Raw genomic sequence first — 144,179 nt, forward strand, 5'->3', positions numbered from 1 at the left:
AGCACCTCTAACATCCATTCCTGCATTTGAGGATCTTAATTGATTATGTAGGACGCCTATCTAAAACAAGAAGTGGGAATTGTTATTTGTTAACAATAATAGATTTGTCCATGAGATTTCCAGAGGCCATTCCATTATGCAATATCACAGCTAAAAGGATTGTAGAAGAGTTGCTCAGATTTTTTCACAAAATATGGACTATTCACAGAGATACAATCATATCAGGGGTCAAATTTTACATCAATGTTATTCAAGGAAGTTATGGACAGTTTTGAAAGAAAACAATTAAAATCCATTGCATAACATCTGAGTCTGAGGGAGCACGAGAAAGGTGTCATCAGATGTTAAAGACCATGTTAACGATTTATAGGAAAGACTATTCAGATGATTGAGGTAAAGGAATTCCGTTTGTACTTTTTGCCATCAGAGATGCACCAAATGAATCAACCAAATTCAGTCTATTTGAATTAGTTTCTGGGCATGAAGTGAGGGGCCCACTGAAATTAATTAAGGGGAATTTGGTGAGTCAGAATTCAGAGACCACATATTTGGACTATGTTTCAAATTTTAGGGAACAGTCAAATAGCTTGGGAAGTTGGCTAGACAGTATTATGATGATGAAACAGGAAACAGACAAGAAATCAAAAACTTGCAACTTTGCTAACAGAGATAGTGTTAGTGTTACTTCTAGTGATAGGTGAACCTTTAAAAGCAAGATTTAGTGAATCTTATCAAATCAAAAGGAGATTGAGTGAGGTGAACTATTTGATAAGGTCATCAGAGAGAAAGAAATCTCACAGATTGTGTCCTGTGAATATGCACAAAAGGTATTTTGATAAGGAAGGAAAGCAAAAGGAGAAGTGTACTGGTTACAATACAGCGTGAAGAACCAAGTTCAGAGGATTCTGAATTGGACATTTCTCAAATTAAATTGAACAATGAGTGAGTTGTCAAAAATTGATATAGATTACTGAGTTACTTTCCAGAGGAAAATCGAAATAGTCTGAAAGAGTTATTGCCATTGCATGGGGAGATATGTGGAAATAAGTTGGGAAGTACTAACCTAATTATGAATTATGTAGATATAGGAAATGCTATTCCAATTAAGCAACATGCTTATATACTTAAGCCACTAAAGTTGACACAAGGTCAAAAAGAAATCGAATGCATGCTCCAAGACAACATAATCCAAATAAGTTGCAGCGACTGGAGGTCACCTATAGTAATGGTGCCAAAACCAGATGGTATCCAACAGTTATATGTAGGTTATCCCAAAGTCAATGCAGTTACAAATTCTGATTCATATCCGATTCAATGTTTGGAACGCTGTAAAGAGAAGGTGGGACATGCAACTTATATTTCTAAGTTGGACTTACTCAGAAAATATTGGCAGGTACCTTTATCGCAAAGAACAAAGGCAATTTTGGCTTTTGTAACACCAAATGGACTGTATCAATTGAAATGGGGCTTTTGCCTGAAACGTCGATTTCGAAGCTCCTTGGATGCTGCCTGAACTGCTGTGCTTTTCCAGCACCACTAATCCAGAATCTGGTTTCCAGCATCTGCGGTCATTGTTTTTACCTTGTATCAATTGAAAGTCATGCCATTTGGTATGAAAAATATGCCAGCCACATTTCAAAGACTAACCAATACAGTCATTTCTGAATTACCAAATCATGTGGTTTACATTAATGACCCGGTGATTTTTAGTCACACATGAAAGGAACATTTGCAGCATTTATCAGAATTATTCAATCAACTTCAGGAGGTGGATAAACCGGGCTAAGAATGAATTTGCCATAGCCGAAGTTACCTTCCTGGGCCACGTTATTGGACATGAACAGATGGTCCCACAGAATGTGAAAATGAAGGTTATTGATGAGTTTTCCATACCATCAACAAAGAGACCAGTACTCCAATTGAATGAGTTTTATTGCCAGTCATCTTAACTAAGTCAAAAACCTCGAGACAGATTCCCCTTGTTCTTGAATTGTTGTCTAAAACCGATAGCATCACAAAATTAAAGGAGGCTTGGGATCATAATATTCCTTAACTAAATCTGTCAACTATTGAAGGTGTTTTGTATCTGGTGCCTTGGGAAACATTAGGCTCCTAATAGCTAAGAAAGCTCCGCATCTACAAGCTGTCAGGAGAATTACTCGTTGCTTTTCATCTGCCCCAATGTCATTTGCCCAGTAAAAATAACTCACAATCTTTCCACACACTGGACGCAGTCTTTGACAGCAGATCAAATAAGTCAAGGTTCCCAAATAAAAGTATGATGCCATAAATAATTACCCCAACTCAAAGACGATTGTTGCAAGTGACTTTCTTCAGGAGACTGCTTTTCTCTTATCATCACTGAAATAACTCCACAGAGGCTGGTATCCACTCACCAACTCACCTTTTATTTACACATGGATAGTCCTTGACACTGTTCCAGCTCCCTTAGAGCCAACTCTCAGAGTGAACAGGATATCTGACACTCCTCTGTTCTACTCTCTACCACAACCACTCACTCACAAATCTAAGCTGCAGGACTGACACTGTCACCCAGACCTTATTGTATATGGTAATTAGGTCGATATTATGTTCTTGTTCTTGTTATTTTACCATCCAACCCGTTGTCACCAAAACCAAGGTTAAAATTGAGGCCTTTCTTTCAAATTGATGATTTTTCATCATAACAGATAAATATTAGAGTTGAACAACTGTAAAGCACATGTTAATTCAGGGCAGTGTTAAGAGTAGCAGGGATAGCATCTTATCTTCTGGCCTTAAGTCTGAGTTCACTCCCACTCTCATCTCCCCGTCCTTAGGCTCCCACACCGTTTAAACGAAACTTAAAAAACTACTTTTCAACTTCCCAGAACTTGCAGTTTTCATTTCAAATTTCCATAATCTTTATTGTATTTGCCCCTCAAAATCTGCTAGCATAGTGAGTTTTGTGCCTTGAAGCCAGGCAGTATGTTGGCAATCTACACAGGGACTATTTGGAGACAATTGAGAGATTTTTGTCATTCAAAGTGTGGTGTGATCAGCCTTTCCTGTGATTAAAATAGTCTATTTACCCAATAGCCAATGCAAACACTGATTAAAAAACTCGCTTGCCTTCCTTGTACAGACCATTGAGTATAAGAGTTTGGACATTATGTAAAGGTTGTATAGGACAGGGGTGAGGCCTCTTCCGGAGTACTGTGGGCAATTCTGGTCTCCTTTTCAGAGAAAGGATATTATTAAGCTGGAGAGGGTTCAGAAGAGATTTACCAGGATGTTGCTGGGAATGGAGAGTTTCAGTTATAAGAAAAGGCTGGATAGGCAGGGATCTTTTTCACTGGAGCGTATGAAGTTGAGAGGTGACCTTATAGACATTTATCATATCATGAGGAATATAGATAAGGTGAATGGCAGATGACTTTTCCCTAGGGTGGGGCCCTGACCCTAGGGAAAAGTCACCTGCCATTCACCTTATCTATATTCCTCATGATATGATAAACATCTATAAGGTCAACTCAGATTAGATTCCCTACAGTGTGGAAATAGGCCCTTTGGCCCAACAAGTCTACACCAACCCTCTGAAGAGTAATCCACCCAGACCCATTCCCCCTAACTCTATGGGCAATTTAGCATGACTAATTCACCTAACCTGCACATCTTTGGACTGTGGGAGGAAACCCACACAGACACAGGGAGAATGTACAAACTCCACACAGAGAGTCGCCCAAGGCCGGAATCGAACCTGCATCCCTTGCGCTGTGAGGCAGCAGTGCTAGCCACTGAGCCACCACGCCACCCAGTGGACCTCATACGCTCCAGTGAAAATGATCCCAAGACTAAGGGCAAATTTTTAAGCTAAGAGGTGAAGGATTAAAAAAAGACATGAGGGGAATTTTTTTCACATGGAATATGGTTTGTGTGTGGAATGAGCTTTCAGAGGAAGTGGTGGAAGTGAGTACAGTCACAACATTCAAGAGACATTTAGGTAAGTACAGTAAATGAATAAAACATGTTTGAAAGGATATGGGCAAACGCAGGCAGGTGGGACTAGTTTAGTTTGGGATTATTATCAGCATGGACTGGTTTGGACCCAAGGGTCTGTTTCTGTGCTATATGACTCTATAACACTGATTTTTGCTGTACTACAAAATCAGAGCTATAATGAAAAAAAAGGAATTACAATGAAAAAGTTCTGAGCTGGAGATTAGCGATGGTATTAAGTAAGGAATTATTGGTGATCGAAAAACAACAGAGTACATACAACTCTGAAACTAAGGAAGGAAAATGTTATTAGATGAGAATGACAACTTGAGATTGCTGATTCTGAAAATCTGTTTAAAGAGACGTGGACTGTTCAGAAGTCTGTCATCAGAAACAAAAAGACTTGTAAATAATGTTTGTAAAAAAAGCAGAATGTGTAACTAAATAGAGAAATTCTTTCAACTCAAATGGATGCATCTTGAAGAAATGAGTGGTGGCGAAACATGTTTCAAGATGTTTGCTATGCAAGAGATATAGACGTTGTTTCACACTTTGGCCGAGCTGATTTAGCTGTTAACTCTCTCAGAACATTCTTTGTGACAATATGACAGCTGGCCTGTTTTAGCTACAAGATTGAATAGAACATAATAAATATGATTTGGTGCTGTGTATCTAGGTTGGCAGACGTTTTTGATCATTTATAAATCTGAAGGGTTTTGTGATATAATTTGGAAGTTTCATTTCCCTGAACCATCCCATTCATTTAATCAAGTATTTTGATTATGCCAGTTACAGATCAATTCTTTCTTTTTCCCCTCGGCTGACAATTAACAACTGCAAAACGTGCCAGGATTCTCAGATGCACATCTATCATTTGATCAGGATTTCCAGCAGTGATTTCATGGTCTTACATGAAAAGAAAGAAATTCATGAATTTTAAATTTATGGTCATTAGTGTGGAAGACCCTAATGATTCAGTAAATCAAGTTGAGACCCATTCTTCCTATTTCAGTGCTTTAGTTGAATGTCAAAGATCATATTATTCAATAGTTGGCAGTTCTTCCCATTTCATGATCAGCATTTATCCTTCAAGCAGTTACGACAGAATTAGCTTTGTAGAATAGGAAAAAAAAACTTCAAATGAAACAGATGCTACTTCCTCTTCTAGTGTGCTGCTACCTCCAAACCTGCCCTTTCTTCTTTGTGTGTGGAAAGAAACCCATTCTCCATTTCCAGAAACACATTTGGAGAGATTTCCCACTGGTTAAAGAGATTTTTGACATCGTGTTAACGTCTTGGGTCAGAAGTTCTGGCCTTGAATCCCACACCAAGACTAGTTGGCCACAGAAAACACACGCTGCAATGTCCAACGTGGTGATTATCAGCCTCAAGAACTTTCCAATATGTTTGAGGGAAGGCAATAAAAATGGGAAAGTTTCCTGGTCAGCCATCCAACAAAGACAACAAATGCAGTACTTTGTCCACAAGGATGGGTCAATGTAGTTGAAGTTCATAGCCCAACCTTTGGAAACTGGGACAAAGGAAAAGACAGATAAGCTGACATTTGGTGTGAAGCTGGGAATACTCAGTTGCTGAATACAAAATTAAATTTAAAATAAAGAGTAAATCTGAGCAGGGGCAAGAGGCGAAAAAGTTGAGGAGAAGGTTAAACAGCTTTTTTACCATAGAATTTGAACAGTATCTTGGTGGCTGGTGGCTTCTAGCTATTAGAAGGTCCTTATGGTATGGGATGATCAGCCCTACTGCTGAAGTTCTCTCAAGGGTGACTAACTCTCCTCATCTGCTTCCAAGTGCTAGGCCCAAGGAGAGTAGATTGGCTCAGAGAGCAACAATCAAAATTACAGATGAATTAAGCATTCAATGAATGGTGTTAAGGCGTGAGTGGCCAGTGATTAGCTTGTTCAAATTAATTCAATGGATCAAGTTATCAAAATGGCTGCTCCATTTGGCTCCAATCACTATTCTTCAAAATAATTGATTGCACTTTGAAACAATTAGCAAGATGCTCTCCGAAAGGCACAACCATTTCTTTTACTTTCATAATCCATTCTTTAGAGTGCTTTGTACGGGTAATAATGAAAGCAAACAGGAATGAAAACACCAATCCTTTCCTACTTGCCTTCCTTCCCAACACTGGGGTTATTGGAAAGATCTGAAGACTACTTTTGAATACGACAGAGCAAACTCATTATTTGCTACAATGCAGAATTTCAAAAAACCTTTGATGTCATTGCACTAAACTTAAAAAGAAGCCTATGACAAACTATGTTTTTCACTTACCTGCTAATAATCTTTAAAAGTCTCAAATACAGCCAACTTGCATAATTGACTAAATAACAAGATGATCAGAGGATTTGATAGGGTCGACAGTGAAAGTTCTTTTCCTAGGATGATGATGTCAGCGTGTACGAGGGGTCATAACTACAATTTGAGGGGTGTTAGATTTAAGACAGATGTCAGAGGCAGGTTCTTTACTCAGAGAGTGGTAAGGGAGTGGAATGCCCTACCTGCCAATCTAGTTAACTCAGCCACATTAGGGAGATTTAAACAATCCTTCGATGAGCACATGAATGATGATGGGATAGTGTAGGGGGACGAGCTGGGAATAGTTCATGGGTCGGCATGACATCAAGGGCTGAAGGGCCTGTTCTGCGCTGTATTGTTCTATGTTCTAAGTAACAGGGATATCAGGTGGAATTTTCTCAAGTCTTGAGTGTGACCTGTGTAGATTGGAGTAGATTCCCTACAGTGAGGAAACAGGCACTTCAGCCCAACCAGTCCACACCGACCATCTGAAGAGTAACCCACACAGACCCATTTCCCTCTGACTAAGGCACCTAACAGTTTGGGCAATTTAGCATGGACAATTCACCTGACCTGCACATCTTTGGACTGTGGGAGGAAACCAGAGCACCCGGAGGAAACCCACACAGACACAAGGAGAATGTGCAAACTCCACACAAACAGTTGGCTGAGGCTGGAGTCGAACCTGGGACCCTGGTGTTGTGAGGCAGCAGTGCTAATCACTGAGCCACCGTGCTGCCCATGGTAAGAAATGTGGGAAAATATGGTGAGAATAAAAAACTTGATTTTCAAATTAAAGAAAACATTTCCAATTTTCCCCTTAAGGTTTTGGTAGCAGGATAAGTCTTGGTGATAAATGGTGACTACCTTGTTTCCATCCATTTGCATCTCATTATTAGCCAATCTTACCTCATTTCCATGCTAATTACAATTTTCTCCTCCACTGCCAAGAAACTAGATGGTGCCAATTCCTGACTTGAAAATCAGAGCAGTTACCTGGCAGATGCAGCTCAGCAGTTGCTTCTGTATGCCACCACTTTAAGGTCTATTCATCAATATCTTAACACATAATCCACAGACAGCATCCACCTCCATCTTGATCTATGAAAATTGGCATCAACAAAACACCAGCCACACAACATCATTATGGTCAATCCTGGACCAACACATCAGCATTTCACCATTGCAATTTGGAGCTCATAGATGCCTTACAATACACTGCTCCTTTCATATAACAACAGGTCAAAACTTAAAAATACTTTTAACTTTTAATTCCAAAGTTTTTTTTTCATTAAAGGTGACTGATACAATCAGAAATGGCTGCAGCTATGAAATAAGTGGCTGTCTAAAGACTGATGGAGTGTGACAGCTTAGTACCAAAGAAATTTCAAACAACTGGACTGTGATCTCGACAGGCTACAAATATATAATGGGATAAAAACAGTGACTGCAGATGCTGGAAACCAGATTCCAGATTAGAGTGGTGCTGGAAAAGTACAGCAGTTCAGGCAGCATCCGAGGAGCAAGAAAATTGACGTTTCAGGCAAAAGCCCTTCATCAGGAATACAGGCAGAGTGCCTGCAGGGTGGAGAGATAAATGAGAGGAGGGTGCGGGTGGAGAGAAAGTAGCATAGATTACAATAGGTGAGTGGGGTGGGGATGAAGGTAATAGGTCAGGGAGGAGGGTGGGGAAAGGTAGCAAAGAGTACAATGGGTGAATGGAGGTGGGGATGACAGTGATAGGTCAGAGAAGAGGGTGGAGTGGATAGGTGGAAAGAAAGATAGGCAGGTTGGACAAATCATGGGGACAGTGCTGAGCTGGAAGCTTGGAACTGGGGTGAGGTGGGGGAAGGGGAAATGAGGAAACTGGCGAAGTCCACATTCATGCCCTGGGGTTGAAGTGTTCCGAGGCGGATGATGAGGCGTTCTTCCTCCAGGCGTCGGGTGGTGAGGGAGCAGCGGTGAAGGAGGCCCAGGGCCTCCATATCCTCGGCTGAGTGGGAGGGGGAATTGAAATGTTGGGCCACAGGGCAGTGTGGTTGATTGGTGCAGATGTCCCAGAGATGATGAACGCCTGCTCAACAGCAAGCCAACTACATGTAATCATACAATATAGAAGAGGCCCTTTGGCCCATCATGTTTGTACTACCAAAAATGTAATACTACTTACACTAGTCCCACTTTCTTTCACTAGGCTCGTAGCTTTGAATGCAATGACACTTCAAAAGTTATGGGTTTCCTGCCTCAGCTACCTTTCCTTATAGTGCATTCCTGACTGCCATGACCCTCCTGGTAAAAAAAATCTTTCCTTAAATCCCCTCTAAATCTCATTTAAAATTATGCCCCCTTACAACTGACCCTTCAACTGAGGGGAACAACTGTTTTTATTCACCTTGTCCACACCCCTCAAACTTATACACCAGTATCAGGACCCTTTCAACCTGTCTGCTCAAAGAAAACAACTCAAGCTTATCCAGCCTCTCTTCACAGCTAAACTGCTCCATCCCAGGTGGCATCCTGGTGAATCATCTTTGTAACTGCACAGTGCAATCATATCCTTCCTATAGTGTGCTGACCAGAACTGTACACAGTTGTCCAGCTGTGGCCTAATCAAATCTCTAACACAATCTCCATGCTTTTATACTCTATGCCACAACTGATAAAGGCAGGCATCCCATATGCCTTCTTAATTACTTTATTAATCTGTCCTGCCATCTGTACAGATCTGTGGACAAGCACTCCAAATGCCTCTGTTTCTCTGAGCTTTCTAGTTGTCTTGCCACTCATTGAGTAATCCCTTGTCTTGTTCCTTCGTCCAAAGTGCATCACCTCACACTTATCAGGGTTAAACTCCATCTGCCACTGATCTGACCAATCCATTTATATACTCCACCAGGTTTGTTAGGAATGACCTCCCTCTGACAAAGCTATATTAACTTTTCCTGATCAAACTTTGCATCTCTAAATGGAGTTTAAATTTCTCTTTCACTGTTTACTCCAATAGTTTGCCGACCATTGATTTTAGACTCACTGGTCTATAGTTTTTGTCAAGTAGAATTACATTAGCTATCCTCCAGTCCTCTGACTCCTCCGCTGTGGTCAGAAAAAATTAAAAAATTTGAGTCAGGGCCCTGTAATTTCCTCCCTTGGCTCGCACAACAACCTGGGATACTGCTCATCCAGACTTGGGGATTTGGTCACTCTTACATCTACTAAAAAACTCCAATGCCTCCTCACTTTTAAATTCAATCTGCTCTAGACCTCCACCAGCCATTCTCTTGAATTTAGACCTTCCTTCTCCTGACTAAAGAAGATGTGAAGTACACAGTTAAAAAAATTCTACCTAAGTCCTCCAGCTTCACTCACAAAATGCCCCCATGGTCCCTAATTGTCCCTATCTTTCTGTTTGTTCTCATGCCCTTGATTAACCATGTCCTGCAGATTATGTCTCAAACTGCAGGGACGTTTTGAGATTTTCCCTTTGAAGATTACGTAAGGACAAGAGTTGAAAAAAAAGATTAAAATCTACTGGACCTGATGATTGGGAGGAACACTCACATGTGTATCAGACTGAGGTCAATTGTTAGCATGCAGCGATAGTTGTAGTTGGAAAGATATCCCCTGGTTATCCCCGTGATGCAGGTAACTAACCTACTTCACTCAGAGTGCTTCACACCAGTTTGAAAAAAAGAACCAGGACAAAAGATCTTCAAGCAGCCTAGAAATCTAATAATCTTAAAAAACAACTGTTCAACCACCAATATCAATAATCTGTAATGCAACAACTGCAAAGTTCAACTATCGGCTCTTCACGAATAATTCAGAGACTGATCTCACAGTCATAGAGTTGTACAGCACGGAAACAGATACTTCAGCCCAACTCATGCTGACCAGATATCCTAAATTCATCTAGTTCCACTTGCCAACATTTGGCCCATATCCCTCTAAATCCTTCCTCTTCATATACCCATCCAGCTGCCTTTTACATATTGTAATTGCACCAGCCTCCACCACATCCTCTGGCAGCTCATTCCATACATCAACTTCTGCATGAAAGTGTTGCTCTTCAAGTTCCTTTTAAATCTTTCTCCTCTCACCTTAAATTTATATCCTCTAGTTTTGGACTCCCCACGCAAGGGAAAAGACTTTGTCTATTTACCCTATCCATGCCCCTTATGATTTTATAAATTTCTACAAGGTCAGCCCTCATACTCCAATGCTCCAGGAAAAAAACCACAGCCTTTTCAGTCTCTCCCTATAGCTCAAACCCTCCAACCCTGGCAACACCCTTGTAAATCTTTTCTGATCCCTTTCAAGTTTCACAATATCTTTCCAATAGCAGGGAGACCAGAATTGCATGCAGTATTGGAGAAGTGGCCTAACCAATGTCGTGTACACCTGCAACATGACGTCCCAACTCCTATACTCAATGCACTGACCAATAAAAGCAAGTATACCAAATGCTTTCTTCACTTTCCTGTCTACCTAAGAATCAATTTTCAACAAACTGCAAACCTGTACTCCAAGATCTCTTTGTTCAGTAACACTCCCCAGGACCTTACCATTAAGTGTATAAATCCTGCCCTGATTTACCTTTCCAAAACGCAACACCTCACATTTATCTAAATTAAACTCCATCTGCCACTCCTCAGCCCATTGACCCATGTGATCAAGTTCCCATTATACTCTGAGGTAACCTTCTTTGCTGTTCACTACATCTCCAATGTTGGTGACATCTGCAAACTTACTCACCATACCTAATATCTGTATATTATTTTTTTAAAACTTTCATCCTTTTGGACTCACCTCATATTTCTAGCCTATGTATATGTGTTTGTGTCACTAATTCTTTACAGATGGATTCAGCACAGAAGGAGTCCATTCTGCTTATTACACTGGTTCTTCAAACAACCATCATGACCTCATTCCATTCTTCTGCTTTTTCCCATGCCCTTACACATTATTTCAATCCAAGTAATATTCCAATAATCTTTTGAATGACTCGACTAAATCTATCTCCACCATACTCTCAAGCAGTGCAGTCCTTACCCTAACTACTCGCTAAATAAAAATATTTCTTTTCATGTTAAATTTGCTCCTGAAATCCATGCCTTCTTATAAACATTCACTTTCTGAGCAGGAATACTTTCTCCCGATCTTGTCTGTCTAATCCTCTCATGACTTTGACAACCTCTCCACTTAGCATTCTTCCCTTCAAAGAGAACAGACCCAACTCATTCAATCTATCCTCATAACTAAGTTTCTCAATCTTGGAACCATTCTTGTAAATCGCTCCTCCACACTCTCCAATGTGTTCACATCCTTAATATAATGTGGTACACAATATTCCTTTTCTTATCTTTTACGTCACAATTAATAAACTCACATTTCATTGGCTCAATAAAGCCAGGTTAAATTGATTTCTTTTTAAACAAAAGTTCATTTGAAACCTGACAAAAGATATCCACAAAGGAAGGGATCTTTTTGACATTCACTGTGTTGCAATCAACTGATTCAGTGAGCGAATAAAGAAGGGGCTCCTGTTCATCCCTCCTCATGCAGGAGCTTAGCAGATTGGCGGGGGTGGGGGGGGTGGGGGGGGTACTTTGTTTAGACCTATAATGAGTGTGGAATTTCTTCTGGAGTCTGGTCAGAGCACCTAATAGGTGGCTGAGCACTCTGCAAAACACATGCATCTCAAGCATTGGTGTGGGATGCATTTTATTGCTTTTAGCTTGCTTTCCTGGTGCTTACTCAGTTTGTGATTGCTTGAAGGCTTACACCATCTCCGTCTTAGCTTGCCTTTTAGCACATTGCACTTGAATGAGCACCACATTTGGTTTGCATTGGCATTAGAGCAGACAGAAGGGCAGGCAGCTTGTCATGGTTTCCAGAACGAAACAATGAAGAAAGTGCTATATATGGCATCATGCTATGTCAATGTCACACATCCAGCAGTGCAAGCTGCTTATGTGACAAGCACATTGCATGCTTGTCAACCACTTAGCCATTTCGGAAAGGAAACCAATTCCTAGCAGAGTGAAGGGGGAGCCACAGTCAGTCAGGAAGTGCCCCAACATTCAGTCATGGGTCTCATCCAGTCTCAGTCCAGAGGTTCGGGTGCAGTCAGTCAGGCACTTGGTTTGATTAAAATGTGGAGATACATGTCATTACAGTCACAGAATGGACAATAGTCAATCCTGCTAGTCAAGCCCAGTCAGTCCAATGTTATAGTTGGGGAACTGTGGAATCACAAATTGCACTGCTGGACTGAGCTCATTCAGACCTGTCTGACAAGTCTGTCTGGGGAGGGTGACCCACAATTACTGTTGGTTTGATTGCAAATATCAAGAGGATATATCAGGGGCAGTTTATGCAGTGTTGTGGAAATGGGAAACACAAGTCTGGGGATGGACTGCATTATATTGTGACATGGAGGGGATAATGACAGTGGCAGGAGGGAGAGGAAATGTTAAACATAAGCAAAGCAAATACTAACAGCCTAACATGGAATACTCCAGAAGGAAGCTATTCACAAGTCACCCCAACCCTGGTTTCAACAGAAGACCAGAGTTGTGTGCATAGCAATGTGGCATGTCAAGTGCTTAGTGGGAAAATTGGTGATGTTTACCAACAAATAAGAGGGGTGGATGGGAACATGGGGAGCCTAAAAACAGATGTGTTTGACAGGGACAGCAACACCAAATGGAAGGTGAAGAGTGGGTGTGGGTGTGATGGAACCTTGATGTGCAGGAGGAGCCTGCAGCTCACTCACAGGAACACAAACTAGATCATATGTCATTTTAAACAAAACTCAACTGGTGGAGCTTAAATTCAATTAAGGAAAGTTTGGAAGTTAGTTATCATTGATGTGATCGTGTAATAATTATTGACTGTTATAAAAATCTCTCTGGTTCACTTATGCCCTTTCGGAAGAGAAATCTGTCAGCAATACCAGATTTGGCCTGCATGCAATTTTAGATCCAAAGCTAAACTGTTTGACTCTTAACTCCTATCTAAAGTAGCCTAACAAGTCACTTGGTTCATGTACAATTAGGAATGGTAAACAAATGCTGACAACAGCAAGTTTTACAAGCAATGTTGACATCCCATGTGTTATGAAGATGTGCGTGCACTGTATCTTTAAGAGAGTAAAAAGCTAGCAGAACTACCTGATAGCACCAAGTGTTCTGAAAAAGGTAACAACGTAATACTTGATCGAAAGTTAGATTAGCTACTTGCCTGGAAACAACAAAACAGAATCGAGTTAACCCAATCAGTTTAAATTATACCCCGAAAAATACCAAATTCCAATCAAGTTTGAATTTAATATATTGACAATCTTAAAAGCCATGACACATTCTGATGCTTTGGGGGTATAAAACCGGGGAAAATTGAACAGCTGGGAGAAGAACTGCCAAGCCAACAACATCTACAGACTTCCCAGAGAATAGCTCTCTTAAGGATACCTATGACAATCTGTGACCTGTGAAGCATAATCCCTAAGAAGAAGCAAAGAAGACACATGAAGATCCAAATAGAAGATTTGACAGCTGGCTGATTTTGAAAACTTGAATTTTTGGCAAATATTAATCATGGGGTTTTCTTGGACTAGTATTATAGAAGGGAATGTAAAAGATAGGTTTGAGGAAGGAGTTGTAAATAGTTGTTAGTTAATTATTCCCTATTACACCTTAAGAAATAAAGTGGTTAATTTTTACTTTAAATAGTTCTTGGCCTCTCAAATTTTCACAGATTACTGCACAAGATAAATCTTTTCTGTGTTGCTTGTTTAAATTAAGTAGGAAGATTTACCCCATGTCATAACAGATTTGGGGCTCGTCACTGGGATTTGAATTGATTAGACATATTTGAATAGATTTGGGGGGTATGAAAAATGCCAGCAGATTTAAACATTTGCAGGTTAATGTCCGAGATCTTTAAATAAAACAAAGGTGAGACAATTCGTTTAATTTCAGTGACTCGTGGTTGGTTAAATTAAAATTGAGTGAAATGGCTCTTAAAATTGCTGAAGAGGTTCTGGGATTTGAAGATGATTCTCAAATTTGCCAAGAAAGTTCAGAAAGTTCAGAAGGAAAGACAAAGGCCATACTTTTAGAATTAGCAAAGAAGTTAGATTTGGGTTTAACCAAGGACAAAAGTAAAGCTGAAATTGTCAGGGAATCACTCAAACACTTAGGTGTGTCAGAGAAACAGACAAGTGCAGTAGAGGTAAAAAAAAAACCTAAATTCCAATTGAGGAAAATGGAGTCAGAAGATAAACAAAGAAAATGAGAGGAAAAAGAAAGAGAGAAGGTTCTTAGCTGAACAGAGAGAGAGAAGAAATCGAGAGAGAAAGAGAGAATGAGAGAGAGAATTTGAACTTGAGAAGTTGCGACTTAGTCAGCGAAGTCAAGTTAACAGGATAGAGATTGAAAGAGCAGATAGTGATTTTTTTAATATATACATATAGGTCAAAACTCTGAAATATTTTGATTAGAAAGATGTTGAAGCCTTCTTTATTTCCTTTGAAAAATTGGTTAGGCAGATGGAGTGGTCTGAGGATTTATGGATAATGCTAGTTCAGACTAAACTGGTAGGCAGAGTTAGTGAGGCATTTGCAACACTTGTCAGGTGAGGTGTGAAGAGATTATGAAGAGGTTAAACAGGCTATATTAAGTGCTTATGAATTTGTACCGGTAGCATATAGACAGCGGTTCAGAAACACAAAGAAGGAACCAGGTCAGACTTACGTTGAGTTTGAAACAATTAAACATAGCCATTTTGATCAATGGGTGTGTGCTTTGAAAATAGATAGGACATTTGAGGCTCTAAGTGAGATTATTCTACTGGAGGAGTTTAAAAACTCACTTCTTGAGATGGCAAGAATTCACGTGGAGGAACAGAAAGTTCAGGAAGTGAGAAGGTCAGCAGAGTTAGCAGATAAGGACATGTTGGTGCATGCAACAAGTTTCCAGCCAGAATTCTATCCTTTGAGGGAAAGAAGTTGGGAGAAGGGGAGATCCTACACTACGAAACAAAAGGGCAGAGAACATTGGTAAGAATTTACCACAGGATAAAAAAGAAGGCCAAGAGAGTGGAAAGGAGGCGAAAGACCTCAGGTGTCTCCACTGTGGTAAAGTGGGACACATAAAGTCACAGTGTTGGTCATTAAAGAAAGGCACTGTGGGAAAAGATGTGGCAAAAGAAGCGAAGCCATTGGCATTAGTCGAGGAGACCCCAAGAAGAGCCAAGGAGCTGCAGGAGAGTGCACAGCCTAGACAGGGACTGGGTATGGAGTTAGTACCTGATCTCTGCAAAGAATTTGCCTCTGTGGGTAAAGTTTACTCAGAAAGAACAAGGGGAGAAGGACAAGAAGTTATAATTTTGAGAGATACAGGATCTAACCAGTCACTGATAGTAAGGGATGAGCGAATAGGCACTCTTTCTGATCTGTTACCCGAGAGTGTGGTAATTTGTGGGATAGATTGACAGAAATTCTCCTATGTAAGATCAGGTTGGAGTGCCAACTCAAGACTGGGGAATTTACAGTGGGAGTGATTGACTGAGTGTCAGTTCCAGGAATTCAGTTTGTTCTTGGGAATGATTTGGCAGGATCCAAGGTGCAAGTGACACCCCTTGTTGTGGAGAGGCCCAAGGAAGACCAAGATACTGAGGAGTTAAAACAGAAATATCCTGGTATTTTCCCAGACAGTGTGGCAATCAGATACCGCTATCATAAGTTACAGCACAAAGCGAAAAGTAAAAAGAAGATGAAGGAGTTGAGGTTCAGTTAGCAGACACCCTGTTTGATGTAATGGTGCAGGTGAAACCTGAACAGGCAGAGGGTCAGACAGAATGGTTAGTCCTGAAAAGCGAAGAGACTTGCAATAGCAAGATAAGACAATAAAAGATATGTATATGAATGTGTACTCCGAAAAGGAGGCAGAGAATATTCCTGAGGGTTATTATCTGAAAGATAGAATCCTAAGACAGAAATGGAGACCACGGCAGGTTAGTGCAGAGGAGAAATGTGCCCAAGTGCATCAGATTGTTTTGCCGGTAGCATACAGAGAGGAGGTGCTACGGATAGCACATGAACTATCTGTAAGAGGTCCCCTCGGGTTACAAAAAACTCAGGCTATGGTACAGAAACATTTTTATTGGCCTGGAATGCACAAGGATGCAAAACATTTGCCGTAAGTGTCATAAATGCCAAATGGTAGGCAAACCACAGGCAGTAACAAAACCAGCACTTTTGTTGCTTATTTTTGCATTTTGAAGAACTGTTCATATGGGTTATAATTGATTGTGTAGGTCCCCTCTCAAGAACTAAAAGTGGGAACCAGTATTTGTTAATCATTATGGATGTGTCTACCAGATTACTGGAGGCAATTCCATTACGGAGAATCAAAGCAAAAAAGGTGGTAGAGGAGTTAGTAGCTTTCTTCACACAATATGGGCTACCCAGAGAGATTCAGTCAGACCAAGGGTCAAATTTTACTGCTGGGCTGTTTAGGGAGGTTATGGATAGCTCAGGTATATTGCACTTTAAATCCAGTGCATATCATCTTGAATCCAGGGGAGCCTTAGAAAGGGGACGTCAGACCTTGAAGACCATGTTAAGAGCATACAGTCAGGATTACATGAATGTTTGGGATAAAGGTATCCCATTCATATTGTTTGCCATTAGAAATGCCCCAAATGAATCTATTCAGTTTACTTCCTTTGAGTTAATATTCAATGATGAAGTGGGAGGCCTTTGAAATTAAATAAAGAAAAATGAACAGGATCAAAGTCAGAGATCTCACACTGAGATTATGTATCGGAGGGGAGGGAGAGACTAAATTGAGTAGGTGAGTTAGCTAAACAGCACCTAAAGAGGGCACAGTGCAGAATGAAGCAGGTGGCAGATAAAAGCTCTGAGACTTGGACATTTTCCCGAGGGGATGACATGTTAGTGCTGTTACCAGTAATAGGAGATCCCTTCGAAGCTAGGTTTAGTGGTCCCTATCAAATTGAGAAAAAGTTGAGTCATGTGAACTATTTAGTAAAGATGCCAGATAGGGAAAAAGGTATCGGGTATGTCATGTGAACGTGTTGAAACTGTATTACATTAGAGAGAAAGAGCTGGAGAAACAGGTGTTAGTTACTGCCCCGCAGAGTGAGGAATCAAATCCAGATGATATGGATTTTGAAGTGCCTCAAAATAGATTACAAAGTGAAGAAGTCCTTGAGGACTGGGATAGTTTAGTAAGCTATCTGTCTGAGGAGCATAGGATGCAGTTGAAAAATTTGTTACAGCAGTAAAAGGGCATGTGTAAGAATCAGATGGGGAGGACTAATGCTATTGTGCATGAAGTAGAAGTAGCAAATACAGCTCCAATAAAACATTTCCATGACCAACCTCAAAGAAAGAGGTGCTTCGATTCTTAGGACTCAGCGGATTTTATCGGAAGTTTGTTCCAAACATCAGCAGTGTAGTGGCACCATTAACCAATTTGCTGAAGAAGATCACAAAGTTTTGGTAGACAGAACTACGCCAGGAGGCATTCGACCATTTGAAAGCCATATTGACCACCAAACCAGTTTTAGCTACACCAAACTTTTCAAAACCTTTTAAAGTCACCATCGATGCTAGTGACATAGGAGTTGGAGCTGTACTCCAACAGGAAGATGAGGATGGGATTAACTGCCAGTTGGTTACTTTTCGAAGAAGATCAATATCCACCAAAGAAAATACTCCACGTTTGAAAAAGGACAATTGAGTTTGGTACTGGCCTTATAATATTGTGTTGGAACAATGTGTTGGAGACGGTGTGTACACAGATCACAATCCGCTTATATTCTTAGAACATTTTAAAGATAAGAATATGAGACTATTTTATTGTAGTCTTATGTTACAGACTTTTAGTTTTAAAATCGTACATGTTGCAGATCATAAGAATGTAAGCAAAGATGCATTATCGTGGATTTAACTGATAAAGTTTAGATGAAATTTGTCTTGATGTAATGTCATGTATATACATACAGTTATATGGGAAGAAGCTAAAGTTACCTGTAATTTAGGGTAATGTGTTTAAAGAATAGAAAAAAAAAGAAGCCATTTTTACATTATGATGATTCAATTTTTCTTAAGGGGGGGGAGGTGTTATGAAGATGTGGGTGTATTGTACCTTTAAGAGAGTTAAAAGCTAGCATAACTATTGATAGCACCAAGTGTTCTGAATAAGTTAACAATGTAATACCTGGTCGAAAGCTAGATTAGCTGGTTGTGTGGAAACAACAAAACAGATTCAAATTAAGCCAATCAGTTTAAATTATACCCTGAAAAACACCAAATTCCAATCAAGTTTGAATTTAGTATATTTTTTACCATCTTAAAAGCCAATGGCACAAACCAATGCTTTAGGGGTATAAGACTAGGGAAATTTGAACAGTTGGGAGAAGAACTGCCAAGCCAATGACATCTACAGACTGACCGGAGAATAGCTCTCTTCAAGGTACCTGCATTGATCTGTGACCTGTGAAGCATAAACCTCAAAAAGAGGAAAAGACGATACAGGAATATCTAAATAGAAGATTTGACAGCTGGCTAGTTTTTGATTTTTGGCAAATCTTAATCAATGGGGGGTGGAGGAGGGTTATCAGACAAGTATTATAGAAGGGAAGGTAAAAGATAGGTTAGAGGAAGAAGTTGTAAATAGTCATTAGTTAATTGTTCTCTGTTATACCTTAAGAAATAAAGTGTTTAATTTTTACTTTAAATAGTTCTTGGCCTCTCGACTTTTCGCAGATTACTGCACGGGATAAATCTTTTCTGTGTTGCTTGTTAAAATTAAGCAGGAGAGTTTACCCCGTATCGTAACACATGAAAGATTAAATGTTAAAAATCAACTTGATTCTTGAGTGCACAAAGGTGGCATGGGGTTTTTCAAAATTAAATTGCATCTGTAAATACTTCAGATTACATTTGTTTTACCTTTCTTTATGTGTGTGTGTCTTTATTTGTTCAGAATAGCTTCTCAGAGTGCTCAATGTACAGGTATGCTCATTGTTGGTGCAAATTGATGGTGACAGACCTCGGAATATTTATTTTATTATAAAATAAACAATGTTATATTTGTATGTATTTTTGAATGTTTATTTTGAGGTAAAGTGTTATATACATCACTTTGGGACATAGCTAAACTTGCAGGCTTTGTTGGATCTCCCTTCTATGCATTGCCAAGGGCATTGTCTGAGAACAAGTTTGGAGGTGGATTGAGGGGTAGTTGAATTGTTGTAGGTGAACTCAAAGCCCTGGAAGGGATCTGCCAGGCCATGCCTGAAGATGGACTAACATTTGGATGACGTTAATTCCCTGCCTTTAGCCACTTCATTTTCTTACCTTCTCTAACTGTCTCCACCCCCACCCCTCCAAAACCATCCCTCCCAGCATTACGACTTGCAGGACAATGGGTGCTTGCCATTTCACTGCTCCCTCGTCTAACCCCACTGTATCTTCCCCATATCCCTTTTCTACTTCTCCATGCCCCAACCCCACTCTACAATCCCCTCATTCATGACCTTAGACTTGTTAGTCCTCCATGCGACAGTCCATTCTCTTGCTCGCCCTCCCCCTGTGTGGTTAAACAACAGAGTGCTGACCTTACATGAAGCCAAATGTTATCTTTAAATGATTGTGAACTGGGTGACACAAGATTCTCATTTGCCACTGATTTTGAAGGTTTGATTTTATTGAAACATATTTCATGACAGCAAATTTTCATGCTGGAAAAGCAAAGCAGGTCAGGCAGCATCCAAGGAGCAGGAGAATCGATGTTTCGGGCAGTTGGAGTCCTGAAGAAGGGCTTACACCCAAAATGTCGATTCTCCTGCTCCTCGGATGCTGCCTGACCTGCTGTGCTTTTCCAGCAACACATTTTTCAGCTCTAATCTCCAGCATCTGCAGTCCTCACTTTCTCCTAGCAAGTGTTCATAACATACAAATCTTAAAACTAGAAATCTGTCACTGGCTGGCCTCATTTTCAAGACATCACAAATACTCTGCCTGCATGCCCTCCCATGGAAAATTGCCAGTAGGTAGCATGTAAAATAGGTTGGGTCCTCAGCTCAAAGTTAACCATCATGAAGGAGAGGGGAGAGGTGCAGGCACTGAAATCTCCCAGTCATTTTTGAATGAATAATTAAGAGTCAATAGTTTATCAGAAGCCCAATTTTCCTGACTATTTCCCTGCACAATGCCATAGTCCAGTTGGCCTGGGCAAATGGACAGAGATGAGCAGGCTTTGTTTTGAGTTTCTGAAAAGACTGGAGGGAAAATGGGAGCAGTATCTTCATGAACATCCGTTAGGGATCAGGCCAATGCCACAGAAGATTAAAACCTTGTCTTCATGTTGACTTTAAAATCCTATCTCCACTTCCATCATTTACCCTTCCCAAAACTTTGAATGCTCCCCATCCAATGGCCCTGACCTACTTGGGTTTATGATCCATTCTGTATTCTTAGACTGACATTCTGAGACTGCTTGCAGTTTTAGCAATACTCACTATGTAGCTCCAGGTATTATTGGGACCACTGCAGTTGATGGCCACTCTGATAAGCAGTTCCAGTGTGTGCGGGGTTCTCCTACTGATGGGCAGAAGTCCCACCCTGCACCAAGCTGCCTAATGTACACAAAGGCTGTGGGACAATCAATTTTTCAATGTATAATTTCAGTTACATCACACTGCAAATTTTTGCTATAAATTCTGTGTTACAATTGAGCCCTCCACAATCACCTGATGAAGGAGCGTCACTCCGAAAGCTAGTGTGCTTCCAATTAAACCTGTTGGACTATAACCTGGTGTTGTGTGATTTTTAGCTGTGGGAGTAGGCATCTTATCAGTCTATTGGCATGAGATTGACTTTTCCCTCCCTCAACACTGCAAAACTCTGCGATTTGTCCTTGAATTTCAACCCGCCATCAGGAAATAAAAATTTCTCACCCCACCAAATTAAGTCACCCCACATGCTACTTTTGCCACTCTTGCTGGTTTCCTTAAAATTCCCAGCAATGATATTGCTGTACCCATAGCTTCCTAAGGGAGTTCTTTTATATCAGCTTTAGCTCAGAATTCTTGAACCAAAGCAATTACACTTGAAGCTTCACATTTGAAATGAACTTACATCTATGTTGATCCTGAATAAATTGCAGTGTCAACAGGGATGATATTAAAAGTGTATTCAACTTAAAATTGTTTATTGCACTGAAAAGTGGAGAAGGGTTAGGATTTGAATTAACACAAATAACAAGAGCATGCTGTGCTCAATATACTTTACATTATCAAATTAAGACACTTTGAATTAGAAGTTGACTGCATCATGCTTTCTCCTAATCATAATTTCCTACTGAGGGATCATTATTACTCTTCAAGCAAACATGAGGACCTCTGTGATTTCTATTTAAATGATATTGACACAAACCATAAACTGCATAGACAGTTTGACATTGCTCAGATAATAGAAAGGAAATAAACACAAAAAGCACAACTTACTTCTATTGCTACCAGATGATAACACACAAAATTATGACACTTGGTTTGAAAAAGGAACTGATTCAGAATCATTTTCCTGAGCTTCATTAAACCTGGAATAAATAGCAGACCAACTCAGCTAAAATGAAACAAGAATTGTACTTTTCTGGTGCTTAAATGCTCCAGGGCAGAACATGAAGGATGGCAGTGTGTAATATATGAACAAGATTGCAATATTGGTCCATGGGCAAGAGGAAATGTATTGGTACTAAAATCTTCTCTCCAGCTCTGACTCACAAGTCAGTTAAATTGTTGTTCTACCCACACATAGTGAATAGAGCCACAAAGAGACTTGCTGCTAGTTAAATGTATGGGCTCATGATAAACTCTCTCCTTGAAATGTAGTACAGCAGTCACATTTGAGTGGGGTTGGGTGGGGGGAGGGGTGGGAAGGGATACACTCATAGAAGTCTACAAGACTGAAATAAATGTGTCTGGCTTTCCAATGTCCAGTAAATTCAATTTTACATCGTTCTTAATAATAACATGATGATCGAACAAGGAAGGTTTGAATGGTTCCCCTGTTTTCCTTTCTGATTAATTGACCACAACAGGTTTTTTCAAAAAAAGATATACTTGCGAATTCTGTGAATGATTAACTTATTATGCTGACTGACAACTTTAGACACGTTTTCTTGATTTCTTAAAAAGGACAGAGAGTACGTTTTGACTTGATGAAAAAGGAAACATTTTGTTGAAGTTTTTCATCTTGCACTCATTAGGAGTTTTTCAAGAATTCAAATTAAAGGGGAAAACCAATGTTTATACTTCCTGAGGGAAGAGTGCTGATTGGTAGGCAAATAGACTGCAATTAGTGGAGGGATTGCCAGGAAGATTGCACCCATTAATGTTGATTGACAGTTAACACCAGGCTTCATTAAATTTAATCAGGAAGGTTGGCTCTGATTGATTAGGACATTGCCCTGAAATATGTTCCAACAAATTGCTGTCCCTTCTTTCGTTGAGTTGAAACAGACACAAAAAGTGTACATGTTCTTTCCATCAGTAAAGAACAGGGCCCTATGTGTTAAGAGATGTTTTATAAACAACCTGTTCAGAGGTGTTAGACCTCTGAAGAAGGTGGGATTTGTAGGGACATTACCACTGCACCATAAAGCCCTTTTGTACACTAATATATGAAGCTTCCAATTCACACAAGTGCATCATGCTGTAAGATTGACTGACAATCCTAAATTGGCTGTCAGTGTAATATTGAGGATTATCCAACAAATGTTATTCAAGTGCAGAATCACATTCAATGTTAAATGCAGTTTTCAGATTTTACATGCTTCTCCTTGTTTGCACGTTTGGAGAAAGTCATTACTTAGCTAACTGCGAACAGCCAAAGGAACATGTTGTTTGATATCATCTGCTAGTCTACATATAACTTGCATGTCTGGCATCATGCAGGTACTAAAATTCATATACCACATTACTGACTTTTTTGGAGGGCAGAACATCTTTTTTGGCTTAATGGCAGCATCCAGTTAGCAGCATATTACTACTGCAAATGGTTTAGGATTGTCAGTTGGATTCATAGTGTAATATATTTGCAGGTAGATATATCATTTAACAAATATCTATCTACTGCTGTCCTTAAAATATTCAAAGACTCAGTGCCTTTTTGAGGAAGAGCCAACCACCTGAAGAAGGAGCAGTGCTCCGAAAGCTAGTGCTTCCAAATAAACCTGTTGAACTATAACCTGGTGTTGTGTGATTTTTAAACTTTGTCCATCCCAGTCCAACACCAGCACCTCCACATCCTTATTTACAAACAGTGAATGCCTAGTTCAAGAGAAAGAGTAAACATTCTTTCTGCATGCACTTATCAGGGTGCCTCAAGATCTTATATCTATCAATCAACTCATCTTTGGTCCTCTAAACTCCAGCAAATATAAAGTTTAGCCTGACCAATGTTTCCTTCTAAGTTTCCAGGGTCTTATAGAATTCTGTCTATTTAATTTTAAACATTAAGTGTCAATTTACAATACTTAAATCCTATTTTGTGTATATATTGTACGAGTGATGCAATGATTATCCCAGCATGTTGATGCCAAATATATGGTAAAACAGACAGTGTGATAACACAAGATAGAACTGTGTAAGATGTGACAGTGGTGCAAACCTATCAAACTGTCTGCTGTTGGGTTATTGTTTGATGCGCCTGGACACCCTGCTCAGAGATCAACAGTTCAAGAAATCTGGTAGGAATTGGTGGTCAGATTCAATTCTTCAGAAGGTGTGTAGAGAATAATGGCTCATCGTTAATCTTCCAAGTTTAAAAAGAACATAGAGTAGACCAAGAATGCAGCTATCTAACTTATTGGCTATAATTCCAGTCTGCACAAATGGTGGAGGGAGTGAATGTTTACCAGCTGCTCTGATCTGGATGGTGTCAAGCTTCTTGAATATGGTTGGAGATGCACTCATTCAGGCAAGTGAGAAGCATTTCATCACAATTCCTACTTGTGCCTTGTAGGTAGATAGGTTTTGGGGAGTCGGCACTGAGTTACTCACAGCAGAATTCCCAGCCTCTGACTCACTGTCTCCCATTGTTGTATTGTTCCATAAATCCTAGAAGGTCAGTGCTACAGTATAAAGGTCTTCACCTCACCTTTAGTACAGCGCAATAAAATGTAGTCATTGCAGTCAGTTGTGTATTTTGTTACAATCATACAATGTTACTGCAAAATCAGTAAGCACAGAACCTAGACTACATGTAAGGCTGAGATCTAATAACAATGCAAATAGTTTGTATTAACAATCAACTTCACGACATATCTTGCAACAAGAATCCAGTTTTTGTGACTATGTTAAAAGGCAAGTATAGGAAAGTACATAGACCATATCATATTGACCGTGGTATTTGACCCAAGAAACCACATCATCTATGTTGCAACACTCTTTACTCTTTCCCTAAATCCAAGTTGGTTCCTGCATGAGTATCAATACTTATTTCAGCTGCAATCCACTTCCCCCGAACAGATGAAATCTTGGTTTAAGTAGCACTAGGAAATTATAATTATGCCCCACCCCCGGTAATATATTCAACTGATGAGCAGTGTGAGTAACATTTGCTACTTGCAGCAATCAATCAATCAATTCGGCAGGCAGCATGAATTTGGCATGCTTCTGGTATTGCATAAAAAAGGTCCAAATTAGTAACACATTCGGATCCCCATTCCAGTGCTGGGGCAATCCAATTAAGTGTCTTTGTATTTGATCTCATGTAATTACCTAAAGATGATACGTCCAATTTATTTGTTTTAATTTAGTCCATACACATCAGTATTTTAACATTTAATCATGCACATAATTCCATAAATATTTCTCGATTTAATATAACAGCCGCGACAGCCAAGAATTTATTTTGGCATTATTACCAAATGAATGCTTAACACATTTACACCACATTCTCCGATTGTTATTTTAACGGAGGCACCTAATCTGTTTAGTTGAAATGAGTTAGTGTCTACCTTGAACCAACAAATATTGCATAATATTGTCATTTGTAATTTCTAGGTTAACAGAATTATTCTGAACCGATATAAATGATGGCATTTTGCAATATAACAAGAATATTTTAATTAAATTTATTTGAGTAGGTTTATTCTAAGACTTCTTTAGTCACGTTTTTGCCTTGTAAAATGAATTCGTAATTTTCTGATTAATCAACTGTGAAATCCATGAATCCAAGTGCATTTTTATCGGAATGTTTCTCCATGCCTTCTATTCAAGGGAACAAATAACATTTACTGTAAGGTGCACTGAGAAGGGTCTGTAGAAATGCAAACACACCCAAATCTGGCCAAAATTCTATATTTCTGGGTCATCCAAGATGGAAGACAGGAAAAAATTGTGGCTGGAAGAGCTGCTCCTTTTTTTTTGAGGTATTTTCAGTGTTGGAGATAATTTCCTTTAATTGTGAGCCATTGCATTGTTTTGGAACCTTTGGAAAAACGTAGGAATAAATCAAAGCAATGGCACTTTAAATAGGAGGAAGACAGACAAAGGGGAGTGACCACATGGGAAGTGATTCAAATGGAGAGAGAAACTTCCACTGCTGCGTGACCTTGCAGTAAAAGGCACAGCTGCTGCTTCTGATGTCTGTTTTCAAGTATCTCTGGACATCAGAGTTTGTTCCAAGAAAAATAAATAAACAATGAAATTCACAGCTGACCTTGGAGAAACCTGTGTGGGGGAGCTCACCGCTAGGGAGCAGTTAAGTGGCTTTTTAAAGTGTTACCTTAAATGTTTTTCTTCTGTAAATCAACAACAGTGAGTACAGTGGGATTTTTAAATTATATGTTATTGAGATCTGTCTCTTAATTTAAACTTTAAAAATATAAGACACAGGTACTAAGTTAGCCTTGAGCAGTGTTTTTTAGAGCAATAAGACTGTGCTATTTCTGGATCTGCAGATTGTTATGATGCAAAGATGGCCTTTAGTAGAGTGATGTACTCTTCCTGTATGATATGCAAGATTAGGGAGAGTTTCCATGTTACTGAATATTATGTCTGCAGGAATTGTTTGGTTGTGAATCCTATTGGATTGGTTGGAGCAGCAATTTGGGCAATGAGGAATTTACAGGAGCTAGGGGGTGTAATGGATGGCAGTTACAGGGAGGAAGTTAAACCAAAGATATAGTCAGGCAGTTGCGTGACCTCCAGGAGAGGGAGACGGATAGTGCAGGGGTCTCCTGTGGCTATCCCCATCTCAAACAAGTAAGTTGTTTTGGAAAATGGACTTTCAGGGGAATGTAGCACTGACAGGCAAGTTTCTGGTACTGATATTGGTTGTAATGTTTTGAGAGGTATGCCAGGTTCCAAGTGATAGATTGTGATAGAGAACTCTCTAGTTAGAGGCACAGACAGATGTTTCTGCAGCAGACAGTGAGATATTGCTTCTCCTGGATCTAGGATCAAAGATATCTCTAAGAGGGTGCAGAGTATTCTCAAAGGGGAGCAAGACCAGCAGCAGGTCATATTGGAACTAACAACATAGGAAAAGAACATAGAGGACTGAAGGCTTGTACTGTTCTATGTTGTACTGACCTTTTATCCCACTCTAAGATCAAACTAACCTACATACTCTCCATTTTACTCTCATCCATGTGCTTATCCAAATGTCACGTAAATGTCCCTAATCTATCTGACTCTACTACCACTGCTGGCAGTGCATTCCACGCACCCACCACTCCCTGTGTAAAAATCCTCCTCTGACATCCCCTTTAAACCTTCCTCAAATCACCTTAAAATTATGCCTCTTTGTGATAGACATTTCCGCCATGTGGATAAAGTCTCTGACTATCCACTCTATATCCGCCTCTCATCATCTTGTACACCTCTCTCAAGTCACCTCTCATCCTTCTTCACTCCAGTGAAAAAAGCCCAAGCTCCCTCAACCTTTCTTCATAAGACAAGATCTCCAGTCCAGGCAGCATTCTGGTAAACCTCCTCTGCACCCTCTCTAGAGTTTCCACATCCATCCTATAATGAGGTGACCAGAAGTGAGCACAATATTCCAAGCGTGGTGTAACCAGGACTTGATACAGCTACAGCATAACCTCAGAGCTTTTTAAACTCAATACCCCTGCTAATGAAAGCCAATACACCAAAAGCCTTCTTAACGAGTCGATCAACATGGGTGACAATTTTGAGGGATCTATGCATGTGGATCCCAGAATCCCTCTGTTCCTCCACACTTCCAAGAATCCTGCCTTTAACCTTGTAATCTTCATTCAAATTTGACCTTTCAAAATGACTCACTTCACATTTTTCCAGGTTGAACTCCATCTGGCACTTCTCAGCCCAGTTCTGCATCCTGTCAATGTCCCATTGCAACCTACAACAGCCCTCCACAGTACCTACAACTCCACCAATCTTTTTGTCATTGGCAAATTTACTAATCCATCCTTCTACTTCTTCATTCAAGTCATTTATAAATATCACAAAGAGCAGAGATCCCAAAACCGATCTCTACGAAACACCACTAGTCACCGAGCTCCAGGTTGAATACTTTCCATCTAGTACCACCCTCTCTTGTCTGAGTCATCCAATTCTGTCTCCAGGCAGCCAAATTTCCCTGCATCCCATGCCTCCTTACTTTCTGAGTGAGCCTACCATGGGGAACCTTATCAAAAGCCTTGCTAAAATCTATGTACACCACATCCGCTGCTCTACCTTCATCAATGTGTTTTATCACATCCTCAAAGCCATGGAGACAGTGAGGTATGCAGATGCTGGAGATTAGAGTTGACAGTGTGTTCTGGAAAAGCACAGCAGGTCAGGCAGCATCCGAGGAGCAGCAGATTCCTGATGAAGGTCTCCGGCCCTCACAGCTTTTTATTCCTGATGAAGGGCTTTTGCCCGAAACGTCGATTTCGCTGCTCGTTGGATGCTGCCTGAACTGCTGTGCTCTTCCAGCACCACTAATCCAGTATTTGATTTTCAGCATCTGCAGTCATTGTTTTTACCTTGTTTTTACCTCACAAAGCCATGCCTACTATCTTTAATGAAGCTATGTTCTTCCAAATCATCATAATCCTGTCTCTCAGAATTCTCTCTAATACTTTGCCCACCACAGACATAAGGCTGACTGATCTGTAATTCCCAGGGTTATCCCTATTGCCTTTCTTGAACAAGGAAATAATATTTGCCACTCTCCAATTACCTGGTCCTACTCCAGTATAGACAGTGAGAATACAAAGATAATTGCCAAAGGCACAGCAGACCCTCATTTCCCATAGCAACCTTGGGTATACCCCATCCAGCCCAGGGGACTAAGTTATCCTCGTGTTTTTCAAAGGTTCCAGCACCACCTCCTTCTTAACATTAACATGGTTGACTGTATCAGCCTGTTTTACACTGTCCTCACAAATGACAAGGTCCCTCTCATGAGTGAATACTGAAGCAAAGTATTCACTAAGGACCTTCCCCACCTCCTCCGACTCCAGGCACAAGTTCCCTCCACTATCCCTGATCGGCCCTACCCTCACTCTGGCCATACTCTTGTCCCTCACATAAGTGTAGAATGCCTTAGGCTTTTCCTTAATCCTACCTGCTAAAGCTTTTTCATTCCCCCTTCTGGCTCTTCTCAGTCCATTCTTCAGTTCCTCCCTGGCTACCTTATAACCCTCTAAAGCCCTGTCTGATCCTTGCCTCCTCAACCTTTAGTGAACTAAGAAAAGGATGAGACTCTGAGGTGAGAATATAGGAAGTTAGACAGCAATTTAAAAAGGAGGTCCACAAGGGCCATAATATCTGGATTACTCACAGTGTCATGATCTTGTGAGGGTAACACTAGGATGATAGAGCAGATGAATGTGTAACTGAGGAGCTGATGCAGGGGGGAAGGATTCATATTTTTTGGATCACTGGATTGTCTTCTAGAGTAGAGGTGACATAAATAAGAAGGACGGATTGCACCTGAATTGGAAGGGCACTAATATACTGGCGGTGAGATTTGCTAAGCTGCTCAGGAGGATTTATCTTAGTAAGGGATGGGGGAACCCAGTGAGAGAGCGAAGAAAGTAATCAGTCTGAGACTGGAACAGTTAAGGAAAAAAAAAGTAAGTCAACAGAGAGCACAGGCAGGAACACAGTAGAGAATGAGATAGGCTCTTGCATTGAAATAAATGCAGTTTAATATATCAGTCCTAACAGGTAAGGCAAATGAACTGAGGACATGGTTGGGAACATAAGACTGGGATATCACAGCATTTAGAGATGTGGTTCAGGGATGGACAGGACATCCCTTAATATTCCAGTGTATAGATGTTATAGGCAAGATCAAAAGGGGGGCAAGAGAGAAGATGGGGACTGGTGTTTTTGATTTGATAACATTATGGCTCTATTTAGGGAGGATATTCTTGGGAATATGTCCAGGGAAGTTATTGGGTGGGACTGAGAAATAAGAAAGAGATGATCACCTTATTGGGATTGCACTATTGGCCCACCAATAGTCAGTGGGAAATTGAGAAACAAATTTGTAAGGAGATCTCTGTTATCTGTCATAATATGGTTATGGTTGGGGGGGGGGTGGTAACTTTCCAAGCATAGACTGGGATTGCCATAGTGTTAAGATCTTCAATAGAGAAGAAGTATTGTGTACAAGAACATTTTCTGACTCAATATGTACATGTGCCTTCTCGAGAAGGTGCCAAAATTGACCTACTCTTGGGGCAAATATGTATGGTAGGTCACGAAGGTGACATGGGGAGCACTTTGGGGCCAGTGACCATAATATAGGTTTTAAACTAGTGATGGAAAAGAATGGACCTGATCTAAACATTGAAGGTTCTAATTTGGAGGAAGGTCAATTTTTGACGGTATAAGGAAAGAACTTTCAAAAGTTGATTGGGAGCAGATTTTCACAGGTAGAAGGATGGCTGGAAAATGGGAAGTCTTCAAAAATAAGATAATGAGAGTCCAGAGACATTATGTTCCTGTTAGGGTGAAGGGCATGGCTGTTAGGTACAGGAAATGTTGGATGACTAGAGACATTGAGATTTTGGTCAAGAATGAGACAGAAATTGAGTGATTTGCTCTAAGAGTATAAAAGCAATAGGAGTATACTTAACAGGGAAATCAGGAGGGCAATAAAAGGGACATGAGAATTTTGGTAAATAGTAGTAAGTAGAATTCCAAAGGGATTCTACAAATACATTAAGGACAAAAGAGTAACAAGGGAGAGAATGGGGCTCTTCAAAGAGCAGGAAGACCGCCTATGTGTGGAACTGCAGGAGATGGTGGAGATACTAAAGGAATGTTTTGCATCATTGTTTACTGTGGGGAAGGATATGGAAGATAGAAGATGTGGGACACCTTGAAAATGTCCATATTACGGGGGAGGAGGTGCTGGTTGTCTTAAAACACATTATAGCTGGATTAATCCCCGGGACCTGATCAGGTGTATCCTGGAACTTTGTGGGAACCTAGTGAAGTGATAGCTGGGCCCCTTGTTGAGATTCTGGATTAGTGGTGCTGGAAGAGCACAGCAGTTCAGGCAGCATCCAAGTAGCTTCGAAATCGACATTTCGGGCAAAAGCCCTTTGCCCTAAACGTCGATTTCGAAGCTCCTTGGATGCTGCCTGAACTGCTGTGCTCTTCCAGCACCACTAATCCAGAATCTGGTTTCCAGCATCTGCAGTCATTGTTTTTACCACCCTTGAGATATTTATATTATCGATAGCCACAGGCATGGTGCCAGAAGACTGGAGGTTATTAACATAGTGCCACTATTTAAAAGAAGTGGTAAAGAAAAGCCAAGGAACTATAGACTGGTGATCCCAACATTGATTGTGGACAAGTTGGAGGAAATTGCGAGGGACAGGATTTGCATGTATTTGGAAAGGCATGGGCTGACTGGGGATAGATTAGAGTGCTGCTGGAAAAGCACAGCAGGTCAGGCAGCATCCAAGGAGCAGGAAAATCGACATTTTAGGCAAAAGCGCTTCATCAGGAATGAGGCAGGGAGCCTCCAGGGTGGAGCGATAAATGGGAGGAGGATGGGGCTGGAGAGAAGGTAGCTAAGAGTGCAATAGGTGGGAATGAAGGTGATAAGTCGCAGAGGAGGGTGGAGTGGATAGGTGGGAAGGAAGATTGGCAGGTAGGACAGGCCATGAGGGTGGTGCTAAGCTGGCAGGTTGGAAGTGAGATAAGGTGGGGGGAGGGGAAATGAGGAAACTGGTGAATTCCACATTAATGCCTTAGGGTTGAAGTGTTTCGCCTGATTGGGGATAGTCAACATGGCTTTGTGCATGGAAAATCATGTCTCAAACTTGATTGAGTTTTATTATTGAAGAAGCAACAAAGCAGATTGAGAGCAGAGTGGTGGACATGACCTATGTGAATTTCAGTAAGGAGTTCAACAAGGTTCCTTATGGTAGTCTGGTTAGTAAGGTTAGATCACATGGAATAGAGGGAGAACTAGTTATTTGGATACAGAACTGGCTCAAAGGTAGAATACAGGGGGTGGTGGTGGAGGGTTGTTTTTCAAACTGGAGGCCTGTGACCAGTGGAGTGCCACAAGGATCTGTGCTGGGTTCACTGCTTTTGTTGGATGTGAATGTAGGAAGTGTGATTACTAAGTTTGCGGATGACACCAAAATTGGAGGTATAGTGGACAGCAAAGAAGGTTACCTCTGAGTATAAATGGGATCTTGATCAAATGTGCCAATGGGCCGAGGAGTGGCATATGGAGTTTAGATACATGTGAGGTGTTGCGTTTTGGAAAGGCAAATCAGGAAAGGACTTATACATTTAATGGTAAGGTTTCTCTGGAACATCAGAGGCTGAGGAGTGACATTTATAGAAGTTTATAAAATCATATGAGGTATGGATAGAGTGAGTAGCCAAAGTCTGTTTCCCGGGGTGGGGGAATCCAAAATTAAAGGGCATAAATTTACGGTGAGAGGGGAAAGATTTAAAAGGGATCCAAGGGACAACATTTTCATGCAGAGGGTGGTGCATATATGGAATGAGCTGTCAGAGGAAGTCGTGGAGGCTGATACAATTACAACACTTAAAAGGCATCTGGATGTGTATATGAATAGGAAGGGTTTAGAGGGATATGTGCCAAATGCTGGCAAATGGGATGAGATTTATTTAGGATATGTGGTTGGCATGGATAAGTTGGATCGAAGGATCTGTTTCCATGCTGTATATCTCTGATTGCTAGAGAAGACCACAACACCTTGCCATCTGGTCTGAAGTTAACACCCAGGTGAGTGCAGGGTCCACAGTCCAGATATACCTCTCTTAGCAGAAAGAAAGTCAATGACTTACTACACTCTGCAAGGATAATTGCCACCATCTTTACTCTGCTACCTCTCACTCACTCCAAACCTGTCACTGCTCACACCTCCCACCAAGACTCCTGGTTTACTTTTCTCACTATTGAATGCAACATCGTCCCTCACTCAGTCTCACCCACTCCAACCTACCAGATTACTGAAGCTTCATACTTTCATTCTGCAGTCGCTCATTCTGACATTGAGCATATGGCTATGGACATTTTACAATGCAAACGGCAAATCATAGAATCCGTACATTGTGAAAGCAGGTCATTTGGCCAATCAACGTCCACAAATCCTCCAAAAACCCACTCCCCTAATCTATCCCTGCGACACTGCACTTCTCATGTCTAACTGACCTAACCTGGACACTCTGGGCAATTTAGCATGGCCAATACACCTAACCTGTACATTCTTGGATGTGGGAGGAAACCAGATGAGTTGATCAACTCCTGCACCTTGGACAGACCAGGGAACCTTGGAAGATGGTTGCTAGTTTAATAATTAAGATGAATCTTTATAGCTCACCTGACATTACTTATGCTTCACAGCCATTACTAGGATTAATTTGTAATATTGATTGTTGTTGGGGTTCACATCACAGAAAAATAGAAGAACTCCCTAGGAAGAAGAAACACTCCACTCACTCTGGGTGTGGTGGCAGTCATTTTCCATTTTGTTTGCACACTCAGGATTTGGATAAGGATGGAAGACAATCATAGTGATTCACAGCCTCAGCTGAGGTTGACTTAATTTAGGTGACCCTTCAACTTACATGTTTCTTTCTGTCTTGCCCACACTGTCACCCCTAATAAGTTTAATCTTTGCCACATTTCTACCCAATCTGTTTATTTAACTGTCCGTCTCCCAATTTACCCTGAGCCTCAACCATACCACTTGGTCATGCCAAATGTAAAATCACACATTAACCTAGTATTGTGTGATATTTAACTTTGTCCAGCCCAGTCTGACACCGGCTCCTTCACATCATGCCAAATGTAGTTATGCACTGTTTTCCCATCAAAGCCAAGGTAGTGGGGACTATTGACACCCCTATCTATAGAACCCCTTGCTATTCCATTGGTCTACTGATTCACATCCTTATCTTTTAAGATGTACCCCCATGCCTTCCCTTTTCCCCTTTGTATCTGAGCATGCTGTCACCAATCCCTACAATGACGTCCCCAGTTCAATAGTTGCTCTAGATAATTTCCCTTGTCTTTTAGTGAACAGAAACTCAGGACTGACTGTGGCCTAACCCCTTGACTGACTTGGTAACAGTCCTCAATGATGAGTAATTAGGTCATTAATTGATTTCTGTGAAGTTCCCCAATTGACTTTCCCCACTAATCCTTGTGTGGGTCACACTGGAACTGCAAGACTGACTGTGGCCAACAACCTAACTTTCACGAATGGAACCCGAAGTGGCCAACTGACCATGTACAAACCTGTGGACTGAAATCAGACAATACCCTTCAATGCTTCTTAACTGAAGGTCATTTGAGGGTGTCAATGTGATGCATCTACAGAAAATTACATCAAGAAAAGCCTTGGAAATCAACAATGTCGACATAACTGTGGCAGGAACAGGCTGATTTTAAATGCCTTTTTAAGAGTTTGATAAAGATGTCTTTTCTTATGTTGGAATGCTGTTTCTGTAATTTCCATATTTATTTTGATATTAATGAGCTAAGCAAAGTGAAATAAATATTGCATTTTGCTTTTTTTTTGCACAATGTCAGCCCCTCCTCTCAATTTCCAGGTCATTGTCATAATTCAAACAATCTTTTATTCAGCCAGACCGCCATTAGGCATTTGTTCTTACTATGTTTGTTTGCAGCTGCATTTTATTATATCACTCATTACATTCAGGAAAAACCTGAGGGAATTATATCTAAGATGCAAATAATAAAGTCAACATTGAATGGTCCAGCATTCTGTGACCCAGAACAACAATTACTTAATGGCACAATCTGTAACAAGATAAGTGTTCACAAAAAAGTACTTTGAGTTTACAGAGCTAAACTACTAATTAGAGATGTTCTTCACAGCATAAAAGCTATTTGTGACTGTCTGGCATCCTATAATTCCTCATGGACAGAGGAAGAAAACAGCTGAGAAAAAAATTGCACATAAGATGAATAAAATCATTGAGAATCAAGGGATGAAAGTACTGTCAGAACTATTTAATGAAATCTGCAGGTCCATTACTGAAAAAAGTGCTGTCAGCAGGTGCTTCAATTCACAATGACACTTACACCCAAAGCCAACAAATAGAATATGAATATAAAAGATTCTTCCTAACGAGAGAACTTTCCAATGGTTTTGTGCCGTAAGTGGGGAGAGAGATGAATTGGAAAGGCAGACTATATTTCCTTGTGAATAAAAGCCTGCCATTACTTTTCAGGATTGGTTTTAAACTAATATAATCTATTGAAAGGCATCACCTTTTTAAACATTTATTCATGGGACATTGGTGTTGCCAGGTAGCCAGCCAGTATTTATTAGGTAAAAACAATGACTGCAGATGCTGGAAAGCAAATACTAGATTAATAGTGCTGGAAGAGCACAGCAGTTCAGGCAGCATCCAATGAGCAGCGAAATCGACGTTTCAGGCAAAAGCCCTTCATCAGGAATAAAGGCAGTGAGCCTGAAACATGGAGAGATAAGCTAGAGGAGGGTGGGGGTGGGGAGAGGCTAGCTTAGAGTACAATGGGTGAGTGGGGGAGGAGATGAAGGTGATAGGTCAAGGAGGAGAGGGTGGAGTGGATAGGTGGAAAAGGAGATAGGCAGGTCGGACAAGTCCGGACAAGTCAAGGGGACAGTTACTGAGCTGGAAGTTTGAAACTAGGATGAGGTGCACCAATCAACCAAACCGCCCCGTGGCCCAACATTTCAACTCCCCCTCCCACTCTGCCGAGGACATGGAGGTCGTGGGCCTCCTTCACCGTCGCTCCCTCACCACCAGACGCCTGGAGGAAGAACGCCTCATCTTCCGCCTTGGAACACTTCAACCCCAGGGCATCAATGTGGACTTCAACAGCTTCTTCATTTCCCCTTCCCCCACCTCACCCTAGTTCAAACTATCATGATTTCTCATGGAAATTCAATTCCATGAATTATTACATTCAGTTTAAAATGCTTGTCTCGTTAATAATATTCACAAAACCACCAACTTCTCATGAAAGCACATCTGATTTACTAATTTTCTTCAGAGAAGGCAATCTACTGTTTTACCTAATTTAGTATATGAACATGAATTCTGAGCAGAAATCATTCAATCATTCCATCATAAGATCATTGATCTGCTTGTGTTTTAAACTCCACATGCTCATTTAAACCTTTTGCTTCCCTTGACTAACAAGAATCTATCTTCCTCTTCCTTAAAAATACTCAATGGCCACACTGCCACCTTCTGAGGCAGAATGTTCCAAATTTATACAACATTGAGGGAAAATGTTTATATCTAATGTCTGTCCAAAGACACCTTTACGTGTCCTCTCGCTCTGGATTCACCACCAAGAAGAAATATGCTATTCACATCCATCTTGACAGAGCTATTCAGCATCTTTTAAACTTGTAGCAAATAACCTCCCACATTTCCAGACTCCAGTATAAACAAGTCCAATCTGACCAATCTTTCCTCATGAGAAAACCTATTCATTCCAGGTATCAATCTAATAAATCTCCTCTGAACAATTTCCATTGCATTTGTAGTCTTCCTTAAATTAGAAGACCACAATTGCACACAGTTTTTGAGATGTTGTCTCACAAAATTCCTTCAATATTAATAACTGAAGCATGGCATCCTTGCTTTTATATTCAATTTCACTCAAAGGTTAGCATTCCAGTCATCTTTTTGATCACTTGCTGTTCCTGTATTCTAAATTGTTTTGACTTATGCACTAGAACACCTTGGAATTCAGTCGTCATTCTTTGTTGAAATAGTTTTATTTTCTTTCTACCAAAGTGAACAACCTCACATTTTCCCAAAGTATATTGCATCTGGAAGATTTTTGCAGAGTCACTTATCAGTCGACATCCTGGTTATATCTTCTTCACAACAGATTTTCCTACCCATTTCTGTTTCACTGTCATGACTCACTGTGGTAGTGCTGGAAATCAAGCTCCACTATTCCTTCAGTTATCCCAAATGTGAAAGTTTGACTAAACCGCTGGACTGCCCAATTTTTACAAACTGTCTGACTTAGATCACAAAGGTATACATACCAGGTTTTACTTATTGACAAGAAAATCACTATTTATTGCTATCAGTTTTAACCAATTGCAAAAAAGAAACATGAACTGATAATTTGTAACTCCATAATATAAACTCTACCTCTTTTAGAAAAGTTCCCATACCCAGATAAACACACAGACTAGCAGAAGCAAATAATATGGGCAGGGAAGGAACAGTAAAGTCAGTGAAGCTCTGTTCTGGAATCAGCCTGGATTACAGGCATCGATAAGTTGTTTTCCTTCAGGTTGTGGATGCACTGACTCTCAATCTTTTGTTCACTGTTTCATGGTTTACCATGTCAGTGCCTCTGAGGGTGTTTTCTTTTTCTCTTTATTTTCTGTCTTTTCTTGACAAGTAGGGAATTTTCAGGGAGAAAAGAGTTAATAGCTGTTTGGAATTTACTTTACCTCACTTACAAAAGGTGTGGTGGTGGGGGAGGAAGTTGGGGGGGGGGGGGGTGGAGATAGGGATTTAGATGTTTTCTCTTTCACAGCCTGGATGCTTCTGCTGTATTGTCCAATCACAAAGCTGTGGCCACTTGCCCAGGAATCAATCAAGAAGTTAGTTTGTATGGAACTTTTTCAAATATCTTCTGGAAATGCAACTACAGTATATCCGTGAGCTCCACTTTATCTACAATGCATTTTATTCTTTCAAAGAATCCTAATAAATTGGTTAAATATTATTCTTTTTCATAAAGTCATGCTGACTCTTTCTAATACCTTGTTAAGTTATAACTTCCTTAACTTTGGATTCTAACACCTTCTCCGTGACAAAGGTCAAGCTAACTGACCTGCAGTTTTCTGTTATCTGCCTCCCCCACTTCTTGAATGTGGGTTTATATTTGCCATTTTCAATTTTGACAGGACCTTTCTAGAATCTCTCACATCTTGGAAAACTAACACCAATTCACAATTATCACAATAGAAACATTTTCTTAGATGCTCAGATGAAGTTCATTAGGACCCAGAAGCTTATCAACATGCAGCTTCTTAAGTTTTTTTTCAGATTCCTCTCTTCCTTCAACCACTTGATTTACAGCTCATATTAGGATGCATTTTGTATCCTCTGGTGAAGGCAGAAGCAAAGTACATCCAGCAGTTCTTTAATATCCACTATTGATTCCCTGTTCAGATCATCTAGAGGATCAACATTCAGTTTACTTGCATCTTTCGTTTTTAGATGCCTATAGAAACTTGTAATGTTTCTATTTTCTATTCCACTAACACTTACTTATTTGTCCTCATTTAACCTTAACCATTCTCTGCTATTCATTCTTCTGACTGGTCATCTGACCCACCACTCATCTTTCACAATTACATTGTTTTCTGTAACTTTGATGCTTTCCTTGCCAGGTGTGTCTGGTTAGAAATCTTTACTGGATATTCAAAACTGAGAAAGTCTAAGCTCAAATATGTGACACAAAGAAAACAACTTCACAGTTCACAGTAGCAGAACTGAAAAAAAGCAGTTAACGTACAGATTTTATAGCAAAGAAGAATTTCTCTTCGTTTTGGTTATCTGTGAATAGAATGTGTTGGGGAGTATATGAATTTTATTTTGCCAGGCATCTGAAATCTTTTAAACTGTTATATGCAGATAGTTTGGTATTTTTCTTTCATGTTAAGTTTTTGATTTATTGTTAAAAGTTAATCCTAAACCTGGTATGTCTATATTTCAGTGAAAGATCACCATGTGACTTTTTTTTAAAAACTGGTTAGATTTCATTCTGAAATCTGACTTATCGGATGGTAATAGCATAAGTCATTTTCTAAACTGGATGTAAAATCCAATTATGTTCACTGTTACTTAAGTAATTTTATCCTGAGATTATTAATTTATCCTATCACATTACACAACACTTTGCTTGTTTTCTAGGCATTTCCAGAATGTGCTGTCTAAAATAAAAACTCTTGTCAAAAACATTTTATGAGCTCAGTGTTGAGGTTACTATTTCATTTTTTCAAGTTTTATATGTAGATTTTACCCATGGTTATTGTCAACTCTTTATCACAAAGTGCCCATATTCCTTCTTTCATACTTCTTCCTAATTTGTGGTTACTGATAGTGGGTCTGTAGATCATTTCCACCTTGGAGTTCTTTCCCTACTTTTCCTCATCACCAAACCATTTTACATTCTGGTCTCTTTATCCAAGGACGTCTCTTAAGTTTAAAAATCACAACACTAGGTTATAGTCCAAAAGATTTATTTGGAAGCACTAGCTTTTAGAGCACCACTCCTTCAGGTGGTTGAAGACTACCTGAAGAAGGAACAGTGCTCTGAGAACTAGTGCTTCCAAATAAACTTGTTGGACTATAAACAGGTGTTGTGACTTTTAATTTTGGCCACCCCAGACCAACATCAGCACCTCAAAGTCATTGTTTCCATCAATACATGATATAGTCTTCGTTGTAATTATGGCTACATGCAGATATATAATAAATGATGTGGCCAAAATGTATATTATGACTATACCATAATACTTTGGGAGAACTGTAAAAGGTGCTAAGATCAAAGCTGGTGAAAATGGATAATAAGTTGTTTGCTTGTTTTGTTTTTTGTGATCAGAAAGACATCAAAAATGAAAAATAACTATTGAAAACGTCAGACACATCTAGCTTTATTTCTTTATCGGAAAAATCCCAAGAAACACAACCAAAAATACTTTAGTTTCTGCTAGATAGTGACAAAAATACACCACAAGGAGTTATAAATTATTCCTTTTTTTTACATTAGCTGAAAATCAACACAATTGACAATGTAATAATACATATGAAAACATGAGAAAGATGACTCTGCACTTGTGTTAATTACTAATCATTACAATTCTCTACTAAGCTTCAGCTACAAATCTGATAATTCATGTGAAATCTAATGTACAAATCCCCATACTGCATCCCTTAATATCAAGAATTCATATGTACAGCAGTCAATCACTCTATCCTTTTCCAAGTATAAGCATTATTGTAGTATGCAGGAACTACAGAGCACCCAAGTATCTGCAGTTGTAGGAGAACTATAGGTTATCAACTGCTCTTCAGCCAATGGCTAAAGTACATAAGCTTGTCTTATTTGTTTTATTTCTAAAAAAGTGCAGCCACTGAGGGTGACAACATCATATGATTATAACTGTACACGTCAGCCAAACGTGCAAAATTTCATGCACATAAACTGCTCATGCAGGAAATGCTTTACTTAAAAAATGAACAAATGTGCACCAACTTGTCTTCGGGAGAGAGCTCACTGAACACCATGAAGGCTATTTTTGAAATTCAATTAAACAAAGTCATTAAAGACATGTAGCCTATTTAAAAATGTGTTTATAATGTGAAGTGCAGCAACACCAAACATGCCTTTGTACAAAAAAACTTCAGAATCAATTACAAATCAACAAGGACAAGGGACAAAAGAAACAACTATCATATAATCCAAATACTGCTTTGTTTTGGAACTGAAACAACAGTCCATTATCAGCAACCTTAACACCTTTCAATTAGTTTTATGTTTTGAAAAAAACGTCACACCCAGAGAAGTTGTTCAGTGACTGTCACTGCTTGAGGATTTTGAATCATGTTCTGCTGGTTTCTCAGCTGATGCAGCAGGCAGCCATGGTGAAACTGACCGGGAAGTAGTTTGTTTAGCCAGACTGTAATGACTGATGACTGTGTAGAATCGCCCTCGAGAAGTAGAGTCTTGTGCTGAGTAGTAGGCTTCAAGAGATGCTGGTATACAGCGTTTATGCTATCAGGAAATAAAAAGGGAAAACGAATTAGGCTGAAAATAAAATAAATCTATATGGTTGAGTGGAATGCTTTTCCCCTATCTATACAATAAAAACAATGGTGATTCAGAATTTGGACACAATATATTGTCCAAATGTTTCCATTTCATATTGTTGATGGACAACTGTTGGTGCAAAGTTTTGCTTTTTTCATCTCTGTAACTATGCTTGTTCTCATCTTGTCTGTTTGCATGTTATGTAATGCTTTACTCAAAATGTAATTCAATATTTTATTTAAATTTACCTTGGACAGCTGTTTCTAAAATAGCAAATGATATTTAACACTAACTATAATAAGAAAGTGCCCTTTCTCCTTTGGCTCAGAATGCTTATTTAGTGAATTGATGAACCACCTAGAATAGGCAAGCCCTAGATTCATTCCATCAGTTAGCTCCTATCACCTAGGACAAAAGTATGGATGCTACAATTGGCTCCAGTACTCCTAGATTTGGGAAAGGGAAGTGAGTCAAAATTAGTTGCAACATATCAGCATCACTTTGAAAATTGTAACCAATTTGATTGTGATAACTCCTACATATGAGTTACTCAATAATGCACACAGTCAATATTCTGAACAAGGAGCAATTCAGTGAGATATGCTAGGATAAAAAGCAAAAGAAATGCAGAGGCTGTAAATTAGAAATAAACACAAAAATTGCTGGGAAAGCTGAGCAGGTCTGGCAGCATCTGTGAAGAGAAAACAGAGTTAATGTTTCACGTCTGGGATCCCTCCTCAGAACTGATGGTAGCTAGGAAAATGTTGGTTTATATGTAGAAGATAGGGTGGGAGGAGGCCAGGATGTCTGATTCAAATGAAACTACAGTTCAACAAGAGGTCACTATTTTCAGGACAAAACATTGGTGAGGAAAGAATGGGAAAAGAAACATCTAAACAGTTGGATGGCTCTGAAGATTGATGCTATGAAAGATTCCTGTACTGAAAAAACCAGGGAATTCTTAATCCTGCATTTTCCGCATGATATGAGTGAATGATGGCAGCAAGAACACAGAACAAATTGCAACGTTCCAATCTAAATGGAGACCTTTCTTATGGTTGAGTAATCCCTAAAACAACCTTGCAGCATTTTATTGGTCAAATTTACATGGTTTCACACAAATAAAATGGCCATAACAAGTGACAGTGGCTTCATTTGGTAGAGTTTATACTAGGTATTTTACTGGTACTCAAACATTCTATTATTTAGAGGAATTTGAGTAGATTTGATCTCATCCAAACTCAGCTGCAAGGGTCATTGCAGTTGTATATTAGTTAGCAGTCCTTTGTTTTCCATACCATTTTGGGGAGATGGACAATATTAGCAAGCAGCATTTACTGTACATCCCAATTGTCCTTAAAGTTTGTGGTGAATCACTGATTCTTTTAATGAGTACTATTGAGATTACTGAGTTAGGTATGAGGAAGTTTCCTTCACTTAAGGATAACAGTGACTCACCAGGGATTTTATAATAATCTGACAACTTTGTTGGAGGTTTCCTCTAGTTATGGTCTTCAAATGAGAACATTTATTTAGTCCAAATTCACAACACATGATGAAATTTTAACTTATGAATTCAACAGCACAACAATTGAGCCACTACATCTCTAAACTCTGCATACATATGGTATAATGCAGTTTTATCTTTAGTAATTTAATGGGCAAATTATTACATTTTGATGCTATTCAGAGCAAGAAAGACTAGAGATGTGAAAATTCACTTAATTATGGTCAAAGAAAAACTGAAATTTCTGCACAAATTGTTCTATTACTCATTTTGCAGTCCAAAAATGGAACTGTGCACACTTGGGAAAACTGTGTTGCATATTTTTGTTTTCTAATATATTCCCACAGCCACTGGGTGTGACAGCATAGCTTCATTCAGTTAAATAACATTGCTGAATTTACAGGCTAGTTTAATCTAGAATGGCATAATTCAATGATGTAAAATGAACAAGAATTAAATGTGATTAAGCATATGAGAAGTGTAGCATATAATTGCTTTGAATCAGCATGAGGTAAACTACTGAATTAAAAAAATGTTTGAGCTGATGATCCGGCAGTTAGGCAGCTGTGTTCTATATTCAATTACATAATTATGAATAGAATGTTAAATATATACATTAATAAAAAACAAATATCGGAAAATGTTTGAGTTATATCTTTTTAAAATATAAACATTTTAAAATTATAGTTTTACTGATAAGGAAGTAACTATCAGCTAATGGCTGAGCAATTACACCACACTTTATCCATCAAAGAAGGGATTCTGGGTAATTCAAGATGGAGGTCACGATAAAATTCTGGCTGTAAGAGCTGCTCCTTTTTCTTAAGTTACTTTTAATGTTGGAGCTGATTTCCTCCAATTCTAAGATCAGTAATTACCATTTTATAAGCTGTTGCATCGCATTGTTTAGGAACTTTGGGGGGAAAAGAATCAAAACAATGGCATTTTAAAAAGGAGGAAGACTGACAAAGGGCAATGACCAGATGGTCAGTGATTCAAATAGAGAAAGAAACCTCCACTGCCGTCAGACCCAGCAGTAGCCTGCACAGCTGCTAACATTGCTGTCCATTTTCAAGTGTCTCTGGACATCGGAGTTCATTCGAAGAAAAATAAACTAATAGCAAAATTCACTGACTTTGGAGAAACCAGTCCAGTAGAGCTCACAGCAGGGGAGCACTTAAGTGGCTAGTTTTAAAGTGTAATCTTACTTGTTTTTGTAAATCTATAATTGTGAGTGAGTTCTTTTTGAATACGTTTTTTATTGAGATCTATCTACAGGTACTAAGCTAGCCTGGAGTAGTATTTTTAGAGCAGTAAGACTATGTGCTATTTTCTGGGTCTGTAGATTGTTAAGGAGTAAAGATGGCCTTTAGTAGAGTGATATACTCTTCCTGTAAGATGTAGGAGATTAGGGAGAGTTACAATAATACTGATGATTATGTCTGCAGGATGTGTTTTTGATTGCAAATCCTATCGGATCACATGGTTCAGTTGGAACAGCAGTTACAGGTAAAGAGGAATTTACACGAGTGGGGGGTGTGATCAATAGTAGCTGCAGGGAGGGAGATTTACTGGAGATGTAGTCAGGTATCCTTTAGGAAAGGTAGGGGAGGGAGGCAGGTAGTATAGGACTCTCCTGTGGTCATTCCTTTCTCAAACAAGTATGCTGTTCTGGAAAATGTGGGGGTGGTGGATTCTCAGGGGAATATAGCATGGACAGGCAGGTTTCTGGTACTGAGGAAGATAGTGTGGAAAAAGATCAGTCTGAGACGAGTACAGTTGGGGGAAAAAAAATTCAAATAGTCAGGGCAGGCAGGAACAAGGTAGGACTGATAAATTAAACTGCATTTATTTCAATGTAAGAGGCTTAACAGGTAAAGCAGATGAACTCAGGGCATGGTTGTGGACTGGGATAGCACAGCAATTAGAGACATGACTCATGGATGAGCAGGATTGGCAGATTAAGATTCCAGGGTTTGGATGCTATAGGAAGTATTGAAAGGCGGTGGGGGGGGATTGGCATTTTTTGATTAGGGATAACATCGCAGCTGCACTTAGGGAAGACATCTTTAAAATGCATAATGGTGGATAAATCCCTGGGATCTAATCAGGTATACGATGGAACTCTGAGGGGCTATGGAAGTGATTTCTGGGTCCGTTGCTGAGATATTTGTATCATTGCTAGCCATGGATGAGGTGCCGGAAGGCTGGAGGTTGGCTAATGTGGTGCCACTATTTAAGAAAAGTGGTAAACGAACACCAGGGAACTACATGCCTGTGAGCCTGACATCAGTGGAGGGAGGGAACATTGTTGGAGGGAATCCTGAGGGATAGGATTTACATGTATTTGGAAAGGTGAGTACTGATTAAGGATAGTCAACATGGCTGTGTGTGGGGGAAAATAGTGTCTCACTAACTTGATTGAGTTTATTTGAAAAAGTAACAAAAACGGTTGAGGGCAGAGCAGTGGACGTGATCTGTTTGGACTTCAGTACGGTTTGACAAGGCTTCCCATGGTAGACTGGTTAGCAAGGTTAAATCACATGGAATAGAGGGAGAACTAGTTATTTGGATACAGAACTGGCTCGAAAGTAAAGACAGGGTCATGGTGGAGGGTTGCTCTTCAGGCCTGTGTCCAGTGGTGTGCCACAAGGATTGGTGCTGTGTCCACTGCAAAAGCTGTAACTCATTTATATAAATGAATTGGATGCGAACATACGAAGTATGATTAGTAAGTTTGCAGATTGCTGTCCACTACACCTGCAATTTGGGTACAAAGAAGGTTACCTCAGAGTACAATGGGATTTTGATCAGTTGGGCCAATGGGTCAAGGAGTGGCAGATGGAGTTTAATTTAGATAAATGTGAGGTGCTGCATTTTGGAAATGCAAATTTGGGCAGGACTTCTATACTTAATGTAAGGTCCTGGAGAGTGTTGCTGAACAGAGACCTTGGAGTGCAGGTTCATAATTCCTTGAAAGTGGAAATCACTGGTGGATAGGAAAGTGAAGATCATGTTTGTTATGCTTGCCTTTATTGGACGGTGCATTGAGTATGGGAGTTGGGAGGTCATGTGGCAGCTGTACAGGACATTGGTTAGGCCACTATTGGAAAACTGTATGCAATTGTTGTCTCCCTACTTTAGGAAGGATGTTGTGAAACTTGAAAAGGTTCAGAAAAGATTTACAAAGATGTTGCCAGGGTTGGAGGATTTGAGCTATCGGGAGAGGCAGAATAGATTGAGGCTGTTTTCCCTGTAGAGTCAGAGGGTGAAGGTAACCTAATAGAGGTTTATTAAATCATGAGGGGCATGGATAGGGTAAATAGACAAGGTCTTTTGTCCAGGGTGGTGGAGTCCAAAACTAGAAGGGAAGGATTTAAAAAGGGACTTACAGGGCAAATGTTGCACGCAGAGGGTGGTGTGTGTATGATAGAATTAATTGCCAGTGGAAGTGGCGGAGGCTGGTAACAATTACAGCAATTAAATGGCATCTGGAAGGTTATATGATTAGGAAGGGTTTAGAGGGGTAAGGGTTTAATGCTGGCAAATGGGACTAAATTTATTTAGGATGTCTGGTCAGCATAGATGAGTTGGACCAAAAAGGTCTGTTTCCATGTTGTATATTTCTGTGACTCTAGTTTTGTATGGGATACAATAACCCAGTTTCATATTTGACTCTGGTTCTGGTGAATGACTAACTGGCAAAGGTGAGTTATGACCACCATAGTGGTCATATGATCCTATGATCTTCAAAATTTGGAAAGAGCATATTGGCAAACTAATACACAAAATCTAAAGTAACTAGTCAAATATGTGTGCACATGAAATACTATTTTAAAAAAAAGGAAGAGAAAGAAAACATTAACCCAGCACATTACACAAATATTTAATCATTCAACCTACATGGAGTCAATATATTTTTCATTGCTACCTCTAGACTTGACTATTCAAATGCACTCCTGGACAGTCTCCCACATTCATAAATTTGAAGAAATCAAAAATTCTACTGCCCTGAACTTACTGAGTAGAAGTCCCTTCACCTATGCTGGCTTCCAGTAAGAATTAACTTTGTTTTAAATTCTCATCTTTAATTTCAAGTCACTCCATTGCCTCATTGGTTTAGTCCTCTTAACAGTACATATTAAGGAGCTTTTTAAATTGGAAAAACTAGGTAAATCGATGGGATGGTTTACAGTTGGAATTCTAGACTTTGGGGGTCAAGGCAGCTTAAAAGGTGCAGGGACCAATGATGATGTAATTAAAATTATGGATATTCAAGAAGCCAAAAATAGAGGAGCGCACATATCTCGGAGGATTCATGGGCTGGAGAAGATTAGAGATAGAGAAGGGCCAGGCCAAGGAGGGACCTGAAAGCAAGGATGAGAATTTTAAAATTGGAGCAATGCTTTACAGGGAGCCAGTGTAGGTTATGTTCTGCCAGCTCAGTCTCCAAGTTTTATTTCAACGGCACAAGCAAGAGTGAAAGTGACTGCTAGATGGCAAGAAATACAATCGGATCCCTTGATTTCAGATGTCTCTATGTAGGACTACCAATTCCTCAGAGGAGCCTCATAGGAAAATGGGCATGATATTACTTTAAATATTCAAGCAGTCTGTTTTTCTATGCAGCAAGACTGGGACAATATATAGGCTTGTGTTAAGTGGGGAGTAATATGTGTGCCACATACTCAAGAAGGGTAAGACAATCCAAAACTAAGCAGCCCAGTATACAATTGCAGCAGTGTGTGCAACATACACAAGATGCATTGTAGCGCATAGCCTAATAAAGCCTCCTTCAGCAGGACCTTGTAATTCTACAAACTCTACCACCAAGAAAATCACCTGGAAGTTCCCCTCTAAGCTCCATTCCATTCTCAGCTGGAGCGATATAATGATGTTCTTTCATCTCACGAGGACAAAATCCTGGTACTCCTTTCATGAGGGTGCAGGGACACATATGGTATTAGGGATGAAGTTGCAGGACTTTGAGACAGCAATAATGAATGAAAGGTGATATAATTCCAAGTCACCATGATTTGGAGGGGATCTTGCAGAAGATCTTGTTCCTATGTACCTGCTGTAATTCCCTTTCTAGGTGGTAAAGGTCGTGGGTTTGGAAGGTGCTGTTTAAGCCTTGGTGATTTGATGTATTGCATCTGATAGATAGGATACACTGTTGCTTGCACATCAATGCTAGAGAGAGTGAATGCACGGGGTGCCAATCAAGTGAGTACTGTTTCCTGATGTTGTCAAAAATATAGAATATTTCGTTGCACTAGTCCAGGACATTCAATGCATTGGTATGATCGGTGTAAAGGGAAATAAAGGTACTATGTTGGCATAGGGGTTTGAGAAGGTCAGTGGATGGACAGAGGACATGGGGATAGGCAGAAGTTGGCATGCATTTGGGATGAAGTGTGTTGAGGTTGAGGGGTGTAAGGGATGAGGACTGGAGGAAGCTTTTTGGTTTTTTTTGGAGAGGTAAGATGCCCTTTTGGATCTCATCTTGGGAACCTTTGGTGGAGATACTGTATATTTTCAGATTATGTAAAGGCATGCTTGTGGACTCAAAAAGCTGGCTCCCAAGAGTCACGTGAGGTCTTTCTGATTAATTTCATTCAGAAAGACAGAGCAGCAGAGGTGTTACCTCAACAGCAATCACAAAACAAAATGTTTAGACTTTGAGTACCTTTTGGACAACACAATGAGTTCTTAATTCAAAAACTTCTGACATAGTAGAAGACTGAAAGAACCCAGAATTCTAGCAAATTTGGCATTGCTTGGTAAGACAATGAACGATTAAAATTTAACCAAGTAGCCAAACTGCATTTCATCAGTATTACACGGAGATACATCATTCTGCAGGAAGGTCTGATAGACAACATCTCCAGAGAAAAGTATGCTCATCTTAAGGAGAAAGGCCATCAAAAGTCAATACAGCTTTGTTGAAATAGTCCAGGCATTCTGAAAGTAACATAGTCACAGAACTAATCAGTAATAAGAAATCTTCTCTATTCCTCCCTCTCAAAGTCTGCTCTACTACTGAGTCCATCTGTTCTATGCAACTACAGAAGCCATTACGTCTACTGAATTCTATCATCAAATTTTTAACTCGCTCCTCAGGAAGAGAATCTACTCACCAGTAACAGGCCATGATGATAATGGACTGAACTACCTTTCAATTTTATAAGTGTCCTTTACTCCTATCTATTCTAATCTTTACATCTGTGTGATAACCAATAACTGTACAAGTTTTTTTTACTTTCCTCCAGCAACAGTTGTAAAATAAACAAAACTTTGATCTTGTTTCAAACTAAAGCTTTGTTGCTGATTCTTTTTTAAAATTGCAACACTTGAAAACTAAAATAAGTTAAATGAGCTATATAATATTCACTGACTACACTGTGGACATATCTGATTGCCATTATGCTATTTTCAAGACATTAAAACCTCTTTATAAACAAAGTCAAATTTGTCTATGATTGCATTTACTTCACTGAAAATGCATTTTGTCAAGAAAAATATACAAATGAAATTAACACTCATACGTGGAATCTCACCCTATATTTCCTTTCTAATTTTCACTGGTGGGCAAAATCTAATGATACAAGCTGCTCTAATCAAATTCACATTAATATGCCTATGTAATGTCACATTTGAGTCAGTAAATAATGTAATCACAATTATGACAAATGACTAGCTAGTGAATTTATTGTTATTAGCAAAGCCGTTATTAGATCAAAATTAGACTAGTTAGGTATTACATAAATTCAGTACTTTCATAGAAGATTTTTTTTTTCTTCATTCCTTACCTTATACACAAATCCATCTGGGCAACTGTGATCATAGGTGAAGGCTTTGTATACCACGAGGAACACAATACAAGCAAGAAATGCAAGTGCAAGAAAAATGAGAATAGTGACCTGTAACACAAAATATAAAACCCAAAAGATCAATTTTGAGTTTCTGACGCATATACATCCATTTTGTAAATTGTCCAATGCAAAGATCTCCCAAGCGCCAAATAGCCATTCCACAGTAATTACTAACATTTATCACCACAATTCAAACATATCCAATAACAGACTGCCTTTTCATATTTTACAATATTTGAGATTTTAACTGGCAAACCAGACTCGGTTTACTCCCATCTATATCAGTAAGCAGTATTATGCTGTGGAACAACTTTTTATAGAATGATTTTTTCTAGAAAATAATCTTTGCTGTAGGGTATGTAAAAGATGTGTGTATTTAAAAATATTACGTAAGTGTTAACAAGTCAACAGCTGTCTTTTCTTTTTATAATTCATTCACTCGATGTGGACATCACTGTCTAGGCCTTCATTTAGTGCCGATCCCTAATTGCCCAGAGGGCCGTTGAGAGTCAACACAGGTGGCAGTTTCCTTCCCTAAAGGACAGTAGCGAACCAAGTGGCTTTTTCCTGACAAGTGATAATAGCTCTCTTGACTCAGATCTCCAGCATCTGCGGTCTTCACTTTCTCCTATGTGATAATGGCTGCATGGTTATCATTAGACTCTTAATTCTAGATTTTGATTGAATTCAAATTCCACCATATACCATGGTGGGATTCAAACTCAGGTTCCCAGAACCTGGGTCTCTGGATTAATTGTCTTGTGATATTGCCCTATACCATTGCCTCCCCTAAATGTTATCTGTTTTATTGTTTAGCTTAAGAAATTTTGTTTATGTTTAGTCACAAAGTATCATCTAATTTTAGAATTTAATGTAAGAATAAAGTTGACAACATCAATACTTGAGCAGATTCCACCAGTTAATCAAACAGCTCAATGCCATAACTAGGTGTGGTGTAGACAAGCAGGAGACTGAAAGAGCACAGCAAGACAGGAGGTGAGAAGTCAACCCTTCTACAGGACTGGACGTAGGGGTCGGGAAGAGGATTTTGAGCAGGTAGAGGGGCGGAATGATGAGGTAATGATAGCTGAACACAGGTGGTACATACAACCTAGTTGGTCGATGGGAGGGATGAATCAGGTTGGTAGCTGGAAAGAAGGTTCAGTAGGTGGAATGGAAGGAAGGAGGTGGGTCTGAAAAGGGAGTTGGGGAATGGGTGGGAAGGTTATTTGAAATTGGAGAACTTAATCTTGAGTCCTCCAGACTGTAGGCTGCCCAGGCAACGATAATGTGCTATTCCTTCAAAATGCAGTCTGATTCACTATGGTGATGGAGGAGGCTGAGTATAGACATGTCGGAGTGGGAGTAGGAAGGAAATTTGAGCTGGGCTGTTACCGGGAGGTCAGGCTGGCCCTTATGGCTGAGAAGCTCAGCGAAACGTTCCCTAAGTTTACATTTCGTCTCACCAATGTAAAGAAGACCACATCAGGAGAGCGGGATGCAGTAAATTAGGTTGGAGGAGAAACAGGTCAACCTCTGTTTCACCTGGAAGGACTGTTTGGGCCCTGGATGTAGATGAGGGAGATGGTGTATTGGTAGGTTTTGCAATTTTTACGGTTGCAGAAGGTACAGGTGGGGTGGGGATTTGGAAGGGACAGTGGTGTGAACCAAGGATTGATGAAGGGAATGGTCTTCAAGGAAGACAGAGAGGCATGGGGTAGTGCAGAGATCTGGAGCACAAGTTTCCAGTGCCTTGCCAAGATGTTATCAGAGCCCACAGTCTTTGCAGCATCTGGTACCTTGAGCTGTTCCTGACATCACGTGGACCAGCATCTGTGATGCTGGGGACCTTAGCAGGAAGCCGATATAGATCATTTACTCACCACTTCTGATTGAAGGTGGATGGAAATGCTTAGGCCTGGTTTTTGCACTGATGTGTGAAAATCGACAATGGGAATGTTTATCGATCCTCCTCCTTCAGTTAATTGTTTAATTGGCAGCCGCTATTTACAACTGGATATGATAAGATCAAAGCTATGTTGTCTTATCAGTTGGTTGCTTTAATCACATGTTGCTAGCCTTGTTTGGCATGCATACCTAGTGTTGCTCTTGTCTTGCTTGCCTTTGACTCATCTTGAATCAGGGGACTTGGCAATTAGCTTAATGGTAAAGATAGGAGAACATGTTCAGAATTCAGAGGAAAGAGTCATCTTTATGATGGGGAAAGAAGAAAATGAAACAGAAGGTAACAGAAAACAAGCTACGGCACTTACAGCACAATGTGTAACATTATCACTTATTTTCATCGAATCCCTACGGTGTGGAATCAGGCCATTCAGCCCAACATGTCCACACCAACCCTCCAAAGTGTAACTCACCCAGACCCATTCCCCTTCCCTATTACTCTACATTTACCCCTAATTAATGCACCTAACTTACACATCCCTGAACACTATGGGCAATTAACATGGCCAATTCACCTAACCTGCACATCTTTGGATTGTGAGAAGAAACCGGAGCACCTGGAGGACACCCAGAGGGAGAATGTGTAAACTCTACACAGACAGTCACCAAAGGCTGGGATTGAACCTGGATCCCTGGCACTGTGAGGCAGCAGTGCTTGCCACTGAGCCACTGTGCCACCCTTATAGATCATGAAGGATCCTACTGTTGTGGTCCACATCAGCACAAACAACATAGGTAAGACTAGGAAAGAGGACTTATTTAGGGATTATCAGGAACTAGGAACTAAATTAAAGAACAGGTCCTCAAGGGTTATAATCTCTGGATTATTGCCCGAGCCACATGCAAATTAGCATAGGGACACGAGAATAAGGGAAGTAAACACATGGCTTCAAGAGTGATGCGGGAAAGAGGGGTTCCTTTTCAGGGGGCACTGATGTCAGTATTAAAACAGGGGGACCTGTAGCATTGGCACAGTCTTCACCCGAACTCGGCTGGGACCAATGTTTGAGTGAAAAGGATAAATAGGGTGGTCAACAGAACTTTTAACTAGCATGTGCGGGGAAGGGATGGGTAAAACTCCAAGTAGTATAATGGTCAATGGGAAACAAAGCAAGAGGTTAACATCAGTGGGGGTGGATTCAACTGCATGGAAAAATATTTTAAAAAAGAAAGGAAAGGAGAACTCAGGAGAGATTATTAAAGTTGCCAGAACATCAAATAGTACAGAGTGTTTGGAAAGAGTTAGAAATCAAACTTCAAGCACACTGGATAAATGAGAAGAGGGACAGTTAATATAAGCCTGAAGATATTGCATCTAAATGCATGCAGAATCAGAAATAAGGTAAGTGAGCTTGTGGCGCAGATCGAAATTGGCAGGTATGACGTGGTGGGCACCAAGGTAATGTAGCTGCAAGGGGATCAGGATTGAAATTGAAATATCCAAGGATATACATCCTATCGAAAAGACAGGTGAGCAGAGGGGATGTAGTTGCCTAAGTAGTAAGAAATGAAATTAAATCAATAGTAAGAAATGAAGTAGGGTTGGATGATGTAGAATCTGTGTGCGTAGAGTTGAGAAACCACAAAAGTAAAACAAAACGTAGTGGGAGTTATGTACAGGCCTCCAAATAGTAGTCAAGAGTTGGGCTCAGGGGTAGATGTAGGGGTATGGGTGGGTTGTGCTTCGGCGGGGCGGTGTGGACTTGTTGGGCCGAAGGGCCTGTTTCCACACTGTAAGTAATCTAATCTAATCTAAAATACATCAGGAGATAAAAAAGGTGTTTAAGAAAGGCAAGGTTACAGTGATCATGGGATATTTAAATATGTAGGTGGACTGAGAAAATCAGGTTGGTAGTGGATCACAAGAGAAAGAATTTGTGAAATGTCTATGAGACAAGATTTTTGGAGTAGCTTGTAGTGGAGCTCGCAAGGAAATAGGCAATTCTGTATTTAGGGATGTGCAATGAGGCAGACTTGTAAGGGAGCTTAAGATAAAGGTACTTTAGGAGGCAGTGAGCATTATATGATAGAATTTACTCTGTAATTTGAGGAGAAGAAGCTGGAATCAGACGTAATAGTTTTACAGTTGAATAAAGCTGATTACAGAAGCATGAGGGAGGAGCTGACCAGAATTGACTGGGAGAGGGCTCCTACCAGGAAAAACAGTGGAACAGCAATGACAGGGATTTCTGGAAGTAATTCAGGAGATACAGCAAAAATTCATCCCTAAGAAAAAGCAACATACTAAAGGGAGGATGAGGCAACCATGGCTGACAAGGGAAGTCAGGGACAGCATAAAAGCAGAAGAGAAAGCATATAATGTGGCGAAGGATAGTGGGAAGCCAGAGGATTGGGATGCCTGCAAAGACCAACAGAGGACAACAACAAAAGTAAGGAGAGAGAAGATTAAAGATGAGGGTAAGCTAGCCAGTAATACAAAAGAAGATTGCAAGAGTTCCGTTATATATGTATAAAGGGCAAAAGAGAGGCAAAAGTGGATATTGGACGACTGGAAAATGATGCTGGAGAAGTAATAGCGGGGAACAAAGAAATGCAGAGGAACTGAATAAGTACTTTGTGTCAGTCTTCACAGTGGAAGACATGAGGAATATCCCAAAAATTCAAAAAAATTGGGGAGAAAAGGGGAGTGGGGGTGACCATCATCAAGGAGAAAATGCTAAAGAAACTGAAAGGTGTGAAAGTGGATAAATAACGTGAACCAGATGGACTACACTCAGAGTTGTGAAGGAGATCGCTGAAGAGGTAGTGGAGGCGTTAGTGGTGATCTTTCAAGTATCACTGGAGTCAGGAAGGGTCCCAGAAGACTGAGAAATCACTATTGTAATGCCCCTGTTTCATAAGAGAGTAAGGCAAAAGACAGGAAATTACAGGCCAATTAGTCTGATCTGGGTTATTGGTAAGAATTTGGAGTCCATTCTGAAGGATGAGATTTTTGAATACTTGGAAGTGCATGGTAAAATAGGGCGAAGTCAGTATAGTTTCATCAGGAGAGGTCATGCCTGACAAATCTGTAAGAAGTCTTTGAGGAGGTAACAAGCAGGTTAGACCAATGGATGTTACCTAGCTGTACTTGCAGAAGGCCTTTGACAAGGTGCCACACAGGAGGCTGCTGTGTAAGATAAGGGATCATGGCATTAGAGGCAAGGTACTCGCATGGATAGAAGATTGGCTATCTGGCAGAAAGCAAAGAGTGGGGATAAAAGGGTCCATCTCAGGATATCAATCAATCTGTGACAAGTGGTGTTCCACGAGGTTCAGTGTTGGGACCACAACTTTTCACTTTATAGATTAAATATCTAGATGAAGGAACTGAGGGCATTCTAGCTGTGTTTGCAGATGATATAAAGATAGGTACAGGGACAGGTAGTATTGAAGAGACTGGGAGACTGCAGAAGGATTTAGAAAAGTTAGGAGAGTGGGCAAAGAAGTGGCAGATGGAATACAACATAGGAAAGTGTGAGATCATGCACTTTGGCAGGAAGAATAGAGACATGGACTGTTTTCTAAATGGAGAGAAAATTCAGAAATCTGAAGCACAAAGGGACTTGAGAGTTCAAGTCCAAGATTTTCTCAAGGTAAACTTGTAGGTTGATACGGTACTTAGAACGCAAATACAATGTTGTCTTTCACTTAGAGGACTAGAATATAAAAGCAGGGATGTATTTCTGAGGCTTTATAAGACTCTGGTCAGACTACATCTTAGGCCCCATACCTCAGGAAGGATGTACTGGTCCAGAGCAGGTCCAGAGAAGATTCATGAGGATGGTCCCAGAATGAAAGGCTTTACATATGAGGTCATTTGAGGACTTTCATTCGATGGAGTTTAGAAGGATAATGGGGGATTGAACTGAAACTTACAGAATACTGAACAGCCTAATCAGAGTGGACATTGGGAAGATGTTTCCATTGGTAAGAGAGACAAGGATCCAAGGATATATCATTAGAGTAAAGGGAAGACTCTTTAGAACAAAAATAAGGAGAAACTTCTTCAGCCAGAGAGTGGTGAACATACAGAATTAATTGCCACAGAGCGCCGAGTCCAGTTCACTTGAGTATATTTAAGACAAAGATAGATAGGTTCTTGATTGTCAAGGGGATCAAGGGTTACAGGGAGAATAGGTTTGAGAAACTTATCAGCCATGATTAAACGGTGGAGCAGACGTGATGGGCCAAATGGCCTATTTCTGCTCCTGTGTCTATGGTCTTAGGCAGCTCATTTCCAATGTTCTGCCGTCAATCAATGCATTCCAATGACAATATTGCATTAAATGTTTCCATTGGTGTTCTTATAATTAAGTGAGTTAGATGATAAAGTCATGTTGAGTTGAAATTTAATGCTGTTAAATCAATATCACAAATTAGCAAGGAAGTTTTAAAATGTTCTACACAATGCTAGCAAAATTTAAAATGACAAGCTATTTTGTAAATTCCCTGTAATATGAGATGGGAAACCAGGTGCTACAGACTTGGGGGTTTATCCAGTTTCTCAAACACCATTGCAGAATTCAAAATTAATAAAGAGTAATCAAGTACGTTTTAAAAGATATGAATAGCGATCAAAAATCTCCATTTGTTAAATACTGGTGTTGAGGTAATCATTGTGGGTTAATCATAAGTCACAATGCTCTGCAGGAGACCAAACAAAGTAATTAACTTGAGTGGAACAAGTAATTGAAATGGAGTTAAATCTGATTCAGCAATACCATAGGAGGCTTTATTACCAACAAATAAAAATTCTAGTGAAATCTCAAGCTAGATTGATGCCAAATCCTTGTAGGGCCATTTTTAGCTTTATAATGTTTTAAAATATTCTTCTTTGAATTTTCTGTACTGTTGTAGTAAAATAAAGAGATGTTTGATAACACTGTTTAAAAAGAATGAAATGTTGGGGTGCATTTTCAGCAGCTGCAATCCTAGCAAACATTCTACACAGCTGAAGCATGTACTAATTCAGGTACATAACCCCCAACATGTTCTGCCCATTCATGAAGAAAAATTAGTGATGGGAGTTACTGAATTCCTGATAATCCTCCTCAATTTCTAAAGCTCTTGGAATACAAGTACACTCTGTGAAATGCCACATTAACGGTTATTATAGGTATTTTTATGCATTAGGGATTCATTTCCAACCTGTAGCTATTACAAATACATCATCATAAAGAAGCTAAGATATCAATTTCATATATAGATTTTACAAGAATAGTTAATAGATGTGTGAATAATACTACAAAACATTCATTTTTGTAAAATAATATGTCAGTTGTTGTAATGTTACCAACTTTACTCAAATTAGAATGCTTCACTCACTCTTGCTTATCCAAATTTATCATCAAAGAAAATACATTTCCCAAATGACCTCAACAGTATTATATTGTCAAAATGGAGATTCAGAAAATGAAAGAACTAGTCAGAAAGAAGGTGCACAAAATGTTTTTGCTAAAGAGCATATTGATATGAAATGGAAATATATTCTGAATATCTCCTTGCGAGAAGACTACAGTTAACAACTCTGCATGATCATGCAAAATAAGCTGTGTAACTTTCGCTGCATTAATACCATAAGACCATAAGACCTAGGAGTGGAAGTAAGGCCATTCGGCCCATCGAGTCCACTCCGCCATTCAATCATGGCTGATGCGCATTTCAGCTCCACTTGCCAGCACTCTCCCCGTAGCCCTTAATTCCTCGAGACAACAAGAACCTATCAATCTCGGCCTTGAAGACATTTAGCGTCAAGGCTTCCACTGCACTCCGTGGCAATGAATTCCACAGGCCCACCACTCTCTGGCTGAAGAAATGTCTCCGCATTTCCGTTCTGAAATGACCCCCTCTAATTCTAAGGCTGTGTCCACAGGTCCTAGTCTCCTCGCCTAACAGAAACAATTTTCTAGCATCCACCTTTTCAAAGCCATGTATTATTTTGTACGTCTCTATTAAGTCTCCCCTTAATCTTCTAAACTCCAACAAATACAATCCCAGTATCCTCAGCCGTTCCTCATATGCTAGACCTGTCATTCCAGGGATCATCCGTGTGATCATCCGTACCACACTTGTTTAATTCACACACCAAATGATTGGTGTCTTTAGATTAGATCATAAGAGTGCTACATCTGACAATCTCTGATCCATGAACACATAAAGACACTAGCGGTGCAGGTCTATAGCATCAATCTTCCTGCTCCTCGGATGCTGCCTGACCTGCTGTGCTTGTCCATCACCACACTCTCGACTCTAATCTGCAGCATCTGTAGTCCTCACTTTCACCTGGCACTAGCACTAAGTGCTACGCATTTGTTCATATCTTCCCCTTCTCAAAAACAATGGAAACAAAATTAATTTTCCACAAATTGCATATATGTGCTGGAAATAGAAAAAGCAAGAGTATTCTGTTACCTGACACTAGTTTGACTTTAATGTGAGATAGACAGACAAATTGTTTATTAATAGAGCTACATATAAAAGAGACAACATTCTGTAAGAACGTTGCTCAGATGTGTGTAGAATATTTCATGCCTACCAGACGTGCCAGAGCACTTTAAGGCTAATCAAGTACTTTGAAGAAGTATAATCATTTTTACAAAGCACCAAACACAAACTCCAACAAACATTAATAATATAATGATGATATAATTTTTTGGAATATTGTGAGGAATAAGTATTTATCAGGACATTATGGATAAGTTGCAGATGCTCTTCAAGATTGTTCTGTGTGATTGTTTAGGTGAGAACTGTACAACTATTTCATATGAAGGACCACATTTCAATTTTTCTCACCATTACTAAATTTCAGATAGGTAAACAGTAAACATGAATTTCAGGAAAAAAGCAATATCAATAGATTTCCATATATTAAAGATAAAGAGATATTGCAATAGTATGGGAAAATAGCACTGAGGCAAAAGGTTAGCCATGATTTAGTTGAATGTTGAAGCAAACCAAATGCTCCTATTTCCTTAACCAATTATTATTCTCTCAGGAGGGTAGGCATGGCAACATGTTCATTCTGTCAAAAGAAGGCTAATTAAAGGGATCAAAGAAACACTGACTGGCAATCTTTCTTGAAAAAAAGAGGTTGCAGCCACCATAAGAACAGAGAAGGAACCTGGTAAAGCTTTCCCCCTGATCGCTTCCTCAGACCTGAAGATCCTGCTATGGAATCAGAGAATTTGAAGCGTTCTCCCAAGGTTAGGATAAAGTTGACAACCTTCCAACCATGGAGGTTTGGATGGAGTTTACAAGAGGACGGTGCTTCTTCCTACCTGGAAACAATGCTAAAAGAGGACTTAGGGAGGACGGGAAACGTGAGTGACATGACACTTGCGGATGACAAGTCCCATAAGCGGTCTTGCCTATCACTCTCCTGCTCAGCATGTCTCAGGTCAGCACAGCTTTAAGCTCTTATTTCCATACAAGAGCTTCTCATCCTCAATGCAGACAATATTCACATTCCACCTGAGCCTATTGCCCACTTGCACCCATGTCTCAGTCACTAATCACAAGTGGCATCCTTATCCCTTCTCTTGACAAATCTTCCCAAGCAATCGCACTTCTCTGTTTTCTTTTTTGTCAGAGAGAGAGTTCACAATTTGGCAAGTGGGAGAGATTTCAGTGGGCAGAGATGGCATTGGGGGTGTTCTCCAGCGATGTGTTGACAACTGTTATCTGAAATGGCTAACAAACATCAGCAAACAAAAATATTGTTCCTGGGAGGGGATAACCAGAGTTTCTAGAGTTGTTAGGGTAGTGTGTGAAAATGTTTTAATTGGTGTAATGTGAAGTTACTCTTAAGTAGAGCCTGATATCTCACAAGAGACAATTATGCATCTCAGATGCAATGTAAGTAGTTTGTTAATTATTATAGAATAAACCTATTAATTGTTCAAGTTTGGGCTACAATTCTGCATAGAATATTATCTGGGCATTCTTCACACACAGACCAATATCAGAAAGAAGGATTGATAACAGCAAATTGATCCAAGATATCCCAGATCATATCAAACATGATAAAGCGACAGCAATGAGAACTTTGTCAAATACAAGATTTCTGACAGTGGTGAACACCGCTGTGTCCCACTGTAATTTGAAGGAGTGGTGCAAAGTTCAACCAGACAATGCTGGCAAGAAGAAGTATTCTACAATACACACAATTATTTGAGGAGAAGCAACAAGGAAAACATTCGATCAGAAAATTGAGTGTATCTAAATATTCAGCAGTGTGAATGCATACTTAAGATTCTGTGAAAACAGAAGTCAGCATTAAAAATGCTGCTGGAGTCATAACAGCTGTAAACATGTTTGTAAAAACTTAAACCAACTAGCAAGAGTGAAAACTCTAGGGAAGGCCAAGCAGAACCTCATTGGGGGAAAAAATCTGACTGATTCTTGATTTCAGTTCTGTCCTTTAGTGGAAAAGTGAAAAAGTCTCTATTTAAAAGGAAAATTCTAGGCTAGAAGCTTAAACAATGCTTAAAGAGATATCGAAGTAAAGGAGCATTGTAACAACTGTTTTTGAAAAAAATCAGGAAAAGCTGCTAAAAATGGTCACGAATTAGTAAATTGAGGAAAGAGTAATATAAATCAATTAATATGCATGGTAAAAATTGAAAGCTTGAAGAGTTTATAAAAACAAAAAATTCTGAGAAGCAAAAATCATTTGTTGTTCAACTGAAATTATTGCTACATCACACAAGGTCAGCATGATGCCATCTTTTTCAGTGTAAAACAGCATAATCCTCAGAAAAGAAGCAGAGAAGGCATGAATCCACCACAGTGTTAATGAGGGCATGAAAATGACAAAAGAAGGGAAAATGCTATGAAAAGACAGGCCTTATTCCATCTTGTACAAGTTAAACTAGAGTAATCCCTCAATTTAAAGCCTTTTAAGGATCTTCAAATGTTCAAAAACAACTTATAAGGCAAAACAGATCTATAATTCTGAAGCATTTAGGAACTTTTGTCGTTAATTAACAGAAATTAAGGCACATTTCTGAAATGGTAAATCAGAAGATAAAACTTTAATTTCATAAACACAATAAAGCACAGTTTGGGAGAAGATTTGTAGCTCGGGTGCTCGTTGTTGTGGTTCTGTTCGCCGAGCTGGGAATTTGTCTTGCAAACGTTTCGTCCCCTGTCTAGGTGACATCCTCAGTGCTTGGGAGCCTCCTGTGAAGCACTTCTGTGCTGTTTCCTCCGGCATTTATAGTGGCCTGTCTCTGCCGCTTCCGGTTGTCAGTTCGAGCTGCCCGCTGTAGTGGCCGGTATATTGGGTCCAGGTCGATGTGTTTGTCAACCTGGACCCAATATACCGGCCACTACAGCGGACAGCTCGAACTGACAACCGGAAGGGGCAGAGACAGGCCACTATAAATGCCGGAGGAAACAGCACAGAAGCGCTTCACAGGAGGCTCCCAAGTACTGAGGATGTCACCTAGACAGGGGACGAAACGTTTGCAAGACAAATTCCCAGCTCGGCGAACAGAACCACAACAACAATAAAGCACATAAAAATAAAGCTTTATTATCAATGAAACATAATTATCCAGTAATTAAAAAGGACTTGCTTAAGAAGATTCCATGCTGAATATAACTAAAGTGATTAAACAATTTAAAACCATGAACAGTAAAATCAGTTACATGGGCAAACAAAACCTGCAACAGTTTACAAGTAAATTATTTAAATAAGAGGAACAAACAACAGTAGGTAAATATCGTGAAATTACTGAAAGATATTAGATCTAGCAGATTCAAAATCACAATTTTTTCAAATAGTAAATTGCTCCATATGTGGGAAAAATAATTTGTTAAATATTCTTAAATATATTTCTTTACTCTGTAAGTCTGGTTGAAGTTCAAGTTTTAAAATAGCAAAATGTAAAAAAAAGAGGCAGACATCTTTAATTAAAATAGCATTTGACAAGAACTTTACATCAGAAAAATTCAGCTTCCTGGGAAGCAGGTGATAATTTTATTTTAGGGCGGCACGGTGGCTCAGCGGTTAGCACTACTGCCTCACAGCACCAGGGACCCAGTTTGATTCCTGCCTCGGGCGACTGTCTGTGTGGCGTTTGCATATTTTCCCTGTGTCTGCGTGGGTTTCCTCCCACTAATCCAAAGATGTACAGGTCAGGTGAATTGGTCATGTGTTAGATGCATTAGTCAGGGGTAAATATAGGGTCGGGGAATGGGTCTGGATGGGTTACTTTTCAGAGGGTTGGTGTGGACTTGTTGGGCCAAAAGGCCTGCTTCCATACTGTATGGAATATAACCTTTAGTCATTGGCAAAATTTTGTGATTATGCATATTTACCACAACTACTTGAAAATAAAATTCACATTAATCCCTTTCAGATATGCTACAAACTCATCTGTACCAACCTTCTAATGCGATATGCCACAGGATGGATCAGCTGAACATCCCATTCAATCCTTTGATATTAGAAATCATGTTCCAACTGTGGAGTTTTAAAAAATCACATAAACAGAAGCAATATTCTGCTTTATCATGCCACTGCATGAATGGGACTTTTCCAGAGAATATTGAAGAGTCAAGCACAACTGTTCAACCACAGAACTAATAATGCTAATGTATACCAAAAGGTAATCATTTTACAGCATGCGCCTTTGGAAGAAAAGCCCAATACCAAGAATTGTCTTCATTAGAACACATCATTTTGTAATGATATGCCATCTTTCGATGATCCAAATCACTGTTTCTTCAGTGTAATAAGTGACCTGTCTGAAGTAGCTATGACAAGAATGATTGTTATATATAACCTAACTAAGTTTAAACTTGACAATGAGGGCGGAATTGTGGATAGGGGGATGTTCAAAATAAATCTCGCCAACCTTTGATCATTCATGACCACTTTTCACACTGGGAGCGCAGTCCTGCCAAAGAGTGTCCAGATGTGAGCAGCAACCTGCAATGTCTCCTAAGACATTAGGGTATGAGAGCTGAACCTGTCTGGGATCTCTGTTTTTGGTTTAAGGTCTTCTTCCAACTGCATTTCAGTATCAAATCGATCTTCCCTAGGGAGGGACGTGTTGCTTAAGAGAGAAAAATTGGTGGTGCTCCTGCGACTGCTGCAGCTGTTGGCAGTGCTAATGATGTATATTCATATGCGTGTGTAGAGTTGCAAGTTAGAAGTGCATAAACTGCTCCCATGCCATGTTGAAGGTTGGCAGCAGGGAATTGCAACTGAAGGTGAATACAGTGCTAGGCAGGCTGTGCTTTGAACAGCAGCTTCTGACCTGGTCATGACTGGAGTTCTTCAGTATAACTTCACAACTTGTTAGTTTCACAGGAGAAGCTCTTCCTAATGTACAATCACGTTAAGGACCCTAAAAATCTGCTAACAGGTTGAGGAACATGTTTTCTGGCCTGGAAATCTAGGATTATGGGTTAACAAACCCCATAATTGGCTGCTTAACAATTTCAACCACTTTTTAACCTGACAAATCCAAGGGGATTCCTTTCAAGCATTCAGAGTCATCCTAGGAAAAGCCAGAGGAGAGCAGGATCATGCCAGATCCTGATACATAATCAATTTCTAGGATTTTCCCACCCCATTGGGTAAATATCTCAAGCTCCCATATTCAGAAAAAGCCATTTGAGGTCTGCTTACATTTTTTTCCAAAAGGTCCAGACAATTAAAATGCAACTAAATTGCTCGCCAGGGAGAGTTAAATACTGTGAAAATATCTTTCCTTTCTTATTTTTTAATCTCTAAATTTTAAGTAATTTATTTAAATTATTTTTCATACTTATTATGATTATTTCTTAATAGTTTCAAGCTTCTCATTGATCAAAATTGGCAGATTGCCACTTGATACTATAATCTACACCATATTTGGTTTCTTCCCAGAAGCACAGGGGAATGTTGAAACTTGATTTCCCACAGGGCCTTGGTTATTCCTGAATTGGACTGCATGATGGAATTGAACTGTCAAAACAAATCAATATAATTGTCCATATAATTGTCCATTCAACAGCTCATTTTGCTTTATGCAAATTATTATATTCTGTGTTGTGGTTACAAAATAAAATTTAAAACACACTAAAATCTAACCAGGTCATAAAAACTCCCTCTACCCAGTCAAAAAGAAGTAAATTCCCAAATCTCAGTGATGTGATCAAAAAACAGAAAGGCAGAGCCACCAATACCTGGAAGGGAACATCAGTGGGTCTTCTTTTAACAGTGTCTCTGAAAGTTACAGCAATGTCAGACAGCTCTCAAGCAGAACATTTGGATTGATTCTATCATGAAGTTCCTTGAGCAGTCTGTCATTTGCAGACTCACCAGAGCTTTCCAACAAGCACCAGACGTAGCTTGGCTGGTGGTGAGAAAGGTACTGCCCGTCAGATCCTTCATGCATGCCCAGTCTTTGTGCGACACCACACACTGCCCTTGCAGTGGCTGTGCTGGTGAAGAGACTGTCACACATCTCTTTCTGGAATGTCCCTTTGCAAAGGAGTTCTGGAGAGAGATGCAGAGGATTTTGTCAGTCAAAGTTCATCCTGAGCAGTTCCATGATGCAGGATTCTTGCTCAAAGGACTGCTCCCTGGGGACTGCCTTGAAGACCATCAATCTAGTGAAAAATGCTCTTTGGTCTCCCTGAAACTGGCTGGTCTTCCAGTGTGGTAGAAGTGGGTACTGCAGATGTTGGCGATCAGAGTCAAGATTAGAATGGTGCTGGAAAAGTACAGCAGGTCAGACAGCATCAGAGGAGCAGGAAAAATGACATTTTGGGCAAAAGCCCTTCATCAGGATTTTTATCTTCTCCTCGGATGCTGCCTGACCTGCTGTGCTTTTCCAGCACCACACTAATCTGGTCTTCCAGTGCAAAAGAGTTGACCTTGACCTAGTGTTGCAGACTAGCACATTCCAATGATCAGGATTACATGCTGGGGGATGCACTAAAATTTGGGGCAGCTTCCAAAAAGGCACAATGGGGAATCATCACCATCTAAGATCTTTCTGCAAAAGTTTAATAAGGGTCCATTCAGTCATCAGACCCTCTTAGTGCCTCAAAACGAACATAAATAGTTTCCTGCATAAGTAGAAGATGCCTTTGTTTTTGAAATGTAGAGTTCTAAGAACTGTGAAAATTCTAAAGTTTTGTTCGATTCGTTTTCCCCTCTGCAAAAACAGCACAGAACTGATTTAGAACTTTTATACGTGCTTATAGGTGAACACCTGGGGTAACCAAGAAACACCCACCTGATATGTTTCTTTCAGATATGTCATAGTTGTGGGGGCGGTGCTCAGGCAGAAAATTTGCTCTAGCCCTACTCCACTCAATTCCCAATATCTGTGGCCCTTGGAGTTTCTCGGCAAAACCAGATTTACCCTAAATTACGTTCTCGTTTTGACTAGAAAGCTTTGTCTCCATTCAGTGTTTCAGAACAAAAGTAATTCAATCCGGATGTCAGTGGTATTTAGATTAAATGTTTTATTACTGTACAATTTTGTTATTCATGCTGTGCTTGATTGACATGGTGTATGGCATATTTCCAGAATTGATCAAATAGTTCTTCCAGAACATCAGCATTGTTGACACTGATGGGTTTTCCAGGAGCATTGTAATAAATTTTCTACAGCAGGTTAACTTTTCAAGAGATTTTTTTTTTAAAAATCTGCTATTAGGTCCTGAATAAAGCAAAATAATATTACAGCTGTCATACTGGACAGATACAAAATCAATGAAACTGTAAATGGTTTTGACTGCAAATTATATAATTCCATGAAATTTAATTCACTGGAAACCAATGTCGTAAAACCAAAAATGCTACAAGGAGCAATTCAGACTCTCATGTCACTGACCTACTCTCTACACAAATCTCGACGTCTTCTTTTACTTTAAATATTTAATCAGCACTTTCTCTAAGATGGCTTTAACAGTGACTGTTCATGATCTTTACGTAAAGAAATTTCTCCATTACAGACAACTTTAAATTGATGGTCCATCATCAGTGATTCCCAAGACTTTTCCTTCTCATCTTATCAAAACTGTTTGTAATTTTAAAACTTTCATTAAGCATTTCAGTTTTTACTGCTACTGTTGAAAAAGTCACAATGTCTTACGTTTCATACCTTTATACCTGTCCCATCTTAGCAAAGCTCCAAAGTAGCCTCTAAATGGCCTAATTAATGTCTACAATTCAAATTTAAATTTAGCTTAATGAGTACGATAAAATAGACATGTAAAGGTTTGACTACAAACTGGTCATGATTAGACCTAACTACGAAGAGAATCATATGTCCCGATTTATATTCAAAGCCATGAAGAGACTCTGGTGGGATTCCCTGAACATCTTGTAATAATTAACAGCATATTATTCAGACCTTTAAAACAGGTTTCCATGTTCTGGTTAGCCAAGTTGAAAGGCTGTTAGGCTGTTGGGAGAGAAAGTTGTCAGAGAACAAAAGCCAGATAAGACATAAAGGGATGGTGGAGGAACTAGAGATGCAAGTACGTTTGTTGGGACTAAAGAAAGAACTCCTGCTCCTGTTGTCAGCATGATCTAATGAAGGTTAAAGTATATCTAATTAATCCAGTTGAATTCTTAGAGAAGGTCACTAATGAGTGTCCAGTATAGACTTCACTTGAATTTGCACAAGAGACCATTAGCTTAAAAAGAAGTACACAGAATTTGAGGTGACTTTGAGACATGTTGATAATTGTTTGGGATAATTGCATTTGACAAGTATCTATGCTTAAAGTTTTGGAGTATATGGTAATTACTTGGTTAAAGAACTAGAGAATTTTCAGATGATGCCACATCAATAGATAGAGTAACTTGATGGGATATGCAAATTACACAGTCAGTCACTTTAACTCCAGCTGCCCATGGTCATATGAAATTTTGGTTTTGGCTTGATGGTCAACTATGTCTTAAACACTATCTACTGAAAAAGGTATTGAAACCCTTTTTGGCATAGCAATCTTTTACTGTACTTGTTATAGTTGAAGGTAGTGGGATGTGGAGATGCAGGCTTCACTAGCCTATTTTCCCAGTGTGCTCTTCTCAGCCAGCTAAGCCTTTGCTTCATTTCTTGTTGCTTTTCCAATATCCGTTCTTAGTTTTAATTGGTAAAACTATGGAAGATGGCATTGAATGTAGCTCAGTGCAAGAAAGTCAAATCTAATTTTGTTTTTATATAGATAAGTTAGGAGCTGTAAAGGAACAAGGCGATTCAGGCAACCATATACAAAAATAATCAATGCACAGCTTTGAAAAAAAAAGTTGGCCTCTATTTGAAAGTGGGTGGAAGTTACACTTTAGCTATGCAAAGCCTTGTCATATCTAATCAGGTATACTGTTCAGTTTTGAGTACAACCCAATCTCACGAAGGATACAAACTTTGGAGAGCACCGACTACAGATCGAGCAGAATGTTACTGGGGCTTAAAATATACATGATGCTTAGATTTGGTTTATGTTACTTCAAATTTGGCAGGTTGAATTATGATCTAAATTAGGTATTTACGATCATATAGAAATTTGATGGGGTAGATAGAAACGATCTTAATTGAAATCTGGAACAAGGCAAATAATTTTTAAATTACAACTAGCCAATCTTTTCATTCAGTGTAGTGGAAATCTGAAACTTGATTTCATCAAAAGCTGTGTGTCCTGGGTCAGAAGACATTTTTAATGCTGAAATTGACTTTTTAATGTTTATTTAAATGTTTAGGGTAAATAAAGGATATGAAGAGGATCAAAGAGAATTGAGTTACCTATCAACTATAATATAATAAGCGCAGTGGCACTGGCTTGCTTCACTTCCTAAATTCTTAAATAATTGGGTGTCTGAAACGGCATATATTACTGTTGCCTTGCACAAATTTACCTTTACAGCTTTGATTCTGTAGGTCATAAAACACCAAAAATTGTAATGTTCGAGCTACTGAATGTTACTGGTGAATAGGTACACAGGAAATACTTTCCGTTTTAAGAAGATAGGTTGTTAATCATGACTTTTTCCATATTCTTAATTTTGTTTTCACTTTTTTTAGTGAATTAGCCAGTTCTTTTTTTATCTCACTAAGGGGCTTGAGCCATCAAAATTTATTTGTATTTATTTGCTCATTTTGAGGTAATGTAATGTCTTGACAACACCTAACTAAGCAAGCAACAGCCAAAATTATAAATCCAGTTTCTGAGAGAAGGAAATTAGAAGAATTTAATCACAGCTGTTAATTTGTATGACACAATTTACTGCTGAATCATTTCTGGATGGTTTGAATCTGTAAGTTTTTATGTGTATAGTAACTATTGGAGTTTGGAAATCAGATTGAAAAGATTAAGTTGCAACAACAGTTTCAACATCAACAACTGACATTTATAAAGTGGCTTTAAAGTAATGAAACAACCCAAGGAATTCACATGAGCATTAAAAAATATACCAAGCAAAAAGAAATATTAGATCTGATTACCAAACTGCTGATCAGGTGGTAGGATTTGAGCAGTGTTTTAAAGGAGGAAGGCATGATACATGTGTAGCAGGGAATTCCTGAACTGGAGCCTAGGCAACTGAAGACACGGTCGCCAGTGGTGGAGCCATGATTACAAGAAATAGAGTTACTTAGGAAATTAAGGGGCCATCAGATACTTTGGAGGAATATTTTTGAATGATGATGAAAGGCTAGGCCATGGAGGGAATTGAAAACAAAAGCTAAGAATGTTAATAACAAGACATTGTTTAACTGGGAGCCTGCCTAGGTCAGTGAGCACAGGGATAGAGGAATGGGGCTTGTTGCAAGTTAAGACATGGGCGAGACAATTTCAGATACCCTCACGCTTATGAAGAACAGAATCTTAAAAGCATAAAGAAATAGAAGATTAGTTTATTTGGCCTTCTCAGCTTTGACCACCACTTGAGATCATGCTGGACCTGATCATAGCTTAAACTCCACTTTCCTGTTGGCCGTCCATAATCCTCAACTCCCTTGTAGATTAAAAATCTAATTCAGCCTTGAATATATTAAATGGCTCAGCTCTCTGAAATCTAAACACCAACAATGTTCCAAGAGAAGTAATTCCTCCTCATCAGTCTTAAATAGGAAAGGCCTTATTCTAAATCAATGCTCTCTTCTAGGTTATCCCCACAAGGGGAAACATCCATTCATAATCTACTTATTATTTATTCACTTGTGTGATGTGGGAATCGCTGGCTGGCTGGCCTGCATTTATTGCCTGTCCTCAGTTGCCCTTGAAAAGATGGTAGCAATCTGCCTTTTTGTACTGCTGTAGTCCACACTGTCGGTTGAATCACAATGCACTTCAGGATGGAATTCTAAGATTTTTACCCAGAGACAGTGAAGGAACGGCAATATATTTCCAAGTCAAGATGGTGAGTGGCATGGAGGGGAACTCAACATGCGATGGCATCCCCAAGCTTCTGCCGCCCTTGTCCTTCTAAATGGAAATGATTATGGGTTCGGAAGGTGCTATCTTTAGTGAATTTCTGCAATGCATCTTGTGATGCCAATCAAGCAGCTGCTTTGCCCTGGATGGTGTCAAGTTTCATGAGTGTTGTTGAAGTTGCACCCATCCAGGCAAGTGGGAAGAATTCTATCATACTCCATCTTGTGCATGTGGACAAGCTATGGGGAGTCAGGAGGGATGCTACTTGCCACAATATTCCTAGCCTCTGACTAGCTCTTATAACCAGTGTGTTTAGTCCAAAGATGTGCAGGCCAGGTGAATTGGCCATGCTAAATTGCCCATAGTGTTAGGCAAGGGGTAAATGTAGATGTAGGGGTATGGGTGGGTTACGCTTCGGCGGGGCGGTGTGGACTTGTTGGGCCGAAGGGCCTGTTTCCACACTGTAAATAATCTAATCTAATCTAATCTTATGTGACAAGTCCAATTGAGCTTCTTATCAATGGTAATCTCCAAAATGTTGATAGTAGGGGATTCAGTGATGATAACACCATTATTTAAAGGGGCAGTGGTTAGGTTGACTCTTATTGAAGATGATCATTGCTTGGCACTTGTGTAGCATGAATGTTACTTGCCAGTTGCCAGCCAAAGCTTAGATATTGCCCCCCAGATCTTGTTGCATTTGAACATGGACTGCTTCAATATCTGAGGAGCTGCAAACGGTGCCAAACATTGTGTAGTCATCAGCGAACACCCCTATTTCTGACCTTATGATGGTAAGAAGGTCATTCATGAAACAGCTGAAAAAGTTTGGGTGTAGGACACTACTCCGACGAACCCCTGCAGAGATATCCTGTAGCTGAGACAACTGACTTCCAACATCCACAACCATCTTCCTGTGTGCTAGGTATGACTTCAACTAATGGAAAGTTTGACCCTGAAAACCATTGTTTCTTTGATACTACACTCAGTTAAATATGGCCTTGGTGTCAAGAGCTGTCACACTCATCTCATCTCTGGAATTCAGCTCTTTTGTCCAGGTTTGGATCAAGGCTGTACTGAGGTCAGGAGCTCAGGGGCCCTGGTGAAACTCAAACTGGGCGTAACTGAGCACGTTATTGCTCAGCAGGTACTGCTTGTTTGCAGAGCTGATGACATTTTCATCTGTTTACTAATGATCAAAAGTAGACTAATGGCTGGGTTAGACCTGTTCTGCTTTATATGTACAAGGTTTTTATGAGCAATTTTCCTGGAAAAACTTGGCTAGGGGAGTGGCAACTTCTGGAGCACAAGTCTTCAGTACTGTTGCCACAATGTTCTCAGTGTCCATAGCCTTTGCAGCACATAGTACCTCCAACCATTCCTTGATATCATGTGGAGTGATATCTGTAATGCTGTGCACCACAGGAGGAGGTTGAAATGGATTCACTTGGCACTTCTGGCTGAAGATTGCTGCGAATGTTTCCGTTTCATGTTCTACACTGATATGTAGGTTTCTTAGATCATTATGGATGGAGATGTTTATGAGCTTCTTCCTCCAGTGAGTTGTTTAATCGTCTATGACCATTTATGAATATGTGGCAGGATTGCAGAGCTTAGATCAGAAGAGCCAAGGGATTACTTAGATTAGATTAGATTAGATTAGATTACTTACAGTGTGGAAACAGGTCCTTCGGCCCAACAAGTCCATACCGCCCCGCCGAAGCGCAACCCACCCATACCCCTACATTTACCCCTTACCTAACACTGCAGGCAATTTAGTATGGCCAATTCACCTGACCTGCACATCTTTGGAGTGTGGGAGGAAACCGGAGCACCCGGAGGAAACCCACGCAGACACGGGGAGAATGTGCAAACTCCACACAGTCAGTCGCCTGAGGCGGGAATTGAACCCGGGTCTCTGGCGCTCTGAGGCAGCAGTGCTAACCACTGTGCCACCGTGCCGCCCATATACTTATTCTATCACTTGCTGCTAATGCTAATTGGCATGCAAATAATCATATTTGGTAGGTTCACTATATTGACACTTCTTGCACTCTTTATTGAAACAGGGTTGATCCCTGGCGTGATGATAATGGTTGAATGGGGAATATGCCAGACCGTGAGGTTGCAGGTTGTGCTGGAGTACAATTCTGCTGTTGTTGATGGCCCCAGTGCTTCATGGATGTCCAGTTTTGAGTTGCTAGATCTGGTCAAGTCTGTCCCATTGAGCATGGTGATAGTACCACACAACACGACGGGTAGTGTCCTCAAAGTAAAGGCAGAACTTGTAATTATTTTAAGTTACTTCTTGATTTTCCACAACTCTTGTGGTACATCTTGTACCCTTCAATGACATAAAACTCTTGTTAAAAATCTCGGCCATTTTCATTTTTTAATTCCCTGGCATCATCCTGTCAGGGGCAAATGCTTACATTAACTCCATTTTATATTCTTACAGAATTTTTTACTGTTGGTTTCTTTATTTCCATCTTGGTTTCTGTCTTACTCAAATCTTTACATTTTTATATTCATTTTTTGCCGGCACCTAAAATTTTCTCTATCTTCTAGCCTGCCACTAACCTTGTACATCTTTTCTTTAAGGTTACTAATATTTTTAACTTCCCTGGTTAACCAAAGAAGTTACCCTTCTCATGGAATTTCAAGAGACTATACCTCAGACAAAAGTCATAACATTTCTCCTCATATGACTGTTATTGGTTCTCTGTTGTCTAACCTTTTAACCTATTTTTCCAAACCATTGTAGCCAAACTAATCTTCATACCAGTCATTTCTCATCTATAAACTGACTGAGTGGGTAACATTTCTGCTTCCTTGAGTGACATGAGCAATGGTGAGAAAGTTGGGAAAACATGCCGAAAATGGGAAATTCAGATTTTCAAGGTCAAGATCAAAATTTCAATTTTCCCCTTGCACTTTAAATGGTGAGTTCTGAATCTCACCAATAAGTAACCACTACCTTATTTCAATGTATTTGCAGTTCAGTGTTAGCTAAGCTCACCTCTTTTTTTTTCCCCCACACAATTTCCAATTCTCTCCATCCTGAGAACCTAGATGATGTAAATTTCCAACATAAAGGTCAGGGTGGTGATGAGGCAGCAGCAGTTTGCCACTTGTTTCTTCAAGACTTTCATCTAACTCTGTCTTCACCACGATGTTTCTTTGTGCTCTTCTTCCACCCTTCATTGCAATGGCAAATCACAAGACTCACTGCATCATTATGCCTACTTTTGGACTCTCATTACACTGCTACAGCCTTTCAGGGCTTCACTTTGGAGCTTAGGGACACTGTGAATTTACATGTTACTGGAAGAGTACTTTGCACTCAGACACATATGTATGTACACAAGTTGCATCTTATGGCTTTTAGCTTTATATCGTAGCATTCACTCACTTTGTGCATACTTTGTGCATACTCACTTTGAGGAATTGAGTATAGAAGCAAAGAGGTGCTTCTGCAGCTGTACAGGGCCCTGGTGAGACCACACCTGGAGTACTGTGTACAGTTCTGGTCTCCAAATTTGAGGAAAGACATTCTGGCTATTGAGGGAGTGCAGCGTAGATTCACGAGGTCAATTCCTGGAATGGCAGGATTGCCTTACACGGAAAGACTGAAGCGACTGGGCTTGTATACCCTTGAGTTTAGAAGACTGAGAGGGGATCTGATTGAAACGTATAGGATTATGAAAGGATTGGACACTCTGGCAGGAGGAAACATATTTCCGCTGATGGGAGAGTGCCGAACCAGAGGACACAACTTAAAAATACGGGGTAGACCATTTAGGACAGAGATGAGGAGAAACTACTTCACCCAGAGAGTGGTGGCTGTGTGGAATGCTCTGCCCCAGAGGGCAGTGGAGGCCCAGTCTCTGGATTCATTTAAGAAAGAATTGGATAGAGCTCTTAAAGATAGTGGAGTCAAGGGTTATGGAGATAAGGCTGGAACAGGATACTGATTGGGAATGATCAGCCATGATCATATTGAATGGCGGTGCAGGCTCGAAGGGCTGAATGGCCTACTCCTGCATCTATTGTCTATTGTCTACTTGGAAGCTGCTATCCTCTGAGGCACGCACTGCTTTTTCGCATAGTTGGGGAGAGAGCAGCTTGGAGAACTTAACAGCACAGCAGGTGGATGTATTGCTATATGGCACTATATAACATCAATGTCACACTTACAAACAGCTTTTGTGGCATCCCATATACCTCAATCATACAGCATGTGTGAATGTCAAAGAGGAGCAGTCCTTAATGAGGTCAAAGGGGCCTGCTTTGCTGGACAACAGAAAAAAGCAATGCCCTCCTTTCCACCAGCATCTCCAAATCCCTGTCAGTGAACCAATGTGCCAACTTGTCTTTCTCAGCCAATTGCTTTGGGTTAACAGTGCAAGATCATAGCATGAAGGCTGATTCCTGACTTGCAGCACCTGAAGTGCTATGGAACTGAGATCTGACTATGATTTCAACAACGTGAGTCAGGCAACATTCCAGCAACAGCAAGAACTGCTGCTTCCCTGTCACACAAATCTACAAGAGGCCAGTTGCAAAATTAATAGGAAAAGCAGAAGATAAAACTACTGTGAACAGGTGCTATGAACCTCACTTGAAGAAACATTTTGCTAAAAAACAGGGAAGGTTCAGCCCTGTAATCCTACCATATTATGATTACTTTTGCTAAGAGGATTCTTTGCTCTGAGATCACTAATTAATCCTATCTCATTACAGTATGGGACACCAGCCAGGAATGCACATGCATAGTCAGTCAATCTAAGGGCATGGATGAGGGTTTCAGTAGCAGATGAGCTGAGGCAGGGAGAAGTCCAGCTGAGTTTTGTTAAAGTATATCTCCGTCCAGATGCATAGTTCATGCTAGAGATAAATATACTTAGACTTCTTGATTCACTCCGAGCTCCTTCATATCTGTAATGAACCTTGTGATTCCTAATTTCTCTGAAGGATAAACTAAATAAATGAGAAAGCAGCCCATTACAATTTTCAAACTGCTGACCAATCATCCATTTAAAGTACTTATGGGCAGAGTCAAGTAAAGTGGCAGTGGATACAGTGCAAGCTGTCAGGGCCTTTGTGGCACAGTAGTAACGTCTCTATTTCAGAGCCAGGATGCCTGGGTTCAAATCCCACCTGCTCAAGAGGTGTGTCATAATAAGTTGATTAGAAAATATCTTCAATAAGCTGTTTACAAGGGGGTGGGCTCCATTTTCCTTGAAACCCATGCTCACAGGCAGCTCTTTCCCACAAATATTGACAATGAACCCATTAAGTTAACAATTGCAGTAGAATCTATGCTGAACAGATTCTGTGCCAAAAGCTTTCTTTGCTCTGTCATTGGTTTTGTCAACTGTCTATACCTTTGGGGTTTATTATTAAAGGAAACAGTGTTTAAAAGCAAAAGAAATAAATTACATGACTGCTGCAGTCAAAGCTTTCATCAATAAGCTGATTAAAATTTAAGGTAGCATGGTCACCAAGGTCCCCATTCATTGCAAATTCCTTCAAAACAGGATGATATTATGATTCACTCAGGGTTTAGCCAGTTCTTCCAAAAGTGTGTGTTAGCCATTTATTTACTTATTTTGTTTGTTTCTCTGTTCTCTGTCATTTTTGTCTCTTTGTTGGTGTATCATTTTGCTGTTGAAAAATGTGTTGCTGGAAAAGCACAGCAGGTCAGGCAGCATCCAAGGAACAGGAGAATCGAGGTTTCAGGCATAAGCCCTTCTTCAGGCTTATGCCTGAAACGTTGATTCTCCTGCTCCTTGGATGCTGCCTGACCTGCTGCACTTTTCCAGCAACACATTTTTCAGCTCTGATCTCCATCATCTGCAGTCCTCACTTTCTCCTATCATTTTGCTGTTACTGCTGTTTACTTCTAATATGCCCTTCTTTTAATGCTGTATTTCTTTCCATAGGTACCTTGCTTGATTTTACCCACTTCATTTTTTTATCATGCTGACTATTCACTATTTGTGGAACTCCCCGATTTGGACAAATTAGCAAACATAAAATGCTGGAAACTGTTGGTCAGGATACATCCATGGAAAGAAACATGGTTAATGGGCTCGATTATAAGCCACGGTCAAGTTCTCCACATTCCAGTGTGAATGCCGGAGGTGAAAGCATCTCTGCTTGGTTGGCTCACCTTGTTTAATTTTACTTCTACCTGAACCTTTATGATTCAGGCAATTCTGCTTCACGAAGGACAACCTCACTGATATCTACACTTACCACCACTGGAGCCTCAGAACAGGGTGCGAATAACAGTGCTAGTGGCCGTGATGATGATTATGGTTATGAAAACTTTTGTGTCATTTCAGGCTGGAGCAGATATTATTATCACTTGTCAGACTACTATTCACTGTGCACGAGGAAAGACACTGAGAGGCTGTTTTCCAAGTGAAGGTTGAATACATTTCACTCTTTCAGAGAGAAACAGAGCCTGGGAGGGAGAGGCACAATGATAATGTCACTGGATTAGTAATCCACAACACCAAACTTGTGGCACACAGTTAAGTTTGAACTTGATTCTTGAAAAAGTCTGGAATTAAAAGCTAGCCTAATGGCAACCATGCAACCAATGGTTCCTGATGAAGCGCTTTTGCCCGAAACGTCGATTTTCCTGCTCCTCGGATGCTGCCTGACCTGCTGTGCTTTTCCAGCACCACTCTAAATTTGAACCATGCAACCAATGTCCATTATTGTAAAAAACTCCACCTGATTCACTAATGAATTTTTAGAAGATTTCCTTCCCTTTCATATCTGGTATGCCTTACACATGACTCCAGACTTAACAGCAGTGTATCGATTCTTAACCATCCTGTGGGCAATGAGTGATAAGCTATAAAACACTGGCAAAGACAATGATGGCTACATGCCCTGAATGAATATAAAGCTAAACTTTTCAAATATTCATGTATAGTAGCAGGGGAGGAAGAACATGGAGAGGGTGTATACACTGACTGCATACATGCTGCTTTGCAGATATTACACATCAATAATGAAATATCATAAGGAACGTAAAGCTAACGTCCAAACATAGACAGTTTATCATGCAGATTGATGTCCAGTATTCTGGCAGCAGTCATGGTGCCTTCATTCAGTGCCAGACAGTTCTACCATTTGAATTACATCCACAGCATTAAACAGAGAATGGTTACTCGTCAACAAGAGCTTTCAACTGACCATATTAAACAAAATATCATGGATGGTGCAGCTCCAACCAGCTTTTTAAAGACAAAGGTTAGCTTCAGGTAGAACTGGATAGTCTTAAGTGCTGCTAGTCTCTCACGGTTTTCTGCCCATTCCCCCTTAAGTGTGCCACCATTCAATAGCATATTTAGAGATGGCTGCACTCTATCACTTACATAGCAAGTAGTATGCTTGCTGTTAGCATCGTGACTGAGGCAAACATTTTTAGATATTATACAATATCACAGCTGATATCTTTTGTAAAGTTACACAACACTACTGTGAACTTACACTTCAAAAGACAAAGAACAGACTTGAAAATCATGTGAAATTCTGGCACTGCGAGTATTATTTCTGAACTGCAATTTCATCTACTCAGTGTAAGTGTTACAGTTGTCCCATTCTATTGATAAAAAGCTAAATTAATAGTTATAGATTAGGCATTAGGGAGGTCCCATGAGTCATATTGACACTGAGAAACTAGACTGGCATCACAGATTACAAGGTTGCTGACAAGACTAGCAGTTTCTTTAATAGTTACAGAATATCACAAAATAAGCTATATAGTTTTATTCAATATAAGCATTAAAACCTGTTCTCTAAGTCTGGACTGAAATGATGCAGTTTTATGTTAATTAACATGTTGCACATTATGCTTAAATAATAATTGGTTGCATACAATTCATAAAACTGTCAATCAAAATAATTCAGAAACCCTTTAATTAAAGTTCAACAACTAGAACACTATTATATGTTTGGTAGTGTTCAGGTTTTTGTGCAATAACCAACCTAAAGTAATAGACGTATCCTCTATTTCTCAGACTACATGTCCTTTTAATATAAATGAATCACAAAATAAATTGTGAAAATACAGTCATAGAATCGTACAGCCAAGAAACAGACCCTTCTGCCCAACTCATCCAAGTTTCCAAAACTAAACTAGTCCCACATGCTGAAGTTTGGCTCATATCCCTCTAAACCTTCCTATTCACGTATCTATCGAAATGTCTTTTTAGTGTTGTAACTGTACTGTATCTACCACTTCTTCTGGCACTTCATTCCACACACAATCCACCCTGTGTGAAAAAAACTACCCCTTAGATCACTTCCAAATCTACCCTCAAAGATCACTACCCCCAGAATGGCATGTGAACAAACAGCTAAAAAGGTTAAATGCCACAGTCTGGATCAGTGCATCCGACTATATCTAAATGGCCTCACAAAGGTAGTCAACAACAGTAGATGCTGTACATTTTTAGAAGTTGTTCAGATAATGTAGATTTATTTAATTGGTTATGTATGTCGAATTGAGTGATCTGAATTAACACCTTTAAACTATGCTGAAAGTTTTAAGTTTGAAATAAAAATAACCTGCAGGTACATTCAGATGAGGAGTTAGCAGATAATATCAAAGTCTATTGAATACAAGCAAATTAAAACAATGTCATTATCTAATAACTAAAAACTAATGAGCACAGTGGCTCACTTGTTAGTACTGTTCCCTCACAGCACCAGGGACCCGGGTTCAATTTCACCTGTGTGGAGTTTCCACATTCTCGCTGTGCTTGCGTGGGTTTCCTCCAGGTGCTCCAGTTTCCTACCACAGTCCAAAGATGTGTAGGTTAGGTGAATTGACTATGCTAAGTTGTCCCATAATGTCCATCGATGTGCAGTCTGAGTGGATTAGCTACAGGAAATGCAAGGTTGCAGGGATAGGGTTGGGACCTGGGTGGGATTCTCTTCGGAGGGTCAGTGTGGATCCAATGGGCCAAATGGCTTACAAGTTATACAATGGTACATATTTCACAAGGTGGCTTTTGTTTTGGAGGAATGGATGAGGTGACATGATGTGACAACGAACTTCGAGCACTCACCATTATTTTCCCCTTAATACTGACTGCAACTTGAAGTTGTTATGCATGCACAGATTCACATGGAACTCCTAATGGTGTAGGCAATCTGTCAGTCAACACTCCAACACAGACTGTGCTGTGTCCTTCACTACCAATTTGAAAATGTTGCTCATAGAAACCCAAGCGGAAATTGGGTGTTTTGATGAACAAAATTTGCCCTGAAAAAGTAATTTTGTAATCTTTGATACATAGAGCTTTCGTTCCCTCTTCTCTGGGCAACATTGCAATGATAATGGGCTATAAGTTTGTTTTCCTAGCGCTGATTCGAAACAATGCCACTGTATCGAATGTCCTGGGACAAACAATATAACAGACCATGCCTCTAGCCCACTCAGGTTCCCGCATTGGTATAGAGTCATAGACCATGGAAACAAACCCTTCGGTCCAACCCGTCCATGTCGACCAGATATCCCAATCCAATCTAGTCCCACCTGCCAGCACCCGGCCTATATCCCTCCAAACCCTTCCTATTCATATACTCATCCAAATGCCTCTTAAATGTTGCAATTGTACAGCCTCCACCACATCCTCTGGCAGCTCATTCCATACACGGGCCACCCTCTGCTTGAATAAGTTGCCCTTTAGGTATCTTTTATATCTTTCCCCTCTCACCCTAAACCTATGCCCTCCAGTTCTGGACTCCTTGACACCAGGGAAAAGATTATGCCTATTTATCCTATCCATGCCCCTCATAATTTTGTAAACATCTATAAGGTCACCCCTCAGCCTCCAATGCTCCAGGGAAAACAGCCCCAGCCTGTTCAACCTCTCCCTGTAGTTCAGATCCTCCAACCCTGGCAACATCATTGTAAATCTTTTCTGAACCCTTTCAAGTTTCACAACATCTTTCCGATAGGAAGGAGACCAGAATTGCATGCAATATTCCAACAGTGGCCTAACCAATGTCCTGTACAGCCATAACATGACTTCCCAACTCCTGTACTCAATACTCTGACCAAAAAAGGAAAGCATACCAAACGCCTTCTTCGCTATCCTATCTACCTGCGACTCCACTTTCAAGGAGCTATGAATCTGCATTCCATGATCTCTTTGTTCAGCAACACTCCCTAGGACCTTACCATTAAGTGTATAAGTCCTGCTAAGATTTGCTTTCCCAAAATGCAGCACCTCGCATTTACCTGAATTAAACTCCATCTGCCACTTCTCAGCTCATTGGCCCATCTGGTTTAGATCCGGTTGTAATCTGAAATAACCCTCTTCGCTGTCCACTGCACCTCAAATTTTGGTATCATCTGCAAACTTACTAACTGTACCTCTTATGCTCGCATCCAAATCATTTATGTAAATGGCAAAAAGTAGAGGGCCCAGCATTGATCCTTGTGGCACTCCACTGGTCACAGGCCTCCAGTCTGAAAAGCAACCCTCCACCACCACCCTCTGTTTTCTACCTTTGAGCCAGTTCTGTATCCAAATGGCTAGTTCTCCCTGTATTCCATGAGATCTAACCTTGCTAATAAGTCTCTCATGGGGAACCTTGTCGAATGCCTTACTGAAGTCCATATAGATCACATCTACTGCTCTGCCCTCATCAATCCTCCTTGTTATTTCTTCAAAAAACTCAAACAAGTTTGTGAGACATGATTTCCCGTGCACAAAGTCATGTTGACTATCACGACTCAGTACTTGCCTTTCCAAAAACATGTACATCCTGTCCCTCAGGATTCCCTCCAACAACTTGCCCACCACCAAGGTCAGGCTCACCGGTCTATAGTTCCCTGGCTTGTCTTTATTGCCCTTCTTAAACAGTGGCACCACGTTGCCAACCTCCAGTCTTCTGGCACCTCACCTGGGACGATCGATGATACAAATTTCTCAGCAAGAGGCCCAGCAATCACTTCTCTAGCTTCCCACAGAGTTCTCGGGTACACCTGATCAGGTCCTGGGGATTTATTAACCTTTAACTGTTTAAACACATCCAGCACTTCCTCCTCTGTAATCTGGACATTTTGCAAGATGTCACCATCTATTTCCCTGCAGTCTATATCTTCCATATCCTTTTCCACTGTAAATACTGATGCAAATTATTCATTTAGTATCTCTCCAATTTTCTGTGGCTCCACACAAGGGCCGCCTTGTTGATCTCTGAGGGGCCCCATTCTCTCCCTAGTTATCCTTTTGTCCTTAATATATTTGTAAACACCCTTTGGATTCTCCTTAATTCTATTTGCCAAAGCTAACTCATGTCCCCGTTTTGCCCTCCTGATTTCCCTCTTAAATATACTCCTACTTTCTTTATACTCTTCTAAGGATTCACTTGATCTATCCTGTCTGTACCTGACATATGCTTCCTTCTTTTTCTTAACCAAACCCTCAATTTCTTTAGTCATCCAGCATTCCCTATACCTACCAGCCTTCCTTTTCATCCTGACAGGAATATACTTTCTCTGGATTCTTATTATCTCATTTCGGAAGGCTTCCCATTTTCCAGAAGTCCCTTTGTCTACGAACATCTGCCTCCAATCAGCTTTCGAAAGTTCTTGCCTAATACCGTCAAAATTGGCCTTTATCCAATTTAGAACTTCAACTTTTAGATCTGGTCTATCCTTTTCCATCACTATTTTAAAACGAATAGAATTATGGTCACTGGCCCCAAAGTGCTCCCCCATTGACACCTCAGTCCCCTGCCTTGCCTTATTTCCCAAGAGTTGGTCAAGTTTTGCACCTTCTCTAGTAGGTACGTCCACATAATGAATCAAAAAATTGTCTTGTACACACTTAAGAAATTTCTCTCCATCTAAACTTTTAGCAGTCCTAGTTGATGTTTGGAAAGTTAAAATCTCCTACCATAACTACCCTATTATTCTTACAGATAGCTGAGATCTCCTTACAAGTTTGTTTCTCAATTTCCCTTTGACTATTGGGGGGGTCTATAATACAATCCCAATAAGGTGATCATCCCTTTCTTATTTCTCAGTTCCACCCAAGTAACTTCCCTGGATGTATTTCCGGGAATATCCTCCGTCAGCACAGCTGTAATGCTATCCCTTATCAAAAATGCCACTCCCCCCTCCACTCTTGCCTCTCTTTCTATCCTTCCTGTAGCATTTTTATCCTGGAACATTAAGCTGCCAGTCCTGCACATCCCTGAGCCATGTTTCCGTAATTGCTATTATATCCCAGTCCCATGTTCCTAAACATGCCCTAAGTTAACCTGCCTTCCCTGTTAGGCCCCTTGCATTGAAATAAATGCAGTTTATTAGTCCTACCTTGTCCTGCCCTAACTGTTTGACTCACGTCGGTTTTCAGCTGTACCCGTCTCAGATCGATCTCTTTCCTCGCTATCTCCCTGGGTCCCACCCCACCGCCCCCCAAACTTACTAGTTTAAATCCTCCCAAGCAGTTCTAGCAAATTTCCCTGCCAGTATATTAGTTCCTTTCTAATTTAGGTGCAATCCGTCCTTCTTGTACAAGTCACTTCTACCCCAAAAGAGATTCCAATGATCCAAAAATGTGAATCCTTCTCCCATACACCAGCTCCTCAGCCATGCATTCATCTGCTCTATGCTCCTGTTCCTGCCCTCACTAGCTCTTAGCACTGGGAGTAATCCAGATATTACTACCCTCGAGGACCTCCTTTTTAAATATTTGCCTAACTCTCTGTAATCTCCCTTCAGAGTCTCAACCTTTTCCCTTCCAATGTCGTTGGTTCCAATGTGGACAATGACCTCCTGCTGGCCCCTCTCCCCGTGAGAACATTCTGCACCCTCTCTGAGACATCATTGATCCTGGCACCAGGGAAACAACACACCATTCTACTTTTTCTCTGCTGGCCACAGAAATGTCTGTCCATACCTCTGACTACAGAATCCTCTAACACAATTGATCTCTTGGAAGCCGCCGTACCCCTCGTTGCATTAGAGCCAACCTCAGTACCAGAAACTTGGCTGGTCATGCTATGGTCCCCTGAGAATCCATCACCCCTACATTTTCCAAAACAGCATACCTGTTTGAAATGGGTATATCCACAAAAGACTTCTGCCCTAGGTGCCTACCTCCCTTACCCTTTCTGGAGTTATCCCATCTGTGTGACTGTATCTGAGGCTTTCTCCCCTTCCTATAACTGCCATCCATTACATACTGTTGCTGTTGCAAATTCCTCATCGCTTCTATCTGTCTCTCCAACCGATCCACTCGATCTGATAAGATTTGCATTCAGCAGCATTTATGGCAGATATAATCCGCAGTAACCCTTAAACTCTCTTTAAACTCCCACATCTGACAAGAAGTACATATCACTGCAAAGGCCATTTTTGCTCCTTCACAATCTCCAGACCCAGAAAAAACACTGTCTTATTCCTATACAAACACAGCGCCAGGTTACATTGATAGCTATGGCTTATGTTTTAAGTTTAATCAAGGGACTTAGCTCCAAAAACATATAATCAAGAAAGGATCCACTGTACTCACTACTGCAGCCTTTCTCTTGGACAGACTCAAAACAACAATTAACTAATCTGATTCTGTGCTGTGAACTTCGCCCAACAGTTCCTCCAAGATTAGTTGTGAATTTCACTGTGTGTTAATTTTCCCAGATGCACTCCGATGTCCAGCGATACACGAATTCAAACAGCAAAGGCAGTAACTGTGCAGGTTCTCTCTCTCTCTCTCCTGCACTGTCCTCACCATGTGCTTCCTTTGTCTGCTCTTCTCCCTTTTAAACTGCTGTTGTTTTGACTTTTTTTTCCAAAGTTCCAAAACAATGCAACCGCATATAAAACAGTAATTGCTGCTCCTGGAATTCGAGGAAATCATCTCCAACACCTAAAATACCTCAAAAAAAGGAGCAGCTCTTTCAGCCAGAAATTTTCCCCGTCCTCCATCTTGGATTACCCAGAATCCTCTAGATCAGGATGGTGTTGACATAGTGGTAATGTGTTGCTTGTCCAGCAATCCAGAAGCCTCATGCTAATTTTCTGGGGAAATGGGCTTGAATCCCACAATGGCAGATGGTAGAAATTTGTATTCATTAAAACAAAAATCTGGAATTAAGAAGCTTGGCTAAAAGCAGCCATGTAACCACCATGAATACTACCTCAGAGATCTGAGCTCAAAATCTAGACAGACATCAGTACCAAGAAAAAGTGGATCATTAAAGGAGTCAAATCCATAACCCTCTGACTCAGAGTTGTAACTGATCCAAGAGGAAGTTCCTGATCTTACTCTAGAACTTGAGTAGACAATTTTCCAACATTTAGGCTAATCACAGGATGGAGCAAATTACAAAAGGTCAAACCAGGTTTGAAGTGTGCTCATGGTGGACAATTTTGTGATTGCTACAGCCCACGCAGTATTTCTTAACTTTTTTTTAGGTTCACGTGATACGGGCTTTGCAGGCTAGGCCAACATTTTTATTGCCCATCCCCAATTTTTCCTCTAGGCAGTTAAGAGTCAACTATATTGTAGGTCTGGAGTCACATTTACACCAGGCCAGGCAAATTATTTTTCCTGAAAACGGCATTAGTGAACCAGATGGGTTTTACAACAATCAATAGCGGTTACGTGGTTGCCATTAGTCTAGCTTTCTGTTTTCCAGATTTTTTTAAAATTAAATTCAAATTTTCACCATTTCCCATTGTGGGATTCAAACCCATGACTCCAGAACATTAGCCTGAGGTTCTGGATTGCTAGGTAAGTGACAATACCACAATGTCAACACCACCCTGATATCAATGGAAGAACATTGAGGTCATGGTTGCCTGTACTGTCTGTCCCAAGGCACTCCAAATAGTCCATGTGGCCTTGTTTTGAATCAGTATTGGGCAAACAAACTTAAAGTCTTTCAAACAAGACTTTAAACTAAGGCCTCTGTTTGATCTTTCAGATAAAATGCAAAAGTTCATGTCCCCCAATTTGAACAATATAGAAGCTTTCTCCAGTGCCCTGACCAGTACTAATCTCTTAACCATGATAATGGAAAGAAATTACTTGACCATTATAGCTTATTGCAATTTAGGGGATCTTTTGCATGTGTGACATCATAGCAGTAACTAACATCAAGAGCATTTAATTGGCTCTGAAGTGCACTTAGACATCCTGCGGTTCTGAATAGAACTACATGAATGAAATTGTTTTCATTTCTTTTAGTGATATCCTTTGGCATTCAATATCAGCATTCCATTTGATAAGGAACCATGCAGTATATTAATGACTGAGATCAAAACATTCCGTCAGAGACAAGTAACAAAATTCAACAGCATTTTGTTTACAAAGCAGAAAATTGAGAATAGACATTAAAGAAAATTATTCAGAATGGCTACGATAGGAAATTGTGTTCTCCAAGGTTCTGGGATCATTATTGTTCATTACTTAGAGAAACAATTTAGACATGGGATTAGAAATACAATTTCAAAACTTTGGGGATGACATCAAACTGGGGTCATATAGTTAACAGCAGAGGGCTATGACAAAATTCAAGAATCATTTAAAAACCTGCAAAAATGAGCAGCTCTTGGGGGTGGTGGAGCCGACAAGGTGACATTTGTGGCCAGAGCAGGATTCTTGACACAGCAGCAGCCTGGTTTGGCAGAGGAGCCAGGGATTTCTGGTTGCAGTATGCACCGAGTGAGGACTTTCTGGCACTGGCAAGGCAGCAGCTGCAGTGACAACAACATTTTATGCCCAGTATGGGGACTCCTGGTGTAATCAAGGCAACAGCATAGCCAGGGTCTCCTTGTTGTGATTGCGGTGAACCCAGAGTAGGGATTACTAGTTGTGAGTGAAGTGGCTGTGGCAGGGGAGTTGGAGACTCCTGGTTGCGGGCGCGCATGGTTTCAGAATGGGACTTGGCACGGTAAGGTAGGGCAAGTGGCAAAGAGATGATACTTAGAGAGTAGCTAATTCTATGCTGTTGAATTTGAAATTGTTGCTTTATAAAGTACAAGGAATGGGAAGCTGACTATGTATGTTGAAGGCAGCACTTTGAAGACATTTTTCATCAAGAGTCCATTGCTGATGAGTGCTTTGAACTCCATTCCAAGTTAGACAAGAGCTCAGAACTCTGCCAGAGCCTGTGGAAGCGGTGAAAGTCACCACACAGATGAACAACAAAGTAGCAAGAGGTGATAAAATCCCCACTGAAATCTTTCAGCATCGATGAAACTTCTTGGCCTGCATATCCCCCATTATACATTACCATCAAACTAAGATGTAGGACTGCACAGGGCATGCCAGGAGCACCACCAAAGGTACCTAAAAATAAGGTGTCAAACTGGTGAAGCTATAACTACTTGATGCCAAGCAGCAGAAGCAGCAAGTGGTAGAGCTAAGCAATCTATGAAACAACAGCTCATTTATAATCTTTACAGTCCTGTCACAACCAGCTGTGAATGGTAATAGGTAATTAAATAGAATCAGCGAATATCAATGATGAGGGTACACAGCACATCTTCAGCCAGAAGTGCCATGGCTGACCAATCTCAACCCCCTGAGGTATAAACATCAAAGACGCCAGTGTTCAGCCAATGTGATTCACTCCATACGTTATTGAGAATTGGCTGAAGGCTACAGGCCCTGACAGAATTCTGCCAATAGTTCTGAAGATTCGAACATGAAAAATTATCTGCACTCCAGTTATGCTGATACAGTACAGCTACAATACTATCATTCAAAGTTTGGGAGAAGATTTGTAGCTCGGGTGCTCGTTGTTGTGGTTCTGTTCGCCGAGCTGGGAATTTGTCTTGCAAACGTTTCATCCCCTGTCTAGGTGACATCCTCAGTGCTTCGGAGCCTCCTGTGAAGCGCTTCTGTGCTGTTTCCTCCGGCATTTATAGTGGCATCCACAGACTCTATCAACAAACACATCGACCTGGACCCAATATATCGGCCACTACAGCGGACAGCTCGAACTGACAACCGGAAGCGGCAGAGACAGGCCACTATAAATGCCAGAGGAAACAGCACAGAAGCGCTTCACAGGAGGCTCCCAAGCACTGAGGATGTCACCTAGACAGGGGACGAAATGTTTGCAAGACAAATTCCCAGCTCGGCGAACAGAACCACAACAACAACACTATCATCTTGAATTTGTTTGATTTATTTATTGTATATTTTGTTACAAAATATAGTGAAATAGTGTCACCACCCTCCAGCACCCACTATCAACATTCAGGGCTTAGCATTGACCAGAAAGTGATCAGGACCAATTAACCTGGTTGCAACAGCAGGTCAGAGACAAATTCTAAAGTGAGTAACACAGCTCCTAACAAAGGCTGGCCACAAGCTACAGAAGTCCAAGTCTGGAATATGATGGAATACTGCCCACAAGCCTAGATGAACACAGGTTCAACAACATTCAGAAAGCTTGACTTGACCTAGGACAAGGCTGCCCTTATGACTGGCACCTCATCCACCACTTTCAATATTCAGTCCTTCTACCACCAATTCAATGGTAGAAATATGTACCATGTACAAGATGCACTGCACCAATTCAGTACAGCTCCTTCAACTGCACATTCCAAAACTGCAATCTTTTCCACCGAGAAGTCAAGGGCAGCAGATGCATGGGAACATCATAAGCTGCAATTTCCATGATTTTGAACTATATTACCATTCCTTCACTGTTGCAGGCTCAAAATCCTAGAATTCCCTACATAGCATTTGGATGTACTCACACACCATGGATCAGAGAGGTTCATGAGGAAGAACACATCACCTTCTCAAAGGCAATTAGGAATGGATAATTCAAGTTAGTGATTCTCACATTATGAATATATAAATATAACATCAAACCGTTCTGAGCTACAAAATATGTGAGCTATGCTAATGTCAATGAGTTTACGCCAGAAAAAGACACCGTTGACATGATTTTCACAACTTGCCAACTGGAAGAAAAATATTGTTAACAACATCAATCCTCTACATAAAATTTTTTGTTTGATGAGACAAAGGTCTTTGACCTTGTAAATTGTGAGGCACTCAAAGATTCTACTAAAGTATGGAAATACTCCAAAACTCACCACCATCCTTTTCTATTTCAGACACTGCTGTGGTTAAGACAATAGTCTAACAGGAATGTGTCACTGTCCTATCTCTTTCTTCAATCTTCCAAACTGCCATGTTACACTTGGAAAGCAGCTTATTTATCGAGTGGCTGCAAAATATTTAATCTTAGATGACTCCAATCAAAACCTAAGACCATCCAGACTTCACTGAGCTCCAAAACTGTGATTATGTAAGTGCTATATCAGAAATGGCTCTTCAAGAGTACTGTCAATTTTTTTCATCAAGTATGATGGGACTTACATTCAACATACTGAAGGTCAAGGTTGTTCATCTGCAAGCTCCAAATACACATTCTAGCCCCATTGACTAGGACTCATGCTGGCTCCCTTCAAAATGGAACACTTACAGCACCTTGAAAGTTATCTTTGACAGAATAAATACATTGATAACAAAATATGTGAAATCTACTGGTGCATTTGTGGAAGCAAAGGTTTGAAGATCACAACATTAAAACAGAAGCCAGGTTCACAGTCTACCATGCAGTCAAGCTTCCCACCTTACAGTGCAGTGTTCAATCTATAGGAGACATCTTAAAGCACAAAATCGAACCAACAATTCTGTCTGTCGAAAATCTTGAATATCAAGTGGGCACACCTTTCAAAAGCAGCACCACTAGCATTGAGGCCTTGGTAGTTCACCATCAGGTTGAAAACATTGATTGGAAGTCAGGTCTTATTTTTCCACTCGTCAGGCTAAATACATCAGAGGACAAAAGAGCTTCAAGGATTTGCAGAAATCCAACATGATGAAACTCAAAACGGACATCAACTCCTGAGGTATCGTTACCCTGAATCAAAACAAATGAAACCTGTGGAAGGATCTGAACATTTTGGGAATCAACCAAGAAAGAAATGAAGGTGAAAAGCAGCCACAATGAAAAGAACGAGATATGACAAACTAATAATACGTGACCAGACATCCCACATAACAACCAATGCTCTACATGCCATAAAATCTAGATTTCAATTTGACCTTTTCATCATCTTTGAACTCATGCAAGACAATTATCCCCATCTGCATGGAATAACCAATACTAACAATGAACAGCCAATTAAACAATGCATAAGATACAACTGTGAATATTTTCACTTGTCTCAAAGGTGAGGTAATATCAGCAGTCAGATTATCAAATAGAAACCTGGTCTGTCTGGATGCAGAATCGGATCTAACAAAAGAATGCAACAATATTTTCTTTGGACAGAATACATTAAATAGTAGGACATTGAGTAATCACATTTCCTTAACTGGCCTTTCAAATTATTATTTCGCTCTTTGCTCTAATTCTCAGCAGAACTCTGCCAAGTGAGAAGATGCTATAGAGAATATTTATCTCAGAGTGAAAAGGCCCTCAATGTTCCATTTTGATTCATCTATAATTTTTAAGCAGAATAATTGAATAATTCACCCATTCAATAACCTCACCTCAAAATAATTTGTGAAGGATCTTCATATTGACTTTGCACTTGTTGGATCAACTGCAAAACAGCATGAATCCTCACCAGATAGATAGTATTGACTGACAGCACCCCACTGCCCCACCCCCCTGCTCCCCACAAAAACACCTATCAACAAATTAAGTTATTTTCTGGCAGAAGGAGCAAATATGTTTGCTGAAATAATGAGCAATTATTACATTTATTATCCAAGAGCAATTTATTAATCCTTTCCAAATGTTCATTTTCCACCTCTTTCAAAGGGATTCTAATATTTTCCCTGCTGCTAATGGCAAGGTAACAGCATGTACCAGCATGGCCTTCCAGGTCTGCTGTTTTCCTCTTCCTCCCTTATTAAAGTGTTACATTTTCTACTTACCAGCCCTCAAAAATTTTTCAATAATCTACAGAATTTTAAAACATACACATTAATGCATCCACTGTGTCTCTGGCTACTTCCATCAGCTTTGTGGCATGTAGCTCATCTGATCCAATCAGTTTACAACTTTCAATCCAATTAACTTTTCAGCTACTTTTTTAACAAGACTAAGTTATTTTAGTTCTTCAGTTTCACAAGTCCCTAGGTTGCCTAGTATTTCTGTTAGATATTCTGTATCTTTTTCTATGAAGACAGATGAAAAGTAACTATTCAGCTTCTCCACCATTTCCCTGTTCTCCTCTATAAATTCTCCTTGCCCCACCCGTAATAGGCCCATATTTACCCTAGTTAATCATTACCTTTCCATGTACCTAAATAAATGTTTACAGCCTTGCTTTGAGTTCCTCACTAGTTTGCATTCATACCTCCTTTCCTTTTGAATTCAGTTTCTTGGTCCTCCTTTGCCAGATTCTAAATTGTCCCAAATCCTCAGGCTTACTACTTTTTGTAGCATCCTTCTTTGCCACTTTCATTTTTCTAATGCACTGTTTAGCTTACTTTTTTAAGCAAACTGCGAATGGCGTCAAGTTTTTTTTAAGGGATTCTTGCCATATTTTACCAAACTTGCCTCATTAACTACCTACCCTGCCACTATGGCATCCTTCACGTGCTGTTCTATCCCTATCTTACAATGCACCAGTCCCAAAATATCTCATCACTCACCAGATGTCTACCTAAAAACCAGCATCCTTGGGACCTATGCCATATTTAAAAGACAGTTGTGCACCTGCACAGGCACTGGCATTCCGAAGCTGCCTGTTTGGTTATGGACATTTTTTGAAGAAGGGAAGATTACTTCATAATTCTCCAACTAGAGATCTTGGTTGAGGAGGTGGTGCAAGGGAGAGGAGCCCTCTCCCTGGAGGACTAGCAGAGGAGGCTGTGCGACGGGGATGCTGGCAGCCTGGTCAGCAGCCACCATCTCGACAATTCAGAGGAACGGCCAGCAATGTCATAAGAAGTTAATGACCTTCTCCTCTTCAACAGGTTAAGTGCCACCCTCCTCTCTGTGACCTCACATTCCTTCTGCACCCACCTCGCACTAGGACTCATGCTCTAGCACTCTCACTGCTGCCCATAGCAGCTCCATCACTCATTCTCACCTGCCCAATCTTCCATGTCATTAACCTTGCATGACCTTTGCACTGCCTTCTCATTCCCTCGGAATATCGCACCTCCTTTCAACTATTTTTCGTAGCATGAACAGCTTTCCCACCAATTTTCAGCTCATTATTTTAATTTTCTTATTTTTCTGTTGTTCCAGAAGACAGCACACAATAAAACAAAAAGAACCCAGGTGGATGGATGCTAGACATTAGAGTCCTCATCGCCTACAACGACAGAATCCTGGCCCTTGCTGGAGAAGGCCAGGACTGCTCCTGCAGGGTAGACAAGACAGCCATGTCCCAAAAACCAATTAAGTCCCATCTCTCACGTTAAACCCACTGTCAGTCTCATTCATTACACACCACTTCTAACCACCGGCTACGATGCCTTCTCTCTGTTTTTCTTGCAAGTACTGCCAACATCTTCACTACGAACATGGAGAAATGGCCAGTTCCACCAAAGAACACTTGCTCGACCTCCAAGGATGACAGCAGGGGACGTCATAGGAAGCATTGACAAGGCTGCCGCCTGTACTCACCACCAGCTTAAATACTGATGTCTCCATGAAAATAATGGACTTAGAAAGTGTGGGTACACAATCTGGCAAGCAGCTCATTGTGACAGCTCCACAGTTCACTGAGGAAGAAATACCCCAGGTCATTGGAACCCAGAGACCTGCTGGAGCCCAGGTTTCTGCTCAGCAGGAGAGGACCTGCGATGTCAGCAATCACAAATAGGTGCCTCCATTTATTTTGGAGTGGGTTGTTTTCCTAAACTTTGTAACATGGCTGCTTGCTTGCTGTACATGGAGTAATATAAATCAGATGCTCTCTCTCCCCTTGATTGAGCACTGACGACCCCTAAAGTCAGCTACCTGGTTGTGTGACTGTGCTATCTGGCAAAGCAAAGCAATAAAAGGCATGAGAGGAATGATGTCGGCATATAGCTTTTGCTCAGTGAACAAACACTAAAACAGCAAACAAACAGCCCCAAACTGGAGCCTGGTCAAACATGTAAGCTGGGTGCATGTCCTTGTATGCAAAATGTCCGAGCTGGAACCATTTAATGCAAGTCTATGCTTCCTGAACACCCTGTAAGTCGATTACAGAGATGCCATGCTAATTGTGAGGGGTTGGCAATGTTATGGATGAGGAATGTTTGTGCCAATTGGATACAAAATTAGCTTAATGGCAGGAAACAGAGCATGATGGTGGACGGTGATTTTTCAGTTGTTCTCCTGGAGGCCTGTGACCAGCAGTATTGCACAGGGGTCTGTGCTACGTCCTCTTTTGTTTGTCATTTATGTAAATGATTTAGATGAAAATATAGAAGGCATGGTTAGTAAGATAACACCAAGATTGGTGGTATAGTGGACAGTGAAGAAGGATTATTCAAGATTACAAAGCGATCTTGATCAATGGGGTCAATGGGAGGAGAACTGGCAGATGGAGTTTAATTTGAATAAATGCATGGTACTGTACTGTGGTAAAACAAACAAGGGCAAGACTTATACAATTAAAAGCAGAGCCTTAGATAGTGTTGTAGAACAGAAAAACCTCGTGGTTCAGGTACATAATTCTTTGAAATTTGCATCACATATAGGTAGGGTGGTTAGAAGGTACTTAGCATGCTTGCCTTCATTGCTCAGACCTTTGACTACAGGAGCTACGTTGTGATTGTAGAGGATATCGGTGAGTCCTCTTCTAGAGTACCGTGTCCAGTACTGGTCGCCCTGTGATCAGTAGGATATTATTAAGCAGGAGAAGGTTCAGAAGAGATTTACCAGGATGTTGCTGGGAATGGAGTGTTTGAGTTATGGGGAGAGGCTAGATACCCAGCAATTTTTTTCACTGGAGCACAGAAGATTAAGGAATGTCCTTAGGAACTAGTTTAGTTTGGGATCATGGCCAGTATGGACTGGTTGGACCAAAGGCTGTTTCTGTGCTGTATTAATGACTATGTCCTGAGGAGCTATTTGACCTTAAGCAACATGGCGATCCTTTCAAGAAAGTGATGAGCTAAAGTCACCAAGTAACCACTCTGATCTCCTTGCAAAGATTTCTCAACATCTGACGTGTTTGACTTTTGCTAAGATTGAGTATTACTGAGGGAGGTTGTGGCGATGATAGAGCTTTTAACAAGCAATAATCCCCCTTAATTAGCAACTCGTCATTGCCTAGCAAGAGCACAAGCATAAAAGTTGGAGATGTTTCCAATGTCAAGATGGGTTTTGCTGGACTTGGCACCAAAATCTCACTGAACCGCACATTGCTTAGACCCCTGTAAGATTCTGACCAATATAATCAAGCAAAGTCAACATGGATTCATGAAAGGAAAATCATCCCTGATAAATTTATTTGAATTTGTAAAAATGGTTACAAGCGCGATTTGTGGATGACACCAAAATTGATGGTATAGTCAATACTGAAGAAGGTCATCTAAGATCACAAAGGGATTTGGATCAATTCAACCAGGCTGAGGAGTGGCATATGGTGTTTAATGGGGACAAATGCAAGGTAAAACAAGCAATTGCACGACTTGCACAATTAATGGTAAGGCCCTGGGTAGAGAGATATTGGATATTTAGTTCTTTAAAAGTTGCATCATAGGGTTGGGTGCATTTGGGGTTGGGACATCAGTGAGGCCATTTTTGGAGTACTGTGTACAGTTCTGGTCACCCTACTATAGGATATTATTAAATTGAAGAGAGTTCAGTAAAGATTTACGAGATGTTGTTGGGTCTAGAGGGTTTGAGTTATAAGAAAAAGGCTGGATAGGCTGGCACTTTTTTCACTGGAGCACAGGAGTTTGAGTGACCTTATAGAGGTTTATTAATCATGAGAGGCACAGATAAGGTGAATAGCAAAGGTCTTTTCCCTCGGGTGAGAAAGTATTAAACTGGGGACATATTTTTTAAGGTGAGAGGAGAAAGATTTAAAAAGGTACTTGAAAGCCAACTTTGTCAAAGAGGGTGGGTCATGTGTGGAATAAACTAACAGAGAAAGTAGTAAATGCAGGAACAGTTACAACATTTAAAAGACATTTACAGCCACAGAGTTACAGACCATGATAACAGACCCTTGGTCCATGCCGACCAGATATCCTAAACTGATCTAATCCTATTTGCCAGCATTTGGCCCATATCCCAATAAAGCCTTACAATTCATATACCCATCCAGATGTCTTTTAAAAGTTGCAGTTGTACCAGCCTCCACCACTTCCTCTGGCAGCTCGTACCGTGCCCGCACCACTCTCTGCATGAAAATGTTGCCCCTCAGGTCCTTTTTAAATTTTTTCCCTCTCACCCTGCACCTATGCCCTTTAGTTCTGGACTCCCCCACCCTAGAGAAAACACCTTGTCTATTTATCCTATCCATGCCGCTCATGATTTTATAAACCTCTATGAAGTCACTACTCAGCCTCCGAAGCTTCAGGGAAAACAGCCACAGCCTAGTCAGCCTCTCCCTATAGCTCAAATCCTCCAATCCTGGCAACATCCTTGTAAATCTTTTCTGAACCCTTTCAAGTATAGCAATATCCTTCCTATAGAAGGAAGACCAGAATTAAATGCAGTTTAATGATCACTTGTTCATAGAGGTAGAATGTGGGAGACTGGATTGGAAGCGTAGGGGCAATGGAGGAAAAGGTAAGAATTTCCAATCCAGTTGGGCCGAGACAGAGGCAAATCAGGAAATGTTACTGAGTGATTCCAGCCAATCACGCACCTTCCTTTTGTTTTCAAAATCTAAAAACAAAAAATGCTGGAAAAACCCACCAAACCAGCAGCATCTGTCCAGAATCTAATGAATTTTACAACTTAATCATGAATGCATTGACAAGCTCTATCACACCCACCCACAATACTCTGGGCTGTAGAATATCATTTACTAGGGATTTAATTAACGTTCTAACTTTTTTCCCCCATTTCTCCAGTACAATCTTCTTATTAATACGGATTTTCTTCAGCATCTCATTCTTACTAGTTACTTGGTTCTCCAGTTCTGGGAGATTTATTGCACATAAGTGAAAACAGGTGCAAAGTAACCTTTTAGTTTCTCTGATATTTATCTATACCCCAAGATAAATTCACTTAACCAGGCATGTCATGGACCATATTAGTTTTACCCAAACGTTTCCTCTTTAGATACCTATAGAAGCTTTTACAGTCCGTTGGGATTTTTTTTGCTAGATTGCATTCATCTTCCAGTCTCTCTTTCCTTATCAGTTTCTTGCTCTTTGTTTGTTTCCATATACCTCCAAATTCGCAAATTTGCTGTTATTTCTGGCAACTTCGTACAGTTTTAATCTTATACAATCCTGACGTTCCTTCACTACTGTGACAGTTGGCTGGCGTTTGAGTTCTTGCACCTTAAAGAATGTATAGTTGCTGTAAGCCATGTGATAGTTGGTTAAAGACCATCCATTGCCTATTTACAGCATTTGCCAATACACTTCATCTAACTTGTGCCTCAAGTGCCTATGTAATTTCCCTTATTCAAATTGAACACCTTTGCTTTAAATTGAACTTGCTCACTTTCAAACATAACATAAATTTCTATCATGTTGTCAATCACATCCTCAAAGGTTCTTTTAAAAACTAGTCAGTTCGCCCTTTTGCATTACATAATTAGTTCTAAAATAGTATGTCTTCAAGTTGGATCCTCACACACTGCTCTAGAAAACCATCCCTAATGCACATACAGATAATTATCCTCCACAGCTTCAGTGTTCAATTGGTTTACCCAGTTTAAATGTCAATTGAAGTCAATGATGATAACTCTGTTGCCCATGCTATATGCTTCTCTCATCTCCTGATTAATTACAGGCCCCACACAATCACTATTGTTTAGTGGGACAAGGAGTTCCAACATTCAAAAGTCATTTTGATAAGTGCATGAATAGGAAAGATTTGGACAGATTTGGGACAAATGCAGGCAAGTGGGATTAGTTTAGTGTGGGAAATTTGGTCGGGATGGACAAGTTGGACCAAAGGGTCTGTTTCCCATGCTGTAGGACTCTGACTACATATATATGGATTTCTAAAAGGTAAGCAGATATTCACATGAGGGTACTTAATATAATTAAAGCCCATAATTTTGGGAATTGGAATAATGAGGGAATTTTTAGGATGATAACTATTGGAGTGCTACAGGGATCAATGCTGGGGCCACGGTTTTTTATATATATATATGAATGCCAGATGAGTGATGTGAGTACACTAGAGCCAAGTTTGCTGATGACACAAAGTTTATAGTAGAATATAGAGAGGTTAAGCGAGTGGACAAAAGCATGAATAAATGAGAGGTTCTGCACTTTGGCAGGAAGAACAGAGGAGCTGAATATTACTTACATGGAGAAAGACTACAAGAAGCTGCAGCACAGCAGGATTTGAGGATCATTGTGCATAAATCACAACAGCTTAACAGATAATACTGATGGCAAGTGGAATATTTGCCTTTATTTTAAAGGGAGTGGAGTACTAAAATAGGGAAATCTTGCTAACACTGTACAACGCACTTGTTAGAATTCACCTAGAACACTGAACAGTTTTGGTTGCTTATCCAAGGAAAGGTTTAGTGGCATTTGAGGCAGTAAAACTAGTTTCACAAGGTTGATTCTAATTATAGAGGGATTTTCTTAAGCGGAGAGGTTGAGCAAGGTGGGTCTATAGCTGAAAATGTGTTGCTGGAAAAGCACAGCAGGTCAGGCAGCATCCAAGGAGCAGGTGAATCGACGTTTCAGGCATAAGCCCTTCTTCAGGAATGAAGAAAGTGTGTCCAGCAGGCTAAGATAAAAGGTAGGGAAGAGGGACTTGGGGGAGGGGTGTTGGAAATGCGATAGGTGGAAGGAGATCAAGGTGAGGGTGATAGGCTGGAGTGGGGGTGGGCGCGGAGAGGTCAGGAAGAAGATTGCAGGTTAGGAAGGCGGTGCTGAATTAGAGGGATTTGACTGAGACAAGGTGGGGGGAGGGGAAATGAGGAAACTGGAGAAATCGGAGTTCATCCCTCGTGGTTGGAGGGTTCCTAGGCGGAAGATGACGCGCTCTTCCTCCAACCGTCGTGTTGCTATGGTCTGGCGATGGAGGAGTCCAAGGACCTGCATGTCCTTGGTGGAGTGGGAGGGGGAGTTGAAGTGTTGAGCCACGGGCTGGTTGGTCCAGGTGTCCCAGAGGTGTCTCTGAAACATTCTGCAAGTAGGCGGCCTGTCTCCCCAATACAGAGGAGGCCACATCGGGTGCAGCGGATGCAATAAATGATGTGTGTGGAGGTGCAGGTGAATTTGTGGCGGATATAGAAGGATCCCTTGGGGCCTTGGAGGGAAGTAAGGGGGGAGGTGTGGGCGCAAGTTTTGCATTTCTTGCGGTTGCAGGGGAAGGTGCCGGGAGTGGAGGTTGGGTTGGTGGGGGGTGTGGACGTGACAAGGGAGGCACGGAGGGAGTAGTCTTTTCGGAACGCTGATAGGGAAGGGGAGGGAAATATATCCCCGGTGGTGGGGTCCGTTTGGAGGTGGTGGAAATGACGGCAGATGATACGCTGTAAATGGAGGTTGGTGGGGTGGTAGGTGAGGACCAGTGGGGTTCTGTCCTGGTGGCGATTGGAGGGGCGGGGCTCAAGGGCAGAGGAGAGGGAAGTGGAGGAGATGTGGTGGAGGGCATCGTCGATCACGTCTGGGGGGAAATTTGAAGGAGGAGGCCATCTGGGTTGTACGGTATTGGAACTGGTCCTCCTGGTAGCAGATGCGGCGGAGATGAAGGAATTGGAAATATGGGATGGCGTTTTTACAGGGGGCAGGGTGGGAGCCTCATCTTCCGCCTAGGAACCTTCCAACCACAAGGGATGAACTCAGATTTCTCCAGTTTCCTCATTTCCCCTCCCACCACCTTGTCTCAGTCAAATCCCTCGGATTCAGCACCACCTTCATAACCTGCAATCTTCTTCCTGACCTCTCCGCCCCCACCGCCACTCCGGCCTATCACCCTCACCATGCTGACACACTTTCCTCATTCCTGAGGAAGGGCTCATGCCCGAAACGTCGATTCTCCTGCTCCTTGGATGCTGCCTGACCTGCTGCGCTTTTCCAGCAACACATTTTCAGCTCTGATCTCCAGCATCTGCAGTCCTCACTTTCTCCTCCAAGGTGGGTCTATACCCAACTTTGGAAATGAGAGGTGACTTTATTGAAACACCTAATTTTTTAGGAAACTTGACCAAGTAAGTATATGAAGATTGCTTCTCCTTATGGTATTGTCTATGACCTGAGAGCATAATCTCTGAATAAAGGGATCACTCATTTAAAACAGAGATCAGATGGAATTTCTTCTTTGAGGGGACTGAACCTCTGTAATTCTTCACCATAGAAGGCTTTGAGGCTGGTTGTTAAGTATATTCAAGGATCAGATAGACAGATTTTTAATAAGTAAGGGTACCAAGATTATGGGGAAAGTGCAGCTAAGTATTATCAGATCAGCCATGGTCTGTTTGAATGATTGAGATTGGCTGAATGACTTCCTTCTGCTCCTATGTCTTATTGTCTTACTATTTTTTATTCTGATCTTACTTGATATTTGCTCATTTGTTGAGAATTTAATTTTTGCTTTCTACTTTTCCCATGTCACTCAAATTTCAAAATCCCTCTCAGGTTACCATCCCCCTATCAATGTAGTTTAAATCCTATGAGGATCAATCACTACAAAGCTCCTTGCAAGGATGTTAGTCCTGCTAAGCTGCAACCTGTCCACCTTGTACAGGGCACACTTGTCCCAGAACTGATCCAAATACATCAAAAATATAATGTCTCCCATCTGACACTAGTTCTCCACCACATGCTCAAACACTCAATTCTCCTAGTTCAACATTCACTAGCACACAGGACTAGAACTAATACTGAAATTGCTGCTTTTTAAAGTGTTGCTGAACAAAGAGACCTTGGTGTGAGGTTCATAGCTCTTTGAAAGTGGAGTCACAGGTAGATAGGATAGTGAAGGAGGCATTTGGTATGCTTTCCTTTATTGGTCAGAGTATTGAGTACAGGAGTTGGGAGGTCATGTTGCAGCTGTACAGGACATTGGTTAGACCATTGTTGGAATATTGCATGCAATTCTGGTCTCATTTCTATCGGAAAGACGTTGTGAAACTTGAAAGGGTTCAGAAATGATTTACAAGGTTGTTGCCAGGGTTGGAGGATTTGAGCTATAGGGAGAGGTTGAATAGGCTGTTTTCCCTACAGCATCGGAGGCTGAGAGGTGACCTCATAGAAGTTTACAAAATTATGAGGGGCATGGATAGGGTAAATAGGCAAAGTCTTTTCCCTGGGTGGGGGAGTCCAGAACTAGAGGGCATAGGCTTAGGGTGAGAGGGGAAAGATATAAAAAGAGGCCTAAGGGGCAACTTTTTCACACAGAGGGTGGTACATGTATGGAACGAGCTGCCAGAGGAAGTGGTGGAGACTGGTACAATTGCAACATTTAAAAGGCATTTGGATGGGTATATGAATAGGAAAGGTTTGGAGGGATATGGGCTGGGTGCTGGCAGGTGGGACTAGATTGGGTTGGGATATGTGGTCAGCATGGACAGATTGGACCGAAAGGTTTGTTTCCATGCCGTACATCTCTATGGCTCTATGACCTCATCCTACTTCCTACCTAGGTTATTAGTACTGAATTGGGCCATGATCTCAGGCTGTTTACCTACCCACAGAAGAATGTCCTACAGCACAGAATATGATAAAGACATCATACTCCAAAGACAGATATTTGAAAGATTACCAATGGTAATAAAAACACATTTACAACATTGATTAAAGCCTTTCAACAGGGTAATAAATGACATGTTACTAATTTAATGAGTGCCAACCCATTACAATCAGCGTGGATGTTAGTACTTGCTGAGGCTTCAACTAGGGCAACATTGTTCAATGACGCAGAACACCAATAGGCTAACATTATCAATAAATCCACAGATGGCATCCAGTACATAATAAAGTAAGCTGACTGCTGAATACAGGCTTCAAACAAATATCAGGTGTCCTTCAGGTCAGTGATTAAAAAAAAAGATAAAATTATATTGGCTAAATAATCAATCCAGCAACCAAAACTGGCAATTCATTTTCTTGGCATCCCGAGAGGTAATGATTGGTACCTGTGTGGTAAGGTAGCATTTTGCTTTCCTGTAGGACAAGTAATCCAGACAGCCTGAGTCCAAGTCTCACCAAGGCATTTTATTATCATAATCTGGAACATGCTGCCTGAAAGAATGTTCAGTAATAACTTCAACTCAACAAAATTGGATATATATGTTAAACAATTGTACGGCTATAGGAAAAGAGCAAAAAAAAAGAGTAGGGTTAGTTTAATACCTCTAACAAACAAACAAACAAATACAGTTCAGGCTGACTAGCTTATTCTAATCTACACAAGTCTGTAATAATTACCTGGCAGATAGACTTACAAATTGCTAACTGGCAAGAAGTACCATGGTGGTCTTCAGTGGTACAAATTAGTTGTCTTCCTAATGGGTGAGGGTTGAAAAGTGTGCCACTGGAGAAGCACAGCAGGTCAGGCAGCATCTGAGGAACAGGAGAGTTGACGTTTCAGGCATAAGCCCTTCAACAGAAACTGTTGACTCTCCTGCTCTCACTGACTCTCCAGCATCTGCAGTCCTCACTTTCTTTCATTTCCTAATGGGTGACACAGCTCTCTGACAAGAATGCTCTCTAAAGTCCATGAACCAACTTACAATAAACCTCTGAATTAATCTTATCCTCCATTCATGCATCCTACACCGAAAAGTATTTCTCCCTTTTCTTCCCAATTGAATTCATATTGCAGCCCTGAAATATCTTTCAATCATTAATTCTCCTTCAAAGTTCTGACAGTGTTACATGATATCCATTCACATATTTCAATTTGTATAATAAACTACCATTCAAGTCTTTAGAAACAGAAAGATTTATCCATCTTTAGTGAACTGTTTTAGGAAAGGTTAAAGAAGAAGTGACAGATCTGCACACAATAATTCAAATTCAATTTATGGCTGAGCTGTTTCCAGTTAGTTACATTACCTTAATTACAGCGTGAACTATCAGTACCTCATTGGTTTAGACATCATTACATTTAATAAATTTATTTTAAGCATTACTGTATCAACTTACCTTTGAAATTAGCATTCAGTCTATCTCCATCACTGAATGTGGTTATGTTATTTTTGACAAATATGGACCATCTTTTTATGATAGAGTGCATTATTGGCTTTCTGGGGTAATTTTTCCATTGTAGTACATTTAGTAGTAATCCTGAATTGCTTCCAAAGATTCCATAAACACCAAAAAAGGATCCTGTAGCATCCTATATTTTCAAAATTTTGTTTGTCTGTATTTGATAATTTTATCTCCAAGCAGATTAGAATCATGGCAGGAGGAGAGAAGCATGGTGGAGAGGTTACACAGACAGCAATTTTAGGGTAAGAATCTGAGATAATCATGCAGAGATGGATTGCAAGGGATGGTGGGTTGCAATGGGAAGATCACTGGATAGAGATCATGAGCACAGATAAAAAAATGAAAGATCAAAAAGTGAAACAAATACAGAAAAAAAGTGTTCAAAAAACCCAGCAGGTGTGGCAGCATTTGTTTCAGCTTTCCAGCATTCATGGGTTTTGTTTTTATCTGAGAGATCATAAAAATTAATCTGGATCATGGGAGATTTCAGGTGTCAACTCACAGGAGAGAGAATACAAGTGAAAGATCATAGGAGCAAGATCATGAAAAAGGAGACAGAATTGAAGGAGTTGTAAGATCACAGCAGGGAGACCACAGTGGGGAGGGAGGTGCTAAATTAAGTGTATTGTGTGTGTTATGGCCCGGAAATTTGGCTTGAAGTTTCATGAAACTTTCGATTTAAGTCCAATAAAATTAAGATAATAATTGTTTCAAGGTTTGATAATTTCATGATACTTCATTATATACCTTTCAAAAAGATAAATTAAGGACAGTAATTCTCTCACTAAAACAATTAGTCTTTCATGTAGTGAATAGTCACTATGAAACTGATTATTCTGTACAACAGAAAGGTTGAAATGAAATGAAAGCTCGAGGCAAATGAATTCACTGTACTGTCTGCATTCTACTCAAGGTTCAGAGAATGTAAGCTTCATGAAACATGCCATATGCAATATGTAACCAGATCCTCCCAGACATTGTAATCTGTCTTAATGCCTGATATTGTGTGCAAGCAAACCACATCAGACAGATTCTGGACGATATCTTAAGAGACTATAAATATAGCACTTTGGAACAAATACACTCATCAATATCACCTGTGAATTATGGAGTGCCTTGTCTTTTGCATAATATTGGCAATAATTTATGTAATCAATTAGAATGAGTATGCAATTACTCTAACATTTAATGAATACATCGATTGTCGTAACATACATGTTTACCATGTTTAGACATTTATAATTTCACTATTAGGATTATGACTATCAGAAAAGAAATAAAATTGGCAATCCCACATTTGTTTGAGAAATTGAATCACTATAAATAGAGTTATTCCAACTTTTTAATACTTAAAAAATATGCAATTTATACAAGAATCCATAATTTAAGATAAACATAAATTACTTAATACAACTCTACAAATTTATTCATTAAGGCTTTATAATACCTTTGCTTTCTAGTCATTCTCAACAATACTCACTAGAGACAATCACCTAAATAGATCCATTACAATATTAACTAGAAAAATGACATTTATAGAGAAAAAAAATTAAAGATGAATTGTCTAGCATGAAGAGACTAATGAATGTCAACCAGCAATGTGGTTCATAACTAAATATCATCATACATGGATGATGAAATGGTAGCTCACTTCAAATTAAGCTTGCAACCACAGAAATGGAAACTGAGTTATGTAAGCTAGGCATCCTGTCACAAAGACACACTGCATGTAATGACTCAAGTGAGCTGTCCACAGGAAGTCTGTTCTGGGAGCGTGGTCTATGTTGATATCATTCAGCCACAAATTATCTGTCAAAAATTGGGTATAGTTAGTATATTGTCCTTTCATTTGATGGAAAATGAAACAGTAGTAACATGGATATTCCATAGTGGAAACAGCAGCTAGATATTCTACCGAATATCTTTACACTATTATAAATCTAGTTTTATTACAATCATTTATGGGATATGGGATTTTTGGAGTAAGGCAGAATTTACTTCGCATTCCTAATTGCCCTGGAGATGATGACGAGCTGGCTACCTGAATCACTGTAGCCCTCAGGATGTAAGAACACCAGAGTGCTGTGAGGACAGAGGTTCCAGGATTTTGAATCAACAACATTGAAAGCTTAGCTATACAGTTTCAAGTCAGGAATATATAGACTTGCAGTTGGTGGTTTTCTCATGCACATTTTGCGCTTGTCTTTCAAGGTGGTAGAGATTGCAAGTTTGGATGGTACTGTCTAAAAAGCATTAGTGAGATACTGTAGTGCATCTTATGGATAGTCCACACTGCTGCCATTGTGCAGTTCTGTAAAGGTAATAAATGTTGAAAGTGGTGGATGGGGTGCCAATAATTTGTTCTGGGTACTGTCTAGCTTCTTGACTGATGTTGGAGTTGCATTCATCCATACAAGTGGAGAGTGTTCCACCACACTCTTAAGTTGTGTCTTGTCGATAGTGGACAGGACTTGCTGAGATGGGAAGTAAGTTATTTCCCTCAGGACTCCGAGCCTCTGACCTGCCACAGTATTTATAAGGTTGGTCCAGTTCACTTTCGGGTCAATAATAAACATAGGAATCTGATGATGAGGGATTCAGTGACAGTAATGCCATTGAACACAATGGGATAAAAGAAACATCTTCTTGGAGCTGGTCATTGTTTGGTATTTGTATGGCATGAATGAGATTTACCACAAGTCTGCCCAAGCCTGGATGCTATCCAGGTGTTGCTGCATGTGGAGACAACTGCTTCGAATGCTACTGAACATTACACAATCATTAGCTAAACATCCCAATTCTGGCATTATGACTGAGGGAATATCATGAAGCAGCTGAAGATGGTGGCTCCAAGGAACTCCAATAGTGATGTCACTGACTGGAGATCATTTACCTGCAGAACCTCATATAGGAAAATTGGCCTCCAGTCCAACAAACATCCTTCCACTATTACCCTCTGCTTCCTCCCGTCAAGCCAATTGTATATTCAATTTGCCAGCTTGCCCTGGATTCCATGCAATTTAACCTCCCAGAGCAGTTTACCATGTGGAACCTTATCAAAGGCCTTACTGAAATCCATATAGAGTACGTGCTAATGGTAAGATTCTTGGTATATGGATGAGCAAAAAGATCTGTGAAGGTTGCCATGCAGATTGATAGAGTTGTTAAGAAGGCATACGGTGTGTTAGCTTTCATTGGTATAGGGATTGAGTTTCAGAGCCACGAGGTCACATTGCAGCTGTACCAATCTGGTGCAGCCTCGCCTGGGGGTATTGCATATAGTTCTGGTCACTGCATTATTGGAAGGACATGGGAGCTTTGAAAAGGGTTCAGAGGAGATTTACTAGGATGTTGGCTGGTATGGAGGGAAGGTCTTATGAGGAAAGACTGAGGGACTTGAGGTTGTTTTCATGAGAGAGAAGGTTGAGCGGTGACTTAATTGAGACATATAAGATAATACGAAGGTTAGATAGGGTGGACAGAGAGAGCCTTTTTCTTTGGATGTTGTTGGCTAACATGAGGAGACAGCTTTAAATTGAGGGGTGACATATAGGACAGATGTCAAATATAATAGGGGCTGGAACACCCTGCCTGCAACAGTAATAGACTCGCCAACTTTAAGGGCATTAAATGGTCATTGGATAAAAATATGACTGAAAATGGAATAGCGAAGGTTAGATGGGCTTCAGATTAGTTTCACAGGTCGGCGCAACATTGAGGGCCGAAGGGCCTGTAGTGCACTGTAATATTCTATGTTCTATACGTCTACTGCCCAGCTGTCGTCAACCTTCCTGGTCACTTTAGATTAGATTAGATTAGATTACTTTTTTAGATTAGATTACTTACAGTGTGGAAACAGGCCCTTCGGCCCAACAAGTCCACACCGCCCCGCCGAAGCGTAACCCACCCATACCCCTACATCTACATCTACCCCTTACCTAACACTACGGGCAATTTAGCATAGCCAATTCACCTGACCTGCACATCTTTGGACTGTGGGAGGAAACCGGAGGAAACCGGAGCACCCGGAGGGAACCCACGCAGACACGGGGAGAATGTGCAAACTCCACACAGTCAGTCGCCTGAGGCGGGAATTGAACCCGGGTCTCTGGTGCTGTGAGGCAGCAGTGCTAACCACTGTGCCACCGTGCCGCCCACCGTGCCGCCCACTTCATCAAAGAACTCTAACAAATTTGTGAGGCATGATCTCCCACTTACGTAGCCATGCTGACTACTCCTCATCAAACCCTGTCCTTCCAAATGCAAATACATCTTATCCCTCTGAAGCTAAATTTCACCATTTATCATAGTATGATTTAAAAGACTGTACCATGCATTAGCAGGGTTCTGGATTTCTACTTCAGTAGAATCTGTCATGTTTAGGATTTCCTCCCGAGTATGGCCAACATGGAGAAGTACTAATATATCAGCAAGATAGTATGACATTGTATATGCTTAATCGGATGCCATGAAACTTCAGTGGTCTGGAGTCAATGTTCAGGACTCCAGGGCAACTTCCTCCCAACTGTATATCACTGTAGGGCATATCAGCAATGGGACATGGTTTGTCAGGTATGATTCTGAATATGACTATGTCAAGACTTTGCTTATGGAACAGTTCCCCCAATTTCTTTTTAATTTGTTAAAGGGATGTGAACAAGCTGGCTAGATTAGCATTTATTGCCCAAAAGGCAGTTAATCAACCACATTGTTGTGGGTCTGGAGTCACATAGGAAATAACAGCAGATTCCCTTTGCTCAGTGAACCAGATGATTTTTTTTACAACAATTGTCAGTGGTTCAATAGATATCAGCTATTTTTTAAAAATACAGCTTTTTTTTTGAAAAATCAAACTTCACTGTCTGCCACGGTGGGATTTGAGCCTATGTGCCCAGAGTATTTTCCTAGTATTCTAGCACAAGTTCCTGAATGTTTAAGAAGAGGATATATTCTTGGGTCAACAGGACTGGGCTCACCACTGCTGTTTGCCATGCCTAGGCCGATGCCAATCATTGTCTGGTATCAGTTTTTTCTTTGGAATTTTAAGTGAGTAAATTCAACAGAATGGCCTATTAAGCCATTTTAGAAGGCAATTAAAATCAACAACATTGTTGTGAGCCTGGAATCACATGCAGACCAGGCCAATTATGGTGGCAAATTGTCTTCTGTAAAAAGAATTTTCACTCTTAAGGGCATCAATGAAACAGCAATGATTGTAAGGTCGCCACCACATTATTTTATTTTAATTCAAATTTTACCATTTATCATAGTGCGATTTGAACAATTATACCAGGCATTAGCTGGAGTTGTGGATTTCTACTTCAGTAACATTCTTGTAACACCACCATCTCAACTAGTGTTAAGATAATGAGGATGGAATGTTTTAATCTATTTGCTACAGGACTGGTAGATTTTAATTCTAATGTGAGAAGGAAAGGAGTAAGGAGGACTAAGGAAGTTTTTGAAAGGTCAAAGTAAAAGTTCTGTTAATACTTTTACAAGATGTGAAAGACTGAAATGCAGTGTAAGTGTGCAAAGCAAAGCACATTTAGACAGTTAATGAACACACATTCCAACAAATGGGGCAATGAGTACTTGATTCATTTTTACAAGTCTTCATAACCAAAAAACAGCTACTCCTGAAGAACTAGAGAACATAGAAAAAAGTATAGCATAGACTAAAGCAAAAACAGAAAACACTGAAAATCCACTTTGTGTTGATCATTAAAATGGAAATACAGATTGAGAGTTCTGGTGAAGGTTTCACACTCAAACCTTTAATTGCTTTCTAAAGGTTTATGCACTGTAAGATATTTCTAGCATTCTGTTACTATTTCAGATTTCCTGCATTTCCAGTTATTTATTTCTTTTATTGTAAAACAGAGTAACCTTGTAAAATCAAAATACTGTAGATGCTGGAAAAAGGTCTGAAAAAAATCTGCTCAATACTGAAAATATGGAAGTCAGTCATCATTATGCAGGGAGTAGAGAACCTCAAAAGTGAAATAAGGATAGACAAACAAATTATTATGATTACAAAAGAAGATAATATTGGAAATAACAAAAATAAGTTGCTGGAAAAACTCAGCAGATTTGGCAGTATCTGTAGAGAAAAAAAGTTAACGTTTTGAGTCCACTGACCATTCTCCAGAACTGCTTCGAACTTCAATCCTGAAGAAGGGTCAATGGATTTGACACTAACTCTACTTTCTCTCCACAAATGCTGCCAGGCCTGATTTCTCCAGCAATTTCTCTTGTTGTTTCAGAATCTTCACCATCCACAATCCTTGGTTTAAAAAAAAAGGATAATACTGGCATTCTTTTCTCTATACATATTTCCCATACTATTTATATTCAGATTGTATTAATTTACCTGCCACTTGCATTTTAATTCTGAGAAAGGACGTGCACACAAAACTGCCTTTCTCTTTAAAATGTGACTGACCAATTCTCTGTTTTCAGCATTTACTATCTGATTTTCTTTGTGCAGGCTTGTAAACCAAGGAAGGCAATCTCTCAAATGTAACAATTACAGGAAATGAGAAGATATAGTGAAAATGAAAGGTTTCTACAGCTTTCTTTACTCTTCTAAATTTTTTGTGCTTATCTATTTGTCATTTTAGTCTGTTCAATGATCACAAAGAATTACAGAAATGTTATATCATAGCAGGAGGCCATTCACCCCATTATGACTGTACCAGCTCTCTGAATTAACAATTTACTAAGTGTCATTGTCCCACTTCTGATTTGAAATCACCAGGTGATTACATTCTTGCTGAGGTCACAAAGTCAACAATTGAAATAAAATAAAAAAGAAATTGTGAATGCTGGAGATCTGAACCAAAAACAGAAATTGTTGGAGAAACTCCATAGGTCTGGCAGCATCTGTGGGAAGAAAATAGAGTTAACCTTTCAAGTGCAGTGACTCTTCATAATTTCTCTGAAATGTTATCTCTGCTTTCATCCCACAGTTGTTGCCAGATCTGTTTGGTTTCTCTCACAATTTCTGTTTTAGACTCAAAAATTGAGTGTGTTTTATAAAATCCATATAATTCTAACTCCGAAGCAGAATACTTCTGCTGGGCCAAACTAAATATGCTCTTGAAAGAAAAATATTTCTGAACTTATTGATGCTAAAATAAAGATTACTTATGACTTGCCTGAGATTTATCATATACTTTCACTGTCTATATATGTGTGTGCCACAATTGTATTCAACAATCAGTTAACGTAAAATACTTGCCTCCCTTCCATACGAGAGTTTTTGTCGAAATACCTATTTGAGTGCACTGCTCAAAATAGTCCAGTTTTCTTCAGTAATTACTTTGGATTATCTCAGGTGTACTACAGCCACAAATAGCTAAAAATGAGTACACCCTTCACTGAGGAACGACTTTGTTCAAATTTAAGTAAAGCATCAAATAGTTGGAACAAGAAAGTCCAAATGAGCAAATTAGATGATTTGAAACTAAATATGGTGGTTCTCCACTATCTGATTTAAACTGCTGAAATACCCAAATTCTGTGAGGGCACTCCTTACAATTGCATAATAAAATATTACTGCGTTGTGGCATATACGAACAGATGAATTAGGAGCAGGAGTAGACACTCTGCCCCTTTGACAGGATCATGGCTGATCTGATTACTCCATATTCTGGCCTAGTGCTGATAATTTTCCACACTTACTTATCAAGAATCTACCTTTCCTCTACCTGAAAGAAAAGTGTCTTTTGAGGAAGGAAGTTCCGCAGTTTCACAATGTGAGAAAGCTTTTCTCCTTCTCTGTTTTCTTTTTTTGGTGACCCATTTTATTGAAATATTGACCCCTAGTTTCAATCAAGTTGCTACCTACTCTTCTAAACTCCAGTGGAGAAAAGCCTCACCTTTTCAATCTTTCCTCAGAGGAAACCCATCTATTCCAGATTTCAGTCTAGTAAATCTTTTCTGATCTGCATTTACGTCCTTCCTTACAAGTATTCCAGATATAATCTCAGCAATGTGATGTATAACTGAAGCATAACCTCACTAGCTTTGTATTCAGTACTATCTATTTAGGATGTACCGACCTGAACTGAAAACTATAGATATTATTTAAAAAGGCTTTAGTTCTTCTTTGGAAAAATTATTTTACAAAATGTAAACAGGTGTGGTTATGCAATCAAACAAAATTGATTGATGGAGAAACTCAGCAGGTGTCGCAGTATCTGTGGTGAGAAAGCGGAGTTAATGTTTCAAGTCAAAGACTCAAAGGTAAAAGGTGGTGGTGGACGGTTTTTTTCAGACTGGAGGCCTGTGATCAGTGGAGTGCCAAAAGGATCGGTGCTGGGTCCACTACTTTCCGTCATTTATATAAATGATTTGGGTGTGAGCATAAGAGGCATAGTTAGTAAGTTTGCAGATGACGCAAAAATTGGAGGTGTAGTGGACAGCAGAGAAGGTTACCTCGGATTATAACAGGATCTTGATCAGATGGGCCAATGGGCTGAGAAGAGACAGATGGAGTTTAATTCAGATAAACGCGAGATGCTGCATTTTGGGAAAGCAAACCTTAGCAGGACTTATACACTTAATGGTAAGGTCCTAGGGAGTGTTGCTGAACAAAGAGACCTTGGAGTGCAGGTTCATAGCTCTTTGAAAGTGGAGTCATGGGGTAGATAGGACAGTGAAGGCGGTGTTTGGTATGCTTTCCTTTATCAGTCAGAGTATTGAATACAGGAGTTGGGAGGTCATGTTGCAGCTGTACAGGACATTGGTCAGGCCACTGTTGGAATATTGGTGCAATTCTGGACTCCTTCCTATCGGAAAGATGTTGTGAAACTTGAAAGGGTTCAGAAAAGAGTTACAAGGATGTTGCCAGGGTTGGAGGATGTCAGCTATAGGGAGAGGCTGAAAAGGCTGGGGCTGTTTTCCTGGAGCATTGGAGGCTGAGGGGTGACCTTATAGAGGTTTACAAAATTATGAGGGGCATGAATAGGATAAATAAACAAAGTCTTTTCCATGGGGTGGGGGACTCCAGAATTAGAGGGCATAGGTTTAGGGTGAGAGGGGAAAGATATAAAAGAGACCTAAGGGGCAACTTAGAGAGAGAGAGAGAGAGAGAGAGGCAGAAAAAGACATTACTTATAGTAAGCCAGAGAAGAGGAGAAACTATATAGGAGATAATGGGGACTATATGTAATTGAAAATGGGTTTCTTGTGCTCATGATAGGACCTGGGGTTATGGGGTTAGGTGATAGACATGGAAGGAAGTGCTCATGCTCTGAAATTGTTAAACTCAATGCCGAGACCTCGAAGTTATGAGGTATCTTAGTGGAAGATGAGGTGTTGTTCCTCCAGCTCACATTGACCCTCACTAGAGCAAGGCTGCAGGCCTGAGAGAGAAATATTGGCACTGGAACAGAGTGGTCTGTTGAATTGGCAAGCAACTGGAGCTCAGGGTAACTTCTTTGGATACAGTGAGGGTGCTCTGCAAAGGGGTCACCCAGTCTGTGTTTTGACTCCCCAGTGTAGGAGAAGACCACACTGTAAGCAGCAAATACAGTAATTGAGTGAAGTGCAGGTAAATCATTGCTTCACCTCAAAGGTGTGTCTGGGGCTATGGATAGTGAGGAGGGAGGTAAACGGGCAATTCTGCACCTTCTGCATTGCATGGGAAGGTGCATGCGGGTGTGGAGAAGTGCTGAGAGTAGAGAAGTGAACCAGGGTATCCCAGAGGGAACCATCCTGAAAGCTGACAAGAGAGGGAAGGGAAATGATGTTTCATGGTGGCCTCCTACTGGAGGTGGGGGAAATGGTGACTTATAATCTTTTGGATGCAGGATCTGGTGGGGTGGAAAGTGAAAAGAAGGAGGACCCTAACACTGTTGTGTGAGGGAAGGAAAGCGGTGAGGGAAGAATGGCGGGAAATAGATCAGGTATAGATGAGAGTCCGGTCAATCAAAGCAACAGGCAATCCTCAATAGTTAGAAAGGGCGGACATTTCTGAAGCCTCCTCTGTGGAAGGTGGCATTACCAGAATAGATGTGACGATGACAGAGAAACTTAACGAATGAAATGTAATTCTTACAACAAGAATAGTTTAAGGATGTATAGTCAAGATAACTGTAGAAATTGATGAGTTTGTAATGCCCCTGTCCTCACTTTCCACCCCATCACCTTCCACATCCAAAGGATCATAAGCTGCCATTTCCTCATCTCCAGTAGGAGGCCGCCCCGAGACACATATTCCCCTTCCCTTGCATCAACATTCATAGGGACTCTTTTGTCTGCATACTTCTGTCCACTCTTCCTCTACTCGCAAAACCACTACACACTCAAGACACCTTCCTATGCAACCACAGAAGATGCAACACTTGCCCATTTATTTCTCCCCTCCTCACCAAAGGCTCCAGCCATATCTTTCAGGTGAATCAGAAGTTTACCTGCACTTCATTCAATCTACTCTATTGTTTTCACTGTTCATAATGCAGAATCATAATGACGAAACACAGACCGGGAGCACCTACATTTGGTCCATAAAAATGACCTCGAGCTTCCAGTTACCTGCCACTTCAATTAATTATGTGTCCTGGCCAACATTTGTGTTTCAGGCCTGCTACAGTGTTTCAGCAAGGCTCAATGCAAGCTGGACAATTAACACCTCATCTTCCACTTTCCTTACAGCCTTCAGGACTCAACATAGAGTTTAAGCATTTCAGATCATGAACATCTTCTTTCATGTCTATTTTCCTACCCCAACAAGACCAGATGCTGTCATGACATGTGTTACTTTCAATACAGCCAACCCATTTTCAATTACCTATCCGGCTGCTCTTCTTCCTTGGCTGACTATCAACAATTCTTTTGCTTGCCTACTTATTTTTCCCCTTTCTCCCTCTGTCTCTGGGCTTTATCTTCACCTGTCAACTGACTCCTTTTCTCCTCCACTTTGCACCAGCAGCGTAACTACCACCTTTTCCTAGCTGCCTCTAGTTCAAAGGGCTTAAAACTTAGCTCTATTTTCTCTTCACAGATGCTGCCAGACCTGCTGAGTCTCTCCAGCAATTTCTGTTTTTGTTTCAGATCTCCAACGTCTGCAATTCTTTATTTTATTTTACTTATCCTATCAGTCCATTACCATCATATATAATATGAATAAACACCCATTCTGTCATACATTTAAAAACACTTTTACAATCCTCAAAGTGGATAACATGGCTCAAAAATTGGTATAATCAAGTTTTATACACAACTAAAATGTTGCTTATAAGTGAAAAGTGAAATAGGACATAAACAGGTTATTTTTAACAGTGTGAACATAGTCAGAATCATTGCTGATTATTTCTTACAAGATGCAAAAGTTGAAATTGCATAAGTAAACAAAGGCAAACTTGGAAAAATTATAATTCATTATAGTATTATCAGACTAAATGGCGACTCTCTTATCAAAGAGAGACAACTGATGGCAGTATAACCTGACAGTCACCATATGCCAGGCAAGAGTAAGAGGTTGAGAAGGAGTAATTTCATGGTAACATCAGCCAGGGCAGAAATTGAACCCAGTTGTTGACATCACATTTCATCACAAACTAGCTGTCCAGTCAACTGATCCCCAAGAGAAACAAATGTCAATCAGGGGAGCCAATGTGCTCCTTTTGCTTGGCAGTCTTCCTAGAGGCAGTTCATCACTGGAAGAGGCTACCTATCTAGAAGCAGCAGGCAGTCATCTGCATTATGTGGAGTTCTGAGATATACTGCCAAAATCTTCCACAAATGGCAGACAGGGCCCATCCTGCCACTAAGTCTGGCAGGTGCAAGAGGTGACTTAATGATGATTGTCAGGAAGCTCATGAAGCCCCCTGTACTGATCCACAACACCAACCTGTTGTTACATCTGACTGTCATATACCTTTAAGAGATATGCTCAAAGTAACATCACTGCTTGGGATCCAACAGTAAGATATTCTCAGATGTCATCTTAACTGGGAGCCACTTGATTTGATGGAAGAATGGAACTGGAGAAAGTAATGTTACAGATAAGATTGTGACTCTGAACATATACAGATGTGACTGTGAATGTAATGTTCGTATATATATATTAGCAACAGTAATAATTGTCTGTTGGATCTTTCAATTCCACATTGTCCAATACTTCATTTGTTATGTTACAAAGGATAACAAAAGCACTGCTGCATGAGATAAAAATACCTTGCTGAAGGCAAAAACGCACATTAAACACCCACAACACAACCACCGCAGCCATTAGCTCGCTGCAGCTGTCTATTTTGTGGTATGGTTTCCCCTCCACTAAGGTGGCCTGGCAGCAGTGGACACCATTTATTTCAATTAAATACTTCTTCAGATGGCATTTCAACATGTCAGCACCAACCTGTTGAAGGCTACAGCTCTTCTGATTGGGACTGCAGATTCAGGGTTCTGCCTTTATATTATTAATTGGATGGAGGTCCCAGAGATGGCCTTTTAATTGGTCATGTACTGGAAGATAGCCAAGGTAGGTCCCTTACAGCCAGTGTGTGGTTAGGACCTAGAATCAGTCTTAATTCTTGATTATTATTTGAAGTGCACAAGACTCAATCCTATACTAGCAATCCTCCATGATGTGGTAATACTGTTTTCTAAAAATAGAAGCAGTGTTCCACAAAATGGACAAAGTATTATTCAATTCCTAAGGTAGCAATACAGGTTCTAATTACCATGATGATACATATTTTGAGGCTAATTACATGTAATTACTCATAAGCAGACTGTGAAGTAAATCAAATAGTACGTGCTAGCTGTTAATCAGGAAGCATATTTGAAATCAGCCAAAATGGAATATTTCTTTCTCTGTATTCGTGTTACTGCTATGGGACATGTGCTGATCTGACAAAATTTGACATGTAAACTATGATGGATTGTTATAATTCATATCAACTTGTTCTTTGACGATGTAACGATTATCTGTCATATATGGCTGTTGCTTCACTCCTGAACATTCTGCTATAATGCTGATTAAAAGGTAACTGGCTATTTGCAAAAAATACTTTCCATTGAGCAAATGATAATATCTATAACTATTTCTAATAAACACTAGTAGTTCACTCATGGCTTTCTTCATTGCAGACAGGATTTTGTTTTGTGACAGTAAAACTATGCATTGCATAACAAGCATAATATGACAATATCTTACAGCAACTCATTTCTTGTTGATTTGTGTAAGATTGGTAATTTTCAGGACAAAGTAACTAATTTCTTCAGGACAGATTAGTTCAAAGCAGAGTTAAAAGAAATCCAAACTAGACATCAGTTCATGCTTAAACAATGCAATATATGTAGAATACCTGAAGGTGAAACATTGGCAAAGGCATACTTGTTAATTCTCTGCATGACACTCTTGTCCATTGATGTCAATGGGCAGGAAAGTTTGCTGGAATGTTAACTGCCTATTTTGTGTTTCCAAAGTTGAATTTCACCCTCCTATATCAAATCTATGCATTGTATCAAATCGCCAATTGTATAGTTCACTATAAGTTGCAAGGTTTATCATTTCATAAAGGAAGAAACATTGCACCATGTAACATGACACATTTACGCTGAAGGTGGACCAAGCTTGCTTCATTAAGTCCATTTAAAAAAACTCCTGTAAAAAGCAACATCCTAAAATCCACTAGAGTTTATTATTATTGTTTGATAGACTAATAACTCCAATCTCACTTACCAAGGCAAGAAAATAGGAAAGCATTGATCTTAGTTTCCAAAAAAAAACATTAATATTGTACTGTACAATACTTTTGAAGTGTGATGGTAAGGTAAAGTCACCATAGTCCCAGAGGGTTGCTCTATCAGAGAGAAATGCATGATGGTGATGAGAGTGAGAAGGAAGGACCTTCATGGTAACCTCAAACAGTATTAGAATTGAACTTGCACTGCTGGTGTCACTCTACATTGCAAGCCAGCCATCCACCCAACTGAGCCAACAGACTCCCTTTATGGCAAGATCCCATAAACAGCAATGTGATACTGACCAGACCATTTTTTTCCCAATTACATTGATTAAATGTAAATATTGACCACACCCCAGGTTTACTACCCTGCCCTTCTTCAAAACGTGTCATAGGAACTTTGTATCCACCTGAAAGCATATTTCATCTGAACGCCAGCAGCTGGGTACTGTAATGAAATTTTTCCTGTCTTTGTATTATTAAAATCCATATTGAATCAGTATGCCACTTTGCAAAACAGATAATAAGTGAACAAAAGATCTTTCAAACAATGTTTTAGCAATTCATTCAGTTTCTATTTGACAAATTTAGTAGGTTTTTCTGATTTTTAAAGTTTTGTTTTGACTCTGATATACCAAAAAAATTAACCAAAACTTGCCACCAGTAGCTTGAATGTAACACCAAAATGCAATACATTTTAATGACAGCAAGTGCATAGACATAATTTTATATTAAAGATACATATGATATAGATATTATTAATAATAGCTCATTAGAAGCACTGCTTTCTTTGAGCAAATTTTTCATGCCCCATTCTACAAAAGAAAACATGTCATCTAACCTGACACTGACATATAGTTGCAAGACTGGAAATGCTACATTAAATGAGATGTTAAGTCACGGCTCTACCTGCCTGTGTTAGGTGGACATAAATTTACCATGGTAATATTAAACATTAGGGAGCTGTTCTTGTTTCTCAGCCAATATGAACTCTTTAAATCAAAATTACGAAACAAGATTACCTGCTTATGTGTGGAACTTTACCATACAGACACACACATTGGTGTTTCCTTACAACAAAATAGTGAAAGTAGTTCCTAAATACTTACTTAGTTATGACAATCTTTAAGGTTTCCCAAGGTCATGAAAGGTACTTATATATAAATGCAAGATTTTGCTTCCATTAACTGTTATTATTTTTCTATGTTGTTGGTAATGTCACTGGAATTAATTCTGAATCTCAGTGGGTCACCTACATGGGACACAACATTTTGTTCAACAGATATAATAAGTTGCAGTATTTCAAATAGGTCAAGAATGTTGATAATATTTCTTTGTAAAACCTATATTGATAACCCAATTTCAACCCAATACAGTGATTAACTGTAGTTGTTAACATTACACAAACATTCACAAAGGCAATCTGTATCAGGACCTATTTCTTTAACTCTACTCCTGGCATTGTTTCAAAGTGCTTATGCAAAGTAACCAGAAAGAACAGGAGGGCAGGAGCTGGAGTCAATGTGCTGGATTTCCTAAAAGCCTGTCAGATTAGTTCCAACAGTGGTATGCGTTATCAGGTCACACAATACTTCAGACTGAAAGAAGAATTCCTAATGTAAAAAAGTAAGAACTTCGTAATTGAGCAGCATGCAAGCCTGAGGTTCCCAAAAGTGAGAAGGCCTGGCAGCAACAGCAATGAACGTTTTATAAGATGCAAAATTAAAGTTATAGACATGTTAATCCAAGTGCAGTTAAGTTATTCCTGCCTCTGCTTTAAGTTGGAAATGTAAATATTGAAAGGTAAGGCTATATGATAACAAGGAAATGATTAATGAAATATAGCTGTACTAGTTCTGAAGAACAGTCACTAGACCTGCTCAATTTCTCCAGCAATTTCTGGTTTTTTTATATACTAGTTGTTTACTAGTTCCATACAGGTTTCACTGAACCTCAAATACATGTTGTCTTTTGTAACAGCATTTTAAATAAAATAATTATATTATTTATAAGAAACCTATATAGTTTAGAATTAATTGGGATTTAAATGTTTACTGTGATGCCAGGAGATAAGTAGCTATGTTTTCCATTTCAAAATATGTGCATAGAAGATGAGGCAATCATCTATCTAGATACTTGGTACTGAAAATTAGATCGCCACAACAAAATAACACATTAAGATAGAGATGTTGAAAATGAAGGTTTAGGACAAATGACACTTAACACTTCTAACAATACTGTATAATAACCTTCAATAAACAGCACTCTGATGTGCCATTTTTGTTTTTGCATCAACTAGTTTCTAAGTGATATTTTAGATGATTTTACTTTGCAAAATATTGACTGCATATTGTTCATTACTTTGCCGTTTTTCTATCTGCATTAAACACATTATTATTAGTCATGAGTCTAAATAAATTTATTTATTGACGATAAATACATAACACTTAATTTGTCATGCCGTAGAAAGCATAACTGTTTGTTGTGCCATGACATGCTCCTGTTTCCCATCTTTGTTGCTTCTATAATCAGATTAATTTTAGTATAATTTTCATGAAGATATTTTCACATAGTAAGATAGTTAACAAAATGATGACAAATAAAATTTATCTAAGCGCATTATGATTAGATACCATTAGGTAATGTCTTTCAATCATCTTTTTCTTTAAAAATGTAACCTTGATAATAAACCTTCTTGAGGTCAGTCAAATATCTGCACTCTAATAAATTGAAATTATTCACTGGTGTTCTTTGTGGTTTGGGAAAATGCTTTTTTTTGTGGAATTTATTTCGCTACTATTCTTTATCATAACATCATTAGATCACTTATAACCAGTAATAATTTCGTTGGCAGGTCTCAAACAATGTTTACCCCTACTGGAAAAACAAACTTCACTATGTTCAGTTTTATATTTTAATTTTTCTTACTTTAGAACCATACTAGACATGATTTGCTGATTTGCTTTATGGAGTGAGGACAATACGTTCATAGAGTAGTTCAATCAGTCAACTTGAATATCAACCAGCAGCAGAATTGGAAATAGAATCCATGTTGAGTACTAATCTGTCTGTTGAATGGTTTCATTGGACACCAGTAAAATAAATCTTTATAGGTATAAATAGTAATATTGATTCTTCCTTTAATTATAGTGTACATTCCATGTACAGCTGATAGCTTTTGACTAATCTCCAATTTTTAAAAAATTAAATTTAAAAAATTAAAAATTAAAAAATGACTATAGTGAGGCCTCTCTCAAGAGATTGTATGCCTGTAGTGGCTAAGGTTGATATCAATAACAATGTTTCTGACCTCATACAAACATTACTTGAAATGAATGGGACCCACACTAAATTCCAAAAGTAGCTAGTGAAACTTGAAATATAATGGAATTTGCAGAAATATGAATACACAAATATTTGCTAACCATTTACTGCTAGAACTGAATAATACTATCAAAGATATGTTGTGTTTTTTTTAGTTAAAAAATCACACAACACCAGGTTATAGTCCAACAGGAAAAAAACCTGTTGGACTATAACCTGGTGTTGTGTGATTTTTAACTTTGTACAGCCCAGTCCAACACTGGCATCTCCAAATCATGTTTTTTTTTAAATTGTCACTATCATTGACCACAATACTTATTTCTGAATGTAGTTCCAATAAGCTGCTCTCAGGGTAAATGGGCAGAAATCTGGGCTTTTTTTTTCCCCTTCTAAAAGAACAGTGGATGCTCGATTCCCTCTGGCATTGTCTGTGCGTATGAATTGATCATTTAAAAAAAACAATTTTTGACCTACCTGCATTTGTGCCTGGTTATAATTCATTCTATTTTAATATAATTAAACAAGGAATATAAATGATGATATTCTGATGTTTTTGTTCGTTTCCTGGATACTAACGCATGTTAAGTATCTATTTTACTTTAATTCATTGATCATATGTCAATCTGTGAGAAACACCTTAATCCGTTCAAAAAAGGCACTGACAGTCAAAACATGTAAATTCTAAATTTACATTACATAATAAATTTTAAATGACCTTGACACATATTCTCACTAACAGAACAAGTTTTTTTGTTGATAAACCTGCTTTCATGATAGCTAGGAAGATGAATAGTTGAAGTTTATAAAACAAACCGAATATATATTTTAATTTTTTTTCAGAATCAAACCCAGATTTATGCTAAAGCTCTGGTTTGAATGCGTTTTTTAAATTGCAAGTGTTAATAAATGTGATTTTTTTTATTAGTTGCGCAATGAAGCTTCATACCGAGGTGAAAATGATAGCACGCTGAAGTGTATTTTCAGATTTAGTGCTGAACAATAAACCAATTCAGTTCTTAAAACTTTACCTTCAGCCTTTCCGATACACCGTCGTTGAAGCTGATTGTGAATTCAGCTATTTTCGGTACCCTCAGTTTTCCTTTGTTCTTTTGATCTGACTGGAATTCGGTTCTCGTTTTCACCACAACCTATGGAACAAGAAAGTTAGGGCGTGTCGGTCTCTATAGCCTGTCCTAACGGTTAGTGAAAACCTTTCATTAAAAATGTGTTGTGCCATAGTGGAAGCATCACATTATATCATAGTCTGCAAACTATATCCATATCTTGCTCCGCCCTTATGCTCACGCAGTATTCCACCGTTTATTCATTGAGATCACTGCCTATAACCTCATGCGATGTTTCACTCAATTTATATTAATCGCTGCTTAACTTTTCAGTGACTTCTGACAACCTTGGAAAAACTGAGCACATACTAGACGTCAGGAGCACGAACAAATAAACGCCGAAAAGGATATGTTTTACTCTGACATGTCCTGATTTGTCTAATGAATTCTAACTATTCAAGAAAGAAAGGTTGAAAGGCTGTACGATTTGTATGTGATTTTAGGCTTTGATGGTCAATTGCCTAATTAGCACGGTACCTTGTCTGGAGCAGGGAACTGCAGATGATTCACATCCAAGGGTGTGATCAAGGGGACGGTGTGAAAATTATCATCACTACAGGATTGCTTGGTATTTTTTTCGTTCAAGTTACTCCCCAGCTTCACCATTATTCACGAGGATTGGTCTTTAACGTGCGAACCGTAATCTGCAACAAACAGGGGACACAGTGCTTCGACTCCAAACTGGTATAGAGAGTAAAATTCCAAGATCGCGTTTTGTAACCCAAATCGCGAATATAGCACAGTCATTTTTTTTCCATACAGCATTTGACAAGAACGAGCTCAGAATACTAATAGACCTATTTTGTGTTCAAACCGTGACAGGTCCCCAAGTTGATTTGGAAAGCACCATATGTTAAATAAAGCAATATCATTTAACCATTACAGTCATTGCAATATCACAGCTGTATTCTAGACTGAAAGCTGATCGGTTTCAGCTAGTGCAGACATTTAACTCTTTAATATTTGTACCTATATAGATACCAGGGACGATGCGCATTTCAATATTAATAGAACCACTACAGAGAAAAAGAAACGCACAAGTCAGTTCATTTAATTCCCAGCAAGATATTTACTGAATGAAATGGAAAACAGCTTGGTCCTTGAGCAGCTGCATTTCAAGCGATGACTGCATTGGTATCGATGTTTCGCCTCGAAGATCATACCTTACATGATTCCTTGCAACTTGAAGAATTGTTAAGAATTACATTTCAGATAAGACTGAGGAGAGAAAGCACGCGTTCCTCCATTTGGCATAGAATAAAACACGCATAAACTGGATGACCATATCCCATAGCCATTTTCTGTTGCCCTTGATGTCATACAACCAGCACAATACCTCCACAGAGTATATACTTGATTTTGAACATGACGATTAATCACAAAAATGTTATTGTATACGGTAACTGAGGTCTAGCCATTATCCTACATTTTAACTTGAGTTAATATTATCCAACACTTTACACGTTGGAAATGTCAATCGAATATTCGCTTACTGGGGATACGTGACGTCTCATTAAAACTGCACCATCCCAAAGACCGTACAAGAAAATGTCTAAAGTGGTTCCACTGGTGTGTCCCCTTGATGTATACTTACAGAATAGGTGGTTTTACCTTTACAAAAAGCACCTGATGTCACAAGATGGCGTTTGATAAGGGAGGATTTTGCAGTCGATTCTGACCAGAGAGCTCTCCTGCCGCAGACTGAGCAGGTTTGGTGCTGAAAGTGAAAGCTTCGTGCGCTGCGGGGCACTGACGTCCAACCCTGAGCCTGAATGCTCCACTCTGCATTGTGCAAACACGCCGCCTACCGCATTTACTGGCAAAATCCTAGATATACCCAGTACCAAACAATTGCTATGTTATTTCAAAATCACATTTTTATAAATAAAATACATGTAATTCAGTGAGAATCCTCACTCCATTAAACATTCAAAAGAAAGGGTTTCTAAATTGTCGTTGTTTTGCTTCAGGATAATTGCCGCTATGGTTTGGGAATGTTAATATTAGGAAAAATAGGAAAAGGAAATGGAGATTTAATGAAAAATGCTAAACGTGAGTATAGTAAGATGTAAATCAGCTCTAATCACCCAAACACATGTGCATCGCCAAGTGATTTCTATTTTGAGGCTATCCTGCAGCTTCAACTCATCAAAACAGAAGGTTGTTTAACAAATTTAACATAATATTTGGTAGAGTGAAGATTTGTCTAGAATTAAGTGACCAAAAATACAATAAATAGTTTATAGTCATTACAGCACAAATATTGTCATTAACCACATTTTACTTTTGGGTAAGCACTAACCCTGCTTTAAACAAAGGACTGCGCCTCAAAACGTGAAACGGATGCCAAAAGTTTAAACATACAAACTCATGGTCACCGTTTACATATTTATATGTTTAAGGATGTGGAATTCTTAGTTTCTGAATTCATGATCATCCACTACAACTGTGAGAAATGAAGCAAAAATCTCATCTTGTCCAACCTCTCTAAATTTGAAGTTTTGGCTCTATCACGGCTGTAAGTTCTCTCATCCTGCAAGTTTATAATTTTCAGATTTTTAAAATGGTTTTAATGTACACACACATACAAATTATAGATGAATGTAATCCTTTACTAGTTTCAGTGCCACAGGCATCTGCAAATTTCATGTCGCCATCTATACAAAGAATATAATTCCAAGTAAAGCATCAACAGCGTGCTGTTTGAGCTGAACGTAGACAAATTCTTCATCAAAAACACTTTAAATTAGTCGTAAATTTTCTTGCAGGCGGGTTTCACAGTTCATGCAAACATTCATAAAAGAAACTTCCTTTTGCGGTGGTGCCCTTCATGTGGAAACTTAACGTTTGAGTGGAAACGTAAATCTAGTTGTGAAATAGTGCCAGGTTTGTTTGAATGTAGTAAACAAAAACCGAAAGAACTGAGGATGCTATAAATCAGAAACAAAAACAGAAGTCGCTGGCAAAGCTCAGCAGGAGTCGCAGCATCTGTAAGGAGAAATCCAGTGACCCTTTCTGTCCTGAAGAATACGTTAACTTTGATTTCTCTGCATAGATGCTGCCAAATCTACTGAGCTTTTCCAGCAACTTCTGTTTTTGTTTGTTTTTGAATGTAGTGCCTGGAAGCAACAAAATATTGTTTCTAAAAATTTAGATTTATTGTAAAATCAGACCGAGCAAAGGCAACATTCTCCCAATGTTAATCATTCCTCTTCAAGCATAAACAGCCTTACAAGTTCTTTATCTTAGTTGAACATGAGAAAGCAGTCCAATTTAACATTTTTTTTGAACATCAATGTCACATTGATATATTGTACATGCACACATGCCTTAGAACAGTGCACATTAATCACATGTATTTACATCTGGCACAGCAGTTTTCTCCAATAGGTATGCAAATTCTGGTCCTCGGGTGAATGCATACCATGTTCAATTTTCATGCAAACTTACAACTTAAATGGATAGTGGCTAACTTGGATTCCACTAGACTGATCAACCAAGTTACAATTGAAACAATAATCTACACAAACAGAAATATTTCTAATATTTATTAAATATAAACACCTGCTGAATTTCAAAACATGCTCCAACATTTAGATGCCATCCTCATTCACCAAATGCTCTTACTTTGAAAATTAACTAATCAATATCAGTGAGGCGCACACAATGTTTCCCTGGTATATATGGCTGGGTTTTGCGGCCTGCATGTTTGAGAGTGAGGGTTTGCAAAATAGCATGTGGCCTTCCTACCCAACTCCCAAGTTGTTTTCCATATACAGTGCGCAGGCAGGTTGTCAGGCACTGTCTATCTGAAGTCTGCTGTGTCCTAAAGTTGCAAGTTAATGACTACTTATGGGCCCTATTCCATCTCCACCATTATTTTATCCAGAACAGCAGAAGGTGAGGTCAAATAGGTAGCTTGGCAGTTTTCAGTCTATAGGCTGATGTGAGACAAGATGAGGTGGTACCTCCCTTGGGTGTTCCTCTCTGCTCATCAAAGGCACACCAGCATCAAAATTATTACCTGCCCTTGAATGCTTGCCTTGACTCTGTTCCATCAACTCAATCCAGCTCTCAAGCCTAGACTCCAAACCCTTCAATGGGGTCATCCAGCCAGGCTTGTGCAAAATCCCAGACTAATCGATCAGTCCGTGCTTCATCAATTCTTCGCAGGGTCAACATGTAGCCCCGGCAGTGGCCAATGTTCAAACCTGATGCTGCTTGGACAGAACTGCAAGCTATTAAGATTGGCCTACAGCTTTCTCAAAAGACACATCCTATCAGATGTAGTTCTAAACCCCACTTTGATAAAATTAAGCCTGATCCCAGCATAAAATGGCTTCAGGGCAGCTAGATTTTGGGAAAGTAGGCTGACTTGTAGCTTTTTAGTTGGGAGAAGGGAAGGAAATGCAATATTCTGTAAAATCCAACTCAGAGTATTAGTGGTACTTACTATAATGAATTTGACTATCAATAAATTAGATTAATGACTAGGTCTATCAGGCATTTATGAACAGAAAGAAGTCAAAATTATTATGCATCTAGACAGCAAGACCACAAACTCTGATAAACATTAATAGCTTTAGAATATTGTTATTAATTATCATTCACACTTTAAGCAAAGAGATCTTGAAGACCTTTGAAAAAAAATCAATCTAAATGATTGTAACAGAAAATCATCCGTAGATAAAATCTTTATAAAGGATTCCAAGGGTAAAATGTAAAGGAAAACAAACACTTTACATTGTGGAAAATGGAATTTGAGGAGATACAGAATTAATACCTTATAGAGATTAGAAAGTAATTTCCTACTATAGATGTATAGAGATGAAAAGCCCGGAAACAGACCCTTCGGTTCAACTCGTCCATGCCGACCAGATATCCCAACCCAATCTAGTCCCACCTGCCAGCACCTGGCCCATAGCCCTCCAAACCCTTCCTATTGATATACCCATCCAGATGCCTTTTAAATGTTGTAATTGTATCAGCCTCCACAACTTCCTCTGGCAGCTCATTCCATACACGTACCACCACCTGTGTGAAAAGGTTCCCCCTTAGGTCGCTTTAATATCTTTCCCCTCTCACTCTAAACATACGCCCCCTAGTTCTGGACTCCCTCACCCTCAGGAAAAGACTTTTGTCTATTTATCCTATCCATACCTCTCATGATTTAATAAATCTCTATAAGTTCACCCCTCAGCCTCCGACGCTCTAGGGAAAACCTCCCCAGCCTATTCAGCCTCTCCCTATTACTCAAATCCTCCAATCCTGGCAACATCCTTGTAAATCTTTTCTGAACCCTTTCAAGTTTTAGAAGATCCTTCCAATAGGAAGGAGACCAGAATTGCAAGCAATATTCCAAAAGTGGTCTAACCAATGTCCTCTACAGCCACAACATGATCTCCCAACTCCCATACTTAATACTCTGACCAATAAAGGAAAGCATACCAAACACCTTCTTCACTGTTGTGGTTCTGTTCGCCGAGCTGGGAATTTGTGTTGCAGACGTTTCGTCCCCTGTCTAGGTGACATCCTCAGTGCTTGGGAGCCTCCTGTGAAGCGCTTCTGTGATGGTTCCTCCAGCATTTATAGTAATTTGTATCTGCCGCTTCCCGTTGTCAGTTCCAGCTATCCACTGCTGGTATATTGGGTCCAGGTTGATGTGCTTATTTATTGACAACACACTCCTGGGTTAGAAACCTCTCCCACAGACAGCTCACAGACACGGAAAGAACAATACTGGCCAAGGGACGCCAAGACAGCAGACATCCTAGCAGCACTAGAATGCACACTCAGAAACAATGGACTGACAGAAGAGACACAACAAACAGTGAGACAAAGTATCATACCCCTGATAACAAGGAAAAGACAAACACATAACCTCAACCCCAAGGAGAGGGAAGCACTAAAAGCACTAAGAAACGAAAAGAACATAATCATATTACCAGCAGACAAAGGCAGAATGACGGTCATCCAGGACAAAACAGAGTACATCCAAAAAGTGCAACAACTACTTGCAGATACCAACACCGACCAAAACAGGGAATTTGACCCTACCCCACAGCTCACCAAGAGGATAAACTACACACTGAGGCACCTACAAAAAAACGAACAGATAACCAGGTTTGACCTACAGAGAAAGAAACCTGAAAGCAACAACACCCCCAGATTCTATGGACTACCTAAAGTGCACAAACCAGACATCCCACTCAGACCCATAGTATCACCAGGGACACCATCACAGAAACTGGCTAAAGAACTACAGCAGAAACTGAAACACCTGATCAGCGGATCCAGACACTCTATACAGTCAACACAGGGATTCTTGGACAGCATCAGAAATATACACATAGACAAGGAAGAAACTATGGTCTCATTCGATGTAACGGCACTGTTCACCTCCATCGACGAAACCCTAGCCAGAGAAACAATAAACAACCTGCTGGACATACAGAACAGACAACAAGATGGTGAACCTATCAACAAAGACTGCATACTCAAACTACTGGACCTGTGCCTCACAACACACTTCACATTCCACAACCAAATATATGAACAAATTAACAGCTCACCCATCTCTGGACTCATAGCAGAAGCTGTAATGCAAAGGTTAGAACAGTCTTACCGCAAATTCAACCCAAACTATGGGTCAGATATGTAGATGATACCTTTGTAATAATTAAAAACACAGAAATAGAGAACACACACCGGATCATCAATGCCACACTCACAGGAATCAGATTCACTAGAGAGGAAGAAAAGGACAACCAACTCCTATTCCTAGACGTGATGGTACAGAGAACACCAAACGGAGAATTCACCACAAAGGTATACAGGAAAGCCACACACACAGACCAAGTCCTAAACTATGAAAGCAACCACCCCAACACACACAAAGAAGTTGCATCAAGACACGGTTCAAAAGGGCCACAACACACTGCAGTACACCAGAACTGCAAAAAGAGGAAGAAGAACATCTATTTAATATATTCAACAAAAACGGATAACCCCGCAATTTCATCAACAGATGCCTAAGGGAAAGACAACGGAATGAGGACATGCCACAACCCAAAGGACTAGCCACACTACCATACATCAAAAACATTTCTGAAATGACAGACAGACTACTGCGACCACTAGGACTCATAACAGCACACAAACCAACAGCCACTCTCAGGCAACAACACACCAGATCGAAGGACCCGATACCCACCATGAGCAAAACCAATGTAGTGTACAAAATCCCGTGCAAAGACTGCACAAAATACTACATAGGACAAACAGGAAGACAGCTAACGATCCGCATCCATGAACACCAACTAGCCACGAAACGACATGACCAGCTATCATTAGTAGCCACACACTCAGATGACAAGCAACATGAGTTCGACTGGGACAACACTACTACTATTATAGGACAACACTGGGACAACACTACTATTATAGGACAAGCCAAACAGAGAACAGCCAGGGAATTCCTAGAGGCATGGCACTCATCCACAGGTTCAATAAATAAGCACATCAACCTAGACCCAATATACCCGCCACTGCAGCAGACAGCTGGAACTGACAACCGGAAGTGGCAGATACAAATCACTATAAATGCCGGAGGAAACATCACAGAAGCGCTTCACAGGAGGCTCCCAAGCACTGAGGATGTCACCTAGACAGGGGACGAAACGTCTGCAACACAAATTCCCAGCTTGGCGAACAGAACCACAACAACGAGCACCCGAGCTACAAATCTTCTCCCAAACTTTGAACCTTCTTCGCTATCCCATCTATCTGTGACTCCACTTTCAAGGAGCTATGAACTTGCACTCCAACACACTTTATTCAGCAACACTCCCTAGGACCTTACCATTAAATATATAAGTCCTGCTAAGATTTGCTTTCTCAAAATGCAGCACCTCACATTTATCTAAATTAAACTCCATCTGCCACTCCTCAGCTCATTGTAATCTGAGGTAACCTTCTTCGCTGGCCACTACACCTCCAATTTTGATGTCATCCTCCTACGTTCACATCCAAATCATTTACATAAATGATGAAAAGTAGTGGACCTTGTGGCACTCCATTGGTCACAGTCTGACAAACAACCTTTCACCACCACCCTCTGTCTTCTACCTTCGAGTCAGTTCTGTATCCACATGGCTAGTTCTCCCTGTATTCCGTGAGATCTAACCTTGCTCACCAGTCTCCCACGAGGAACCTTGTCAAACGCCTTACTGAAGTCCATACAACTCTGCCTTCATCAATGCTCTTTGTTACTTCTACAAAAAAACTCTATCAAGCTTGTGAGACATGATTTCCCACGCAGAAAGTCACGTTGACTATCCTTAATTAGTCCTTGCCTTTCCAAATAAATGTACATCCTGTCCCTCAGGATTCCCTCCAACAACATGCCCACCACTGACGTCAGGCCCACTGGCCTATAGTTCCCTGGCTTGTCCTTACCACCCTTCTTAAACAGTGGCACCACGTTAGCCAACCTCCATTCTTCCGGCACCTCATCTGTGATTTTAGATGATATAGATATCTCAGCAAGAGGCCCAGCAATCACTTCCCTAGTTTACCACAGAGTTCTAGGGTACACCTGATCAGGTCCTGGAGATTTATCCACCTTTATGCGTTTCAAGACATCCAGCACTTCCTCCTCTGTAATACGGACATTTTTCAAGGTGTCACCATCTATTTCCCTACATTCTATTTCTTCCATGTACTTTTCCACAGTAAATACTGATGCAAAATATGCGTTTAGTATCTCCCTCATTTTCTGCGGCTCCACACAATCACCGCCTTGCTGATCTTTGAGGGGCCCTATTCTCTCCCTGGCTACCCTTTTGTCTTTAATGTACTTGTAAGAACCCTTTGGATTCTCCTTAATTCTATCTGCCAAAGCTATCTCATGTCCCCTTTTTGCCCTCCTCATTTCCCTCTTAAGTATACTCCTACTGCCTTTATACTCTTCTAAGCATTCACTCGATCTATCCTGTCTATATCTGACATATGCTTCCTTCTTTTTCTGAAAAAAACCCTCAATTTCTTTAGTCATCCAGCATTCCCTATACCTACCAGCCTTTTCTTTCACCCTAACAGGAATATACACTCTCAGGACTCTCGTTATCTCATTTGTGAAGGCTTCCCATCTGCCAGCCGTCCCTTTACCTGCGAACATCTGCCCCCAATCAGCTTTTGAAAGTTTTTGTCTCATACCATCAAAATTAGCCTTCCTCCAATTTAGAACTTCAATTTTTAGATCTGGTCTATCCCTTTCCATCACTCTTAAAACTAATAGAATTATGGTCGCTGGCCACAAAGAGCTCCCCCACTGACAGCTCAGTTACATATTGGAAATATTTTGCAAAGCATTACAACTGAATATATCAACTGTAAAAATATTATTTTACACAGAAGGTTGCTAAATTGTGTCTGATAGGTTACTTAATAAATGGCGTAAAGGCAATGCAGAAGTGATTTCCATCTACCAAATATAAAAGCTGTTCTGTACATTCAAAATCAATTTGGACTGTCACATGATGTTTTCACTTCTACAGATAACCATGTGATGCATTTTGAAACAAATGCAAACTGGAAGACCTAGAGTCATAGAGCACAGAAACAGATCCTTTAGTCCAACCAGTCCATGCCAAACATAATCCCAAACTGAACTAGTCCCACCTGCCTGCGCTTGGCCCATATCCCTCCAAACATTTCCTATTCATGTACTTATCTAAATGTCTTTTAAACGTGTAAATGAGGTGCATCCACTACTTCCTCTGGAAGATCATTCCACACTGTTGTTAAAAAAATTGCTTCTCACATCTTTTTAAAATGTCTTGCCATGTTATTCATTGGTCTGTTGCTCTGTGAAAAATTTACAGATTGATCAGAGCATGGTACCATTATCCATGGTACTGCAAGTAACTCAGCAGTCAAGTCAATGTCACAGTTGGCAGTAGGTTTCAGTAGAACCAATTAATAAACAAATGCTGTTCATTCAAAAAAATAGAAGGCCATATTCTTCAAATTTAGCTCTTCACAAAGCAAATGTCATACATTCTGCTCTTCTGGATGATGCTTTGAACTGAAATATACATAATGATTACATCTCTGCATTTAAACCATCATGACAACAAAGAAAATGACATATTTACCCTATGGCAGAGAGAATCTGGATAACCATCTTTAACAAGAAATCAAAGGTTTGATTTGAAAACAAAGGCAAATATTTCAAGAGGAAAAAAATTCTAAAGAGGGGGAAACAAAGGATGAGACATCTTTGCTTATGCTTAAGTTGGCAATGCTGCATTTTGGCCTCAGCTGGTTGAAAAGCAACTGATAACAGATGGTATGGGCTGCTATATAGGTCACAGAATGGAAAGTCATGTGATAGATCTATATGATTAAACTTTGAAGAAACAAAACACTTAGAAAACTTTTGCTGAATGATTATTGGTTAGTTTATTCTCCATAAAATGGGGAACACACAATTCAATGGGTATTCAATTTTTTGGCTTCATTAAATCATCTTCATTCAATTAATCTCCCTAGTATAAATACTCATACTTCAAAGAAAATGAAGCTGTTACACAAGACAAATACTACACATAGTCATCCAAACAAATTGCTATTCTCCTGTAGCATTATTTAAACTGTGATTTGTGAATATTTCTGGTAAATGTTGAGTAAGATGTTGAAAATAAAAGACAATACAAGCAAGTTTAAAACCTGCATGACAGTTTGCTTTATATGTTTCTTTCAATTATTTTTTGATTATAGTAAAGCATTTTTTTTTGTTGGTTTCAATCATTCTCTTAAACAAATAAGTTTGGACTAAAATTGGTTGCAGCGATACAATGCAAAGCATTGTTGTTCATTCCTGACTAGACGTTTGCTGCAATTTTGCAGAACGGTGCTGGTTTAATGTTGCTGTTTAGAGAAGTGAAATATCATTTTATTTCTACTTATGGCAATATATTTGGACTTTTAGATGAGTGTAAGATATGTGATATTAATTTTCCCACTTCTTAAATACCTCTTCAGATTTTCATTTCTCTTTAGCTTAGGAGAAGAGTGCAGGAGGGCGTGCCCAGAGCAGCACCGAGCATACCTTGAAATGAAGCGTTAACCTGGTGAAACTTCCAACACAGGAACTACTTGTGCACCAAACAGAGAAAACAGCATGCAACAGTCAGGACTAAGTGGTCCCACAACCAACCGACCAAACTCTGAAGTCCTGCCACCTCAGCTGTGAAGAGTGGTGAACTATCAAACAACTAATAGAAGAAAGATGTTCCACAAATATCTTTACCCTCAACAATGGTAGAACCCAGCACATCAGCAAAAGGCAAGGTTAAAGCATTTGCATCAATCTTTAGCCAGAATCACCAAGTTGTTGATCTGGTTTGGCCTTTGTCAGAGGTTTCAGCATCCCGGATGCCAATCGTCAGCCAGTTTGCTTCACTTCATCCATCAAAAGATAATTGAAGATAGTATGGGTTTCACGAACATACTATCAATAGTATTGAAGACATGCTCAAGAACTAATCACTTTGTCCCCACCACATGCCAAGTTGTTCCAGTGTAACTATAACCCAGCAATTTGAAAAATTGCCCAGCAGTTCTTGTCCACAAAATGCAAGAAAAAAGGAGATAAATCCAACTGGGTCAATTATCACCCCATCAATCTACTTTCAACCATTAGCAAAGTGATGGAAGGGTGGTTATTATGATCTCATGTTCCCAACTGTTATGGGGAATTGTACAACTGATGTTCATACCAAACAAGGCAGATTCCCAATAGGAACCTGGCTGGGCATTTTTTTAAAAAAAATTAGCTTATCAAACTGATCTTTCATTAAAACACAAGCATGTATTGGTATAACAATAGCAGAGAACAAATATATTATTAACAGAAGTCAGGATAAACTAGTATTAAACAACAATTTATTCCCAGAAAACACAGATTCAAATATTTTTAAATATACAGCAATGATCTACCAACTCTTTATAAATTGAATTCAAACAATAGTTGTATGACTGAATCACCAGCTCATTTCTGGGCTTTGGGGAGGGGATGGTAGACTCTTTGCTTTTAAACACTTTGATAAGCTTGAAGTGATTAAAATTTCAACTTATTAATTTGAACTTTAGATCATTCTTTCTTACTTATTAAGCTCCTGGCTATTCCCTTCTGGTCCTATACTAGGCATAGCTATAGTTTCAATTCTTTTTATTATTTTTAAGTTTCAAACACAATTTAACTTCACTTTTTTCCCCACAATTGCCTACCAACATTCCAATCTGGAACTAATAATAATTTCTTATTCAAAGATAATAGTACTTATTTCAACTCCTTTTCTTAGGAATGCTTAGGAATTCCATCAACAGACAACTCACCACTTTGGATCTTGATACCATAAGACCATAAGATATAGGAGTAGAAGTAAGACATTCATAAGATAATCTCTGATCTAATAATCATGCCTTTTCCTGCCTTTTCCCCATAGCCCTAGATTCCTTACCGATTAAAAGTCTATCTCATCCTTGAATACACATAATGACCCTTCCTCATCTGCTCAATGTACTTTATTTTGCAAAGCACTTTGGCAGGAAAAATAGATTCGCTGAATATTATTTTAATGAAGAAAGGCTACAGAAATCTATAAAATGGAGGCATTTGATAGTCCTTGTGCATAAATTGCAAAAGGTTAGCATACAAGTTCAGCAAATAATAGAAAAATAATATGGAATACTGGCCTTAATTTAAAGTGAATGAAGTATTAAACTAGTGAGGCCTTGCTGAAACTATACAAATCACTGCTAAGACAATAGTTGGAATACTGTGAACAGGTTTGGTCCCTTTACCTAAGAAAGCATACACTCACATTGGAGACAATCCAGGAGATTCACTAGATTTATGCCAGGTATGAAGAGACTGTCTAATGAGGTAAGGTTGAATAAGTTGCACCTGAACTCATTAGAGGTAAGAAGAATGAAAGGCAACCTTATTGAAATACACAAGATTCTTAGGGAACCTGACACGGTATATGCAAAAAGGTAGTGGACAGTCTAGGACAATAAATCACAACCTCAGAATAAGATGTCACCCTTTTAAGGCAGAGATAAGGAAGAATTTCATCTCTCAGAGAATCTGTGAAGCCTTAACCACAGTTTGTTAGTAGAGACTCAATAATTAAATATATTCAAAACTAAAATAGATTTTTCATCAGTAAGGGATCAAGGGTTCTGATTAAGAGCAGAAAAATGGAGCTGAGGATTATCAAATCAAATACGATCCCATTGAATGGCAAAGCAGTTTCAATAGGACTAATAGCGTACTGTTCTGTTCATATGTCTTACATGCTTTGATAAACGTCTTGATTATCAGCATGTGAAGGTTCACTGGTCTCAGTATAAAACCAGAAGTATAGGAGATATTTTATGAAAACAATTTGTTCAGTACTTCAAAGCATTTGTTGGAGCTGTTATAACATAACGCAGTGCTGAATTAATAATTATAGTAAAATCTAAAACTAGGCCATAGATTGAACAGTTCACGTGTTAGCTTCCAAACCAGATGGTTATGTTCTGTTAAGTCAAATCCTTCCTGCCAGCACTGAATCCATTTATTCAGTAGCACGTCAACCATTGCATGTTACAATTGTATCATGTTTCATGGCATAAGAGGAAAAAAAATGCATAGCACATCTTGACTTGCTAAAATAAAAGTCAACTGACCACAAATCACAAGTAGCTGCAACAACCCAACAAATCATTCTTTATGACATGGAAGGAATGGGTTGGTGAGAGAAGACAATTTAAACAGCAGTTAATTAATATTTTCAGGAAAAGTAACCAACATTTTCCTAATGGGAAGATGTTCTCTATCCATAAGGTGGCAGTGGGGTTTGAACTAATTCTTCAGAGGCCAGTATCATGCCACCGAGTCACCCTTTATTTACACATGATATTATACTTGATGTTGGGGCTGCCTATAACTGAGAGTCACAAATTGGCTGACAGCGAGCTTCCTTTAGCCCTGCAGAAAATGGCCGACAGAATTAAAAGCTTGGTTAAAAAAAATTTGTTAAAGGTAGCTGTTCCTGACTCTTTGTCCCCGGTCCGGTGGGGTGGGGGGAAGAGGGTTGTTCCTACAGTTTGGCGCTGAGAGGAGGGTGCCCTGTTTGAAGCCACGATTTGGGTGAGTACAGTTTATCTACCACCCTTTAGATAGCATGGCACTCAGTATGTGAGCACATCTGTAAGTTAGAGCACAAAAGAACTTTTTAATTGAAAAAAGTACGGAGGAAGCAGAATTACAGATATGGTGGTAGGGCTGCCGGGCATGAAAGCGCAACATCGGCGCAGAGTACCCTGGTGTGAAAGTGCAAGATCGGCATGGAATGCCAGCATGAAAACGCAAGATCAGGGCGCAATGCTCCGGTGCAAAAGGTGAGATTGGGGTGGAGTGCCCTAGCAGAAAATCACGAGATAAAGATCAAGGTGGGAAGCCTCGGGCATGAAAAAAGACCGAGGTGGGAAGCCTCAGGCATTAACAAAGCAATGCAAAGGAAAATAAATTGAAGCAACAAATTGCTTCCTCAATCCTGCAGACAGGCAGTGTCGAAAGAGAGAGGGGCCTGCTGTTGACAGCTGCAAGCGAGCAAAAGAGAGATCAGTTTTGAGTACAGCATTAACTCTTTGTGGTCTGGTTTGAATAGACCCTGTTTGTCAGTTCTACAATTTTGATTTCCGTAATTTGAGAGATTTTGTTCCCTGGAGCTCGAGATCTGGGAATGCTTTGAAGTTAGTTTACATTTCTGGAATGTATGGTGATTTGAAAATGTGGTGAGTGTCTGCATCAGTTTAGAACATACATGGTTAAGGTAAGGCCACTTAAAGAACTAGTCCTACTCTTGGGAAATAAGTTGAGTGAGGTGTCAGTGGAGGAGCACTTCGTGGCCAGCGACCATAATTCTATTAGATTTAAAATAGTGATGGAAAAGGATAGACCAGATCTAAAAGTTGAAGTTCTAAATTGGAGAAGGGCCCATTTTGACGGTATGAGGCAAGAACTTTCAAAAGCTGACTGGGGGCAGATGTTCGCAGGTAAAGGGGCGGATGGAAAATGGGAAGCCTTCACAAATGAGATAACCCGAGAGTCCTAAGTGAGTATATTCCTGTTAGGGTGAAAGGAAAGGCTGGTAAGTATAGGAAATGCTGGATGGCTAAAGAAATTGAGGGTTTGTTTAAGAAAAAAAAGGAAGCATATGTCAGGTATAGACAGGATAGTTCGAGAGAATCCTCAGAAGAGTATAAAGGCAGTAGGAGTAAACTTAAGAGGGAAATAAGGAGGGCAAAAAGGGGACATAAGATAGCTTTGGCAAATAGAATTAAGGAGAATCCAAAGGGTTTTTACAAGTACATTAAGGACAAAAGGGTAGCCAGGGAGAAAATAGGGCCAAAGCAAATGGAGGAGATACTAAATGAGTATTTTGCATCAGTATTTACTCTGGAAAAGTACATGGAAGAGATAGAATGTAGGGAAAAATATGGTGACACCTTGAAAAATGTCCATATTACAGAGGAGGAAGTGCTGAATGTCTTGAAATGCATAAAGGTGAATAAATCTCCAGGTCCTGATCAGGTGTACCCGAGAACTCTGTGGTAAACTAGGGAAGTGAATGCTGGGCCTCTTGCTGAGATATCTATATCATCAAAAGTCACAGGTGAAGTGCCAGAAGACTGGAGGTTGGCTAACTTGGTGCCACTGTTTAAGAAGGGTGGTAAGGACAAGCTAGGGAACTATAGACCAGTGGGCCTGACGTCAGTGGTGCTAGTTGTTGGATGGGATCCTGAGGGACAGGTTGTACATTTACTTGGAAAGGCAAGGACTGATTAGGGATAGATAACATGGCTTTGTGTGTGGGAAATCATGTCTCACAAACTTGATTCAGTTTTTTTGAAGAAGTAACAAAGAGATTGATGAGGGCAGAGTGGTAGATGTGATCTATATGGACTTCAGTAAGGCATTTGACAAGGTTCCCCATGGGAGACTAGTTAGCAAGGTTAGATCTCACGGAATACAGGGAGAACTAGCCATGTGGATACAGAACTGGCTCAAAGGTAGAAGACAGAGGGAGGTGGTGGAAGGTTGTTTGTCAGACTGGAGGCCTGTGATCAGTGGTGTACCACAAGGATTAGTGCTGGATCCTCTACTTTTTGTCATTTATATAAAGGATTTGGATGTGAGCATAAGAGGTATGGTTAGTAAGGTTGCAGATGACACCAAAATTGGAGGTGTGGTGGACAGCGAAGAAGGTTACATCAGTATTTGATCAGATGGGCCAATGGGCTGAGAAGTGGCAGATGGAGTTTAATTCAGATAAAAGCGAGGTGCTGCATTTTGGGAAAGCAAATCTTAGCAGGACTTATACACTTAATGGTAAGGTCCAAGGGAGTGTTGCTGAACAAAAAGAACTTGGAGTGCAGGTTCATTGCTCCTTGAAATTGGAGTCGCAGGTAGATAGGATAGTGAAGAAGGCGTTTGGTATGTTTTCCGTTATTGGTCAGAGTATTGAGTACAGGAGTTGGGAGGTCACGTTGCTGCTGTACAGGACATTGGTTAGGCCACTGTTGGAATATTGCGTGCAATTCTGTTCTCCTTCCTATTGGAAAGATGTTGTGAAACTTGAAACGGTTCAGAAAAGATTTACAAGGATGTTGCCAGGGTTGGACAATTTCAGCTATAGGGAGAGGCTGAACAGGCTGATGCTGTTTTCCCTGGAGCGTTGGAGGCTGAGGGGTGACCTTATAGACATTTACAAAATTATGAGGGGCGTGGATAGGATAAATAGACAAAGTCTTTTCCCTGGGGTCGGGGAGTCCAGAACTGGAGGACATAGGTTTAGGGTGAGAGGGGAAAAGATATAAAAGAGACCTAAGGGGCAACTTTTTCATGCAGAGGGTGGTACGTGTGTGGAATGAGCTGACAGAGGAAGTGGTATAGGTTGGTACAATTGCAACGTTTAAGAGGCATTTGGATGAGTATATGAATAGGAAGAAGGGTTTGGAGGGATATGGGCCGGGTGCTGCAGATGGGACTAGATTGGGTTGGGATGTCTGGTCGACATGGACAGGTTGAACTGAAGGGTCTGTTTCCATCCTGTACACCTCTATGACTCTAGTCAAAGTCATGTAAAGAAAAAAAACCTGCTATGAAGGGTTGATTTAGAATTTGTATCTTAAAGTATGGTAAAAATTTACTTCTTGGAATTCGTCAGAATTGATTAAAATCAATTGAAAGAGAAAAAAAAATTAAGCCAAAAAACCACATAACTCATTTCCTTCTTCCTCAAGATAATGTAGAGTACTGTGTTGTGTTTGGAAGGAGGAAAGAAAAATGTTAATCTCAAAAATTTTATGTTTGGATTATCATGTTTGGAATTTCATATTCTGGCCAGAGGAAACTTCTAAATACGAGTGAATCTTTAATTCCAGATGATAAGATTTGCTCATTGTAAGTGTACTTCAGTGTAAAAGTATCCAAATAATTGGGAGGTTGCTATGTTAAAAATGCAATTCTCTGTGGGCAAGGAGTTTTAAAAAGGAGAATTTAACAAAGAAGGTGGGTTTTTCCTTTGTTAAAGAGTAACACACATATTCCCTTGCAGAAGGAGGATGTAATTATATACAGGAGTTTATGTATAAAACCAACACTAATTAGCCCATTTTGCTTGAAGGGGAGTGTATGGATATTGTTTAATTTTCAGAAATTGGAGGCACAGGGATGGATGAGGCACTCTCAACCCATCAGGCCATCTATCAACAACACATGTCAATGTCGGAGAAGTACTATGAAAACATTAAGATATATTGGATATCAGAAATTTCAATGCATAAAATTGTTAGTGACTTTGAGAGAGTAAACAGAACTTTGAATTGGGACAAATTTACATCGAGATATATCAAATATCTAGAATGAATTGTCAAATAACTTTTAAACAAAATATGGGACATCTCAGAAAAAAAGAGCAAACAAAGTATGTTTTGCCTGAATCAAACTTAAATGTTTGACTTCTATTTTAAAATATTATAAAATTATGTTCCATGACTGTAAATCTCCCTCGATCTCAAATTAGATAGGTGCTAATAATTAGAACACAGAACATAGAACAATACAGCACAGAACAGGTACTTCGGCCCACGATGTTGTGTCAAACATTTATCCTAGCTTAAGCACCTATCCATGTACCTATCCAATTGCCGCTTAAAGGTCACCAATGATTCTGACTCTGCCACTCCCACAGGCAGCGCATTCCACGCTCCCACCACTCTCTGAGTAAAGAACCTACCCCTGACATCCCCCCTATACCTTCCACCCTTCACAAGTTGCAAGATTGGATGATATGAAGTAATTAAGGATAGAGAACAGGACAATTTAAAAAAACGCAAAATAAGAAACCTGAATCTGAAGTATACTGAATTTTAGTACAAATTACTTAAATAGATTAACTGAAAAAAACGTAGATAATATTCTGATCGCCTCGGTCTGGTGGTCTTACTGAAAGTGTTAAAAACAATTGAAGCTACCGGACTAAAAATAAACCCATGAAAGGCACGACTAGGCAAACCTGAAGTGCCTTACCTGGGGCAGATACTGACGCAAGGCAGCCAAAGCATTCCACTGGAGAGGAAAGGTGCAATATCGAATATGCAAAAAAACAGTTACTGTTAAACAAGACAAGTCTCAGGACTACTTAACTATTGCAGGATTATTTGGATAATTACAGCCAACAAGCCAGACCGCTGCAATACCTTACAAAAGGGGGGAGGGGAGTGCAGACGAGCTAGCTCACAAAAAAACTGAATGGGGACATGAGCAAGAGTTGGCCTTTGTCAAAGTCAAACAGACACTGACCTCCACACCAACACTAGGACTCCTGGACCTGAAAACGCCCTTTCACCTCTTTTGCAGTGAAAGCAATGGCAATCAGTCTGCCAAAATACTACAGAGATATGGTGACAAGCTCTAGCCTGTTGGATATCACTCAGGCAAAATAGATCCAGTCATAATGAGACAATACTCGTATGTTCAAGCCATCCAAAGTCCTACCTGAGCACTAACAATATTATCCCCCTTAACGTAACTGGGGAAAGTGATATTACACTCCCCACAGCTCTATTATTGGAAACTGGTTAACTAAGAGGTGTTACAGACAATTGTTGAGCCAAATGGGAAGCTGCACTGTTGCCAGGGTACAAGCACGTGGAACTGGTTAAAGGCAATAGAGAGAACCCAGCAAACTATGTGCATCAAGAACGAGAGACACATGACTGTATTCCCTTCATGGAGCAGGAAGAAGAGAGACATGGTCAAGTTAAGGAAGAGCTATTAGAGGGGCCAGATGTAAAATGCATGTTTGTCGACGGAGCATGGAAGTACTATGATGGAGGGGCCCCAGAAGGGGTGGGCTGTGGTTAATTTGAAAGGGAAACATCTAGCAGGAGAAAGGATAGGAGGATGTCATTCTGTCCAGGAAGCTGAATTAAATGAATTTACTGCCACCCTACAGCTAGGAAAAGGACAAGGGGTTAACATCTACACAGACAATAGCTAATGCCTATGTGTAGTCCACAACTACATGATGGTACAGGCAAAATGAGGCTATATTACTGCGATTGGTAGTAAAATTCAACATGAGACCCTCGTCACAGACCTGGTGGCAACAGTAATTAAAATTAAAATGCACAGAAAGATCCAAAGGCCAGACCAGAATGGAATGGATTAACAGCTAGCTAATCTGGCATGCACTATATCTCACTATCTCTCCTACTGCTCTCAGAGACCCTGAGTAATGTGGTCACCAACAAGCAGCAAGGACCAGAACCTCAACCCCAGGACAAGAGCTAGAATAGATTAAGGTTACATGTAATTATATGCTACCCGGTTGTGCAGTAGCGACTGTAATTAAGAATGTTACTGATATTAGCATAACTATCAAAAAGCTAATCCTCTGTGGGCTCCTCTCAATCCCACTGGGGACAGACTGGCACATAGCAAAACAAGATCTTAATGTTAAAATATTTTTGTATATTTCATATGCTTATGCCAAACATTATAAAACATCCAGTTGCTGCTTTTGTTCACATATTCCCATATATTCAAAGGGCAGTTTACATCTGAGGCCCATTATTTTTAATGCATCTGAAGTAGCAGATTAGATGACTCCCCACAATGAATCCCTAGCATCTGGAGTTCACATGCTTGAATCATCTTCTGCAAAGGGGTTATATTGGGTCGAGGTTTAAATTGGACATTAGTAGTACCTGAGATAAGTGGGAATCAACATTTCTGCTTTTGAAGATACCAACCCTAATTTAATACCTTCCATACACCACTATTTGTTACCATTATCAACACATCAAGTGTAGGAAGCTAAATTGCCTCTATTTGCATTTTTAGATCCAAGCCGGGGATTGGCCTACAGGTCAAAGTAGTTGCACTCAAGGAAATGGACAAGCTTAAACAACCCCCAGCCTCACCCTATGGAATTAGGCAGTGGAATGGCTGGGATCCTTGGGGGCATCTATTGAGCAGAAATAGTAATTTTTGTTATCAGCCTTTTTATCTATGTTGCTTGTATAACTTTTAAGTATTGCTTTGCTGCAATCATGAAGATGACAACTGCGGAAGGGCTGAAGACAGGAAAAGTGGCTCTGCCGAACACCACCAAAATAACAAACTTCTAGTGGAATGACAAATATGTAGATAGGCCGAGTGGGTGGGGGAGGGGAGAGGCCATACTGGATTTGGTGTTCGGCAATGAACCAGGTCAGGTGTCAGATCTCTCAGTGGGATAGCATTTTAGTGATACTGATCACAACTCCCCGATCTTTACGTTGGTGATGGAGAGGGATAAGAGCAGATGTAATGGGAAGGCATTTAATTGGAGGAGGGGAATTTAAATTCCTATTAGGCAGTAACTGGGAGCAGATGTTCTCAGGGAAATGCATGACAGAAATGTGGAGGTTGCTTAGGTGGCACTTGCTGCTGTTGCTGGATAGGTTCGTCCCAATAAGGCAAGGAAGGGATGGTAGGGTGAAGGAACCTTCGATGACAAGATATGTGGAACATCCAGTCCACAGGAAGAAGGAACCTGTTTAAGGTTGAGGAAGCAAGGATCAGACAGAGCTTGAGAGGGTTACAAGGTAGCTAGGAAGGAACTGAAGAGTGGACTTAAGAGAGCTTGAAGGGGGCATAAAAAAGCCTTAGCAGGTAGGATTAAGTATAACATCAAGGTATTCTACACTATTTGAGGAACAAGAGGATGGCCAGAGTGAGGGTAGGACCAATCAGGGATAGTGGAGGGAACTTGAGCCTGGAGTCGGAGGTAGTAGGGGATGTTCTTAATGAATACTTTACATTAGTATTTAGTAGTGAGGGGGACCTTGTAGTTTGGGAGGACAATGTGGAATAGGCTGATATGCCCAAACAGGTTGATATTAAGGAGGACAATGTGATTAAACTTTTGAAAAACATTACAATAGGTAAGTATCCTGGTCCAGACTGGATATACCCAAGGTTACTACGGGAAGCAAGGGAACAGATTGCTGTGCCTTTGCGTCCTTACTATCCACTGGAGTAGTGCCAGATGATTGGAGGGTGGCAAATGTTATTCCCATATTAAAGAAAGGGAATAGGGATAACACTGGGAATTATAGACCAGTGAGTCTTATATCAGTGGTTAGGAGAGGATTCTGAGAGACAAGATTTACAATTACTTGGAAAAGCATAGTTTGATTAGAGATAGTCAGCATGGCTTTGTGAGAGGCAGGACATGCGTCACAAGCCTTATTGAATTCTTGGAGGATGTGACAAATCACATTGATGAAGGTAGAGCAATGGACGTGGTGTACATGGATTTTAGCAAGGCATTTGGCATCCCCATGGTCAGCTCATTCAAAGCAAGGAGGCATGGGATACAGGGAAATTTGGCTGTCTGGATAGAGAAGTAGCTGGCCATAGAAGACAGAGGGTGATACTAGATGGAAAGTATTCAGCTCGGTGGCCAGTGATGGTCTGCAGGGATCTGTCCTGGGACCTCTTCTCTTTGTAATTTTTATAAATGACTTGGATAAGGAACTGGAAAGGTGGGTTAGTAAGTTTGCTGATGACACAAAGGTTGATGAAGTTGTGGATAGTGTGGAGGGCTGTTGTAGTTTGCAACGGGACATTGACAGGATACAGAACTAGGCAGAGAAGTGGCAGATGGAGTTCAACCTGGAAAAGTATTAAGTGATTCGTTTTGTAAGGTCAAATTTGAATGCAGAATTAAAGGCAGGATTCTTGGAAGTATGGAGGAACAGAGGGATCTTGGGGTTCACGTTGTTATGGATGAGGCCAGACCACTCAAAACATTCTTAAGCAGGCAGCCCAAACCATAACTTTGCAATTTGTTTCAGGAAGTGTACAGTGAAAATTACACGGATTAAGTTAGCAAAGTGGCTACCAGGTTTAAAACAGACAAAAAACTTAGTCACAAAATTACATAATGAAAGACGAAGAACAGAATAAAAAACTCCTACAGAACTCAGTCGACCGAAACTAGTATGCTGTTCCGTATATACACAAGTCTCAATAAGCAAACCTCTTTTAAAACACAGTACAAGAAAGGGTCAAATGCTTACAGGTCGAAGTTAGAAGGGCAGAAGAGGGAGTTTCCACATAGCTCACTGTTGATCCCCCAACCAGTTCTGGACTGAACTAAACTGCTCAGCTAGAGAGCTGACCACTCCCCTTTCATTCTACAGGTCACTTCTAAAACATGACCTGAAGTCTCATCTGTTTACATATAAACAAAAAGCCTCTCAAAATCCTTTTCATCTCTGTACCGGCCTGTTTTATTACCCCTCTGAAAAAAAAAATCAAGGGCAGAGTATCCTTGAACCAAGGAACAGCTTTTAGAAAAAAAAGGACTACCTTTGTGACAATATCTATAGATCCCTCAAAATTGCTACCCAAGTTGGTAGGGTTGTTAAGAAGGCGTATAGTGTAATTGCTTTCATTAGCAGGAGTATTGAGTTCAAGAGCTGTGAGGTTATGCTGCAGATGCATAAAGGTCTAGTTAGACCACAGTTGGAATAGGTGTTCAGTTCTGGTCACCTCATTATGGGAAGGATGTGGAAGCTTTAGAGAGGGTGCAGAGGAGATTTAACAGGATGCTGCCTGGACTGGAGGGCATGTCTTATAAAGTAAGGTTGAGAGAGCTAGGGCTTTTCTCATTGGAGCAAAGAATGATGAGAGGTGACTTGATAGAGAGGTATAAGATGATGAAAAGCATAGATAGAGTGGATAGCCAGAGATCTTCCCCAGGGCAGAAATGTCTATCACGAGGAGGCATAATTTTAAAGTGATTGGAGGAAGGTTTGGGGAGATGTCAGAGGTAGGTTCTTTACACAAAGAGTGGTGGCTGTGTGTAATGCACTGCCAGCAGTAACAGTCGAGCCAGATACATTGTAGACGTTTAAGCGACACCTTGGATAGGCACATGGAAGATAGTAAAATGAAAGGTATGTAAGTTAGTTTGATTTTAGAGCAGGATAAAAGGTCGGCACAACATCGAGGGCTGAAGGGCCTGTACTGTTCTGTGTTCTTAACTATTCTCAGATAATAAAACTGCCTCTCCTTATTATTTAAGGAGTGCCTAGTACCTACAATAAGAAACAAATTGCTCACAAATCATTCGCTAAAGAATGCTAACAGTAGGGGTAGACATAAAACTTTACATATAACTAACTTTATAGTAGAACTAATATTATGAATTTTGCAGCAATTAGTAAGAACTATCTTCCTTTGTATCTCTTGTAATAGGGCAGTAGGAAATATAAAATGAATACTAGAATTCAAGCAGTCCTTAGGGATAAGCAAGTTTATAACCATTAACTTTGGAATGTGAAGTAATGGGATGCTGGGTATTTAGTTAGGATTTCACTCAGGCAGCCATTTTCTAATTGAAAAACGTTGAGCCAATCTAAGTAAATCTCTCACAACAAAGTTTGCTCCAATAAACTTGGGCCTGAGCCTTTTACTGCAATCACTGGTAATCGAACCAGGTGCTTTTCATAAGAGACCGGAACCAAACCCTTAATCTAAGAAGATTTTCTGGTATACATTTTTAGCCCAGTTCAAATTTTAACATGCAAAGTTAAGGGCTGGAGTCCAGAGCAAAGTTTAATAAAAAACGATTCTGTAACAACTGATATGGTCACGCCCGTATCAACCTCTATTAGAACTGGATGATCAATCTATTTTCATTGGATCTGATTCGGTTGTTGCTAAGTAATTTAATTGTTTCAAATCAGATGTAGCTGGAGTCTCCAGGGTATAAACTCTCCTGGATGCCTTAGTGGATATCGGCCTGTTATTTAGATTTTATTGTCATGTGTACTGAAGTGCAGGAGTACAATGAAAAGCGTAGAATGTCACCACACAAGGCACCATCTTAGGTACCAAGGTACCTAGATATAAAAACTTAGGTACAAAGTAGTAAGAGAAACAGTTAAAAAATTAAGCATTACATCATAGAATAAGTGGAAAAATAAAGAAATATAGTAATAGTTCACATTAAACTGTAGTTTAAACTAGTAAAATAAAGGAATAAGTTAAAAGTCCAATCATTTCTGATGAGCCTCCATTTATCTTGCTCTCCAAGAGACCTCAGCTATGAATTATCTTACTCAATTTCGGTTTAGTAGAACTGTTTTCCTGTCTCAAGTTTGCGTACCAGTAACAATTAGAATAGCTTGCCAGCCAGGAAGAAAATTTTAACTGAGGCTTGGCTTTGTTTTGGGGTTTTGCTGAGGGCTGACATGGAGTCCATCTGTTCAGGATATGTCCTGAGTGAGGCTTTGCAATTGTCTTCAATCAAGCGGTGCTTCCCAAACTCAATTGGTCTTGCGAGGGTGTCCACTTACATCAGAATGTCGTGCAACTCATATGCTTCACTTGCCGTTTTCCAACGATAAAGGCAGTTATAGTGGCTATTTAAAGTCCAGTTGAGCTTCAGCTAGTAGGCATTTTTGCATGGTTATATCATTAATCCCAAATACCAGTCTCTCAATAAGGGTTAAAACAAAGTCACATGCCTGGGTCAGTTATCTCAAACTAGCGAAAAATCCTGATACAGATTCTGCTGGTTCTCAAATTGCTGAGTAAAACAGATAGCATCTTAGAATTAGAGGCGGCTTAAGATCATAACATTTTTTAACTGTGTCAGTCAAATCTTGAAAGGTTTTTAGTATCCGGCACCTCAGGGAAAGTGAAGTTCCTAATGACAGAAAAAGTTGCAGCTCCACAAGCTCTCAGGAAAATTACTTGTTTTTTTGTCGACCAGAAGGTCCTTGTACGAGAAAAAATAATGCATTGTTTTAACAAACTGGGCCCAATCCTTCACAGCAGAATCGAACAAGTCAAGTTTCCCGAACAAAGGCATGATGTAAGAAAATGCTTACCCCAACTCAAAGCCAATTGTTCTAAGCGGGTTTCTCAGGATCTTACTTTGCTCTCATCGCCACTGAAATAATTCTACAGAGGCCGGCTTTCCATCACCTTCGTTTACACATGAGTAGTCCTTGACTATAGTCCTGCCTCATACAGAGTAAGGCCAAGTGTCACTATCCCTGAACTCAACCTTTTTGTGTCAGCCAGGGCTTCTTGATTAACAACACTAATCAGGGAACTCATATTCCATGAGGTCCAGTTTGCTGACCTCATTACTATCACTACGAGGGTCAACAATCAAGGAAGTCAATGTCAGTGTAATTCTAGGTATGTAGGCCCAAAGGCTGGCAGATTGTATTAAACAGCACATTCCTTTGGCTGTTTGCAACAACTAAAGTGCTGACCGCATCAAGCCAACTGACACTTACAAAACTCAGAACACCGAGTCTAGCAGGAGATACAATTCTGTCATTCGGTAAGACTTGCTAAGTAATCCTGAGTTTGTGAATAATTACACTGATACCTAATTTAGGATTGTTATTCGGGCTTGCAGCATAATGCACTTGTGTGTACTGTAATCTATATAAATATTAATATATACATACCTATTCTTTAGAACACAGAACAGTACAGCATTGTACAGGCCGTTTGGACCTCAATATTGTGCCGATCTTTTATCCTACTCTAAGATCAAACTAACCCACAAACCCTGGATTTTACTATCTTCCATTTGCCTAGCCA

At 39.9% G+C, this 144,179-nt stretch overlaps 1 protein-coding gene across 3 annotated transcripts; it reads right to left on the reverse strand.

Annotated features, from left to right (window-relative positions):
* Positions 1-39,519: 39,519 nt before the first annotated feature.
* nsg2 (neuronal vesicle trafficking associated 2) lies at positions 39,520-119,688 on the reverse strand. 3 transcript variants are annotated; one of them, XM_072590998.1, is made up of 5 exons: positions 119,543-119,679; positions 118,409-118,575; positions 117,836-117,955; positions 49,016-49,126; positions 39,520-40,660 (listed from the first exon to the last, which is right to left on the reverse strand). In XM_072590998.1, the coding sequence occupies exons 2-5, from the start codon at positions 118,535-118,537 to the stop codon at positions 40,457-40,459; spliced, it is 564 nt and encodes a 187-aa protein (XP_072447099.1). In that variant the 5' UTR covers positions 118,538-118,575; positions 119,543-119,679; the 3' UTR covers positions 39,520-40,456. The 3 variants fall into 3 exon arrangements, with proteins under 3 accessions (XP_072447099.1, XP_072447100.1, XP_072447101.1); XM_072590999.1 differs by having other exon boundaries at positions 119,526-119,668; XM_072591000.1 differs by lacking the exons at positions 39,520-40,660; positions 49,016-49,126 and adding an exon at positions 63,270-63,539 and having other exon boundaries at positions 119,543-119,688.
* Positions 119,689-144,179: the final 24,491 nt, after the last annotated feature.

The sequence above is a fragment of the Chiloscyllium punctatum genome, chromosome 20 (genome assembly GCF_047496795.1).
Source record: "Chiloscyllium punctatum isolate Juve2018m chromosome 20, sChiPun1.3, whole genome shotgun sequence".
NCBI classification, from domain to species: Eukaryota; Metazoa; Chordata; class Chondrichthyes; order Orectolobiformes; family Hemiscylliidae; genus Chiloscyllium; species Chiloscyllium punctatum.

What these genes read in the sequence shown, in the direction of transcription:
- nsg2 (XM_072590998.1), bottom strand. Translation starts at nt 118,537, where the DNA reads ATGGTGAAGCTGGGGAGTAACTTGAACGAAAAAAATACCAAGCAATCC. An exon ending in AGTTCCCTGCTCCAGACAAG is followed by an intron (nt 117,956 to 118,408) that starts GTACCGTGCTAA and finishes CTTGTTCCATAG; the next exon opens with GTTGTGGTGAAAACGAGAAC. An exon ending in GTGTATCGGAAAGGCTGAAG is followed by an intron (nt 49,127 to 117,835) that starts GTAAAGTTTTAA and finishes TTTGTGTTACAG; the next exon opens with GTCACTATTCTCATTTTTCT.